We start from the raw sequence: 144,179 nt of genomic DNA on the forward strand, positions 1-144,179 counted from the left end.
CAAAGTTTCCATCTAATTCAGCATTCAGTTCCCCACAGTGGCCAACAATATACCTCTGGGAAGCCCACAAGCAGGCAGTGGTGCAATCAGTGCAGGACGTTAGGGCAGAAGTCAAGGGCCCCACTCATCAGAATGAACAGGAGGGTCCCCAAAGTAGCAGGACTGGCTTCCCACATTTGGAAGTGAGGTAATACACCCTACCACATAAAGAAGGGATGTAACTGCACTAATTACCAGCAGGGCACGAGGCCACCAATCCTCACCCGTTGTTTATCCTCCAGTACCTTCAGTGGCATACTAAATTCCATTTAGCTTTTAAGGCCAATAGTCACAGATAGCCTCATTCTCCATTAAGTTGTCTAATCTCTTTTTCCAGGCTTAATGGAACAATGTTCTGAGTTATACCTGTGTAGATGGTCTAATCATGGAAAAGGAATCAGTATGGCACTGCTGGTCCTGATTTCTTGGGGCACCAAACATTAATGCATTAGGAAAAAATGGCATTCGCACAAAGGCCCATATGTGCAAGGGCCCCAGTGGTTTCCAATCACGTGGTCTGTATACCACAGTTTGGCCAGGCTTTTTTTGGAAATGTAGTCTACATGTACTCAGGTCCATGTGCAAATATGATGTCAAGCAGGCATCAGGGTGGTGCAATCACGGCACCTCACACACATATATGCATACTGATACATAGATTAGAATGTATACACAGAACTTGGATAAGACGGCTTCCAGTTACAGTAACAGCAGTTGTACATTTTCCCATTTAAATTTGCTAGAAGATGCCATTATAATTAGGTGTACAATATACCCTTTGACTGCATAAGGGACACCCTTTAAACACATTGGGCCTACTTCTGAGTAAACATCCATAGGATCGTACTGTAGTTTCCCTCCAGTTGTGCCACACTTACATTGACAGACCAAGTTTGTTTTTCCTATGAAGAGGTTGTCTGAATTCCCAGTATTATGGATGACAAAGCCTTTCCATGACTGTGATTTGCAAGCCATTATGTTTATCAGCCAGCACCCTCTCTCACTCTCGCGCTTTCAAAACAAAAAGAAGGAAGGAAGAAAGAAAGCATGATGGGAGGTGCGATAATAAAGAAACTTGTCAGCATCCAGCTTCTGGACCATGACGCAGGTAATACAAAATTACATTCATTAGTTCCCAAGCTTCAAGTAGGCTCCCTGCTACCCTTTTTAGCAAGAAAAATTATGACACCATTATATGATTATTTTTTTTCAAAAAATCAATGTTGATTAATAAAAGTAATTTCAGGAAACTGTGCCGAAGAATATTCAATTTCAAATTCATTTCCCATGCTTAATTGTCTGAGAATATCTGAGCGGTGATACAGTAATAGGAAAGCTTTCTCATCTAAGGCCCAGGTAGCAAATAGCTCTTCTGTTCCATACCTAATTGAGGGCACATGAAAACCAGAGCTTGGAAAAGTTACTTTTTTGAACTACAACTCCCATCAGCCCAATCCAGTGGCCATGCTTGCTGGGGCTGATGGGAGTTGTAGTTCAAAAAAGTAACTTTTCCAAGCTCTGATCAAAACTGGCTTGCAAGAGACACATGTGGAAAAAAGTGCTGACATGATAAAACACTGCCTTGCATAAAAGGCAGTGCGTGTGTGTGTGTGTGCAAAGATTTTTTTTTAAAAAAAAGTTTGTATTAAAAAAGTCTAATTTTAGCTAACTAAACTTTTCTAATTAACCACATTAGTTGGATGGAATAAATTCATTTGAGGCACCAATGGGGAACCTCTGGCCCTCCTGATATTTGTTCACTCCAACTCCTATGAGCCACAACCAGAATGGCTAACGGTCAGATGACAGAGCTGTAGTCCAAAATCATTTGGAGGGCTACAGGTTCCCCCATTCCTGATTTAAGGCTCTTAAAAAAAATAAAACTATGGCTCCTGTCAAACATATCTCAAATACTGAAATACTTGACACATAGAGCTATATCCTAAGATGCCCTTTTGCATGCATTACATGCATTCTGGTCAAAGATGGGCTGTGCCTACCAGATGTCACTGGATGACAACCCCCATCTTCCCTGGCCTTAAGCCATGTTGGCTGAGCCTGATGGAACTGGTATTCCATCAATGTCTGGTGGGCACCAGGTTTCCTGACCACAATTGCAATAGAAAAGTGAAAACTAAATCCAAGAATGTTCCTATTCTAGTGCCAAGGTTTGAGCAAAACATTGCACAGCCCTCTTGTCGAAGTGGAAGAGCACAAGAAGAGCCCTGCTGGATTAGATCAGGTCTATTTAGTCCAGCTTCCCACAGTGGCCAACCAGACCCCTCCAGATAGCCCACATGCAGGGTATTAGGGCAATAGCCCTCTCCCATTGGCAAGTGGTTGAAAATAAAAGTGTCAATGTCATAATGATGTTACATAAATCCATGGTATAACAATACTTGGGATACTATGCACAGTTCTGGGTATCACCTCAAAAAGGATATTATGAAGCTGGAAAAGATGCAGATAAGCGTAGCCAAAATTATCAAGGGGATGGAACAACACTATGAGGAAAGGTTACAATTTAGGCTAGATTAAAGGTAAGTAAGAGATGACATAAGTGTATAAAATTATGCATGGCATGGAGAAAGTGGATAGAGAAAAGTTTTTCTCCCTCATAACACTAGAACTTGTGGACATGCAATGAAGCTGAATGCTGGAAGACTCAGGACAAACAAAAGAAAGTACTTCTTTACACAGTATATAATTCAACTATGGAATTTGCTCCCACAATATGGAGTGATGACCATCAACTTAGATGGCTTTAAAAGAAGATTAGACAAATTCATGGAAAATAGCTACTAGCCACAATGTGTATGCTGTACCTTCAAGGTCAGAGGCAATGTGCCTCTAGATACCAGTTGCTGAGAATCCCAAGTGGTGAGAGTACTGTTGTGCTCAGATCCTGCTTGCAGGCTTTCCATAGGCATCCTGCTGGCCACAGTGAGTATGGGATGCTGAACCATGATGGGCCTTTGGCCTGATCCAGCAGGGCTCTTCTTATGTTCTTTGTTGGTATTCAATGGCATGCTGGCTTTCTAGAGATTCCATAGAGACACCATGGCTAATAGCCATTGAGAGACTTGTCAACAACTGCAGAACCTACCTATTATAGCATTGTGTGAACTGTTGCACAAACTTTTTTTGAAAGCATTTGTGAAACAGTGATACTGGCTATTGTCCTTCACGAATGAACCCTTGGATCCTACCTATAGTCTTTGGCATAAATCACATGGCCATTTTGTTATGATTGTCATTCTGATAGCTGAGAGGTGGGAAGCAAGGCCATTACTTCAGCTCTGCTAAAGGTCCAGCTCTGCTGAAGGTCCAGCTCTGTTGGGCTCCTCCTGTCCATGACCTGTTTCTATAATAGCTGGTTATTATAAAAGGTACTGCCTGAGCTTTCTTATTCTTCCCTCCCATCCTTTTTTTCTTTCATGCCATGTCTTTCCTGAGGAAAGGAACAGTCTTGCCACAGGGATAGCCATGTGAGTCTGTCACAACAAAATCAACCAAAAGTCTTCTGGCACATTAAAGACTAACCCATTTTGTTGTTACATAAGCATCTGATGAAGTGGACCGTATGACATAATAAGATATATTAGTCTTTAAGGAGCCTCAAAACATTTGCTTATTTTGTTTTAATTAGTTGTGTATAAACCTGTCTGGGAACCTTTTTGTCTGAACAGCGGGTTTTAAGTAAATAAATAAGCCACTGTGTGTTGACTTTCTCTCTCTTTGGTATGAAGACTTGGCTTGTAAATGGACCAGTGCATGTCAAGAAGGCACCTCTTTACCACTGGGATCATAGGTCAGTGGTGGGGCTCATGCTTTGCATGCAAAGGGTCTTATTATTATGGGTATTTGAGAATCATGACATTTCACCTGCAGTTTCTAAGATTTTAAGCAGAAGCAGCTCACTGGATAGGACGGAGCTGCTATGCTAGTTTCCAAGCAGGTGGCTTACTGCTAGTGCATTTGCACTACCCAGACTTCCCTCTCCCTCCTGGTAAGCAACAGTGACCCACCTGCTGGGAAACTAGCACAATGGCTTCACCCCATCCAGCTAGCCACTTCTGATTTTAGAAGACCATTGAGAATAGAGTTGCCATGTCCCAACCTGGGGACTCTTTATAGCTTTGCACCCATGACGGAAGCTTCAAATACCTTAGCTTCCTATTTCTGGTTCTTGTTTTGGTTCTGTCATAAGAACATAAGAACATAAGAAGAGCCTGCTGGATCAGGCCAGTGGCCCATCTAGTCCAGCATCCTGTTCTCTCAGTGGCCAACCAGGTGCCTGGGGGAAGCCCGCAAGCAGGACCCGAGTGCAAGAACACTCTCCCCTCCTGAGGCTTCCGGCAACTGGTTTTCAGAAGCATGCTGCCTCTGACTAGGGTGGCAGAGCACAGCCATCATGGCTAGTAGCCATTGATAGCCCTGTCCTCCATGAATTTGTCTAATCTTCTTTTAAAGCGTCCAAGCTGGTGGCCATTACTGCATCTTGTGGGAGCAAATTCCATAGTTTAACTATGCGCTGAGTAAAGAAGTACTTCCTTTTGTCTGTCCTGAATCTTCCAACATTCAGCTTCTTTGAATGTCCACGAGTTCTAGTATTATGAGAGAGGGAGAAGAACTTTTCTCTATCCACTTTCTCAATGCCATGCATAATTTTATACACTTCTATCATGTCTCCTCTGACCCGCCTTTTCTCTAAACTAAAAAGCCCCAAATGCTGCAACCTTTCCTCGTAAGGGAGTCGCTCCATCCCCTTGATCATTCTGGTTGCCCTCTTCTGAACCTTTTCCAACTCTATAATATCCTTTCTGAGATGAGGCGACCAGAACTGTACACAGTATTCCAAATGCGGCCGCACCATAGATTTATACAACAGCATTATGATATCGGCTGTTTTATTTTCAATACCTTTCCTAATTATCCCTAGCATGGAATTTGCCTTTTTCACAGCTGCCGCACACTGGGTCGACATTTTCATCGTGCTGTCCACTACAACCCCGAGGTCTCTCTCCTGGTCGGTCACCGCCAGTTCAGACCCCATGAGCGTATATGTGAAATTCAGATTGTTTGCTCCAATATGCATAATTTTACACTTGTTTATATTGAATTCCATTTGCCATTTTTCCGCCCATTCACTCAGTTTGGAGAGATCTTTTTGGAGCTCTTCGCAATCCCTTTTTGTTTTAACAACCCTGAACAATTTAGTGTTGTCAGCAAACTTGGCCACTTCACTGCTCACTCCTAATTCTAGGTCATTAATGAACAAGTTGAAAAGTACAGGTCCCAATACCGATCCTTGAGGGACTCCACTTTCTACAGCCCTCCATTGGGAGAACTGTCCGTTTATTCCTACTCTCTGCTTTCTGCTTCTTAACCAATTCCTTATCCACAAGAGGACCTCTCCTCTTATTCCATGACTGCTAAGCTTCCTCAGAAGCCTTTGGTGAGGTACCTTGTCAAACGCTTTTTGAAAGTCTAAGTACACTATGTCCACTGGATCACCTCTATCTATATGCTTGTTGACACTCTCAAAGAATTCTAATAGGTTACTGAGACAGGACTTTCCCTTGCAGAAGCCATGCTGGCTCTGCTTCAGCAAGGCTTGTTCTTCTATGTGCTTAGTTAATCTAGCTTTAATAATACTTTCTACCAGTTTTCCAGGGACAGAAATTAAGCTAACTGGCCTGTAATTTCCGGGATCCCCTCTGGATCCCTTTTTGAAGATTGGCGTTACATTTGCCACTTTCCAGTCCTCAGGCACGGAGGAGGACCCGAGGGACAAGTTACATATTTTAGTTAGCAGATCAGCAATTTCACCTTTGAGTTCTTTGAGAACTCTCGGGTGGATGCCATCCGGGCCCGGTGATTTGTCAGTTTTTATATTGTCCATTAAGCTTAGAACTTCCTCTCTCGTTACCACTATTTGTCTTAGTTCCTCAGAATCCCTTCCTGCAAATGTTAGTTCAGGTTCAGGGATCTGCCCTATATCTTCCACTGTGAAGACAGATGCAAAGAATTCATTTAGCTTCTCTGCAATCTCCTTATCGTTCTTTAGTACACCTTTGACTCCCTTATCATCCAAGGGTCCAATTGTCTCCCTCACTTTCCCATCCTACTTGCTCTATATACTGTATCAGTGATGAGAAACCATTTCCAGCCCAAAGGCCGTGTTCTCTTGTGAGCAACCTTCCAGGGGCCACATGCCAGTGGTGGGCAGGGCCAGAAGCAAACCTGGGTGGAGCAACAAGTTTGGGTTTTACCTGTGTACAGTAGACTAGTTTCTACATACACTGGCACACTCTTTTCTGTACTCCATCCAGGCAACCAGGAGGCATTATCAGACTTCTCAGACACATTCCAGCTAAGCAAAAAAAAAGGGGGGGGAATGAGTGAGGGAAAAATGATTACAAAAAATTACTATGAAAATGAAGAAAAAATTCTTTCAGGAGTTCTGTGGACGATAAAGGCTAAACAGTTTTGTAGCTTAACTCCAGTCCTACATGTAATTAGTTACCTACACATAGTTACCCCCCACTGAACTCAGGAGCGCTTACTTCGAGCCTCCTTGGTTCAACTTGCAAACCACATTTAGTTTTAACAAGAGAAATCAAACTATACTACAAAGAAGTGCTGTCATTTACATTTCTAATGTCATGAAAAGTTCCTGAAAACCTTATTATCACCATCCACTTTTTTTAAAAAAAGTCTTTATTGGTATTTCCAAGATATAGTAAAATCTCGTTATAGCGCAGGGATCAGGGGACAAAGGATGTGCCTGCGTTAGAGGGTGTCCACATTATAATGAAATCTGCACTAAAAGGCAGAATGATTTTTTAAAATAAAACGGTCAAGAGAATTGGGGCAGAAGATGCAACCAAAATAAATAAAAACATAACCGGGAGCAGAAAGAGGAAACCGGGGCCAGATATAGGGCAGCAGAGGAAAAAGGAGAGAAAACCTTAAAAAGGCAAACTGCCACTGCTGCAACTGAGGCAAAACCACCACCACTGCAGCTGAGGGACTGAACAAGAAGGGAAGAAGCACGAAAGGTAACATTGGTGGAAGAATAAGTTAACAAATTAAACTTCACAGACAATAACAAAAGGGCTTAAGATCTAACCAAAACTGAGAAGAAGACTTAAGTGATAGACCCTCTGGAAAAAAGTTGCCAAGAAGGAAAAAGGGCAAGAAACAGGGGGTTGGGGGAGAATGTCAGGAGAAAAATTAATACCCAGGGAAGCAAATGGAAGGATTCACCATGGAAAGGAATACTGAGGATGAAGAACAAGGTAAAACAAACTAAAAAAAAAAAGCAGAAAGTGAGGCTGACAAAAGAGTGAATGAGAAACTTTCCCCAGTTGCATTTCAGCTCAGGATCACCCTTAAGGGTTAAAGCCAGCGAGTACAGTACTGGCTCCTAGACAGACACTGAAGTGAGGAAAGTTGTTTGGAAGGATGGAAGCCTACAGCATTTTTCAATCTTGTGAGTTAAAAGATTGTGAAATGCTATACTGTACATTTTACTTAGGGGACATGGTCATAACTGCAAGATATCCAATTCCAGAGTACATTGAGATGTGTTATATCGAGGTTCTACTGTACGTGAAATACAGAGTGAATATGACAAAACTGTGAACAAACAACACCCATTAACAAATCTGGAGTAACATAATACCAAAATATTAATTTGAGATTATCTTGAGGTCCTTACATTTTGTGCACACTGGCCATTAGTATCATATGCATAGATCATTCCAAAGGGACCCATGAGTTTGTGGTGGCACTAACAAGGCAACATTTTATCGATATGCAGGATAAAGGGCAACCAAGTTATGGCAAATTTGTCTTTAATTGTGCTTCTGCTGCCTCAGCAGCATTTAGTGAATTTCTCATGCAGTGCAAATTGCCAAACTCAGGCTATCCAGCCTTCCATCAAGAAATGGGTTGTTTTGCAATGACAAGCCACCTCCTACCTAGCTGCTACCAGCAAGTGAACAATCAAATCCCTGTGCACCAGTTCACCCTTTGGGATGTCACCATTCACTTGACAAAACAAGGAGGATCCATCAATTACCCTGGCATTCCTGTTGATATCATAATCACCATTTCTGCTCGGGGGGGGGGAATCCCAGACCTGCACTCCTCAATATTCTCACTCCACTACACCATTTTTTATAAAGTATATTGGCAAACATCCAACATAAGCCTGGTCAAACTATTTCTGGATCATGATACGGCTGTATGTCCAATCATACCAACTGTGCGTCACTGCTATATAAATGGAGAAAAGGAGCAAATGAGTTGAGGGACAGAATCAAACGTTGCAGCAAGCTGAGCATGCTTCCATTGTGGAATTAATTTTTAGATCTTCTCCGAGAGAAACTAGAATTCAGGAGATATAGAATGCAAGGTAGAGTAAACCCGTGGGATAATGAAAGAATGAAACAAGAGAAATCCATTCATGCTTCATTGTAGCTGCTATCAGTGTCTTAGCTGGCATGGGGCAACTCAGTCAATTTCAACCCCAATTGGTAAAATGAGGAAAATAACAGCGAACCTCACAGGGCTGCTAGGAGATGAGATATAGCCTCTCAACCACTGTTTATTCTGATTATGATAGGAAACAAAGAAGCAAAACAAAACAATATTAATTTCCACAGCATCCTTGACACATAATAATATAAGGTTTCATATACTGATAGAGAGGGGGCTGATCATGAAAAGAAAGAGCGGAGACAAGTGCTAGGAATAGAACAGTCCAATAATGCTCAGCAAAGAGGGGGCAACTGTTCTTGAAACAGCCTTGAAATACTGAGAAACCTGGAGAAAGGAGTGAGGAGGGGCTATAGCCACCATCACAAAAGATGATGAAGAGATAAACAAAAGTAGCTGGTTCTGTGTAAAGATAGGCAATGTTCCATTCTCTTCTGCCTTTTTTCTTTGTTTTTGTTAAGGTTTATTGTCTAATAGGAATTCCTTCTAAACAGTGTTTACTCTATTTTTATCTTCAGAATTTCCATCAAAGTGTGAAGTCCAATTCTGCCATCTAGTGGAGGTGTCAGTCATGGCTCAGAAGAGAAGGGCCATGGCTCAGTGGTAGAGCACGTGCTTTGCATGCAAAAGGGCCCAGGTTCAGTTCCCTGGCATCTTCAGCTAGGGCTATGAATGTCCCCAATTTGAAACCCTGGAAAACTGCTGGCAGTCAGGGTGGACAATACTTAGCTATATGGACCAGTGATCTGACTCAGTATAAGGCAGCTTCCTATGTTCCTGGGAGAGTAGGCAATTTTCTTTTCCCACTGCAGCCCCTGCATTCGTTTCCATGCTGTTCTGGAGGATCCCCTAACTTTCTGGCTGCACTAGAAGAAGGAATCAGATAAAATCATTTCTTCCCCCTTACGTTAGCAGGCACCTCCACTGGATCCAAATGCATTCTGCAAGTGGGATAGCAGATTAGATCTAACCCATCTAATTCTAATCCTGTTCTTAATTGACACATCATACTTTTCATCTCTTGCAAGTCCCACTTCTGCTTCTTCAAACAAGATCTTCTTTAGAGATAAATGTGTTTCAGTGGTAGAGATCTGATGTCCATTGTCTGTTCACATACTATTCCCCCATGCCAAAATGAAATTTCAGCTAAAACTAAAATTCAGCAGACTTCCTACATTCAGAATCATCAAACTCAAATGCTAGAGAGAAAATTCACAAACCCAGAATTGAGGAGTGAAAGCAGAATAACAATAATACCCTCAGAATTCAAAACTAATGTTTAGCCACCCATGTATGAGTTTGCTACAATGGTTCAAAATTCAGCAGAGGAATATACATTTTGACAGTTGAGGGTTTTTTTAAAAAATCTGAATTTTGTAAAATAAAGTTGAATGAAGCGGAATGAAGTTGCTCCATTCACACAAGGACTTGTATAATGGAACTTTCCTCCTTCTCCTCTGCCCGCATCCTTTCCACCACCTCCAAATGTGCTACAGAGGGTTGGGGATATCCCCAGAATATAGTTGTGGGTTGTGGGGGAGGAAAGGGAGCTGAAACTCTGCTGAGCAATCAGAAGCCCTTGTGTGAATGGGACAACTTCATTGGATACAACCCTGCACATCTGCTGCACAAATATGTCCTTCCCTACTCTACCAGAGCATTTTCACTATTTCACTCTATCTACCCTATCACCTATGTAAGGTGGAATACACTGGTGCTAGGCCAAGACCTCTCCTCCAGTTTCCTGAAAGAGTTCTTCTCCTGCAAAAGAGGCTTCGGGGGTGGGTGGGTGTCTGTCTCATTTGTAGGGCAATTTAGAATCTCTTTAACATTTCTTCCTTGTTTTTGTGGGTAGGTTTCAGCTTATGTTGTGGAATGTTCAGGAAGTGTGGTCCTCTAGGACGGCCGCAGAGTGCAGACCACCAGTGAGGTGAATTGTGGAATGAAAGAAAGCACACTCACAAACACCCCAACCATGAGAATTTCACCAAACTTTTATCTCCCCTTTGATCATTTTCAAATACAATTTCTTCTCTTGTGAATTGATGGAGGGGACAGAATCAGAGAATTTTTTTAGCACAGCACAATATGTGCAAAGATTAGAACTGAGTAGGAATGGGAGACAAATCTGATTCACTTCACATTTAAAGGCAAACCTATATAATTAGCACTTTCTGAAACAAGGCGTCAACTAAAACAGCCATCCTTTGAAATTTGCACTTCTCCAAATGCAGTTTGTTTGTGTGTGTGTGTAAAACCGCAAAATGGGGTGGAAATGTCGAGAACTGAAGAGAGAAAACAAATTTGTCAGATTTGCTCATCCCAAGCACAGAGATTAATTTTTGCAGGGTTCTTAGTTTGCAGCGAAAGACAACCTTTCAAGGAAGGTGAATTATCATCCAAAACAACAGCAATCCCTGGGGGAAAGGGGTGGAATGGCCACATCTGTTTCATAGGAACTTGTCTCTGTTTACAGGGCTAGCAAAATGCAAGGGGCTTTACAAATAAATTGTTACCCTTTTTATTGGCCATACGACTTATGCATCTGCAACTGAATTTTCAGGTTGAAAAATAATAGGGAAAGAATTGAGGCTGTGGAACTAGGTCTTGGCTCCCCCAAAAGGCAATACGTTGTAAGCAGAAGCCAAGAAAATACATTTGCTGTTTCTTTTCTGGAGGTGCCAGTTCATTAATGTGGACAAGGCTTCAGTGTCAGCCGAGAAAATTAAGAAGCCCATTTCACAATTGGCTGTGAGGACAGGGTACCTAGTTGTTCCTGTCTTTAGTATGGCAGGTGCCACCATCTGGTGCAGGATTTCAAATCCAATGGACATATGAACTGATTTACAATGGCAGATCTCCTGTTCATGCCACTTCTTGCTTAGATAGATTTCAAAAGAGATTCGGACATGTGTGTGTGTATGAAGAACATATGCTCTTCCACTGTATCTAAAGCTTTCAAGCTTAAAAGCATCATCTGTGGTTAAAATGTATTTCCTTCCAACTCGGTAATACAATACTACAGAGTTGCTGGGATGCATTATGTTTTCCAGCTACTCTCTGAAGCATCCATCATTGGGCATTAGCTGGGAGAGATAAGCCACTGTCACATCTGAGAACTGCAAGCTCAATTTTTTATGAAATGGGCAATTCTGCAGTTGGCAATTGCATCAAGCAGACAAAAGCCAACTCGTCTGTTGGGTAGCTTTGACAGATACCCCAGGCTTCAGACTTGAAAGAAGTGCTGTGCTACCTGCTATTGTGACACTCATACCTCACCGTACAGGTGAAAGGGAAGCCATGGCTGAGCTATATAAGTCAGGATGCCCCTCATTCAAGATCTCATTAACTCATGGGCAGAGAAATCCCAACTATAGGAAGCAGTGCAACTGAGGCTGACGTAAGTTACCCAGATTCCAAACTCTATTCAGGAGCCTCTGGGAGGGGTTACTGCCAGCTGAGCCAGCAGGTGAGTGTGGGTCCAACTTTTGAAGATTGGGCCTTCCATCACATGACTGAGCTGAAAAGGATAAGTCTCTCCTTGCTACAACCCCCACCCCACCATACACACCTTTTTGGGACTTACCCCAGTGTAAGTTCTGCCAGTTCAAGTTCCATCGGCTGAGCCCTGGCTGAGCCAACATGGGGTGGAGTTACACTCGCATATCTCTAGCTCAGTCAGGATAAGAGAGTTATGCTGGCACAGCCTTGGCTCATGCAAACCATTCTTTCTCACCTTCTACCTCCCCACCTCCGCTCTCAACATGGGGATAATATGTCTACCTTATTGAGTTGTTGTAAAATTATAATGTATGTCTGGAGTGGGAAAACATTTTCAGTCCAAGGGCCACAACCTCTTATGTGCTGCCTTTGTGGCTTGCCAAGACAATTCCTCTGTTTTATCAATTGCACTCACAAGGGGGATGTGGGAATGATGTACACTAAGTATCTAGTTGACCACCATGCATATCCAGTGGACTGTGTACAGCTTAGTGGGTCACAACTTGCTCAAGCTCAGTTTTGATGAACAACTGAAAAGGGGAGCTTTTATGTGTGGAACTTCATATGCAACCATTTTCAGGGCTTCTTAGTTCAAAAATCTTCCAGTTAGTAGTTTCAATCCATATACATTAACATTCAAAATTAGGACTGAAAATGGAGAGCCCCTTTTTGCAAAACAGCTTAACAGTAGCAACAGCAAAAAAATACAGGAACCCTGGTTCATCAGTCTGTTTATTTATTTACTGACTTATTTATGATATGTATACACAGTGTTTAATATCCTTAAGTGGCTTAAATAAAACACAATAAAATCTTTTTTAAAAAAATCTATATGACACTATTATGACCAAAAATACAAAAAAAATCAACAAACAAAAAAATCGATCACTAAAACAGACCAATGAGATGAATCTTATGATCCAGGGAAAGTCTGCATAAATAAACGAGTCTTCAGGAGGCATTTAAAACTTGCCAATTTTTCCATCATTCTATCTCATGAACAACATGGAGAGTGTTCCAGAGGGTAGGTGCCACTATCAAGAACGCTCACTTTTGAGGTGCTGTAAGTTGGCATTCCACTACTTGATATATGATCAGCAAGGTCTCCTTGGAAGATCTAAGAGATCCATCAGGGATATAACGGGGAAGGCCATCTGCTAGGTATTTGGTCCCAAGTTGTTTAGAGATATGTCAGCAATAACACCTTGAACATAGCTTGGTAGCAATCTTTTGGTAGGGTGGCACAAACAAGAGCCCTACCTGCATCACACATTTAAAGCACTATTATACCAACAGTCATGGTTTCTCCCAAAGAATCCTGGGGATTTTAGTTTGTTAAGTGTGCTGAGAGTTGTTAGGAGACCCCTATTCCCCTCACAGAACTACAATTCCCAGAATGGCAAAACAATCCTTCTTCCCAGGGAATTCTGACAAATGTAGCTTTGTGAAGGGAATTTGGGGTCTCCTAATCACTCTCAGCATCTTTGACAAATACACTTCCCAGACTATTTGGGAGAAGTCATGACTGCTTAAAGTGGTATAATAGTGCTTTACATATACGTCATGCTTGCCTGAGCTTGCACTGTCTCCAACAGCAGTCATCTGAACAGGCAGACTAAGGTTGGAGCTCCCACACAACACTTCTTGGGACTTGGGAGACATCAGGAAAATAAATGGCAGTTCAACAGCAAATTGTCTTATAATATTTCTTAAAACATTTATTCTTTGAACATCTATTTCTTATTTATACAAATTACACATGTGTCTGGCCAGTAGATTACAATCTATCAGTCAGGATCAAAGTCCTGATTGGTTACAAGCACATAATGGCATACATAATGCTTACAGCCAGTATGTCTCTTATTTGTTACAGCTCAGGGTTACATATCAGGCTCATATGTCAGTATACATTGCAATATACAATTAACATATAGTATGTATAAGGTTCTGTTATTTATTCATTTATTTATTTATATCCTGCCCTTTCTCCCAGTAGGACTTAATTCAGACATATACATTATCAAAGTTACACTGCAATATTTGTGAAGTTATATTGCAAGGAATCAACATCAAACAAGTCACATTTCTCTGTTAGTATATTTTTATTTTTTATCCATAACAAAGTGGAACCATCTCACCCTTGTGGGAGACAGAGCTTTGGCTATCAGTAGCAGCAAGCATAAAAGCAATGTGTCTTTGACCAAGTCTCCAGGGAGACTGGCCCCATACTGTGTAAAATGCCCTCCTTATATACAGTAGGAGTAGGGATGTGCTTGAATTTCACAAAATTCAAATTTGAAACCAGATTTCCTATTTATTTGCACTTTTTTTGTCTTCGTGGATCGTATTTTTTTCAAGTGGTTTTCTGCAGCTTTTTCACAGATACAAATATCTGTGGATTTTTTTAACATTCATCTCAAAAATATCAATATAAATATTTCCTCAAAATATTGATATTAATATTGATATTCCCTCAAAATATCAATATCAATATTGATATTTTGAGGAAAATATCAATATTTTTAAAAAATCTATGAAAAAATGATATATTTGCAGGAAAAAAACCAAATCAGTATTTATCACAAATAGTAAACATGGATCCCTTATGAAGCAGTACCGGAAGGAAGTTCAACGGAGCAAAAATCGAACCTGCACTGAAATGCAGATCCCATCCCTATATAGGAGTTTATCAAGGCTATGACCTTGCTGCACAGCTGTATGTCCTGAGCTGCATCACTTACATTCCATCATTTAAGCTCCATCATTGGTAGCAGTACTGATAAGCTAGTCACCTCCCAACTAGTTATTTATTTATTTGTTTGTTTATTTATTAAACTTCTATACCGCCCCATAGCCGAAGCTCTCTGGGCGGTTTACAACACAAAAAAATCAATTACAATATAAAATATACAATTCAGCTTTGATACAGTTAAAAGGAAAAACAATACCACATTTCAAGTAAACATAAGTAAACAATAAATCTCATAACATAATAGAATAAATGAAAAAAAACAAACAGAGCAGTCATAACAACATCTACAACATTCTCCAATGTCTCATATAAAATAACACAAAAACAACAACACATTTTACAAAACTAAACAATGAAATAAGAGCTAGCTAGCATTACAAATAACATAATAAAAACCTTACAGAGTAATAAAACAAGGAATCTTCCATGATCTTCTGATCTTTTGTCTCCAGGCAAATAGTTAAGGACAGGTGTTGTCCAAACCCTATAAGGAACTTCCTCCTGGGGCACAGCTCCTAGCAGTTATCTCTTTGGTTTATACAAGCAAGAATACATTGGCTGATTGCTCAGAACTAGGAGGAGGGTGGAATGAGAAACTTTCTCCAGTTTGAACTTTATAAGGCTTGACTGTATAAAGTATGAGGAGGTCTGCATACCTGGAAGTGTAATATTCTATAAGTTAGGATTAATACATACATTATAAAGACTCTTAGAGGGGAAATTTACATACATTAAACATGGGAGCAGCCCATTACAGCTCCCAGTAAATGACCCTCCCTGTCCCATGAACTTACATTATCTTCTTGACAGTATTGTGCTGGTGCTTGAAGACTTTTCTCTTCCAGCATCTATTCTGTTGCTGTTTAAGGGTTAAGCATTATGCATTAACTGAATTGCTAAATTGTTGTTTCCTTAGGCAATTTGTAGTTAGTTCTGTATTATATTTTATCATTTTATTGGTGTGGATCTTTGTTGTTTAAATTCTGACTATTGGTTGGTTGGATTCCGCTAGCCACATTGAGCACCTCCATAAGGAGGGGCAAAGCAGGATTTTAAATTTTAATATAAATCAAACAAGAGGGGAGCCTCATGCCCTGGGAGCCAGATGTGGCCCTCTTAATGTCTGTTGCTTGCCTGGATGGAGGTGTGTGTGTGTGTAACCTTCTGAAAGGAAGGGTAGGATATCAATCAAATAATAAATAAATAAATAGAACCTACTTTATAGTACAAAGGTACTTTTTGCCTTCTCATTGCACTGCCTACTTTGCCCATCCCTAGCATGTGGCCCCCAGAAGGTTGCCCAGAAGGGAATGTGGCCCTCAGGCTGAAAACATTTCCCTATGACATAAAATAAATAAGGGAGCAATCCAAATCCAAGATCCACTGGGATGAGCTAGTTTGGGTCTGGTGGATCTCCAGCTCAGCCACGGTTATGCCAGCATTAGTCCCTCATCCTGTGTAAATCCCAAAAAAGGGGCATGTTCCAGGGATGTGGCAAGAGTGGGAACAAGCAGGGGGGACTTATGCTGGATCCTAACTCCGTTCAGCAAAGTCGAGTGACCTGGCAACCCGGCGGAACTTCCACTGACAAAATGGGTGGTAAAAGTCAGACTCTGTTTTAAAGGGTGGTAAAGGTTAAACCCTATTTCCCCTCTACCAGGCTTGGACCAACTCAGCCAGCAGTAGCCTTGCTCCTGAACAGTGTTTGGATCTGGTGTACTTGATGTTGTCTTAACTTAAAGTGGCACAAATGACTCTGGCTTCCCACAAATGAAAGAAGCCTGTTGATAGCACTATGCACAGTGCTGCCCTTTCCCTCTTTTGGCACAGCAGGTAGGAAGAAGGGTTGAGTTCCAATGTGACAGAAGTGCTTCCAAACACCCGACATCCAGAGCACTCATTGACACAACACATTGCTATAATTGCCTGCAAGGGAGTAACCAGAATTTTGCAGCAGGGAGGGAAAAGGAAGAACAGAAACCACAACCGCCAGCATGTAGAAAACAGCATTGGGAGCTGCCCAATTGCTCTGTGGGAACAGGATCCTTAAATCTATCACTGATGCAGTAGTTATTGTTTATATCTATTTGATGTATACATACATTTTTATCCTGTACCTTTCATCCCAGTGGGAACCTCAGCATCATTAATTATTGACAGATTTGACTCTTTTAAGTAGCAACAATTTTGCAGTGAAAAGTGATTTCCCCCCCTACAGGGTGCAGCCCTTTTGGAGAAAACTTGGCACCCTCCCAGAAACACCACTATTTGGTGTGAAAAACCAACTCCACAATTTAAAATAAAAATCCAAAATAGTTTATGTACAAGCCTCTACAGATTTCACTTTATTCTTTCTATGTAGTTTCCCACCTCCTGTCCCAATTTTTTATTTTGTGGTAAACACATAAATCAGCATCATCTGTATTCATTAGAATGCATGCCTTCATCGGTGCAAAATTACCCCTGCTTTGCATGATTTTATCCCTCTTCTGAGTAATATAAATGACTTGTTAATTATGTTTCTCTTAATAGAAAAAGGTATTTGTCACATTGTAAAAACACCAATACAAATAAATCTATTGATTTTGAAATGGGTCTAGATTTCCAAACAAAAATGGGTGTGAAAGAAGCCTCTTGCCAGTTTTCAGAGGTGACCGCCTAACTTCATAATCTGTGGCTGACCACAGTGTTGTGAATCTATTAAGAACAAAAAAAAAATTTCTTTTATGAAACAGCAGGTGCTTAACATACAAACAACTAGGAATTATGGGATTCTGTGCTTAAAAACCCTGGATTCTGACCAGAGCTTGGAAGTAACTCGTTATTTTTAACGAGTTACTTGTAATTAGTTACAATTTTAAATAACGAGTGGGTAATTCCATTACCTTTGGCAAGTAAAGGAACGACTAGTAATTTCCCTACTTTTCAGCTGCAACTTTAACGTTTCCACGTTAGGTTGGACGTTACTTGGGAGTGGGAACAAGGGGAAGTCAGCTCCTGGCTGTGACTGGTTAACACAAGACATGTGCCTCACACTGATTGGACCTCTGCGCAGACTCTCTCTTCCCTTGTGATCTGTGTTAGGAGACACGAGGGAAGAGGTGAATAGGCAGGGCCTGCTGAGAGGAAAAAATGGACGCCAGAGGAAAAAGCCAAGGCAAGGACAACGGAGAAGGCAGCAGCAGGATGGCGAAGAGCTGTGGAGGTGAGTGACGATGATTTGTGTGTGTGTGTGTGTGTGTGTGTGTGTGCGCCCCGGTGTGTGTGTTTTCGGCTGGAGTCTCTGGTTTGGGGGGGGGCTCCGGCTCTCTGGCTACCACCCCTTACTCTCTGGACTCTCAGCTTCAATTTAAAAAAAAAAGTAAGTTTCTAGGTGGTCTAATTCCCGAGATATACACCAAAACGTAAACCCCCCCGCACAACTTTTTTTAAAACAGATCCATGCTCTAGCTACAACTCCCATCAGCCCAATCCAGTGGCCATGCTGGCTGGGGCTGATGGGAGTTGTAGTTTAAAAAAGTAACTTTTCAAAGCTCTGTCTGTAACCCCGCCCTTTCATGATTGTAGCCAATGACGCCAGAGTTGTGACTTGTTGATCCAGGCATGCCTAGGCTGAACGTCAGAATATGGTGGCTTTGAGTTTTTTGCAGTTTGCGTAAGTAATATGGCTTAATGTTTTTTTTCCTCTTCTGTCCAAGAGTCAGACCCTGGGCTATGAAATATGAAAGTATTTAATCCAATATCTGCTTTTCTGGGAGTACAGCCATTTCTGGGAGTAAAGCATGTACCTGGAGTAAACCCCATTGAAATCCATTAGGACTTGCTTTTGAGTAGACATGGTTAGGATTGTGCTGTAAATTAATGGGACTTGTGAGTAAACATAGTGCAGACTTGTGTTTGTGTTGTAAATCTCTCTCCCTCCAACCCTATTTTTAAAGAAATTAGGCAGGGTTTATCACAGTTTTTATTATGTAGGAAACTAATACTCATTTTTTTAAAAAATGAATGAAGTTTATTTATTTATTTATTTTTATTATTTGATTTATATCCCACCCTTCCTCCCAGTAGGAGCCCAGGGCAGCAAACAAAAGCACTAAAAACACTTTAAAAATCATAAAAACAGACTTTAAAATATATTAAAACAAAACATCTTTAAAAACATTTTTAAAAGCTTTAAAAACATTTTTTTAAGAAAAAGTTTAAAAACATATTAAAAAGCAATTTCAACACAGACGCAGACTGGGATAAGGTCTCAACTTAAAGGACTTGTTAAAAGAACAAGTTCCTTATCACTTGAGGCTGCAGTTTTCCCTGGTTGAGTAAGCCCCATTGAATACATTGGGACTTGCTTCTGAGTAAACAAACATAGGATTGCACTATAAATATCTTTACAGGTTATATAAATAAACATATTTGATAGTCATGCTTATATAAATATTTTCATAGAATCATAGAATAGTAGAGTTGGAAGGGGCCTATAAGGCCATCAAGTCCAACCCCCTGCTCAATGCAGGAATCCAAATCAAAGCATTCCCGACAGATGGCTGTCCAGCTGCCTCTTGAATGCCTCCAGTGTCGGAGATCCCACTACCTCTCTAGTAATTAGATCCATTGTTGTATGGCTCTAACAGTTAGGAAGCTTTTCCTGATGTCCAGTCGAAATCAGGCTTCTTGCAACTTGAGCCCATTATTCCGTGTCCTGCACTCTGGGATCATCGAGAAGAGATCCCGGCCCTCCTCTGTGTGGCAACCTTTCAAGTACTTGAAGAGTGCTATCATATCTCCCCTCAGTCTTCTCTTCTCCAGGTTAAATATGCCCAGTTCCTTCAGTCTCTCCTCATAGGGCGTTGTTTCCAGTCCCCTGATCATCCTTGTTGCCCTCTTTTGAACCTGTTCCAGTTTGTCTGCATCCTTCTTGAAGTGCAGAGACCAGAACTGGACACAGCACTCAAGATGAGGCCTAACCAGTGCTGAATAGAGGGGAACTAATACTTCACATGATTTGGAAACTATACTTCTGTTAATGCAGCCTGATATAGCATTTGCCTTTTTTGCAGCCACATCACACTGTTGGCTCATTTTCAGCTTGTGATCAACAACAATTTTAAGATCCTTCTTGCATGTCGTACTGCTGAGCCAAGTATCCCCCATCTTATAACTGTGCATTTGGTTTCTTTTTCCTAAGTGTAGAACTTTGCATTTATCCCTGTTGAATTTCATTATGTTGTTTTCAGCCCAATGCTCCAGCCTATCAAGGTCCCTTTGAATTTTCTTTCTGTCTTCCACGGTATTAGCTATGCCCCCCAATTTTGTATCATCTGCAAATTTGATAAGCATGCTCTGTACCTCCTCATCCAAGTAGTTAATAAAAATGTTGAAGAGCACTGGGCCCAGGACCGAGCCCTGTGGTACCCCACTCATTACTTCCACCCAGTTTTGTCATGCTGTGTCCCTATAAGTATCCAATTGCATACTATGGTTGTACAATACTTCCTTTACATTTTAAGTATGCCTTGGGGTAGTCATGGTTCTCCATTGTTTTCATCCTGAGGGGCAGATAGGCTGAGAAATGGTGAGTAGCCCATCATCACCCACTACACTTTATAGCTTATTTCCATTTTGAAAAATTAATTAAAACAATTTACATGCAGGCAAAATTTATTAAGCGGATTCACACAATATGTGTAAAGCACATCCAATTCGCATTTAAAGCGCATGACTTCCCCTAAAGAATTCTGGGAAGTGTCATTTCCCCCTCACAGTTATAGTTCTCACCACTCTTAACAAACTGCAGTTCCCATGATTCTGTGGTGGGATTCATGTGCTTCAAATGGGTGTTGAATGTGCTTTAAAGGAATGGTGTGGATCTGCCCTAGGTATGATGTTCATTCAAGAGTGAATTGAAAAGAACAATTTTAAAAGATACTTCTTACTCTTACTCATTTTTCAGACCTCTTTCTGAAGTAAAGGGTCAAATCTGTAAAAACATTTGGAGCAGCCACATTAAAAGATAAGGGCAGGGTATTCCAGGCAGGGGGTTGCCAACCCTGCTTGGATATGGATGTCTTTGCAGAAGAACCCTAGTCAAGGTTTACCAACAGCACAGTCCAAACTATATCTACTTAGAAGTCAGTCCTGTTGAGTTCTATGGGGCTTAATCCCTTAGTAAGTGTGTTTAGAATTGCAGCCTTCAGGAGCCTCCATCTTTACTCCCCAAAGCTCCCATCTAACATCTCCACAACACTGGGCTCCTTTGTCTCTGCTGTGGCCTTCTGGTGACTGCCCTAGCCTGAAGGCACTTAACCCTTCTTGCTGAAAGCAAGTAGGCTAGATTAAATGTTCCCTACCCAGGCTCATATATATAAAAGATAAAAGATAAACGGCATTTTGTCAAAAGTATTTTTGTCTACATTTTATACCTCATCCTTGGTTTTCCAAGCTTGGCATGGAATGCTTCTCATACAGAATTAATTTGAAATGCTGCATATTTATTATCATAATCATCATATTCAAAATAAAAAATATATGTACCGCCTTCAAGTTGATTCCAACTTATGGTGACCCTATGAATAGGGTTTTCATGAGGCTGAGAGGCAGTGACTGGCCCAAGGTCACTCAGTGAGCTTCATGGCTATGTGGGGATTTGAACCCTAGTCTCATTTTGTTCTCACAACAACCCTGTGAGATAGTAGGTTAGACTGGCCCAGGCAGGGTTATTCAGTGAACAAAAATGATGCAAATAGGATCTCTTTTAATTGTGCTATCGACCTGCTTACTTCCACTCTGACTGGGGCATTTTGCAGCACGGGGAAGAGATGGGGGCACATCACAGCTGAAGTTCACCCATATAGGAGCATTATCTCTTGTTTATTACAGAGACGCCTGTTGCAGGTTTTGCTGCTGAGAGCAGCAGTCAGTTAGTGCGGCCACTTGAGTCACAGCTTGTTGATCCTGAGGAGGCAAAACTAGAAAGTGAGGTTCAGAAAGGAGGCCCTGTGCACGAGGAGGAGGAGGAGGGCATGAAGCAGTGCCAGTTGCCCACAGCCACATCTGCAGAACAGCAAGTACCATGGTTTGTGTTTGAGAAAGCTTGTACATTTGTGAGCCAGAGTGGGAAAAATGTTGTTGTACGATGCAATTACTGCCTTCCAAGGATCAAAACTCTGAGATCAGCTGTTTCCTCCTCATCCAATGTGAAGAAACATTTTGAGGTAAGCCTTTGTCATGCTGGTCCTCAAAGAGTGTCCATTGTCTATTTATGTTTAAATTGTGAAGTTCCTCTTCCATTTTTTCTTGGATTCATGCTTTGTTCTTCTTCCTCAGATGGCACACCCTGAGAAGCTGAGAGCAATTGAAGAAGCAATAAAGGCAAGGAGACGTGGCCTTCCTGAACCAATGCATGACACCCCTCCTCCCAAAATGCTGAAGCAGCAGCAGACAACCCTTGAGAGGTGGGGATCTGGCAGGGAGCCTGTCACCCAGAGCAATCTCAACAGGAGAATCATTGATTTCATTGTAGAGGAGACATTACCACTTCAGACTGTGGACAAACCATCACTCATTAATCTGGTTCACATTGGACTCCCCAAAGATCTCACCATCATATGTGCCAAGACTCTGAGAGACAGAATTGAGAAGAGAGCATGCCACATGAGAGAAACTCTTGCAAACCGAATGGGTGCTGTGGCATATATAGCAACCACTGCAGATTGTTGGACCAATGGCAAGAAGAGTTACTTTGGGGTAACAGCCCACTGGATCAACCCAACTACCCTGAAACATGAGGTCGGGGCCTTGGCTTGTAAGCGTCTGAAGGGGCGCCATACATGCGATGTCCTTTCAAAAGCACGGCATGATGTACATGTGCAGTACAGGATCCACAACAAAGTTGTGTGCACTACTACAGACAATGGCTCCAACTTTGTGAAAGCGTTCAGAGTTTTCATGGCCAAAGAACCAGTGGAAGCTGCAGGCACCAGTGACGATGATGGTGATAACCAGGAGGAGGAGGAGGCTGAGGTGGAGTTTGTGCCTATCTGTGAGATCCTGGACACAGGACCTGAGGCAGAGGAAGAAGCTGCAGACTCAGGAGAGGATTTTGTTTTACCACCACACCAGAGATGTGCTAGCCACACCCTCAACCTTGTGGCAACACAAGACATAGAGGCCATGCTTTTTGACTCCTCCAAAAGTAGTCTTCTTGGTCCTTTCAAGAAACAGTTTCGTTCCTTCATGGGAAAGTGCAGCAAGTTGTGGTCCAAGCAGAACCACTCAGCCCAGATTGCTGAGTATATCCATGCGCAATATGGTGTGTATCTGAAGGTACCGAATAAGACCAGGTGGAATTCCACCTTTGATGCGTTGAAGCAACTACATGAGCTCCTGTCAACTGTGCCACTAAAAATGCATGCCATAATGGACCGCTGCTCCTTGTCCAGGATCACAGCTGCTGAGATTGAAGTGGTACAGGAATACACAGAGATTATGGAGTCACTAGCCCAGTCCCTAGATATCCTGCAACGGGAGAACGGCATGTTCATGGGGTATTTGCTACCAACGCTCTGCAATCTGGACCGCAAGTTAGAAGGACTGGAAAACAAACCTGAGAGGTACACATACTGTTTTCAGCTGCTGAGAGGTGTGCGCGAAGCCCTAAGAAAGCAGTTTGCAGCTATCTGGGAGGACAAGAGGCTTCTTCTGGCAGCCTGCCTACACCCTCGCTTCAAACTAGATTGGCTGGAAACGTGTCAGGCCACCACCCATACCAACAAGTAAGAACATTAGGGAAGCCCTTTGGGTGGATTACTCCAAGGGAAATGTTGTCTCAAGGGAGGCATCAGAGGGCTTAAGGTGGTAGGCAGGGGCTGGTCCTTTTCTGCCTGGGGCTCCTCATCACAACCTTGGGTTGCTGCAGGTAATCCTTAAGGGTCTGCTGTGCTGCCCCATGAGTGTGGTGACTTGGTCACCTTCCTACCTTCCATGTCATCATCCACAGGCTCAGGCTGGACCCTGAACCAGGGGACATGACAAGCATCAGGAAATGAAGAGCAGATGATGGTTTCCTAACATATATGTGTTAACATATCCTCTCTCTTTCTTAGATACACAATGGAAGCCTTGTTGAAAGCTGAAATAAAGATGGGTGTACTTAGTGAGGACAGTGATCAGTCTTCTGATAAAGACCAGGAAGGAGATGACTTAGAAGATGACTTCTTTAACTTTCTGCCCCAGGGCAAGAAGTCAGCAGTGGACACTGCTGAGGAGGAACTGGTGAGGTACCTGAGGTCTCCCAGCAGGGAAATGTCATCACTCCATGGCTTTCCACGTGTGCTGCGGTGTTTTTTGCAGCACGACACAGGCATGCCTTCAAGCGACGCAGTAGAACGCCTGTTCAGTACTGGTGACAACGTTATGACTGTAAAAAGTCATTCCTTGTCTGACATGCTCTTTGAGCATCTTGTTCTTTTGAGACATAACAGAAACATATTATAAAAGCATTTCAAGTGTAAAATTTGATTTCAAGAGTTGGGGTATCTTCATTGCTTGGGGGGATGTGAGATTCTGTTATGCCATTATGTTAATCTTATGGATAAAATTTTTTATTCTACTACCCCCTCTGTGTGTGTGTTTATTTTTAATATTGTTTTAGGCTTCTTAGATGTGCAGCAGCCAAGGCCAGCACCTTGTAGGAGTTTTTTTAAAAAGTAACTGAAATGTAATTGTAGTGATTACTTTTGAGAAAAAGTAAAGTAATCAGTTACTTTCACAGCAATTGTAATTGTAACGGTAATTACTACTTTTTTGGGCCAAGTAATTGTAACTGTAATTTATTACTTTTTAAAAGTAATCTTCCAAGCTCTGATTCTGACACAGAAAAATTCCGCAAGTCAAATAGCTTCTGCAAATTAGATTGGTTTGCATCAAGTCCCTATAGATTTTTTTTTATAATTTGCATGCTTTATTTTCTTAATGTTTTATTCTGTCCCAATTGTTTTTCTTCTATATTGGAATGGCAATGTTTTGTTTAATATTTTTGTCACAAACTGTAAGAAAATCTAGAATTTGTGGATAAATGGTATTGAGGGGGTGGTATAAGTGCATTAGTGCACGGAGATGGAGGCAAGAGCAATACAGAGAAAATGCAATTTCCCTTTTGGGAAGGCCCTTTCCAAATTCTCTACTATTCTCTACTATTTAAGGGTATAGTGAGCATTTCAGGATTTTCAGAAGAGAAGATGTATATTCCCTTTGAGACACATTTTATAAGCAAATGGACCCAACAGCACAGTCCAAACCATACCTACTCAGAAGTAAGTCCTATTTAATTCAATGGATCTTATTCCCAGATAAATGAGGTTAGCACTGCAGCTTTAGTAAGCACAACAACAGGTATCATTCAGTTTGTAACTTAAGTGTTAGTTCTGTTAGTGTTAAAATCAACTAGCCAAGATGGGGTTGAGGTGGGGGTGTTGCTTAACAACCAGGCAAAGTGGCATGGTCTTCACTGAGGCAGCACATGTTCTGATTGGCTGTGTAGTTCTGAAGGAGTTTTCTTCTAAATGTTTGGTTGAATGTCTCTCTCCTATGTACAAGCCATGACCTTAGAGACAAAGTAAATCTCTCTATTCCTGTCTCCTCAAATTATACACTGTTTTTGTTCTATTTGCTCAGTAAAGTGTTGTAAGGACTTTTCTCCCTGGATGCCATTTACATTATTTAAGTGACTTTGCTAACAGGAATAACCTGTGTAGCTATTTATTATTCACTAAAAAATTACAAATGTAAATCAAGATGACAACTCAGGTGTCCTACTAAGAGTAGTCCCTTTGAAATTATTGAACCTACTGTAAGTTAGTCATATCCATTAACTTCAATAGGTCTATTCTGAGGACTAGCATTGAATACCACCCCAAAAAGGTATTTGGTGATGGGGGTGGATTTTTTCACTTGGAGGGAGAGTTACATAGCTGTCTGTGTTAAGGTAATTTCTTAATCATATAAATAGGTCTGTCATTTGAGCAGGTGGGGGCTAAGATAAAACCTCACTTGCCACAATCATTCCAAAACTTCCAGATTCAGTGCTCTGGTTTTTCCTGATTTGCAAGTACAGTCCTGTAAGAAAACCCACTAAATCTGAGAAGTTACTGTATCAGGAAAATAACAGGAGCCTTATAGGTCAAATCTATCAAATTCTTATTTCTGGAAATGACAGGTTAATATCTTCCCAGGAGAAGCGAAGAAAAAAAAAGGGGGACTAACAGTTATTACCGGAAATATGGGAGAAGGCAGGAATGAATGTTGTGCCAGATTGCTTCCAATAAATTTAAAGAACAATAATATTTAAACTGATTTTTTTTATTGAAATCTTGAACAATATAATCAAAGTAACATTCAAACAAAAAGTAAAAAATGAAAGTTAAAATGGCGAAGGGAAATGTGGGTTCAGGTGTTTTGACCATATAAATTGGAAATATTGATAAATATGCTGGGCTATGGAATGTGATGTATAAGTCTCAAGAGAGAGAGCTAGCCAAATATGAAGGCCATCAGTGGTATTTAATACCAAATAAATTAAAGATCAGCAGGAGTCCCCAACCTTTTGGGCCCAGGGGCACAGTTGCAAAACTGAGGAAAATGTCAGGGGCAGCACGAAATACTCATTGCACAGCAAGGAAAACTGATGTTGCTCAGAGAAACAACCACATATACACCCAAAACAAAAAACAAACAACCATTCTATGATCTGACACTCTATTATTTATAAAGATTTTAAATTAATATTGCTGCTGTATTGTATTCTTTTGTATACAGGTGTTAATGTTCATGAATATAAAATTAAAAAGAAACACATCTCACCTCAGCCATGAATGTATAAGCAGGCTTTGGGTCAATTGCTATTTCCTCATAGCTGTCTCCTTTCTCTTCTGCTTTCTGCAGCTAATCATAGAGGCCTATCTTTCAGTCATCTCTGCAACAGTCCTGTAAAGACAGTTAAATACTTAAAATGCACCATGTAAATACTAAGTATCATAAATTATATCCAATGTAGGCCCATTTTTTTAAAAAAAAAAATAGACAGCTTTAAGATCTGTACGAGAAAGAGTGTGTGTGGTTGCTAGCTGTTTCTTGTCCTTCCTCAAGAAGCTAAGTCTAAAGAGGTACCTCCAGTGTGGGGAACCTTTGGCCCTCCAGATGTTGCTGAACTACAACTCCCATTAACCCTGCTCATTGGCCATGCTTGCTAGGACTGATGGGAGTTGTAGTTTAGCAACATCTGAGGGGCCAAAGATTCCTCACTCCTGAGCTACTTCGATGATAGAATTTCTACTCTTCATTTCTCTTGTTTTGTTCTCTCCCTTACCACACTTGCATTTGATTTAGAATTATTAATTATCACAATCTTAAGTTATTCTTGACTCATTACTTCCAGATGCTTCTATTTTTCTTTTGTCAGTATAAACAGTACGAGCGCAACCACTATTTGGCAATAATAGAAATCCTGTCATACGGCTTTATAATCAGCTATGAGGGACAGCTATTAGATTATTTAGACTTTTTTTAAAAAAAGAGGGTGAGCCATATTCTTAGTGGCTGAGTGAATGGCCCCTTAAACCTGTTATCCCTGGGGACTACAATTTTGTGAAAGTACTAGACATTCTCTTTTAGAGATCCCTAGTTCTCTCACTGACCTACAGAAAGAGATTTGTGAGATGGTGAAGTCAGCACAATTACTCAAGTTAATTGGGTGTATGTACATTTTGTTTTGTATTGTTTTACATTGACAATGCAACCCAAATCCAAGATCCACTTGGATGAGGAACTTTGCAATAGGCAGATCTTGGGCTATGCAGGTGTAACTCCCACAGCCCAGCTTAGCTGGGGCTCAGCTGGGGCTCAGCCGGGGCTCCGCCAGAGCTTGGAAAAGTTACTTTTTTTGAACTACAACTCCCATCAGCCCAATCCAGTGGCCATGCTGGCTGGGGCTGATGGGAGTTGTAGTTCAAAAAAGTAACTTTTCCAAGCTCTGGGCTCAGCTGGCAGAATCTAAGCCAGTGGAACTTAAGCTGGCCTACATCCCAAAAAAGAGGTGTTCCAGGACCAGGATAGGGCAGGGCAAACCTCTTTCAGCTCAGTCCTGGCAACCTGGTGGACCAGCCAAATCAAACTCTGTTTTAAAGGCTTGTTTACCATCTGCTAGGCTCGGATTGGCTTTGCCAGCGTAGCTACACTCCTGAATGCAGTTTGGAGTACGGGTAATTTATGCTGGTTTAATATAAATTCTGCTGGCTTCCTATAGTTTGTGTCTTAGCTCCTGACCAGAGAAGCAGGCTCAGGACTCGAAGACTGGGTTTTCCATTATTCCAGAAGTCAGCACAGGGACGAAGCATCAAAACATATAAGGCATATCAAGATACAGAACAGGTGCAAACTAGGCACATAAGCAGCAATGAAGAGTTGTCGCAACAACCTTATCACGCCCAGACACTCTAAATAAAAGAGAGGTGGGCAATCTACTTGCCCGAGCTAAATCTAGCATTTTCCAGGCTTAGAAGCGAGGCAGAGACTTCTCCTCTGAAGAGATTAGGATTTTTGAAGCTTTCTCTTCTCCAGCCTATGCAACCTTGGTGAAAATGTTATTTCTGGCTCTGAAAAATTATCCTTTCTAGAAGTGTCCAGCCAGTTTATTAGAGCCTGTCTGTTCAATGGCTGTCTGGGCTGGGTATCAGTGAAGATTCCCCTCCCTTTGTCATAGACGAAGGAGGGTTATGGGTATCATTAAGCTAACAAGGCACGGAGCTACCAGAGGTTTCTGGAAGCATTTCCCAAGTAGTTTCTCCAGCCCCCTCTGCAACATCTGTAACTCCCCTCTCTATTCTCCCAATCCTGCCAAGCATGGTGCCCGTGACACTTAGAATTGTTCTGCCCAACTCTATTGTTTCCCCAAAGGGTGTTTCTTATCTTTGCTACCTTCATACCAATCTCTGAGCCCAGTTTGTACCAATTAAACCCCCTGGTCCAGTTCAGATATCATGATTTACTATGGTTGATCTTTATCATGACAGAAATGAGCCTAGCCTCCCTCTAGGCCAGCCTTTCCCAACTAGTGGGCCACCAGATGTTGTTGGACTACAACTCCCATCAGCCTCAGCCAGCATTGCCAATGGTCAGGAAAGATGGGAATTGTGGTCCAACAACATCTGGTGGCCCACTAGTTGGGAAACACTGCTCTAGGCCATGCAGTTCTCCTCTCCTCTTTTCTCCTCTGGCTTGACTGTGAGGAAATCAGAAACTTTCCCTCCTGAGTTCAGTTAACCACAGTTTAGGATTATGTAAGGACCCTAAACTGTGGTTAATCTTGACTGTGGTTTGTTAAAGCAAGACAATTTCATAAACCATGGTTTGAAGTTAGCTTGTTTCAAATAAGCCATAGTTAATATTAACCATAGTTTCAGTTTCAATCACTGGGTTCAGATGACTCAGCAAGCTGCAGTTCAGCAAAAAAAAAGTATAAGCTTCTGAATTCATCCTTCTAATTGCTCCATAGGAGTGGGGAAAGGAGAGAACATGTGATTTGGAGGGGAGGATAGGCATATTCCAGTCACAATAAACCATGGTTTACTGTGATGTCCAAATGCAGCCATTGTCTCAAACTAGAGATCTGTAAACTTTTCCAGTATTTTAAGTTGTAGAACCTCAAAGGCCCTATAAAATGTGACCAGGAATTAGTGCTCCTGGGGTACAGGCAGGTCAAATTAAACACGGAAGAGATGGGGGGAAAGCATATCTACTGAGACTCTGCATTAACCACTAACTAATTTTCCCTTTCTTCCTAACTATATTACAGGTTGAATTTATACAGCACTGTATTACACCTTGGCTTCAGCAGCATTCAGTGGCTAAAATTATACTACAAATACTTGGGTGGAGAAGCTGCTGTAGGAACAGGACATGATGGGGAGTAGATACAAGACAGAATTTCCTTTCTTTCAAAGCTTTTTATTTTATTCTTCCTCATCAACAGAGGTGAACTAATGGCAAACAGTGAGTACCTCATTTCTCTATTGAATGTATTCATCTTTCACAGTTCTTTAAAAACAAAATGAGTGCCTGGTGGCCATTCATTTGAACTCATGAGTGAGCAACAAATATTGTGACCTTCCAAATAGCGGCCATATCATCTGAATGATATTCACAAAGTGCCTTCTCCTTATCCAAATGACTGTGCCCACACATCCACAAATAATCTACCGGCTACATTCCAGCATCACATTTCTTGTTGATTAACAATCCAAACCTTGCCTTAAGGGGCTGTAGAGATTTGTCAGAGATAATAAGCACAATTCTCTATACTGTGGCACCTGCATTATGTTGTCAGTTATTGGTTTTAAAATGTCCTTCAGTTAAGTTTCTATGGCCACACAACTTTTACAGCTAAAATAAAAGAAGAACCAGCTTCAATGTTTTAATTATAGTCAGGGATATTTCATCTCAAATTCTAGAACCGTTTTCAGATATGGGTGTTAGGTCACTTCACAATGCATATGAACATTTCTTATCCAATGTCCACAATATTTATTTAAAACACTATGATACCACTTTAACAGTCATGGCTTTCCCCAAAAAATCCTGAGAACTGTAATTTGTTAAAGGTGCTGAGAGTTGTTAGGAGAGCCCTATTCCCCTCACAGAGCTATGATTCCCAGAATGTATGTAAGTATGAATTGATAATATTTCTAAATCACACTTTCATAAAAATTCAACAAGGTGGTATACATCATAGAAAAATTACAAGAAAAGGAGTTCCCTGAGAATTGGGACCGATTGTTAAACCACTCTGGGAATTGTAGCTGCTTTAAATGTATAGTGTGGATGTGGCCTTAGTTATATCTACATAATGGCTGGAGAGCAGAATGCGGCCTTCTTACTGCTGACTAACTACAGCCCTATTTGGCTGTTTTTCCTTCACTCAATTAACATCACGTGACTAAGAGGGCATGGCCACATCTTCTGGCCCTGTCCTGCCATCGCATCCCTACCATTCACGCATTGTGGGAATAAGCTCTTAAATTCAGTTCTCAACATTTCCACATCACTTTGTGATAAAACAGTCCTCATGAAAATTCATCAATATTTTAGCACAAATTTCTCCTAATACACACATTTTTGTACAAATCTGCTCAATATACTCATTTTTGCAAAGCAATTTCCCCTCATGGAATGCATTTTGGTATACTATTTTCATTAATTTATGCATTTTATCCACATGTTCCCCAATAATATGCATTGTTTGCACATTACGTGGCTAGAAAACTGCACTGCAAAATTTGGAGAAGTGCAAATTGCAAAGGATTGCTGTGTTTCAATTTGTGTATTGCTTTGAACAATGTGAATTATGTAAGTTGGCCTTTTAATGTAAGCTGAATCTAATTTCTCCCTCCATCCTTAGCAGGGAGGCAATAGCTTGCCCAACACCACTCCTTTTGTTGTGTCTCCATCACCTGGCTTCCTGTCCTCCACATAGGGAGCCTGGTCTGCTCATGTAGGCTCCCTGCATGATTTAGATGTCATAGAGAAGGCAAATCCACACAAGCACATCCTAACTCTGCCCTCACCACATACACTTTTTTAATGCCTAAATAGAGGTATCTTTGTCGTTACATCTCATGTGAACTTCAGAGGCTGTCAGAGGCTGGAATGCCATCAGCTTTTTTGCTGTGCCCCATAAGCATATTTCCAGGGTCATGGAAGAGCACATCAGAAGAGCATATTCTTCCCATTTATACACAAGTCTAAAAAGTCCTTCCTACTGCCATTTCCTACTATTCCTCTTCCCCCCTCAAATACTTAATATGAAAACTATTTGCCTGTCCCTTGAGCCTTAGGGCAGTGTTTCTAAAAAAATAATTAACTTTTCTGTCCCCCATTTAAACTTGTTCTGCTTGCTAGCATCCCTTATCCCAGCTCCAAGCATCTGCTTGATGGCTGGACATGTGGATAGCAAAGTGTGCAGCCTGCAGCTGCATGTACCCATCTGTGAATTTAAATGAACGTGCATTTATTTTATTTTTAGAATGAGCCCTAATCCCTGTCATGGTTCATTAGGAGCCAGATCCCACATGTTCACATTTTTCAGAGTCCAGGGTGGGAAGAAAGATGTCAGACCAAAGGGGACAGAGGTGAATAGAGCACTCCAGCGCATTCAAGGCTTAAGTTCAAAACTTAGTCTCCAAAAAGGAGAAGAGCCAGAGGGCGGTTGTATAATCCGTGGCAGGCATGAGATCAAGTTCCAAAGGCAGCAGTGGGTGTGGGAGAAGGGAACAGGTGCTTCACCTGGAAGAACTGTTTTGTACCAAAGTAAGTTGCACAGATAGCACACTGAGCATGGGGCATCATGATTTTTACAAAGTTAAACTGGAAAAGTTTAAGAGACAAGCAAAAAAATTAGAAATGCAAGCCCGACAAGGAGACCATTGACTTGCATGAATTCATGCCACATTGGGTGCCTCTGTGCTGATTCTCCATGGGTTGTCTCCATCTAAGTCATACTCAGAGAAGACCCATTGAAATAAATGGGACTTAAGTTAATCATGCCCATTAATTTCAGTCACTCTCCTCTGAGTATGACTTAGTTGGATGCAACCCCATGTATTTCAACATAGGAACTCATGGCAAGCCGTTTGCTTTTGTTGTTCATATTGTTGTGTGCTCCTCAATCTCAGAGTGGTGAGAGACTCCAGGGGTTCCAGTGCTTACCTAGGGTTCAGTTTCCTTGGAATGAAGGTGTCTGGAGTCTGTGGTGTCCTTATGATATATGGTTTTATTAACACATATCTACAACCTGACCATAACATGGAAGGGCTCACAGCATTAACACTCCAACAGATGTTGCTTCCCCACTAGGTTTCATGGGGACCCCCCAAAACCATAGCTTGGGTTTCAGCACAGAAAGCAGTCAAGCCTGTTTCTATTTCCAGCTCCCAGATAAGACTAAGCAAAACCACAAAAGTTACCTCCTGGCCCCAGCCAAGTTAGGGGGGAGAGCTACCCTCCTCAAAGAGCATCCCTGGCCATTTGTCCCTATGGCAACACATTTGCTCTTGACCAAGTCTATAGACATTTTAATGGGGCACTTGACAGACTTGGTTAGACCTATTAATTTAATAAAAAAAAAACTGGCTTGACCAATTTAGTAGGTTCCTTCCAGATACAGAATTACAGGTACCCAGAGACATCATCCAAACCAACCTCCCAATCCTATAAGAATATATTGGACTTCAGAGGTGGCAAGGCCAGTGTGGCATGATGGGATTACCCCCCTCTTTGACCCTTACTCTTGTTTCATGACATGACTTTGTATACCACACTGCCTGACTCTGGTTTGCAATATGCCAAGAAGTTATAAGCGTTGGCAATACCAAGGTTGACCAGGTGAAAATCTTTTAACCATAGACTTTGCTTTTAAGGAACAGGTTTCTACTGCCAGATACAGATCGTACTATAATGTAAATTTAGCTAGAGATTTTTTATGCATCTGAGTAAACAGAACAAGACTTGTTTACTCCAAGCTTCCTGAAAATCCTGGAACTAACATGAAATTATACCATGCAGGCAATATGGTGATCTTTAAGCCCATCTTGAAGAGAATTCTTTTTTAACTTTTAAGCCTCCTTCACTTGATCATACCCCTCCTTCCTTCATACACCTATGAAACCAAAAATGCTAGGAAAAGAGCAGATTTCAGCCCCTCAGACACATTCTCTTCTCCCCCTGTCAACTGGTCTCTTCACACTCAAGGAACAGCACTCAGTGGTAAACCAAGCCAAGGTTTAGATAAGGAGTTCTATTGCCCTGTTGCATAAATGGTCTTGTGTGTTTCTAAAAGAGCTAACTCAAAAGGCATAGAAATTGTGCTCCCAGTTTCTGGTCTTGGCTTGCTTGCTTTTACACACGTGTGTGTGCATGCGAACAAATGCACAGCTGCAGGAATGCTCATCTGAAACTTTCCAGGTAAATCCCAATCCTATCTTTCTGGGATTTCACACCAAATAGGTGTGCTCCTTCCTTTTTCCTCTATTCTCCTTAACTCTGTTTTCCTCCTAAAGATTTTTTTGTCTTTAAGGTGTGAATGTGTTGGGATGTTAGATGAATTATACCAATAAATTCATGTTTATGTGCTGCACTGCATTATGAAGAATATAACTGAACTCTTTTTCCCCATCCCTCTGTAATAAATGGATGCTTTGTTATTTAATCTTTTGCATGTGTGTGAATTCCTGAATTCCCTTAGACATGCCTCTAGACTAGAGCACCACACAATTTGACCCCTGTAAAAGCTCCTTCTCTCATACAAGCATGTTTAAAGGTCACATGTGAAGTACATGTGCATCCATGCTCCTAGACACATGTGAGGCAGAATGCAGAAGCCATTGTGTGATTCACCATAGAACCAGATCCAGAATTGTTGGCACAAGGCATGCACATATCTTATTATGCAGCCACAAAGGCAATGCTGGCAACAACATGCTAAAATATGGTTGCACTGAAAATGAATCTGCATTAGGTGCCCAGCAATGTAAGCCCTTTACTAGTTCAGTGCACAGATTCAGTCAGGCCAGATATTGCAGCTCAACTCACAGCTCATCATAAACCTAAGCTTGTGTGATCCAACCAAATGAGAAGCAGATGCCTCAGGCCAGAGGGGCAAATGCTGTCCTCCAGGCCTCTCTATCTGCTCCTCAAGGCTTTTCCAAAGCAACACCTTCTCTGTGCCCAACTTGAGTGCCCTTGCCTGGCTGGAATGTGTCCCTTGACCTATAATAATGCCTCCAGCTTGCCTAGATGGAGAGATCTCTCACAGCTATTGCTCCACCCACATTTGCCTCTGGCTCTGCCCACCACTGGCATGTGGCCCTAGAAGGTTGCACACCACGCAATGCAACCCCTGGGCTGAAAGCAAGGTACCCCATCCCTGTTATAAAAAATGTATAACATAATGTATAAAACGTCATACCTTGTGGTGAGGGGGGAAGGGATGAAAGTCTGAATAGACTGCTTATCGGGGAGCCTAGAGTAGCATAATAGTAAAGAGTATGCCCATCATCTAGAGCAGTCTTTCCCAAAGTGTGGTACGTGTACCCCTGGTGGTATGCAAAAGGGTTTCAAGGGGTACGCGGCCGGATTTTTTTTTTTTTTTGTACTTTATCATTGGGTTTTAGTGGCAAAAAACGTGTGTGTGTGTTCTTTTAAGAGAAAATACAGTTCTTGTGATTTCTCCAGTTTCTCACACAATCATGTGAGGGAAGATCAATATAATAACAGTGGTTTATCCCGATGTTATTCAACGCATAGTCTCTTTCGCTCTCAATGCATTCCTTGTCTTTTCGTGCACCCCTCCAGTTTCTCATGAGACTCGGACTCCCTCGCAATGACTTTGGCCACCAAAACACGCTTCTACAAACAGACAGATGGCGCCACAAAGATATTTATGCGTATGCTCAACTACAAAAATGTTCACACCGGGAAGCGGGGAAGTGGGTTTTTTTTCTCTATCTTCAGTCCTGCAGCGGCCATCTTGCCAGCCACTTCCCTCTTGAGGAATCTCCCGCTCTTTGGCTGCAGAGTGTTTTTTTCCCCCATCCTGCCTGGCCTGCCCGCTCATCAGCTGTGAATTTTAATTTTAATACCAAAAAAGTATTACTCTTTATTTCCAGAATGATTTTTTTGTTTGAATAATAGTTATTTTAATTATTAGTATATGAATTATTTCTATATTTTTGAATATATATTTTTGTTATATAAATATTATTTCTATTATTAAAATGTTTATTACTTACTTTGTATTTATTTTTTTACAAATATTTCATATAAAATTATAGGAATTACGAATGTGTTATAATACCTTACCCCTCTCCCAATTATTTTTGTGAAAGTTGGGTACGCCAGTAAAATCAATGTCTCAAAAGGGGTACGCGCATGTTGAAAGTTTGGGAAACACTGGTCTAGAGAGTTTCCAGTTCAAGTCTTACCTATGGTATGAGGTCATTGGCTAGCCCTAGGCAGTATCTCTCAGCCTCAGCCCCCATGTGCAATATGGCATTAGTAATCCTAGTCTGCCTCATATTATCAGTATTTCAGTAATACCTGTCCATGCTTCAAACTGAAATGCCATAGAAATGCTAAATGTTAGTCGTAGTAGTAATAACAGTAACACCTTTCAAGGGTTCTTAGAAACATAGGAAGCTGCCATATACTGAGTCTGACCGAGAATCTAGCTCAGTATTATTCACACTAACTGGCCACAGCTGCCCATGGTTTCAGACAACAATTTTCCCCTGCCCTACCTGGAGTTGGCAAAGATTGAACCTGGGACTTTTTGCATACAAAGCATATGCAAATGGGCGAGAACAGGATGCTGAACAAGATGAGCCATTGGCCTGGTCCAGCAGGTTCTTCTTGTGTTCTTATACGCCCTACCACTGACCTATGGTCCTTGGCAACAGTTCTTTGCCTTTGTTGATTCCTCCACGTGACAAAAAAATAAAAACACCAGCATCTGTACCAGAGATGAGGAACCTGTGCCCCCCAAGGTATTGTTCAAGCCCAACTCCCATTAGCCACAGGTACTCCAGCCAGCATGGCTAATGGTTAGGGATGATGGGAGTTGTGGTCCAACAACTGCTGAAGTGCCACAGGTTCCCCGTCCCTGATCTATAGCTTTCCCATGCTGTCTATATTTCAACCCATATGCAAGGAATACTCCATACAGTCATTGAAATGTAAGGATGTGCCTCCCCTTCATACAGGATGTCCCAACAAAACATTAGAATGCACAAGACAATGGTCTTCATTTCATTTCATTTTTTGTTTTATTAATGACAGCACTGACTCCTTTAGCACAGTGTATGATAGGAAAGCAAGGCCTCATTCAGTCAAGTATTTCAAACACTGTCAACATAAGAACATAAGAACATAAGAAGAGCCTGCTGGATCAGGCCAGTGGCCCATCTAGTCCAGCATCCTGTTCTCACAGTGGCCAACCAGGTGCCTGGGGGAAGCCCGCAAGCAGGACCCGAGTGCAAGAACACTCTCCCCTCCTGAGGCTTCCGGCAACTGGTTTTCAGAAGCATGCTGCCTCTGACTAGGGTGGCAGAGCACAGCCATCATGGCTAGTAGCCATTGATAGCCCTGTCCTCCATGAATTTGTCTAATCTTCTTTTAAAGTCATCCAAGCTGGTGGCCATTACTGCATCTTGTGGGAGCAAATTCCATAGTTTAACTATGCGCTGAGTAAAGAAGTACCTCCTTTTGTCTGTCCTGAATCTTCCAACATTCAGCTTCTTTGAATGTCCATGAGTTCTAGTATTATGAGAGAGGGAGAAGAACTTTTCTCTATCCACTTTCTCAATGCCATGCATAATTTTATACACTTCTATCATGTCTCCTCTGACCCGCCTTTTCTCTAAACTAAAAAGCCCCAAATGCTGCAACCTTTCCTCGTAAGGGAGTCGCTCCATCCCCTTGATCATTCTGGTTGCCCTCTTCTGAACCTTTTCCAACTCTAGAATATCCTTTTTGAGATGAGGCGACCAGAACTGTACACAGTATTCCAAATGCGGCCGCACCATAGATTTATACAATGGCATTATGATATCGGCTGTTTTATTTTCAATACCTTTCCTAATTATCGCTAGCATGGAATTTGCCTTTTTCACAGCTGCCGCACACTGGGTCGACATTTTCATCGTGCTGTCCACTACAACCCCGAGGTCTCTCTCCTGGTCGGTCACCGCCAGTTCAGACCCCATGAGCGTATATTGATGCGTATAAACACATCATGTTGTGTTTCTGTTTCTTGTTCACTTTTAATGCTCGGGCCCCTTGTTTTACATTAAGTGGAAAGAGAGTGCCACACAGGAGCAAAGCTATAGCTCAGTGGTGGAACATCTGTTTTACATGCAGAAGGACCCAGGTTTGATTTCTGGCACCTCCAGGTAGGGCTAGGAGAGCCCAGTGGAGACTGGGGACTCAGACATCAGTGGGGCAGTTAATCAGTCTGAACTTTCAAGGAGCTATCCAATGTTCTAAACCTATTTTGGGAACAGATTTCAGCATCTTGGACAGCTCCTTGAAAGTTTGGACTAAAACCCTGGAGCATATCCACTTCCCCACTGACATTGGAGCCACCAGTCTCTACTGGAGAGACCCCAGTCTGAAACTCTGGAGAGCCACTGCCAGTCCGTGTTGACAATATTGAGCTAAATGGACCAATAGTCTGTCTCAGTATAAAGCAGGAGGCAGCTCCCTATGCTCTTGTTCTACACATCAGATTGCCAACTGAGATTGCATACACACCATACATTTAAAGCACAATTTGTTGAGGTGAATTGTAATCCTATGAAAGGTAAACTACAGTCCCTAGGAATTTACTTTGGGGAAAATATGCTTTAAATGTATGGTGTATATGTAGCCTGATCAGGTAAAAAATGTCCTGGTTTCCTCCTGCACCACTAAATACAGCTTAACCAACAGCAACCTACCCTGACTTAGTGCCCTGCAGATATGGACTACAACTCCCACAATCTTCAGACAGTATGGCCAATCGACAGGAATGATAGGAGTTGTAGTCCAAAACAACTGGAGGGCACCAGGTTGCACAAAGCTGTACAGAAATCAGCATGCGATTGCTGCATAGTACACAGAGATATGTAATTTGAGTTGCACATAATGGCAGGGGACAGTAAAAAAAAAAGTTGACAACCCAAATTAGAAAATATGAACAAAACTTTGTATTATGACGGGCATAAATGCAGAAGGTACAAAATATAGCTTTCCCTAACACCTGGAGGAGAGGCTATCATTTTTATCTATGCACATTTTATTTGGAAAAAAATCCTACTGAATTGAGTGGAACCAATTTCCAAGGCCAGAATTTCAGCCTTAGGTTCATCTTCTGCTTTCCCACTTTGAAACACTTTTTTAAAGGACACTTTTCAGATCTGCTTTGTACAAATCTTCCACATTCTAGTTTTTTTCAAAAGTGTTAGTATATTTTTGGCAGAGTTGTCAAACCTAGCTCCAGAGCGGGAATGGTGGAAAAATACTAGCTTTGTAGCTTCATCTGAATTAAAGATTTCAGCATTAGATATAAATTACTACACAGCAACAATTAGTACATACATACTCTGAGAAAATAGGACATGTATTCTGAAAGGTATGCAGAAGCAATTTACAGAAGATAATGATGCTACTTATAGTCACAGTAACAGACATGACTTTGTTGTACTTCTGGACTGAAAGGATGTACTGCATTTCTCCAAATAATTGCTACAGCACTGTTCATTCAGTTCATACCATGTAGGTGGGGAAATGTCAAGGGCTAGTGTGCACAGATCATTGTTTCGAGACCTGATGCCTAGATGCAGAGCTTTCATTAATTCCTTGTGTAATGTCTTCCTCACATAATGTCCTCAAGTGAGCACGAGCTGACTCATTTCAGGATACCTGGAGGCAAGTTCACACACACACACTCATCACAAAGTGAAGACTTACCCACAGTAAATGTTTATTGTCTGCAGCTCAGCCTCAAACAGCCTGCATCACTTCAAATATAACATTTCTTGATTTCAAAATGTATTCGGCCCCTTTCTGCTCATGTACCCAAGGCAATATGCAAGCATAAAAACCAATTACAAAAACATAAAATGTAAATGTACTGCCTTCAAGTCAATTCCGACTTATGGCAACCCTATGAATAGGGTTTTTATGGTAAGCGGTATTCAGAGGTGGTTTACTATTGCATTCCTCTGAGGCTGAGAGGCAGTGACTGGCCCAGTGTCACCCAGTGAGCTTCATGGCTGTGTGGGGATAAGACACACATAAAATGAAGTCAGGAAGCAAGCATCAGTTCAAAATAAGAATTGGAGAGTAAAGACCTACATCTTGTCATATTTTTTAATTGTGGATAACATAAAGAGTTGGATCCCAAGATCTGGCCATAGAAGGGATGTGTGGGAAAGGTCATTCCACCAGGGCATACACACACCATCCACAATGCCCAATCAAATATCCAGGAAGAAATTGCAGAACTCTTACCCAGACATATTTTCTCACTAATCTCCACTTTACCATTACAAAGGTAATGGTTACCATTACTCTAACATCAATGCTGCTTCAGTAGTTGGATAATAAACATATAATAGAGGTAGGAGAGAATAGCTTTTCTGTAGGCAACAAATGCCTTTTGATCCTTTAAAATGGGATTGATGGGAGTTGTAGTTAAGCAGCATTTGGAAAGCTAAACATTTCCCATCCATGTTAACTCTAGTGCTGGGAGACAGTCTGTTTAGCAGATGTTTGGCCCTCCACATGTTGCTGAACTACAAGTCCCATCATCCCTGGCCATTGGCCATGCTGGCTGGGGCTGATGGGAGTTGTAGCTTAGCAACATCTGAGAGTCAAAGGTTCCCTAGACCTGGTTAGAGGAACAGGGGTGGGAGTTTTCTGGAAATAAGAAAATATTGAAATAGTAAACATTGCTGTGGAATTGAGGAAAATGCCTGTGCAATGCAGGCATTGGTGGCACTATCATACCTTTCCTGTCAATCTGTAATGCTCCAACTATATTTTTTGCAAGTTTGTAGGGTTAGTCTCGATGTCATCTTTGGGTTTTCCTCCAAACCTGTGACTTTATATCTCTACAATAGGATTTCTGCAAAGAAAAAGGGATTGCTAAATTGGTCAAGCCAGTGTCTTCATTCAGTTAATGGCTGTAGCCAAGTCTATTACTGACTTTGTGATGCAAAGCATGAACCAATGAAGCTGCAAGCTGAAGATTATGGAAGGTGGGCTGAAGTGGACAGGCCTCTCCCCCTTCCCCTTACTGGCAGTGATGTCATCAGAGAGAATAATACATCTGGCAATCTTGAACTGGACTAGGAAGGGACACTGAGGCTAATCTCAGTCTCCTGATATCCTAATATCCAGCATCAGATCCAGCACTATGGCATTTTATTTATTTATTTATTTATTTATTTATTAAATTTATATACCGCCCGACTAGCAATAGCTCTCTGGGCGGTGAACATAAAATAGGGACTTCCTAATGTGCCTCTTCCTAGTCCTAATGGAGAGCAAAATCTGAGTATTAACATTGTGAACCTTCCATCTTATCAGCCAGCATATGGGTGTAAATGAAACCAAATATCATAAGAACACCACAAGCCTCCGCAAGAGAGAAACATCAGGCCACATATTGGTCATATACTTTGCCTTCTGATTGACTGGATGTCTATTCACGTAGAGTGTTCAAGAGTTTGCACACTACCTGGCACTTGGCTCCCTCATTGTTACAATGAGCCATCCCTCTTTTCCAGGCTTTTTCCAAAGCTGAAATTTTACGGCGTTGTGACTACTGCATTCTGACCACACACAAAAAAGAATGCTCAAAGGACAGCACGTGGTATAATGGTCTAGAACTACTGATTCCATGTGACTAACCAGCTCTAGAACAGCTGAAGCAGAGAACGACTTTGCTTTTCCATCTCTAGTTCAAAAGCACAAGAACAAATTGAACATATGGGTGAATTAGCATCTATTCTTAGAAAAGTGGACAGTGGGAAGAAAAGAAAGAGAAACTGAGGAAACAAGAGAGAGGGGGGGTGCATCTATACTACAAACATATTAGTTTTATACCAATTTAAACTAAGGAGGAATCCTGGAAACTGTAATTTGAGGGTGCTGGCAATTTTCTGCTAAAAATTCCTAGACACCCCTCTCCCTTGCAGTTAAGAACATAAGAAGGGTTCCACTGGATCAGGCCAGACTAGAGGCCCATCTAGCCCAGTGTCCTGTTCTTAACATTGGCCAACCAGATGCTGATGGGAAGCCCACAAGCATGACATGAACACAACAGCATTCTCCCCACTTGGGATTCCTAGTAATTGGGGCCCAATCTGCATTATAGATTTAAAGTAGTATCAGGCCCCCTATTCCCTTCACAGAGCTACAATTCTCAAAGTGATTTAACAGTCAATCCCTTTTCCCAGGGAGCTGTGGGAAATGGAGGTCTGTGATGGGAATAGGAGTCTCCTAACAACTCTCAGCACCCTTAACAAGCTACTGCTCCCAAGACTGTTTGGGGGAAGCCATGATTGTTTAAAGTGGTATGATTCTGCTTTAAATGTATAGTGGTATTCAGAGACATACTGTCCTCAGGGTTCTTTGAGGAGAGACAGAAAGATGATTAAACTAGTTTAAGTTGGTGGTTTGTTATTTTTATTTATTTATTTATTTAGAAAGATTTATAAACTGTTTAATCAAAGAGCTCTCTAAGCAATAGACATAATTATACTGTAAATAAAACACAGCTAAAATCCACAAAACTGTACAAAAAAAGAAATATATATAAAATAATTATCATTAAAACACAGATACAAATCAATAAAAGTTTGAAAATGAATATCGGTAACTAAATTGTGTGCTTGAGTAGACTTGCTAAAATAAAATTTTTAGCAGGAGTCTAAAAATATAAAGAGGGTGCTTCTTAAGTAAGTTGTGGCCCTAGATGTCACCAGGTGGGTATTTATTATTCAGATAACTTACAGGGATGTTAAGAGTAATCCTGGTATAGTGGGTTAAGGTCAACAGCTGTTATAAAAAGATAAAGTGTACTGTGTTGTTTTGGTACCAAAAGTTCTCAGAAATGTTGAGTACCTAATTATCCAGGACACAAGGGTTAGCCTTGTGTCCTGGAGTGCCCTTAAAGGCAGGTTGAACTCCAAATGTGTCATTTCCTATCACACAGCTCTTTGTCTAGCATCCAGAAGCCTCCTGGCAAGGAACAGGTTATCTCAAAATCATTTCATACCAGTGAGATTTTAAAGCCAGATGCTCTTGCTGGGCAAATGAGCACAGACATTTTAAGGCTTTACTTTTAAACAAGATATGTCATGGGCCTATAGGAACATAAGGCAGCTGTACAATAAGGCATGCAGGGTAGGAAAGGTGTCGTTAACACCTGGTTTTCCCAGAGCGATTGCCTGCCACCAGTGGTGCCACTGTACTCTTCTAGAGGGCTTGAACACTGCTTAGAGAAGGCAAGGTATCTAATCCTCTCTACCCATGCAGAAGACACTGTGAGGGTGTTCATCCGTTACATTAAACAAGTGCAATCTGTGCACCTGTGCACACAAATAGTTGCGCTAACTTATAGTCATTCGCAGGTCACCTTCCACAACTGTACAGTGTATGTACACAAATAGTTGAGCTGTACAAAATCAACTAGTATGTACTCTTTCAAAGCAAACACTTGTACATGTGCAGAGAGACGATTTGCCCCTGTGTTCCATGTAACGGGTGAAGAAGCCTAATAACGGCAGGGAAGAAAAGGGAAGGATTACATGAAGATGAATCTGGAAGTGACATTATTTCAGGGCCAGACACCAACCTAACTCATAAACTGGAGTCAACAAGGTACTGCTGCTGTGTTTTTCTCTCTCTTTCTTTACAAGATGTGTGAATGACTTGGTGGTGGAGGGGATGCATCCGAAGGGTTGAAAGGTGCTGTCCAGGGTGGGTGTCACAGGAAGTTGCCTTATACTGAACCAGACCATTGGTCCATCAAGCTCAGTATTGTCTACATTGAGTGGCAGTGGCTCTCCAGGGTTTCATACAGGGGCATTCCCAGCCCTAACTGAAGATGCTGGGAATTGAACCTGGCATGTTCTGCATCCAGTGCAGATGCTCTACTACTGAGCTACAGTCTCTTTGCTTGTGCCTCATTTGGCAGAGTTGTGCAGGCAAGCTCCTCTCCTATGCCATGTTCTTCGTGGGAGGGCATTGATTGTTGTTCTTTTGAAAGACTCTCTTATCCTGTCCCAGGCATCCAGTGGGGACCCAGAGTAGATATATTTATCAGTTGGCTCCTTTATGAAGAAATTGGCATATAGAAAATGAGGAAATAAAGCATGTGAAACTCCTACAGAACTGGCCCTTCATAGATATATGGTATTCCTCTGGCTTTGCCAGTCTCCAAGCGGTGAAAGATCTCCAGGGGTCCCTGCACATGCCCAGGATTTGATTTCCTCGGAAAGAAGGTCAGTGGAGTCTATGGTGTCTTTATGAAATACGATTTATTTACACGCATTCACAGCCTGAGCACAAGATGGAAGGGTTCAAAGCATCAGCAGTTCAATAGATCTTGCTTTTCCATCAGGCTCATAGGAGGCACCCAAAAACCATGGTTGTTGAGCCCCAGCTCTCTCACGAGGCCCAGGGAGGGAGAAGGCATGAGTTTCAGGTTCCCCAGCAGTCAGAAGGCACGGAGGATCCAGTAGTTGTTGAGTCTCCTCAAGACCTTGGGGAAAGGAGTGGGTTTGATGTCGTGCCAGTTCCCACGGATGGCGCTGCCTCTGAAGAGGACAGTGCTCAGCCCCCAGACATGCCAGGAGAGCCATTGGGCGATGTTTCAGAGCGCGCGTTGACTCCCCTTTACCAAGTGGCTCTCAGGATGCTTTAAGAGGAGGGCCTTTGATCTTGAATGTAGTGTACGGGTAGGTTCGTATCAGGAGAGGCATTCCATCAGGTATTGTGGTCCCACGCCGTGTAAGGCTTTATAGGTCAAAACCAGCACCTTGAATCGAGCTCGGAAACATACAGGCAGCCAATGCAAGAAATCTGAGCTGCTAGATCAAACTGGACCTCCGTAAAAGATCTTGGCACCTTTGCAAATTAATTTACAATTAGGATTGAGAGATCTGATTGCTTAGATTTAAAATCTTGCATTCCATTCTTGCAAGATTTCCTTCATTATCTAATCAGCAAGCTAAAATGGGATTCTTACATCAGAATTGACTAGCAAAGTAGAAGTGTAGACATTTAATCCTACTGTTTTTTATTTGGTATGGAAGTGTGACATATAATATACATGCTCTTAGCGTACATTTAGGAAGGAACATAATCCAAAAACAATGCTGAATATTGGAAGTGAATTAGAATGCAAGCATTCTCCAACAACACTCATAATTGCTGAACCAATTCAAGCTAAATGGAGCTTGCCTACCACTAATTAAAATATTTACCTTGCTTTGCTTTCATCCCTGGCCACTTGGCTGAATAGGAAGTAAGGGCTTCAAGGTTGAGAGAGAAGAGGCTTCATCCTCTCCTGTGGATTTCCAAAAACTGGCATTCATAAATACACTACAGGACATCTATGACCTGAAAAGCTGCCTCATATAATCTGCCACCCTTGACTTCAATCAATCATCAACCGTGCCACATAATGGGTATGCAAAAAGCCTGCCAATATGCAAATTCCAAGTAAGAAAAATATTGCTGTGACCCAGCTCAAATAAGCTCCATGCCAAAAAAAATCTGACAAGGAAAAAATCCTGGCAATTCAATTTGCACAGGGTCATGCTTGTCTCCCCCATCCTATGTGATGCTCAGCTAAAGAACAAGATATGATACTGGGTTCATTTCATACACATTGATCAGAGACAGTTCTGTTTCAAACATCAGCAGCTACAGAGACTGGTGTTACTAATGCCATATTGTTATAGCCGCTTGTTACTGTAACATTAGGCTAACAGCCCAGAATGCACAGCTGATATCTCTTCATGACAGCTAAGAGGCAGGAGATGGTCTTGTGGTAGCTAAGGATCTTGAGTGTTTTGAAAGTGACACCCCTCCCACAGCTAAGAAGGAGAGATGGGGAGAGGAGTGTTAGGATGACCATTTACAAATCGCCACAACACTGAATAAAAGAAGGCATAGATTTTCATAATATGCTAATTTATAGAAAGAGGTGTGGATGTAGAAATAATTACTATTTAAACAGAAATGCAACACATGTCACCACAGCTGGCAAGACTGTGACCATGCAATCTGGGTGCCTGCTCAGTCTGCTGTCCAGGTTCTGATTATGAGCAGTGCTGGGCAATGTTAAGGGTAGAGACACATTACAGGCTCAAAATGCACCAAGGCTGTTTTTTTCGCTGCATTGGTCTTGCAAATCCCAGTGTCTCCAGCCACCTGCTGTTTGTACCTAGTTTCCCTACTCCTCCACCCACCTCAGCTCCTACTGGTAGAGCTTGCATCCCTCCAACTCCACCCCCAGAAAATCATCTTTTTGTTTTTCCTGGTGTTGGCTCTTAAAAAAAAAACCCTTCTTGTTTACAGAGACTGATGGGCAGAGATAAGCACAGATCCCTCCCCCTGCTGACATCAGGCATGTAGGACCAGCCCCTGGAAATGTTTCCACTGTATACAAATGGGATTTGCCATTCAAACAGTCAAAGTGAAGCCGGTTTTGTTTATATCGCATCAAAACTCAATGTTTCAGAAGAAACCAGTGGCTTTGAGAAGATTGCGGACGACATTGTGTGTACCCAGATTCAAAGAAAGGGGTGACTGCATTTTAAGCCAATAATGTGTCTCTACCCTAAGGCCCTCCCTGCTCTTCATTCTTATAGCTCTATCTTTAAACCAAATTTGGACTAGACAGTCCTTCAAACAGAGGACTCTTCCAAATAGAGGACTGTCCTCTGACAGCCCTTCAAACAGAGGACGGTCCCCTCTAATGGAGATAGCCATGTGTGTGCATGTGTATGTGCACAAGAAAGAGATTTATTTGCAGTCTGGAAGAGGGAAAAGCAGAAAGAGAACTTAAGAGTTGATGAAGGGCTCCTCTCTAGGGATCTGAGGTAGGATAGCAATCTGCTGCTTTGTGTGAGTGCCTGATGTTTGCTTCCACTTATGCTCTTCTTGTTATTTGTTAACAAAACAAATATTACAAGGCCACCTTAACTCTCCAACACTCTCTCATCCAAAGGAAACCAAATCCAGGTAGCTCTGCCACAAGAACATTAGCCCTCAGGGAAGTGAAGAGCGCACAACAGTATTGGGGATACAGGGTTGAATCCAGTGAAGTCATTCCATGAGTGAAATAACTTCCACTCATGCAACAGAACTTCCCCTCCCTCTTCTCCCTTCATGTCCCCCCTCCCAAGGCATGCACACATACAAATCTGTTCTGGGCATTCCCCAACTCCAGATTTGGGGATGGTACAGGGATCACAGGGGAAGGAGAGGGAGGGGAAGATCCACTGCACAAACAGAAATTGTTCTAATCATGCAATGACTTAGTAGGCTTCACCCCATGGATAACATCTACAAAAAAAGCAAGATCCTGCCCCAAAGATCTTAGAGAAACAACAGGCGGGGAGGAGAGAGAGGAGAGAGACAAAGATGAGATGAATATGCAGTTCCAATTCTAGCCTGTCCCTTGACCAGGCTCTCAAGTTCTGGGCCAGTGAAGGAACTGGTTGATCAAGTAGCTAAAGAGTGAGACAGCTACTTAAATGCAATTCAGAATCTTATCAGATAATAAATATTACATTCAGGTGCTACATGGGCAATTTCACATTTGTGGCAAGATAATGCAGATTTATGCTCACACACAACAATGGCTTTTGAATATTCATAGACTTACACCTGGACATTATCTGACAGAGCCATGCATATTCATGAATCCATCATCTGCAGGAAAGAAAAAGAACTTTACCTGAAGTGTGAACCAGAGGCATAAGAAATGAATATGAGTGCCCTCTTATTGTTCAGACACAGAGTCACATGTGGTCCCTTTGAAATATATCAGACTGGGAAGCTTGAAGGTATAGATTGAAAGGTTATAACGCAAGTGCCTCTGTATTATACATGGCAAAAATAGCTAATGCATTAATTTCCTGGAGGATTTGTGCCATCATTCGTAAGGCACCTGTGGCAGAACAAGTGGATTGCACCAGAAAGTGAACTGTAGCCTACTGGAATTGGCAAACATCTCAGTCACATCCAATATATAATCTAGGTCTGGGGAGGGTCTCAGGAGGAAGCATCAAATGTGCAGCTATTAATGATAGATCACTTTGAGACTAATGCTTAAAGATCTCATGTTTGGGCTGTGACCTGGGAAGCCATCTGTTGCAAAAAGCACTCTTTAGCTGTGCGTTTTGCAGATCAAAAAGACTTGGTTCAAATGTTACTGCAATGGCAGTTGTTGTTATGTGCCTTCAAGTCAAATAAGACTTATGGCAACTCTATGAATCAGTGACCTCCAAGAGCATCTGTCATGGACCATCCTGTTCACATCTTGTAAGTTCAGGTCTGTGGCTTCCTTTATGGAATCAATCCATCTCACTTTTTGGCAATGGCAGGACTGCAACTAATAAACTACATCTGAGTTGTCTAGTCTCCATTAGGGCAGTAAAGTATTAATTCTAGCAACCCAGATTCACACAGTTTCTTCCGATGCCAGGGCCAAAGATAGAGAACAGCAAAAAGGAATTGGTTAATCCCGAATTTCAATTTAGAAATTACTTCCTGTGATTTTTATTGTATGTGTGAGCATATACTGCTGGAAAATGGCCATAGTGCAGAATAAAATAGAATCCATTCCTGCATGAAAAGGAACTAACCACCATTTGTCTGTATAAACACACAAGTGGCAACATGAAATCTGGAAGAACTATAGATGTGTTCAGGTATTTATGTCCTCAATAAACAAATTATGTAGGGATTTGGGGTGTACATACAAGCTCCACCCCCCAACTTCATAATACTCATCACACCCTATACCCCACTCAGTCCTTGGCCATCCTTGTGTTGTGTGGGGAAGATCTACATAGGGATTCTACTTGTGTTCACTTGAATATGAGTAGAACACCTCACATAATCATCATCCCTGCTTTACCAGGGTCTCTGATCACATGGAGATTTCTACACTTGTTCAAGTGAACAGGAGTAGATGATTGGTGACTGACTGGGGCTCCCATGCAAACCCATGCTCCCATGTTCAGATGAATGCCTGGATACAATTAATTTCAATGTGTATATGAAACCAGAGATTGGGAAAACATTTGCATGGAGGAGAATGCCCAAACCGAGCCATAATCAAAACTATAACATCCATCTGTGATGTTAAATCCACAATAGCCCATTCACACATGGAAGTCATCCATGCTGCAGTTATCAAGTGATGGTCAAGTATGTGTGAACCAGCCTTCACTGACCAGAGCATCATTGTTGTAAACCAAACAGCAGTAATATTCCAAACATATCATCAGGTGAAGCACATGCTTAAGTGAATTTGCTCAGAAAGAAGCCTCAAGAGATGCCTGACAAAGACATTTAATCTGTACTGTATCTCACAATAAAACTACTGGTTGACTGCATCACACTATTTAAGGCTGAAAGCATGGGAAAAGAGCCAGTTCCTAACAATATGTAGCCAAACACCAACCACAAGCCAATAAAATGGCTTCTATTACAAATCTTTTGACCTGCCACTATAAATCGCTCTGTTCTAGTGCATAATTTACTACGACCCTCCTGAGAGTTTTCATCTAATATTCAGCAGAAGCCAATATCACGACAGCTACCCATTTCTAGGAATTACCAACAGTTGTGTGAGTCTAAAACAGAATGCTGAAGACATGTCAACTTATATTCCCTCATGCTCTATTACACACCCCATCCTGCTTGTCAAAAAAAAAAAAACACTTGACGCAACACGTAGTTAAGTCAGACCTTAAGTAACCCACCCTTCAGTCTTCTGAGACTGTCCAACAAGCGTTTCTTTGGAGCCTCAGATAAACTCCACAGCAAATTCTTTGACCTCAGTTCATCCAGGCAGCTGAAAGCAATGAGGCTATGTACAGTATAAATACCAGTGGGCCAAAGGATATAACCTCTCACTGTCTCCTCTAATTATATCTAGTCAACTGGTACTTGTCTATCAAGGCACCTGATCCCATATAGCAAAACAATGTTTGTGATTCTTTTTCGGTCAAATTAGGCAATGCATGAAATGTGTAATTATTTCACTTATCTGTGTTTTGCTGTTGTTTGTTGCTAAATAGAAGCCATGAGGTCTGGTCAGGATTGAAAGTATGGCCCACACGAGCTGTGATGGAGCTGCTATCTGCTACAGGAGGGAAGCTGTTATAGAATTGCCCTTCTAGTGTAAAACAGGGAATTGTGGGGTTTCACCTGTAGTTGAATGTCCAAATTAGCTCTTCTCCATCCTCCCGTTGTGGCAACACTGTCTATTTTATTTATTTATTTCTGCGATTTATTTATCGCCCATCTGGCTGGAAACCGAGCCACTCTGAGCGATGTACAAAGTCATAATATATAAGTATCACAACATCAAAACAGCAATAAAACTAAAACAACAGGTAAAGGTTACTACAGTAAAGTTCAATAAAGCTTCTGGCCCATATAGTCCACAAGGTGCGTCATTTGCGAAACCGAAAGCAGCATCTCCTCTCACTCTCAGCATCCAGCATCCAGCGTAGCAAACAGCGAGAGGCGGCACAAACAGGCCCCACGAAGATGCGTCCAACAGGAAAGTTCTCCCCGAGAAGCCAAAAGCAAAGGCGATGAGAGGCAAAACGCGGCCGACACAAGGCAAAACGAGCAAGGCCAGCACGGCAGGACAACGGAGGCCGCAGGGGCACGCCCCAACCCCAGCAGCCAATGGAAAACTGCCGTGGTGAACAACGCTGTCTCCCGAATAGAGGCCGCAGCCCCAGGCTCGCCGAAGGGCTGCAGCTCATCCCCAGCTCCGATCCGGCAACCAGGAAACGGCGGCGGCGGCAGCCCAGCGTAGGTGAAAGTCTTACATCGTATTTCTGATAGCTGGCATCCAGGTCAGGTCCGAGGGTGGTGACATAAGAGGGGGGGAGGCTACCCCATATTTTCCAATGCATTGTAACCTCCAACAAGGGAGAAATTACCACCAATGTCACATGAGTTTGTACTTAAAAAAAGGGAGTAAATGTATAAAGCGAGGGGAAGAGCTAATGTTTGATGGCGGCAGGAGTAACAGCTACGGGCAAGGGAGCTCCGCAACAAACAACATCATTGTGATGTTAGGCAACAGATAGGTAGGTGGCCCCACACACCTGTCAAACTAGGCCCATGGGAGATGGGGGAGATAAGGATCCAGTTTGCCAGCCAGATTCCATTCTGCACCCCATTCTCTGTCATGGCTATGCTGCTTACAATTGGTCTTCAAATAATCACATCAATAACCATATTACATCACTGCTGAAAGAATTGCACTGGCTGAAAATTAGTTACTGGGCTATGTTCAAAGTAGTAGGACTGGTGTAGAAAGCCCTACACAGCTTGCAACCAGGATATCTAAAATAACATCTCCTTCCTTACATACCCAATTGATCAGTGCACTCCACAGGTGAGAGTCTTCTGCAGATCATCTGATCAGGAAGTCAATTTCATACAATATAGGAATCTGGCATCTACCCTTTGGAATTCCCTCCTATTACATATTAGGCAAGTGCCATCGCTGTTGTCTTTTCTGCACTCACTGAAGACCTTCCTCTTTCAACAAGCCTTTTAAAAGAGACCTTTATCCTAGTCTGCATCTACACTGGAACTATTTTTAATTGTTTTCACACATGGAATTGTTTCTATTTGTTTTATACATGGAACTGTTTTACATTGTTTTTACCTTTCTGTGGTTTAACTGTTTTATTTGTTTCATAACTGTACATGTTATTGTTGTAACCCACTCTAGGACCTTCTGGTAAAGCATTTTGTATGCATTTTTTGGTTGAAGAACTGCATCACAAAATTCAAAGAAGTGTGCATTTTGAAGGATAGCTGTGTTTTAGTCCAAATACTGGTTCAAGAAGTGCAAATTAGGTAGATTCCCATTAAAATGCAAACCAAGCAAATATCTCCCCATCCCTACAAGATGCTATTTTACTACTTAAGACTCAGTTTGTAGTAAGCTTGCAGAAAGAGGTGAGGTTGCCACCACCATTCTATATTCAGTTTTTATCATTGCTAAGTTGTACTGCCAAACGCTGGTGTCCCTGATATGGCCCCACTGGTATGAAATGTGTTGTAATTCTTTTTAATATTGTATTTTATATTTTTTAACCCACCCTAGGACCTGTTGATAAAGGGTGGGCAATAAGTATAAATAATATGTTACATTAAAGTAGGCATCTCTGTAAAAGTGCCTCAAGGTCAATGGCAGAAGAAAGCAAAGGAAAGCCGCAGTTATCTAGTCTCCCAATTAGCCAATGATGATTTTCATCAAAACGTTGCAAAATATAGTTTAAAAACAAGACAACTATTGCCAATAGAATAAGCAGATGCAAAGGAGAACAGGACTATGTGCTGAATGGGCCTAATTGCTAGCTTCCTCAAAGTATCTTGTGGCAGGTGGTTTATTACACATCAAGGAATATTTACTAGCTCGCTTCATCCTTCTAAATGATATTTCTTTGTGGCAGTATAAATGTATGCAATTTTTAACTTGGAGTGGGCATTCTGTTCTTTGTAGGCCAGGAATTAGCAGAATTTTAAAAAACAAACAAACCTCCCTACCAACTGTCTTTATGTGGGATGGATGATATCTGCCCTCTTCAATAAGGCTTTACCTTTGGCAGATTTCAGCCGCTAAAGCCTTGTGAATTGCTTTCGGTCTAATCCTCCAACTAGTACAGTATGAGAAGCCTTCTGTCTGCAGACTGCCTTTGATTATCCAAAGCTTTGGCATTAGGTATGCAAATCACAGAGAGCGGTACTGCTATGAATATGCTCACCACAAAGCCCTCCTGCTGCTTAAGTTGTAAGAATCGTATGTCCCATTGGTGTCCTTCCTTCCTTCCTTCCTTTTTTTTAATGTATAGAAGAGAATTAGCAACATTGCAGGCATAATCAGACTCTGTTAGAAACAAAAGAAAAATGCTCCATGTCATCTTATCTAACAATAGCATACAGCTTTCTATCACCTCTGCTGATCCCTCCAAAGATAGATAGAACCCATGTAGTAGTGTTACGACATGTGCTCTTGGGAACCTGAGTAACTTAAGTGTAGCATCTGGAGTATTTTAGTTTACAACGGCCTTTTGCAAAGAGGAGGTCTCCCAAAACCCCACTCTTTCCTTTTCTCAGATAGAGCTTTTGGTGCTGTAGAGTTCTGTAGATGTTCCAAAGACATGGCAGGAGAGAAAGTCTAAGTGACTTTTGCTTCTTCTCATCCTGTAAGGGGATATGAGCATTTCTCCTAGGGTAGCTAGATACCTTCTGAAGTGGATAAAAGAATATACAACCCCAGCCAACAGTGGTTAGGAATCAGGGCTGGTGCTAAAGGGCAGCCAGGTTGGGCCCTGGCCAAGGGCCCCTGGGGCCACAGGGGCCCCTGATGAACCCCTCAATAGGGTGAGGGAGGAGTAGCACTCCCCTTCCACAATCTGCAGCAGAGTACTGTTGCAATCACAGGAAGAGAGCTTCCCAGCCACCTGCCCATTTGCTGGCTCCACCTACCTGTCTCTCCTGTCTTTTGTAGCTGCGCGGGCTGTGTGTGCAGGGCTGCCATTAACCAAGATAGAGGCTGAGGTTTCCCTAAGGTGCTGATGCCCCTGCCACCATCCTGGTTGATGGCAGATATGTGCGCGTGTAGCACACATGTGTGCCATCAACCAAGATAGTGGCAGAGGCCTCAGCCCCTTAGGGAAACCTTGGCCCCTATCTTGTTAATAGCAGCCCAGCATGTACAACTGCAAAAGTCAGAAGAGACAGGTAGGTGGGGCATGTGCACGCACATGTGTATGTGTATGCGCACACTGGGGACTGGGGCCCCAGCACTCCTGGCACCAGCCGTGTTAGGAATGATGGAAGTTCCCCACCAATATCATAACAGAGCTCCACCTGGGTGGTTGAGCATACTGCAACAAGGAATGGGGGAGAAATTTGACACAGTTCACATTTAAAGGTGAATGTACACAATTCACACTTTTTAAAAATAATAAGGGAACTGAAACACAGCTCATTCTTCAAAATTCGCACTTATCTGAATTTTGCAATGCAGGTCTCCAGCCACATAATGTGTACATAAATGCATATACCAGGGTAAAGGGTGCATATAAGGGCATATATTAGTGCAAATAACATACAAAACTACATGTAATATAGGGGAAATTGCTTTGCAAAAATATGTATATTAGCCAAAATTGCATATAAAACTGTGTGTATTAGAAGAAATTCACACAAAAATGCTGATGAATTTTCATGATAACTTTTTTAAAAACAAAAAATCACAAACTGATGTGGGAATGTGGAAAACTGAATTTAGGATTGGAAAAATGAGAACCTAAGAGAACCCAGAGTTGACGATTCACCTACCTCTAAGTGTGTGACACTATAGCCACTACCAGAGCTTGGAAGATTACTTTTAAAAAGTAATAAATTACAGTTACAATTACATGGCCCCAAAAGTAGTAATTACCACTACAATTACAATTGCTCTGAAAGTAACAGATTACTTTGCTTTTTCTCAAAAGTAATCACTACAATTTACATTGCAGTTACTTTTTTTAAAAAAACGCCTACAAGGTGCTGCCCTTGGCCGCTGCACATCTAAGTAGCCTAAAACAACATTAAAAATAAACACACACATACAGAGGTAGTAGAATAATTCTTTTTATCCATAAGATAGAATGGTGGTCTCTCCACTGGTAAGGGAGGTGGGGAGGGAGGCAGAGGCCACTACTCAGATCTTTGCATGTCAAACCAAGTGCAACTGCCCCCCCTCAGCCAGCAAGCATAATCTCTCTCACTTAACCACCTCCCAGACCCTGCCCTGCCACCAACTAAGGGACACTCACCCAAGCCAACATTTTCCCCTGAGATGCAAAAAAAATACTGCAAATGCAACACAGTAGCCAGAGAGGATGGTGGAGGCCACTTTGTGTGCCAATTGCAAACACACATACACACACATGTAATCTTTCACCTCCACAGTTCTTTATCTCCATCCTGCTGCTGCCTCCTTCTCCTCCTTTATCCATGTTCTTGCTCTCCGGCTCCTTTTCCCCTCCACTCCATTCTTCACCACCACCATCCATTTTTTAAGCAATTGTTTTCTCCACTCTACCCCACCCCACTCTCCACCACCTCCCTCGCCACCTCCTACCCACTCACAGAGCATGAGGGAAAAGCAACACTGCACAGAAGCCCAATTTGAAGCACATGATTTTCATCCACAAATCAGAGGAGCAGAAGACTTCCCCTGCTCCCCCCCCCAAGTAATGCCCAAAAGTAATGCTGGAAACATTACAATTACTCCACAATAGTAATAAAATTACTCCTATTACAATCAAAATGTAAAGGAATTACCCACTTGTTCCTCAAAAAAAAGTAATGAATTACAAGTAATTCGTTACTTGTAACAAATTACTTACAAACTCTGGAAATGGGCTGGTATTAGAATTACTGAATATTACCTGATTGGCTAGTATATAATGTAGGCAGCGTAATATCTATGTAATGCTTATGTGTAAATTCTTGACTTGTATATGCTAATGTCTTTGTCCTGGAGTGTATAAAAGATCCAGGCAGCAGTACCATGAGGCAGAGCTCCACCAACATCATGGGAGGCTGACCATGCGTACATTCACTACTAAATAAAGGCCTACCTTTTTGCTGCAAGCCCGTGTCTTCTATATCCTCAAGGACCCCCAAATTCCCTGTCATTTCAGCCCTCTACCAATTCAGTTCTGTGTCAGCCGGCCTCAGAGCTAGTCCTGTTTATTGCCTGTTCAATAAAACAACTGTTCTGCTATTCCACTGGAGTCTGCTGAGGTGCATGGTCAGCAGGAAGGTGTGCAACTGTGTGAGTAGATGCACAAGAGACCCACTTAAGAAAACTACAGGGTCAAGCTTTTCTTTGTTCAAAAGGTCTCTCTGCTGCTTTGGCTTAGAGATCTAATCTCTAAGTGATTGAGACATGCTAGAGGAATGAGGAGATCTTAGATGCAGTTCAATCTTTTTCGTCTGCACTGTCAGGGTGCCATCAGAAGGCACTAATTCCTCCATTTATCATGGTGCTATCATTAGAAACCACAATTATTTCCGAATACTACACTGACAAAATGCTTAATTTAGCAAATTGGTGGTGTTAATCAGTTGTGGATGCAAAGAACAAAAGGTATTTGTAACAAGGGAGCCCCCATTATTGTTATTATTTTATCAAGATGGATATGGAATAGAGGAAGAGGAAATAAATATTCTAGTCATTTACATAGATGTAAAGGTCACCTATCAGTGCAGGAAACTTATTTCGTATATCTTTCTCAAGCAGCCCATATGCCGATCAGGAAACAAAGCATTTCAGCACAAGACAGCACAACAGTAGATATGACCAGAGGGTGAAAAGGTGCTTCAGAAAGAGACAGTGGACTATTTAGGGGGAAAGGACAATGTACAGATTTCTTCTTCCATTCCTTCCACTTTATTACATCCTGCACATTGCAGTTTAGCCTGGAATTGCCATCGCTCACTTTTTTATGGACAATCCAGATGGTGACATTGTCAGGCCAGCCAGTTGAATTCTAGAGTTTTTTGTGCTGGCCTCCTACCTTTCTTCAGAACTGATTTGTGGCCATTCCCCTCCCCATTGCCCCCGCTTAAAATGCAGTTACAGTTCAAGCCTGCCCTGTGTGAATTACCGAGGTGTTATTGAAGCTTGTCAGTATGGATGTTGCAGGAGTCTGTCTGAGTTGGAAACACACCCCAGGGGTTCAGAAGACCCTCCCCAACATGCAAGACAAGTCTCCTAAACCCAAACTTCCTCTTCCTGCTCTGATCAAGACTGCAGATGCTCAAGGATCTGTATTCCTCTCTATATCTTTGCTGTACCCCCCTCCCAAGCTATCCCTGCCACACTCTGACCCTCTGAAGCCATCCCCAACTATCCCCCAATTGCAAGCTTGTCTGAAAAAGCTGCATGTCTCTTAGTACACCACATCCTGTCATTTAGATGGGACAACAGAAAGAGAAAACAACAGAATGGAAAAGAAAAGGAGGAAGAAGCCTCTCTCCACCACCCCCTTCTGATGCTGTTGCTCCCACCATTCCTACCAAGCAAGGCAAGGGAAGCAATGGAGTGTTGTGTGAGGGGGGCACAGGATAGAAATTAAATACGTAAATAAAAATCTTTTAAACCACTCAGATTGACTCTGGATTTTCCCAAACAGAATTAGCACAATATTACCTTTGCAAAGGGGTCCCAAGACCTGCAAGCGAATTGCCTTTCAGAAGTGGGAACCCCGTTTATTGATACACACAAGATTTATATAGTTTCCCCAACGGTTACAAAATGTGGAGCAGACGTCATAAAGAATAGAAAACACTGCTAGACATAGTAATATCTAAGATATGGAAAAAGGGGTGCTTAGGATAACAAAAGCCAGGAACATCTTGCCTTCTTTCAGACATGGGCTTGCATAGTTTCTACGACCTTGAGATAAGCACTCAGAGCCAGAGGAACAAAGGATACATAGGAGCATGGGAGGTTTGGTTACAAGTGGGATCATTAAACTAAGAATACACTCAGGTTACATCTTCTACATTTGTAAGAGTATGCGTGTCAAGGTCTACAACCATGTAAATGAAGCACAGGCATTCTTTTGTGATACAGTTGGTAACATCTTATAAGGCATTGAGTATAGATATGCACAAGGAAACGGGAGGGGAGCACATTTCCAGTTCAATCAGGCTTTTATTCACTTAGCCACTGGAATGTTTGGGGTCAGGTCAGCGGGAAATAAACCGATATCTACTTTATATCAAGTCAGTAATATTTCCATACCCAACAGTTGTTTCCTCGTTATCGTTTTCTTTTCTTTAATTGCAAAATAACCCTATGCCTATCCTCCTTCCTAAGGGGAGGGGAAGAAGCATTTGCTCAGCTCAGAACCCTTCTGAGTTGCAGGTGCGAGTTGTGCTTCATGACTCCTTTTAGTTCCCGCATTGAATATCACACTGCAAAACAAATATATGTAATAATAAAGGGAGATACCCTTGCTCAGAAATACCAATTAATTTCAATATACTGCCTCACCATAAAGTATCCTTGTTTTCCGCAAACTCATCACTAAATATTATGGTATGGAGATATAAATGGAACTCATTAGTTTGTTGACAGTCAATGGCTGCTCAGTGTGTAAGAAACCATCCAGCCTGTTATTGATGGTTTTTAAATGGGACAACATAATTAAGTACAATTTTTTGCACTTCTATTAAGATCATTTGAGCTGGATTTTAATAACTGTGCCATTGCCAATGGAGCAGGTGAATAATACATTTCCTTTTTATAACAACATCTTTATTATTATTTTTTCATAATTACATTTTACATGGCTATTAGCAAGAAAAGCACAGGCAGAAATAATAAATATATTTCTCACCTATAATGGAGCCTTTTACATGAACAGACTCCCCCTTTAGCTACAAAATTGGGGCTTGGTGTATTATATAGTCATTCCCACCACACAAACAGGAATAATTTTATTCCTGTTCCCCACCCCTACTGACATACAACAAATGCTTGGTCATGATGCATTTCAAAAACCCCAACAAGGCATATTCCACATCTCCAGGCTGGCACCAGGCATGACTGGGCCCTTGGGCAACAGCTTGCCCCGGCGCGCGGCTCCTGCCTGTTCCACCTACCTCTCTCTTGTGTCCTGTTGCTGTGCACACTGTGCACACAGGGCTACCACTGACCAAGATGGCAGCAGAGGCTTCTCTAAGGAGCTGATGTCCCTGTCGCCATCTTGGTTGATGGCATGCATGCATGGTACGCTACGCACATGCACACTCATGTGTGCCATCCAGAGCTTGGAAGATTACTTTTAAAAAGTAATAAATTACAGTTAAAATTACTTGGCCCAAAAAAGTAGTAATTACCGTTACAATTACAATTGCTCTGAAAGTAACTGATTACTTTACTTTTTCTCAAAAGTAATCACTACAATTACATTTCAGTTACTTTTTAAAAAAAACTCCTACAACGTGCTGGCCTTGGCTGCTGCACATCTAAGAAGCCTAAAACAATATTAAAAATAAACACACACACAGAGGGGGTAGTAGAATACAAAATTTTATCCATAAGATTAACATAATGGCATAACAGAATCTCACATCCCCCCAAGCAATGAAGATACCCCAACTCTTGAAATCAAATTTTACACTTGAAATGCTTTTATAATATGTTTCTGTTATGTCTCAAAAGAACAAGATGCTCAAAGAGCATGTCAGACAAGGAATGTCTTTTTACAGTCATTACGTTGCCACCAGTACTGAACAGGCGTTCTACTGCGGCGCTTGAAGGCATGCCTGTGTCGTGCTGCAAAAAACACCGCAGCACACGTGGAAAGCCATGGAGTGATGACACTTCGCTGCTGGGAGACCTCAGGTACCTCACCAGTTCCTCCTCAGCAGTGTCCACTGCTGACTTCTTGCCCTGGGGCAGAAAGTTAAAGAAGTCATCTTCTAAGTCATCTCCTTCCTGGTCTTTATCTGAAGACTGATCACTGTCCTCATTAAGTACACCCATCTTTATTTCAGCTTTCAACAAGGCTTCCATTGCGTATCTAAGAAAGAGAGAGGATATGTTAACACATATATGTTAGGAAACCATCATCTGCTCTTCATTTCCTGATGCTTGTCATGTCCCCTGGTTCAGGGTCCAGCCTGAGCCTGTGGATGATGACATGGAAGGTAGGAAGGTGACCAAGTCACCACACTCATGGGGCAGCACAGCAGACCCTTAAGGATTACCTGCAGCAACCCAAGGTTGTGATGAGGAGCCCCAGGCAGAAAAGGACCAGCCCCTGCCTACCACCTTAAGCCCTCTGATGCCTCCCTTGAGACAACATTTCCCTTGGAGTAATCCACCCAAAGGGCTTCCCTAATGTTCTTACTTGTTGGTATAGGTGGTGGCCTGACACGTTTCCAGCCAATCTAGTTTGAAGCGAGGGTGTAGGCAGGCTGCCAGAAGAAGCCTCTTGTCCTCCCAGATAGCTGCAAACCGCTTTCTTAGGGCTTCGCGCACACCTCTCAGCAGCTGAAAACAGTATGTGTACCTCTCAGGTTTGTTTTCCAGTCCTTCTAACTTGCGGTCCAGATTGCAGAGCGTTGGTAGCAAATACCCCATGAACATGCCGTTCTCCCGTTGCAGGATATCTAGGGACTGGGCTAGTGGCTCCATAATCTCTGTGTATTCCTGTACCACTTCAATCTCAGCAGCTGTGATCCTGGACAAGGAGCAGCGGTCCATTATGGCATGCAGTTTTAGTGGCACAGTTGACAGGAGCTCATGTAGTTGCTTCAACGCATCAAAGGTGGAATTCTACCTGGTCTTATTCGGTACCTTCAGATACACACCACATTGTGCATGGATATACTCAGCAATTTGGGCTGCCTGGTTCTGCTTGGACCACAACTTGCTGCACTTTCCCATCAAGGAACGAAACTGTTTCTTGAAAGGACCAAGAAGACTACTTTTGGAGGAGTCAGAAAGCATGGCCTCTATGTCTTGTGTTGCCACCAGGTTGAGGGTGTGGCTAGCACATCTCTGGTGTGGTGGTAAAACAAAATCCTCTCCTGAGTCTGCAGCTTCTTCCTCTGCCTCAGGTCCTGTGTCCAGGATCTCACAGATAGGCACAAACTCCACCTCAGCCTCCTCCTCCTCCTGGTTATCACCATCATCATCACTGGTGCCTGCAGCTTCCACTGGTTCTTTGGCCATGAAAACTCTGAACGCTTTCACAAAGTTGGAGCCATTGTCTGTAGTAGTGCACATAACTTTGTTGTGGATCCTGTACTGCACATGTACATCATGCAGTGCTTTTGAAAGGACATCGTATGTATGGCGCCCCTTCAGACGCTTACAAGCCAAGGCCCCGACCTCACGTTTCAGGGTAGTTGGGTTGATCCAGTGGGCTGTTACCCCAAAGGAACTCTTCTTGCCATTAGTCCAACAATCTACAGTGGTTGCTATATATGCCACAGCACCCATTCGGTTTGCAAGAGTTTCTCTCATGTGGCATGCTCTCTTCTCAATTCTGTCTCTCAGAGTCTTGGCACATATGATGGTGAGATCTTTGGGGAGTCCAACGCAAACCAGATTAATGAATGATGGTTTGTCCACAGTCTGAAGTGGTAATGTCTCCTCTACAATGAAATCAATGATTCTCCTGTCAAGATTGCTCTGGGTGACAGGCTCCCTGCCAGATCCCCACCTCTCAAGGGTTGTCTGCTGCTGCTTCAGCATTTTGGGAGGAGGGGTGTCATGCATTGGTTCAGGAAGGCCACGTCTCCTTGCCTTTATTGCTTCTTCAATTGCTCTCAGCTTCTCAGGGTGTGCCATCTGAGGAAGAAGAACAAAGCATGAATCCAAGAAAAAATGGAAGAGGAACTTCACAATTTAAACATAAATAGACAATGGACACTCTTTGAGGACCAGCATGACAAAGGCTTACCTCAAAATGTTTCTTCACATTGGATGAGGAGGAAACAGATGATCTCAGAGTTTTGATCCTTGGAAGGCAGTAATTGCATCGTACAACAACATTTTTCCCACTCTGGCTCACAAATGTACAAGCTTTCTCAAACACAAACCATGGTACTTGCTGTTCTGCAGATGTGGCTGTGGGCAACTGGCACTGCTTCATGCCCTCCGCCTCCTCATGCACAGGGCCTCCTTTCTGAACCTCACTTTCTAGTTTTGCCTCCTCAGGATCAACAAGCTGTGACTCAAGTGGCCGCACTAACTGACTGCTGCTCTCAGCAGCAAAACCTGCAACAGGCGTCTCTGTAATAAACAAGAGATAATGCTCCTATATGGGTGATGTGCCCCCATCTCTTCCCCATGCTGCAAGATGCCCCAGTCAGAGTGGAAGTAAGCAGGTCGATAGCACAATTAAAAGAGATCCTATTTGCATCATTTTTGCTCACTGAATAACCCTGCCTGGGCCAGTCTAACCTACTATCTCACAGGGTTGTTGTGAGAACAAAATGAGACTGGGGTTCAAATCTCCACATAGCCATGAAGCTCACTGAGTGACCTTGGGCCAGTCACTGCCTCTCAGCCTCATGAAAACCCTATTCATAGGGTCACCATAAGTTGGAATCAACTTGAAGGCGGTACATATATTTTTTATTTTGAATATGATGATTATGATAATAAATATGCAGCATTTCAAATTAATTCTGTATGAGAAGCATTCCATGCCAAGCTTGGAAAACCAAGGATGAGGTATAAAATGTAGACAACAATACTTTTGACAAAATGCCATTTATCTTTTATGTCTATATCTATAATTAGCAATACAGCTGAATGATGTATGTAAAGTATTTTTTCTTTCCCTTTTCTTTTTTATTAATATTTTAGTACTACTGCTAAAGTTCTGATGAAAGAATAAAGCATTCATTAGCCAAATTCAAATGATTAGAACACATCACATAAATTCCACTGAAGTTGGAGTTTTTGCCATAGAAAATGAAAAAAACATATAACCTATGATAGCCCAATAGACAATCAGAACTAATATAAAACCCTATTGCTTCTCATTTGCAAATCTTGCAAGATCTAAGGTAACTCTAGATCATGTGAGTTCAGGTGATGCATGTTATGTACATTTGTATAGATATTAGCAGAGATTGTCAACAGTCTATCTCTCTCTGGGACTGGGAATCTCTCTCTTTCTCACAGAACATGAGTTTGAGAGCTGGGGGACTGAGAGGAGGAGCTGCAAGGACCCTACTTCTCACCTCATCTCTGCCAAGAAGAAAAAAATCAGCCTTAAGCCATTTATTATATGCCTAATGATTTATTATTATTATTATTATTATTACTGAGACAGTTTTTGTCCCACATACAATTCAGTCTTGTGATTAAACAGGACAAAAATACAAATAAAAAGAAAGATGGAGTTCAAATAAATATACAATAAAAAGCTAGCCGGCATTTTAAAAGGCAGGAGTGCTCTGTCTGGATAAATACAGCACACAGGTATGCATAGGAACAAGGGGGAGAGTTCAAAAAGGGGGGGAAGGAAGAGAAGTAGGCCAGAGCTTGGAAAAGTTACTTTTTTGAACTACAGCTCCCATCAGCCTAATCCAGTGGCCATGTTGCCTAGGGCTGATGGGACTTGTAGTTCAAAAAAGTAACTTTTCCAAGCTCTGAGTAGGCCAAAGTTTCAGAAGTGCCTTGTGATTGATGGGGGGGCAGCAGCAAGGCAAGGAGAGGCAGTGGGAGGGGCAGAAGGGGCCGCAGGGGGGGTGGAGGGGCAAAAATGCCACGGGGGGCAGAAGGGGCCACGGGGGGCACACACACACACACACACAAACACACACACAAATCATCATCACTCACCTCCACAGCTCTTCGCCATTCTGCTGCTGCCTTCTCCTCCATTGTCCTTGCCCTGGCCTTTTCCTCCAGCATCCATTTTTTCCTCTCAGACGCTAGCAGGCCCTGCCTATTCACCTCTTCCCTCGTGCCTCCTAACACAGATCACGAGGGAAGAGAGAGTCTGCGCAGAGGTCCAATCAGTGTGAGGCACATGTCTTGTGTTAACCAATCATAGCCAGGAGCTGACTTCCCCTTGTTCCCGCCCCCAAGTAACGTCCAACCTAACGTGGAAACGTTAAAGTTGCAGCTGAAAAGTAGGGAAATTACTAGTCGTTCCGTTACTTGCGAAATGTAATGAAATTACCCACTCGTTATTTAAAATTGTAACTAATTACAAGTAACTCGTTAAAAATAACAAGTTACTTCCAAGCTCTGGTGCCATCAACCAAGATGGGGTTAGGAGCATCAACCCCTTAAAAAAACTGCTGCTGCCATCTTGGTTGATGGCAACCCTGCACACACAGTGCACACAGAAGACAGGAGAGAGAGGTAGGTGGAGTGAGCAAACAGGCAGGCGACCTGAAAGCTCCCTCCCTGCACATCTCCCTTTCTCAATAAAATGGCATAACATTTTTGAAGTTCTTTGTAATATATTTGCTTCCCTGTCATTGAAGCCAGTCTCTTGCCTGCAGTCAATATGTTGTTGTTTTTAAAATAATCTCCCCAAGTATTCATGAATATTATGCCCTTTTCTACAGTATATGTAACATATTTGTGTCCATAACTATAAAAAAAATAGCAAGAGGACTGTGTAATACAGGCCTCATCTGCACTATACATTTAAGGCAATATCATACCGCTTTAAACAGTCAAAGGTTCTCCCCAAAGAATCCTGGGAACTGTAGTTTCTTAAGAGTCCTGGGATTTGTTAGGAGATCCATATTTTTCTTACAGGGCTCCAAATTCCAGAGTAGTTTAAAATTCAATCTCTCTTCCCAGGGAACTCTGAGAACTGTAGCTCTGTGAGGGAAATATGAGTCTCCCAACAAGTCTTGGGACCCTTAACAAATCAGAGTTCCCAGGATTCATTGGGCAAAGTCATGACTGTTTAGAGTGGTATGATCCCGCTTTAAATGTATAGTGTAGATGGAGCCAAGGGCTGGCTTACTGTTGAGTCACATTTTTATGTGTTTTAGAAAATGGGTCTGGACCTGCTTCCTCCCTAGAAGCACCACCTGGAGAGGGGCGTAAAGCTCCTATCTTATACCTATTTACTTGGGAATAAACCCCATTAAACTTACTGGAACTTACTTCTGAGTATAAGATTGTGCCGAAAATCCTATAAAAGGCTAGCCTTGTAAAAGCAGTTTACACCTAACAGAACTATAATTTCCATCACCCTTAACAAACTACAACTCCCAGAATTCTTGGGGAAAGTCATGTGCTTTAAATGTGCCTTGGTGTGTATACAGCCAGAGAAGATAAAAGAAAAAATACGCAGATAATTTGTTTTTTCTTGGCTGCCATTGCTGCTTTGTCAATATATGTGTAGCTTTTGTTTTGCTCTGTTTGCTATTTGATTTTGTACTTTCTGACTGCTTTTGAGTCCAGCATCCACCACAGATTGGAAAAAAAAAACGTTTCTAGTTGTAGAATGACTTAACTGTTCATACAGCAGGCTCCAGCCATCCTGTGTTCTAACAGCCCCATGTGATCACAAGGTTTGTAGGGCAGTACAATATCTCACAGAGTAGGCCAGGTCGCCTGCTCCCCTCGTGCATTCACTATAGCTGCCCAATTTCTCTGCTTTTTAAAGTTTTATAGAAATATCTGTTGGCTATAGGCACATTCTTAAACCCCAAGGTTTTTTGCCTGTTCATGACTTTCTCTGCTTTTTAATCCAGGAGGTCAGAAATGGGATCCTGTGCAAGCTTGCTAAGAATGGATTGATCATTTGCATGCTTATTGAGTTCAGTGGGATTTACTCCCCTGAAATCATGCTTAGAATAGGTGAAACTGATCACAGGGGATGGGGAGGGAAGGACGGGGATGGGAGCAGGCAGGAGGGGGAGGAGGAGGAGGGCAGGTTTGATCATTTGCATGTTTATTGAGTTCAGTGGGATTTGCTCCTGTCCAGTCATGCTTAGGATAGGTAAAACTGATTATGGGGACGGAAGCCTGGAGTGGGCAGAGGATGAGGAAGAAGGAAGAGGGAAGGAGAGGAAGAAGGGAGGAGAAAGGGAGAGGAGAGGGGAAGGAGAGGAAAGGCAGGTCTGATCATTTCCATGCTTATTGAGTTCAATGGGATTTACTCCTGTGCAGTCATGGCTAGGATAGGTAAAACTAACCATGGAGGAGGAGGGGGAGGGGAGAGTAGAGTGAAGGAAGAAGGGGGAGGAGAAGCAGAAGGAGGGGATTGGAAAGGGAGGGGGAAGGAGGGAATTGGAAGGGGAGGGGTGAGGGAAGGGGGAGGGAAGGGGCAAAAGGGAGGTGATGGGAGGGAGGAGGAGAGGAGGGCAGGTTTGATCATTGGCGTGCTTATTGAGTTCAGTGGGATTTACTCCCATGCAATCATGCTTGAAAATGAATTGGCCTGCCTTCAAGTCAATTCTGACTTATTGCAACTATATGAATAGGGTTTTCATGGTAAGTGGTATTCAGAGCGGGTTTACCATTGCCTTCCTCTGAGGCTGAGTGGCAGTGACTGGCCCAAAGTCACCCAGTGAGCTTCATGGCTGTGTGGGGATTTGAACCCTGATCTCCCGGGTTGTAGTCCTAGGATAGGTAAAACTGACCATGGGAGAGGGGAGGGGAAGCAGGAGAAGGAGGGGATTGGAAGGGGATGGGGAGGGGAAGGGAGAGGGAGAGGGAGAGGGAAAGGAAGGGGGAGGGGACTGAAGGGGCCAGAAGAAGGGGACAGGAGGGGAGGGCAGGTTTAATCATTTGCATGCTTTTTTTACTTCAGTGGGATTTACTCCTGTGCAGTCATGCTTAGGATAGGTGAAACTGACGTGGGGGAGTGGTGGGGGAGGAGGAGAGCAGGAAGGGGGAGAAGATTGGGTGAGTGGGAACTGGGCAAAGGGGCTCTTTTCCTTTCCAAAAGGAATACATTGTGAACAGTATCGTTCTTTTTCAGGGTTTCCCCTACCTTTTTATTCTGCAGCAGGCACATGCAGCCTCCCACCCAAATTTAAACCAAAACTGTCCCTGGCCACATCCACACCAGGCCTTTATTTCACTTTACACAGTCATGGCTTCTTCCAAAGAATCCTGGGAAGTGTAGTTAGTGAAGGGTACTGAGAGCTGCACCTTGAAACAATGCAGTGATTTCTAGGAGCCAACATGGATTTATGAAGAACAAATCCTGCCAAACCAATCTTATCTCATTTTTTGATTGGGTAACCTCCCTTGTAGACTGTGGGAATGCTGTGGACATAATATACCTCGACTTCAGCAAAGCTTTTGACAAAGTGTCCAATGATATTCTGATTAGCAAGCTAGCTAAATGTGGGCTGGATGAAACAACTATCAGGTGGATCCACACTTGGCTCCAGAATCGTACTCAAAGGGTGCTTATCACTGATTCATTCTCAAACTGGGCAGAAGTAACAAGTGGGGTACCACAGGGCTTGGTCCTGGACTCTGTGCTCTTCAACATTTTTATTAACAACTTGGATGAGGAGGTACAGAGCATGCTTATCAAATTTACAGATGATACAAAATTGAGGGGCATAGCTAATACCGTGGAAGACAGAAACAAATTTCAAAGGGACCTTGATAGGCTGGAGCATTGGGCTGAAAACAACAGAATGACATTCAACAGGGATAAATGCAAAGTTCTACACTTAGGAAAAAGAAACCAAATGCACAGTTATAAGATGGGGGATACTTGGCTCAGCAATACGACATGTGAGAAGGATCTTGGAATTGTCATTGATCACAAGCTGAATATGAGCCAACAGAGTGATGTGGCTGCAAAAAGGCAAATACTATATTAGGCTGCATTAACAGAAGTATAGTTTCCAAATCATGTGAAGTATTAGTTCCCCTCTATTCAGCACTGGTTAGGCCTCATCTTGAATACTGCATCCAGTTCTGGTCTCTGCACTTCAAGAAGGATACCGACAAACTGGAACAGGTTCAGAGGAGGGCAAAAAGGATGATCAGGGGACTGGAAACAAAGCCCTATGAGGAGAGACTGAAAGAGCTGGTATGTTTAGCCTGGAGAAGAGAAGACTGAGGGGAGATATGATAACACTCTTCAAGTACATGAAAGGTTGTCACATAGAGGAGGGCCAGGATCTCTTCTCAGTCGTCCCAGAGTGCAGGACACGGAATAATTGGCTTAAATTGTAGGAAGCCAGATTTCAACTGGACATCAGGAAAAACATCCTAACTGTTAGAGCCATACGACAATGGAATCAATTACCTAGAGAGGTATGGGCTCTCCGACACTGGAGGCATTCAAGAGGCAGCTGGACAGCCATCTGTCAGGAATGCTTTGATTTGGATTCCTGCATTGCGCAGGGGGTTGGACTTGATGGTGTTATAGGCTCCTTCCAACTCTACTATTCTATGATTCTGTGAAATTATATATATATGGATTGAACTAGGAGCATGTTTTATTATTTAGAGAACTCAGCAGAACATTGTGGGAGTAAACTCTATGATTCTCTGAGATGCCCTGTTCTACTCACAGAACTTCAATCAGAGCAGCTGACTGTTAAACCACTCTGGCCTCTGGAGATCTATCAGGAGAAAAGGAGTCTCCTCTCAGCATCCATCACAAGCTACACTTCCAAGGATTTTTTTGGGGAAGCCATGACTGTCTCAAGTGAATTAAAAGTCTGGCATGGGTGTGGCACCCTGATTAGGCAAGCCAAGCAGCTGTGAGTCTGGCTTTTAGAACACTGACAGTTGATTCTTACTGAGCATGCCCAACATTATCATTGAGTTCAATGCAAAATTTCTTAAATTAATTAAAAATCAGCCAGGCATTTTTTTAACTTTTAAACTGCAGAAGAGGAAGGTCAGAGTATGGGGCAAGGTCAGTAACAGGATTACAGGTACTCTGTGAACATGGCTGATTTTTAATTAATTTCAACAGATTATGAGAACTCTGACAGAAAAAAGTCCAAAAGGGATCTGGGTTCCCCCCCCCTCTTTTTAGACTTTGAACTCTCAATTATCTCTGACTGTTTTGTGTATCACCATGAAAATCTAGAGGGTTGTTAAGCAAACATTTCTGAGTTCAGGACTATACATTTTGTAAGGTTTCATTTTAAAATGAGCTTACGGGAAGCTTCAGAATGACACCTTCTCAGTGGTGGCCCCCAAATTATGGAATGATCTCTATGACGAGGTGCACCTGGCACCAACACTATTATCTTTTCGGCGCCAGGTCAAGACTTTCCTCTTTTCCCAGGCATTTTAGCATGTGTTTTAAATTGTTTTAAATTTTTAGATTGTGTTTTAAATTGTTTTTTAAAGATGTGTTTTTAAATTTGTATATTTGTTTTAATGTTTTTAGTTACTGTAAACCGCCCAGAGAGCTTCAGCTATGGGGCGGTATATAAGTACAATAAATAAATAAATGGGGGTATTTTCAATTTAACATTGTGGAATGTGAACAATCCATGCTGACTGTAGTATACAGCCACTCTTGTGGCTGTATAATAAAAACTTTGTTCCATGGGTACACATGTAACTTGTGAATTCACATTCATGTGTACCAGGGACATGGGCAGACCTGGTAACAGTCATTAAAATTTTAAGCTAAACACCATCATTTTGAAACTTCATTGAAGGTAATTGCAGCACAAGTAATGGCTTCAAGTCTATATTTATCATTTGCACTAAGGCAATACAGATTCCGTTAGCAATACCAAATAACCACATCACCACCAAAGCAGGAGATTCTGGATTCTTTTCCCCTTTGCTTCATTTGCCATCCCATTACCCTGACTGACATATTCCGGTGTTTATTTACTTTACTTTTAGAACCTAATTGACTATAATTGCCATAGCATCTTAATTCTACATACAGAAACTGATTTGGGGGATTAAACAGAATATGATAACTGTGTAATTGAAACGTAGCTGGAGTCTTCACCCGACTAAGTGGATTTGGTGATTGTGGCTGATTGCATCAGTCAGAATATAAATCAGATGTATTTGCATGGCAGGCATTAGCTCATTCCCCTTCTCCTTAGAACTCATGATAAATATGCCTTGGGAGATCTAACATGATGCAAGAAACTGTAGCATGCTGGACCACCCAGCCCTCTTTGTAACCTCCTGACAACAATGCTTCCTTTGAGCCAGATGCAAAGGATTGCCATCTCACTATAAATTAATCCCACTGGATCACCCATTCGCATTTCACAGGGAGACTATGTATTGCACAGACAATTCAGAACCTGAAATAGGTGCATATGTGCGATCTCAGAAGAATATTCATTGTGCCTCTTCAGATAAGTGATGGAATTAGCTACTCATTCCTTCATTTGCAGCAAGTGGCAATTAACCCTGTGTGAGAGTGGCAGCACCCCATTCTTCTCTTAGTCAACACACCACACTCTATTACCTGAAGCAATGTGGCACTGTCACGACTGCCTCTCACAGACCTTTGAAGTGAGGAGAGCAATGTGACACAATTCCAGAGGCAAACAGTCAGTGGAGCAAGGAATTATATGTTAACATTTGTGCAGTAGGCTGGTTTCTACACACACTTTCACACCCATCTCTATCCTCCATCTAGGCAAGCAAGTGGTATTACCAGTGTTCAAGGACACATTCTAGCCAGGCAAAAACACTCAAGGAGCATGGGAAGCAGGGCCAACAGGGAGTGCTGCCTGAGGTTAGAGGCTTGGAGGGCTTCCTTTGGCCCCCAGACCTGAGGTTCCTCACCCCTGTTGGAGGGTCACAGTCAGTTCAGAGGAAACCATGCCTAGGCTTTGGCCTCATCATTGTCCAACACATAGTGATCATTGTCCAAGATTTTGTGACGGACATCACGTTAGTTGATTATTACTGGTTCATTATTAGTAATATTATTTCATATTGATGGGGTTCAGTTTAGTTTAGAGTAGTTGAAGGTAGACCCCTCATGAGTTTAGAGTAGTTGAAGGTGGACCCCAGTCAGCAGCTAGCCCTGCCTCTTAGCTCATTGGTGGGATTATCCCGAAGGATAGTGTGCCCTCCTACCTTCCTCAAGAATTTCAATTCACGGCAATGATAAAACTCCTGTTATTTGCACAGACATGGTCCAAAACATGACAAGTAAGCCCCAAGAAATGAGAAATTCTGCTTTCAGAATAAATTGTGCAGTGCACAATGGCGTACTGAACTTAATTAGAGTGCATTTGTATTGTGATAGTTTTTGGCAAGGACCAGCATGATAGAAGGCAAAGAAGAGGGAGCAGAAGCTGGAGATGTAGGAGAAACAGGCTACCATGTTCATTCTTCTTGAGTCCTCTGTGTGCAGCAAAAAATTAGAACATTCCTTGACATGACAAATTGGTCAGTTAATTTGAATTTCTCCCAAGAAGAAGAAGGAGGAGGAGGAGGAGAAGAAGAAGAAGGCTCCATTTAGAAAAAGAATGTGGTTCCACTGCATGGGTCACCAACACATGTGCCCACAAAGGACGTCCCTGATGCCCTACCCTACCCCAATGAAATTAAGCTTGAAAGAAGCTCTCTTTTGCAACCATTGGCTTAAAAAGATTAGTGATCCCTCGACTATAACATTACACTAGTTAACATTTTCTACAAATTCCCAGCAAACTGATGGTTGTAAAATACATGCACAGACCAAAGAGCATCTGAGATAACCACTCAACAGAAATGCACTCATTCAGTAACACTTTCTGTTCTCATTAAATATGGCCAGTTTTTTTGGATTCAAAAAAGTGCTTAATGAGAAGAGATTAGGCCTGGAGATTCTGTAACACCTCATTTTGCTGACAAAGACAGTAATAAGAACTGAAAATGACACATCCCTTATCTGTCCCTTTGACAACTTTAACAACTGCAATGAGAACAGACAATTGAACAGTGCTTTACTGTGGCGCTTATAAAAGTGTCACCTCACATCCTTCCTTATGAGCCATGCCAAAGTCAGACAGATGGAACTATAGCCAGAATTCAAGGTATTTATTTTTAATTTCCATGCTGCTGTATGAGACATGGCATTTTTACATGACTAACATGCTATGGATTACAGAGTATTTTTTTAAAGCCACTGATCTCACCATGAGTTTTACATACCACTCATGTGTTAAAAATCCACTGCCATTACAAGTACAAAGATATAATCTATATGACCAAAATGTATGTGTCATCTAGGGATGAGAGGAGAGGAATTTGCTTAAGTTTGCATTTAAAGGCAAACCTATCATATTTTCATTCATCAAAACAATACATGAATCGAAACATAACTATCCTTTACAATTCAGCCATCATTGGGTGTCCTTGGGCCAGTGACGATCTCTCAGCCTAACCTTCCTCACAGGGTTGGTGTGAGGATAAAATGGAGAGGAGAGACCCATGTATACCACTTTGAGCTCGTTAGAGGAAAGGTGGGATATAAATGTAATAAATAAATAAATAAATTCCAATGCTTGTCCTATTCAGAGTAGGCCCATTGAAGTAATGGATATGACTATCTTTGATTTATTAATTTCAACATTTCTGAGTAGAACTTAATTAGGCACAACCCTAAGGATTTTTTTGTCTGAAGTTGCACATGTGTGGGCATTCTGCAATCTTAGGCTTCCACCAAGGCTGCGGATAACCTCTTTCTTGTGTATGGATAGTGCTGCATTGGCTACAATAGGATCTGCACTTCGATAATGAGTTCACTATTAGTATACAGGAAGGTTTCATCTTGCTCTATGACTAATGAAGAATCTTTGGTTGCTTCTCTCCCTCCTATGAATAACAGGCACCTACAGAATAGGTATCTACTCTGTTCCTCTGCTCCAAGTCTTGAAAGAGGCCGTTTAGAGCCAGGAAAGAGATGTTTCATGTATGCAAGGTGGAACGGGGGACAGGACAGATTCAGACTGAGGGGTTTTAGCCACTGGAGGACTGGATGCCAATCCCCTTGCTGGTCCTAGCTATACTCCTAGGCTCCTGCTGGGAGGAAGGGCAGGATATAAATTGAATAATAAAATAAAAATACTCAACAGCAGCCATGGAAAGGAGTAGTGCATGGGCAGAGGTTCACTTTGCATTGTGCAATGTATACATAAGTAGACCTACAGGGGTGTTCTTCTAGGACATTGTCACAAATTTTAACCTGTGCAATGTCCCCAAATTTCAATCAGTTACCAGTTATCATTTTCCTTCAGGAAACAAAAAACCACTGGGGACCAAAAATAACCCAGAAATTGTTTTGGGGGGTTTTTTTGCTCAATATGCATAGAGAAGGGGCCAATGTATACTGCTCAGAAAAATTCTACCTCCTCTGAATAAGTGATTTTTGGCTCAAGGTGCTTTGGTAGTGTCAAGCATGCTTGCAATGACCAAAAAGGGGGTTATCTGGGGTACATAGTGACCCCATCCTTCCACTGGAAACCTCATTGGAGTCCACAAAGTCAGCCAGTGTTGTTTTTTTAACATTCTGGATGAAGACTAGAGTTGCAAGCAGGGGACATTCCCAGCCCTACCTGGAGATGCCAAGAATTGAACCTGGGACCTTCTGCATGCAAAGCAGATGCCCTGCCACTGAGCTACGGCCCTTCCCCTTTGGAGCATATAGCACTGGAGGCTGACCCATTCGGAAAAATGAGGCAATACTTCACCAACATCAATCTGCCTTCAGCCAGCCTGCACCTGCCTGGCTTCTTATTTACAATCAGTCCAGAGGGTGGCAGTTGCTATGAGATTCCTGCTCCTTCAACTCAGCTGCGCCCTTGTCAAACTCAGCAGGGAGGAGGAGGATGGGGACAAAACTAGAATTAATTGGCCATGCCTGTCATTGGCTCTAGCTCTGCATACTATTGACCTACTGCCTCACCCTACCAGTTCTAATGGACACCAGTCATCAGGGCCAGGGCCAGGCATGCCAGGGCCCTTGGGCACCAGCCTGCCCCAGGCCCTGGCACCTGCATGCATGTCCTGCCTACCTACCTTTCCCTTGAAGTGAATGCTTAAAGTGAAGTGTTGTGCACGCATGCCTGCCATCAACCAAGATGGCAGCTGAGGCTTCCCTAAGGGGCTGATGCCTCCACCGCTATCTTGGTTGATGGCATGCATGTGTGTTACGCATGCACATACCTGCCACCAAACAAGATGGCAGCAGGGGAATCAGCCCCTTAGGGAAACCTCAACCACCATCTTGGTGGATGGAAGGCTTGCACCCGCAGCACAACCAGCATTTACTTCAAGGGAGAGGTAGGTGGGGACATGCAGGTGGGCATCGCAGGCCTTCATGGTAGTAGGAGGGTGCCTGGGAGCTTCCTCTCTGTGATCCACGGCAGAGTCGGAAGCCGATGCTGCAGCAGATCGCGGAAGGGACAGCTACCCACCCACCCTAAGGAGGGGCCCTTCAGGAGCCCCTTGGGACCCAGGGGCCCTCAGCCAGGGCCCAACCTGGCCACCCTCTGGCACTGGCCCTGCCAGTCACCACTGGCACACAGCAAGCTTTTCTTACTCTTGCACAACACACAGCACCTACCAAAATGACATTTTCTATACAACTGTTAATGGTAAAGATCTGAACATCTCAGTGCACCCACAGCAGTGATGCAACATACAGCAAGGCACACAGTGTAAGCTTGGCAGCCCAAGTTGTGTTTTTTTAATGGGAGGGTAGTACACAGACCTGCTTCATTAGGTTGTGCTCCCTCTGGAGGGTTCACTTCACAAGGCATTTCTCCACCTCTGTTTTCATCTCCCCAGCTCACTCACTTCCACTGTTGTTTCTGAACAACACAAATAATTCCTTCTCCCTGGACTCGCCTGCATGCCAGATCAGGGAGCGATCAAGGCCGCCTGAATGTCAAGATAAATTTACACAGCTGCAGCGCAAGCTGATGGCATCTCTTTCGGTTGTTTTCCTAATTAGCCAGTGGAGACATCAGAAGCATCGCCTTGAAAGGGAAGTGTAGCAGGCAGGGCACGTATGGGGAGGAAGCATGGGGAGCAAGAGACCAGGATGTGTGCAGAGAGACATGCAAATGAGGAGGTCAGAACACTGTGATTGCTTCAAATTAGATGCAAAATGCACACACACTTTTCATCAGCTTCCAAGAAGAGGGCAATGAATGTTCGCCTTTCATTAAGGGAGCTACACAATTAGGAAGCTTAGCTGTAATGGGACAGCTCTATTTTGATAAAGAGCAAGGGGGGGTAAAACAAATTTCATTGCATATGACAGGACTGCTAAGTATTCCTTGTAAAGCTATTTCCCCATGTGTATATGAAATTTTTCTCCCCTGATCTACAGGAATCTGCAAAGTAGAAAACACACCAATGAAGCATGCAAGTCCCTCCTGGGCCACAGTAACAGCTAGCCAGTGGAAGATCTTCCATTAGGGCTACTAGAGCACAAACCTCCCAATAAGAATGCCAAGCAATTTTTTAAAATTTCCCTCCAATATCTCAAAGCCACACACTCTTTCCTGCCCCCCCCCACATTTTCTTCTATGGATTTACAGAGGCTTCTGGACACATTTCTGTGAATCTCCTGTTCTCTGGCCAATGAGCTCTTTGCAGGATTCATAGGATTGCCAGGACTGCCAATTTCACCTGGAGACTCCAGTTTTGAGGGGTCCTCTCCGGGTCCCCAAGTGAGTCACCCCAATCTCTGGACTCTTAGCTTTCATTTTAAAAAAATCAGTTTCTAGGTGGTTTGGTTCATGAGATATACACCAAAATGTCAGCCACCCCCCACCTGCAACTTCTGTTAGTACAGGCTGCTGTAATCCCTGCACTTTCGGGGTTTTAGCCAATAAGTGAAGTCAGGGTTGTGACTGACAAGAGATTTGCTGGTTTCCAGGCAACAGCTAGAAGTCACCGCAAATCCTGAAAACAGTTTCCTTTTTCTGTTTGTCTGCACATCAGAAGTTGAGTGAGTATATAACTTTCAGCAGTAGCAAGATTGCCTTTCTACAATAATATGGCAGGAAATCTAGAACTGAAGATCACAGCAGTATCTTGGTAGATATGCACACACAGTAAATAATCTTAGTTATGATTATAATAAAAGTGTACATGCAGTTTTTTTAATTACTTGCAAAAATAGCATATTATATATTTTATCTTTCAAATCATTTTTGAACAGAAATTTTAAAAAGTGTACATGCTGCAGCATATGATGCCATTACAATGTGTTATACTTTTCTAATTATAAGGAGTCAAACAAGTTTAAATTTTACTGGGCTGTTGAAGAGAGCAGTTTATTTGTCTAATTCATAGCCTGTTTTGAAAACCTTCCCAATATGAAGATTTAATCCTATACTCACTTTTCTGGGAGTAAAGTTGCAAAACTAATCCCACATATCTGGGAGTAAACTCCCTTACTAAGTGTGTTTAGAATTGCACCCTTCATTTTTACTCCTGAGTGCTCCCATTTAACATCTCCACATCACTAGGCTCCCTTATTCCTACAGTGGCTTTCTGGTGACTGGCCTGGCCTGAGGACACTTAAACCTTTCTTGCCAGAAGAAGGAATGATCCCGTCACTTTAGCTGGACCTGGGAACACCCTCATTTAGCTACGATTTCTATTCTAATTTCCAATCAGAAGTATATTTTTGGTTGAGTGGTATGCTCCAAGCAACTGTGGTTGACTCTGCTAATTAGGACTAGCACTTAGACAACTGAGTTTGCTGTTAATATATATGATTCCACAGAGTGAGTCCCAGTTAACAATCTGGCCACCAAATTCTATACCTGTTGCAGTTTCCAAATGCTTTTCAAAAATAGTACCATGCATGGCCCATTGCAGTAATCTAACCTGGACATCACAAAGTCATAGATAACTGTAAGAAGACTTTTTTGAAATGATTAAAAGAGTTGAACATTGTTGGAGGGAGGTTTAACTTTTGCTGGTGAACACGCTTATTTCTTTTGTCCCACTGTCACCACTGATCAGATGGCATTTACACGCTTTTGAAATACAAAAACGCGTGAGAGGGCCTTCTCAGTGGCTGCCCCTAGGCTTTGGAATTCCCTTCCTAGGGAGGTAAGAATGACCCCCTCTTTGCAGTCCTTCCGCCGACAAGCGAAGACCTTCCTATTCCAACAAGCCTTTGGAATTGAAGGCTAAGGATAGGGCGTGAAGGGTGCTGCATTGCTAATGTCTATTATATCATTTTTAAACTGGTCTGAACTCTTAGCTGTATGTGTGTATGGTTTTAATATTGGAAATGGTTTAATCTTATTTTAATGTAGACTTTGTATGTTTTTAATTATATGTACTTTTTATCTGGAAGCCGCTATGAGTACCAGTTTTGGAAAAATGGCGGAGTATAAATAATAATAATAATAATAATAAAAATAAAAACCCACCAACCCTGTTTACCTTAAGGCAGGATTAGAAACCTGTGGTCATCAAGATGTCTGCTGCAATGTCTGCTGCAACTTCTTTGGATTGGTTTCAATTATGCAGCCTGATGATGTGGACAAGGTGCTTGCAACACTGTGGCCAACAGTATGTCCTCTTGAGCCTTGCCCTTCTTGGCTTATTAAAGCTTGCCGAGGGAGTTTAACCGAGTGAATCCAGGATGTGGTCAATGCATCGTTGTGGGAGGGAGTGGTTCCAGCTGCCCTGAAAGAGGTAGTGACCCAACTGCTCCTGAAAAAGCCCACCCTGCACCCATTGGTTTATGACAACTACCGCCTAGTAGCAAATACCCCCCCTTTTAGGGAAGGTGATTGAGAGGGTTGTGGCACAGCAATTGCAAGAATTCTTGGATGAAACAGATTATCGTGACCCATTTCAGTCTGAGTTCAAGCCTGGTTATGGGACTGAATCAGTGGCTTTTGATACCATTGACCATGGTATCCTTCTGGGCCAACTTGGTGAGATGGGTACTGGAGGCACTGTTTTACATTGGTTCTGATCCTATCTCCAGGTCATTTTCAGAGAATAGCATTGGGTGATTGTCTATCAGCTCCCTGGCAGTTGTGCAGTGGGGTGCTGCAGGGTACCATCTTGTCCCCCATGCTGTTTAATATCTATACGAAGCCCTTGGGAGAGATCATCAGGAGATTTGGGGCAAGTTATCAGCAGTATGCTGATAGCCAGCTCTATTTCTCTGTGTCATCTGAATCAGGAGAGGCTGTGCAAGCCCTGGACCACTGCCTGCACTCAGTGGTAGGCTGGATGAGGGCCAATAAACTGAGTCTGAATCCTAGCAAGACAGAGGCGCTGTGGGTTGGTAGTTCCCGAGTTCAGATAATTGGTCAGTTGCTTGGTTTGGATGGGGTCATACTCCCTCTGAAAGAGCAGGTCGATAGTCTGGGAGTGCTCCTTGATCCATCCTTGTCTCTAGAGTGCTGGGTGACCTCAGTGGCTTGGAGTGCCTTTTACCAGCTTCGTCTAATAAGACAGCTGCAGCCATTTCTGGACCAGGATAGCCTGACCACTGTTGTCCATACACTAGTAACCTCCAGGCTGGATTACTGTAATGCGCTCTATGTGGGGCTGCCCTTGAGGTTGGTCCGGAAGCTGCAACTGGTGCAAAATGCTGCGGCAAGACTGCTCACTGGGGCAGGGCATTGTCAACATGTCACCCCGCTGCTGAAAGAATTGCACTGGCTACTTCTTAGCTGCCAGGCTAAGTTCAAAGTTCTGGTTTTGGTGTACAAAGCCCTATACAACTTGGGACCAGGATACCTGAAAGATCGTCTTAGTCCTTATATACCCAGTCGATCACTGTGCTTTGTAGGTGAGGGCCTCCTGCAGATTCCATCTTATCAGGAGGTCCGTTCTATACAATATAGGAAGTGGACCTTTAGTGTAGTGGCACCTACCCTTTGGAATTCCCTCCCCTTAAATATTAGACAAGCAGCATCTCTGTTATATTTTTGGTGACTACTGAAGACCTTCCTCTTTCAATAAGCCTTTTTAGTAGAGACCTTATCCCAGTCTGCATCTGTGTTGGAATTGCTTTTTAAGATTTTTTAAAGATTTTTTTAAAAAGATGTTTTGTTTTAATATGTTTTTAAGGATGTTTTGTTGTAATATATTTTAAGGTCTGTTTTTATGATGTTTTAGAGTGTTTTTAGTGCTTTTGTTTGCTGCCCTGGTTTCCTACTGGGAGGAAGGGTAGGATATAAATCTAATAAATAAATAGTAAGATGTTGTGGATTTCAACTCCCATCAACCCCATCCCCATAGCCAATAGTCAGGAATGATGGGAGTTATAGTCCATATGGAGGGCCACAGGGTCCTTTCAATAGGGGAAAGTGGGATGAGTATAGATACCACAAGCAGCAATTGCTTTTTCAGCTCTCTGCATCTGTATTGGAACTGTTTTTAAGATGATTTTATTGCTTTGTTGCTCGTTGTATTCCACCCTTGGTTCTTTTGGGAGCAAGAAGAGTGGTGGTAGTAGTAGTAGTAGTAGTAGTAGTAGTAGTAGTAGTAGTAGTAATAATAATAATAATAATAATAATAATAATAATAATGACTGTTTCTCCAGCCTACATGATCTTGGGAAAGTTACCCTCTCTTGCTTTTTTTCCTCATCTAATAAATTCAGCTAGAAGTGTGCTGCCTCATAGGACAGAAGGTGAAAAAGATCTATATTGTAAGATGTTTATGCATTAAAATGCTGTCAAAATGACAGCAGTTTTAATTAGAAACAAAACTATTATTCCTGGATTGATGAAAAGGAAAGGTATTGGAGAAAGGGAATGTCTTGTGAATGGCAAATGTTCTGGACACATCTCTGCAGCCTCTTGGCTACAGAAAACTCCAGGACTTTTGATGTCCAATTTAGGGTGGAATGAGAGGGAATTATGAACATGAAGCAGTGTAGTATAGTGGTTAACTGAACCTAATGTAGCTCACTCCATGACCTATGGCCACAGGGCTGGCACCAGACTACATCAGGCCTGTGGTGGCAGCAGTGGCAGTGTAGTGGCACTATCATCACCGGGGACTTAAATAGCCTGGCCACGTTAGTGTACTGGTGCGCTGTGTGCATACCTACCATCAGTCAAGATGGGTGTGTATGTTGATGCTCCCACTGCCATCTTGGATTATGGCAAGTGTGCACATGCAGCATGCTGATGTGGCAACATGGAAAGTGGCACAACCAACCTATGCTGCCAGCGGTGGTGTTGCCTGGGAGGGTGGCTCCTGCTCTACAATCCACGCCAGCGCCAGGTCATGGGGAACATGCTCTGCAACCTGATGCTAACAAGGATCACGGAGCAGGAGTTACACTCGCCCAGCCCCAGCAGCAGGGATCCCTCTCAGCCACAGGAGTCCTTGGCCAGGGCCAACCTGGTGATCCGCTGGCACCGGGCCTGTATAGGCAGTCACTATTATTCAACCTAACCTACCTCACAGGGTTGTTGTGAGGATAAAATGAGGTGGGGTACAAGAGAACAAAGTATATCACCCAAAGCTTCTGGTAGGAAGGGTAAGATAAAAAATTAATAAGTAAGGTTGCCACCATAAACAGGAATTCGGGTGTCATTTTAAAGGTATATACTATATCTCCTTTTGGAAGGGAGCCATGTCCCCTGAGCCAGCCACTCTTATTTTAATTGCTATAATGAATTAACATCTTGATTCCTTTGTCACATCAGGTTTGGCTTGGGGGGGTGTTAAATGTTTACTTGCAGAGTAACTTGTAACATGGGGAAGTATAAAGAATGGCATCACCTGCAGCCTGTGATGGTACAGTCTATTCTACTGCCATAAGACTTTTCCTAGACAGGCTATGTGTCCTGCCAGTCCTGAAGGGCTGTTCAATCCACATGGGATTTAAAATTAAAGAGCAGTGGCCTTGAAGTTGCCCATCGACAAATATCACCTGGACTGCAGACTGAGCAGGTACAGAGGTCATCTGGTCACAGCCTTCCCCGCTAAGGTGAGATATGTTATATTTCCATTTAAATTATAATAATTATTTCTAATTTTGCATCTAGATCTATAAATTACAATATGCAAAGTGTATGCAAATCTGGGGGCCTTTTGGGGGTGATTTATTATTATTATCGTCATCATCGTCATCATCTTTATACCAAAAAAGTCTCAAAGCAACTAAACAACAAAATAAAATATAGACCAATAAAATCAATTAAAAGCCACATTGAAAAATGTACAATACAAAATTGCTAAAATGCTCATCCAACAATATAATCCCCCTTTTTGGGGTGATGAATAAGTGGCCACCCTATTCCTAGATTAGCTCCCAGACTCTGAACAGGCATGGACTGTGAGCTCACTCAAAAGAAGGGCTCTAAGAGTTAAACAACATCAAACACCCCCAGGAGAAGACTCTATGTTGTCTACACATCTAAGCTCTTGAGCCACATCCTGGCACAGCCTCCTGATTTCAGGGTGAGCAGCAGCTCACAGGAAACAGCTTTGCTCTGACAGATATGAGATGAGCTTCCCTCACATGAAATACAAAATAAAATGTTCCCGCAAAATCCCAACCCACTGCTAAAGAAAGCGCCTTGTATTGGCGGCTGATATGGTGGCAGGAAATGCTAGCCTGACTATTACCACTGGCTCTTTCGCTCAGCTGATGGCAATTCTGACCTTTGCTGTGCCCAGCGGTAATTTGTTTTTGAAGCTGCCATGAAACTGGGCAGCAACCAGGGAGAGTGTGGGGAAATGACGTGTGCCCCAGCCATGCCTCTTTGTTGCCTGTGAGGAGATAGGTCTCTCTCTCCTGACTGCTTTGATTGCCCCAGTTCTTTAGCTACCTGCAGGCTCATTATGGTATCACTGGAAGCAGCTGTAACAGGATTGCTCCGGTCTGAATACCTGGGTTTTCAGTGACACCAGAAGCCATCGCCAGAATGAGCCAGCGGCCAAGAGCTTATCTATTCAGTGTATAACTACTTATACATTTTAGATATTGCTAACCTCTGGGTACATATGAAGTGTGAAATATTTGCATGGCCAACCCTTGTTATAACAAATGCAATTTTAAAGAAAATATCTTACCAGACAAATGACTCTAATTCCTTTTAGAACATCCCTCTGTAACATATAAACATGCAAGAGGAAAACTCCACAGGTATCCCATCAGCCAATTTGAAGGGTATCAACCCCATAGAAGCAGCTTGAAGAATGGTGTTGTGGAGATTAAGCCAGTGGTGGACAAATTAACTTACATACACACATGTGGTTTTGATCAATCAATGGAAGTGAATTCCTTGTGTCCCTCCCTTTCAATCATACATATCAAGGTGCTAGGGCTGGTCCCAAGTCATTTTGCTGCCTGAGGCAAAGAATGAATCCAAACTATGCTCAGAAGCCAACTGGACTTGCAGCTGAATCTTACTTTAACATTGGTGATAGAACAGCATCCTTCACCTCACCTGAAGACAGCAGGTTAGCTTAGGGTGTTCTAGACAGGCATTGTGGCACACACACCTCTGTTCTCCAACAACTCACTGCCCCTCAGCATCTGCCACCTAAGGCTGCTGCCTCATTCTGACTAATGGTAGGGCCAGCTATGGAGAGCACCTTACACTGACCCAGACGATTGATCTATTTAATCCATTACTGACTATTTGACTAGCTGCTGCCCAGAGTTCCTTGTCATGAGGGATAGGAGAGACTGAAACTGAGACCTTCTGCAAAGCATGTGGTCTACGAGTGAGCTATGGCTTGGGAGTGAGAAAGGCCTTTGACAAAGTATCTACATTCATTCATTCATTTCATTGGCGATCACTCATGGCCAAGTAAGAATCTATGTGGTACAACTCAAAGAAGACAGTTTTCTAGGATCTCAAGGTGTGAAGGTACAAGTGTCTGGTAGGAGAAATAAGCAGAGCTTGGAAGTAACTAGTTACAAGTAACGGATTACTTGTAATTCATTACTTTTTTGAGTAATGAGTGGGTAATTCCTTTACATTTTGATTGTAGTAGAACTAGGAGTAATTTTACTACTTTTGTGGAGTAATTGTAACGTTTCCAGAATTACTTTTGGGCATTACTTGGGGGGGATTAGGGGAAGTCTTCTGCTCCTCTGATTTGTGGATGAAAATCATGTGCCTCAAACTGGGCTTCTGTGCAGTGCCTCTCTTTCCTCATGCTCTGTGGATGGGTAGGAGGAGACGAAGGAGGAAGAGGAGAGTGAGACGGGGTGGAGTGGAGAAAACAATTATTTAAAAAAACAGATAGTGGTGGTGAAGAATGGAGTGGAGGGGAAAAGGATCCGGAGGTCAATAACATGGATAAAGGAGGAGAAGGAGGCAGCAGCAGAATGGAGATAAAGAACTGTGGAGATGAAAGATGACAATGTGTGTGTGTGTGTGTGTGTGAGTGTGTGTGTGTGTGTGAGAGAGAGAGAGAGAGAGTGTGTGTGTGTGTGTGAGAGAGAGAGAGAGAGAGAGAGTGTGAGTGAGTGTGAGTGAGTGAGTGTGAGTGAGTGTGAGTGTGTGAGAGAGAAGATTGTGTTTGCACTTGGCACACAAAGTGGCCTTCCCCACCCTCTCTGGCTACTGTGTGGCATTTGCAGTATTTTAACTTTTTTGCATGTCAGGGGGAAATGTTTGCTTGAGTGAGTGTCCCTTAGTTGGTGGCATGGCATGTCAGGGTCTGGGAGGTGGTTAAGTGAGAGAGATTATGCTTGCTGGATGAGTGGGGGGGGCTGCACTTGGTTTGACGTGCAAAGATCTGAGTAGTGGCCTCAGCCTCCCTCCCCACCACCCTTACCAGCAGAGAGACCACCATTGCTATCGTATGGATAAAAAGAATTATTCTACTAACTCTGTATGTGTGTGTGTTTATTTTTAATGTTGTTTTAAGCTACTTAGATGTGCAGCAGCCAAGGCCAGCACCTTGTAGGCGGTTTTTTTTTAAAGTAACTGAAATGTAATTGTAGTGATTACTTTGGAGGAAAAGTAAAGTAATCAGTTACTTTCAGAGCAGTTGTAATTGTAATGGTAATTACTACTTTTTGGGCCATGTAACTGTAACTGTAATTTATTACTTTTTTAAAGTAATCTTCCAAGCTCTGGAAATAAGGCACCAAGACTTGGGGAGGATATGTAGGTGATGAAATGAGCAGCAATTGTAATGAGCTTGTGGCAAGAGTAATTAGTGAGGGACGAGTGATCAGGGCCGGCTTCAGGCATGTGGGGGCCCTTGGGCATCAGCTTGCCCTGGCCCCCCGGTGGGTGGGTGGGTGTGCTTACACGTGCATGTGCACGCACAGCCCCCCGCATGCCCCATACGGTCCCCCTACCTGTCTAGTCTTTACCACTGCCCTTAATGAAGATGGCAGACACAGTTTCCCTAAGGGGAATGAAGCCTCCGCCGCCATCTTTGTTGGTGGCACACATGCGTGCTACGTGCACACATCTCTGCCATCAACTAAGATGGCGGCAGCGGCTTCAGTACCTTAGGGAAGCTGCAGCCGCCATCTTCATTAAGGGCAATGCTAAAAAGCCGGCTGACAGGTAAGTGGGGGGCATGGGGATGCGGATAGTGGAAGGGGAGCAGAGGGCCCCTCAGGGGCTCCTGTAGCTCCGGGGCCCTCGGGCCAGTGCCCAACCTGGCCGCCCTTTAGAACCGGCCCTGCAAGTGATGGGTAATGTGGGGATTGATGATGACACAGCACAATCTTACTAGGAATGGGAAATTTGTGTCTCAAGGATACATTAAATCAATTTACTTTTTTGGTTTTCTTTATTGTTGCTCTTCTCAGTATATTCATAACAGCGTATGCCAAGTTCTTAGATTTTATTCAATCCACCTACTAGCCAGGCTCAGTTCTGTTAAGCTGCAGAGATGGAGTAACATCAATCAATGCATCATGGTGAAGGAAATATTCTGTTTGCATATGCATTTTCAATTCACCTGCAAGGTTAACATCATAGGCAATGCTGGCCTCGATATGTGTGCTTATATTTCTTTGTTTTTGAACTACCCATGTGTAGGTTCTATCTTTAAAAGTACATATCTTCTGAATAATAAATAATAATAATAATAAATGTATTTTTGTTGTCCGCCTCTCACCTGGAGTGCAGGTCCTGACGTGGATTACAAAGATTTAAAATTGCAAAGCATACATAAAAACCATACAGAAATTTTAAAATACAAAAACATACAAAGAAACCATACACAAACAAATCCATAAAATCCTTAAAAGCATCAAAACACAGGGGTGAAAATTTAGCCAAATGCTTGTATAAAAAGATGAATGGGAAACATGGGTGGCTGTCTGCTATTATTACAACATAGCATTAGTCCTAAGGCCAGATCAGAAGATACCTTTGTCCCTGTCTAGACCATAATGTGCAGGGGAGCTGGAGTATTCCTGCTTGCTCCACCTCCTCCAACCCTGTATGTCCCTTTAGTGGTGCAACATCTAAAGATGGTCTATGCGCATAAACCCTATTGCAGAGATGACCTTAGGGGGCGGGGAATGGGAATTGGCTGTGGTTTTGGACTGCACACATAGGATTTTATGCACGTAAGATGTCTTCAGATGTTCCAACCCTACATGTACCAGGTGGAGGGATGGCAAACACAGTCCACTTCCCTTCACACAGTGGGCCAGATGTGCATATGAGTGTCATCCAATCCAGCTCAAAAACAGCATGATACCAGAACACCTTATGAAATACAGTATTAGGCTTCCTAAGTCAAAAGATTGGAGCTCAGGAGACAAAGAGAAGCCACACAAACAGTCACTCCTTCTGAAAGTGTTTATGGTAAGGTGGGACAAATACCTCACATATGAGGATTATTGCAATGAAATAGGGAAGAGTTGTAGCTCAGTAGCAGAACGTCTGCTTTGCATGCAGAAAGTCCCTAATTCAATCCCTGGTATCTCAAGGTAGGGCCTGAGTAAGACTCGTGTGTCGATAATATTAAGCTAGATGGACCAATGGACAGACTCAGTATAAACCAGCTTCCTATGTTTCTAAATGCCACATGCAGAAACTATAATTTTGCATAGTGCCCCAAACCCACTTCAAGTGAGCTGAAGGATTACTTGAAAAAAATGGTGATGAATGAGTATGGTAACCCCATTTGTAACAGGCATCAGGTGGTCCCATGCATCAATGCTGAACCAGCTTTATTTGTTAAAGGAAACAATATTGAGTGCCACTCTTCCTGGGCATGTGGATTAAATATGAAAAATTAGCTCTGGTTCCTTGTGGAATATAAGTTGCCATTGCAGCTCTTGATTCCGAAAATATTCTCCAGCCTGTTCATAAAGCAATCAGCCAAATACTATAACACACTCCAGTTCAGAGTTTTTGGTGGCTTTTTCATTCCCCCCCCCCAACTTTCTGAATTTGTTTTAAGACGAAAGAAAGAAAAACTCATTTGACAGTTCTGTGCTAGGTACTGCAAAGCTTTAATTCACTCTACTGTTAGTGAGTTTACCAACCCGCCCACCACAAAAAGATACACAGAGAGGAAGCCTCTTTAATCTTTAATCCCTCACTATGCCAACAGCCTTTTCACCCCTGGTGAGCAGGGTAGGCTGAACTGAAATCTGTATTGATTTTCTGTATGATTAAGAAGCCCAGCTCTCCCAAATACAAAAATGGAATGAAGCTGTATTTTAATTGATTTGAGCAGCAGTGTTTGTCAAACAAAAGAAATGATGATGGGGAAGGGGGATTTCATAAGGACTTCTTTTAAAAGAAAAAATGTGTGCATATTTTTTTAAAAAAAACTATTGAGAGGGTCACCAAAAAAATTGCTTTAATTTGACACAGTCACTGCAGTGTTCCAGCACTGCAGACAACTAAGGAATCAGAGGCAAAGGTCTCCCTCTGCAAATCCAATGAGAGCTGTTTGCATCCTCCCTTGCAAGCCCCTTTTCTTTACATTGCATTCACCCATGCTGTCTGCCAAGCTCCTGTAACTGACAATGAATTACATTTTTATTGCACCTTTGTGCAAGCTCAGCGCCAATAGGGCTTAATTGCCATTGGCTGTTTATATCACTAGCAATTACTGCAGAGCAGTCATTACCACCAGTGGAAACAAAGCAAAAACCAAGACAAAAACCATGCTCAACTGTCCTGAGAGCATTTTCAAGACCAGAACGAGGAACATACTGTATACTGTCCCTGCTATGTTAGCATATATGTTTAGCTGGGATGGAGAACCTGCTTCAGCCTGAGGGCTGCATTCCCTCATGGACAACTCTCCAGGGGATGGAGGCTACTAGTAGGCAGGGCCAAAGGCAAAACTAGGAGGAGCAAAGGATGTGACTCTTACCTTTGTACTGCAGGCTGGATTCCAGCAATGCAAAAAGCAGAGGCTTAAAGAGAGACACTCCACACACATCTCTCTGTCCAGGCAAAGAAGAGGTATTGGGTTGTATTCAACTAAGTCCAACTCAGGGTAGACACACTGAAATTAATGAATCTGTTAGTCATGTCTATTAACTTCAGTGGATCTACTCTGAGTAAGAGTAGCATTGAATACCACACATTATGACAATTAAGAACAGATACCAGTCAGGCAAAAGCTGTCAAGGAGGGTGTGAAGCAGGCCTGGGCAGAGTCCCAAAGGCCAGTCAGAAAGGTCTGGAGAGCCACATTTGTTCCTTGGGCCCAAGGACCCCATCCCTGATGTATGGGGCCAAAGCTTAAAGTGCCTGGTGAACAATGGATCTGAAAAAGATCTTCACACAAGCAGATGTGATTGTGGGTCTGTTGTTGCCATCCTGCTTCTTGCATGTATATGGCAGCCTATCAAAAGTCGCAATGTGATAGAGAATCAAGGCCCACAGTATTGTCTGATAAAGCAGGACTGTCCGCCCATCAACCTCCACAGGCCACCACACCAATACAAGCCTTGTATGCCACAAAAATGGAAACTTACTACTGACTTCAGTTTCTCTAATTCAGGTAGCAAAACTGTGTACTGTATGACTGTAGATGTAAAGATCCAGGACATTTAAATAGCCATTTCCAAAACCAATTGCTCCATCTAATGTCGGGACAGAAATGAGTAGATTGGACAGGTCTACATCTCATCACTTTGTTTGCAGTTCTTCCTATGCCATTCCAGGGTTTGTGGACTATCATGTGCAACATGGGCACAAACTGCATTGCAAGTAGCACCTCCTATAAAGTCACATGATAAGCATGTATGTGGAGAGTTATGGTTGTTGCTCTATGAACAAGGCACAGTATACAGTTGAGAAGTCAGTAATGAGTCATCTGAGAATCAGGCCAGGAAAGCAGATATCTTCATTTCAATTAAAGCTTAATGGGTTTATGGAATTTAATGGGTTATAGAATTTAAATTATGTCAGGAACTCTTAATACCAAATATAAAATATTTTGAATTCAGACGCAGTTGTTATTGTTCTAAATCACCCAGAGGACATGGTTGATGGGTGGTATACAAATGTCATAAATAAATCCAAAATTAGCATAAAAGAATATCCAGGAAAAGAAACTGGTAAATAAAAGGTGACGGAATCCCTTGATTTTAATGGTTTTGATTGCACCTAACACCTACTGCAATCATTTCCTCTGTCAAACTGTCTGAAAGTACTAAACCAATGGAATTCACTGTGGAAAGAAATGAAACCACAACAGATACTGTGTCTGAAAGACTATGAATGCTACCAGTTACCACACTTCAGTATTTTATTTTATTTATTAATTATTAGATTTATATCCCACCCTTCCTCCCAGTAGGAGGAACAGTACTGTTTATTGTTAACATACCATAAGTCAGGGTGGACTGGGAGCCCTATGACCCTGCAGACATAGTTGGATTAAAACTCCCATCACCTTTGTCCATTGGTCATAGGGTTGCCAGGTCAGAAGCATCCCAAAACCTGAGATTTGAGGGGCGGGTCCTAGTGATGTCATGGAGGCGGGCCCGAATGATGTCATGGTGCGGGCCCGAGCGATGTCATGAGGCGGGCCCGAGTGATGTCACGGGCGGGCCCGAGTGATGTCATTAAGCATGATACATTAAGCATCAAACACGGTTGCTTGGAGCATACAATTAAAAAAATCTGATTGGAAATTAAAATAGAAATCTTATCTAAAAGATGGAGCCTGGGTAGGGAACATTTAATCTAGCCTACTTGCTTTCAGCAAGAAGGGTTTAAGTGCCTTCAGGCCAGGCCAGTCACCAGAAGGCCACTGTAGGGACAAAGGAGCCTAGTGTAGTGATGTTAGATGGGAGCATTGGGGAGTAAAGATGGATGCTCCTGAAGGCTACAATTCTAAACACACTTACTAAGGGATTAAGCCCCATAGAACTCAACAGGACTGACTTCTGAGTAGTTATAGTTTGGATTGCGCTGTTGGTAAAGCTTGACTAGGGATCCTCTGCAAAGACATCCATCTCCAAGCAGGGTTGGCAACCCCCTGCCTGGAATGCCCTGCCCTTTTAACGTGGCTGCTCCAAACATCTTTACAAATTTGACCCTTCACTTCAGAATGCACATCATACCTAGGGCAGATCCACACCATTCATTTAAAGCACATTCAACACCCATTTGAAGCACATGTATCCCACCACAGAATCATGGGAACTGCAGTTTGTTAAGAGTGGTGAGAACTATAACTGTGAGAGGGAAATGACACTTCCCAGGATTCTTTAGGAGAAGCCACCATTTTCTGACATTGAAATTAAGCCTAGGCATGTCTTGATCAACAAGTCACAACCCTGGCTTCATTTATTGGCTACAATCCTGAAAGGGCGGGGTTAGAGCCGGAGCTTGGGAAAGTTACTTTTTTAAACTACAACTTCCATCAGCCCCAGCCAGCATGGCCACTGGATTGGGCTGATGGGAGTTGTAGTTACAGCTAGGAGCTGTTATAAAGATCTGTAAAACAGATTTAACAGTCGTGCAGGGGCGGTTGATGTTTTGGTGTATATCTTGGGAACCAGAGCACCTAGAAACTTACTTCTTTTTTAAAATTGAAGCTGAGAGTCTGAAGATTAAGGGATGCTAGCCAGAGAACTGGGGGGGACCCCAAAAAACCAGATACTCCGCCCAAAATCTGGAGACCTGGTAACCCTAATTGGTCATTGCCCATGTTGGCTAGGGCTGGTGGAACCTGGAGTTGACGCTTTCTGGAGGCCACAGGTTCTCTACCCAGGCTATAATATTCATCTTGGCTTTATCCTGCTATCTGAAATCTGACAAACTATTGCATATGTCTTTTAGAGCAGGGATAGGGAACCTGTGACCCTTCAGATGTTGTTGGTAGCATGGCCCATGGTCATGGATAGGGAAGGAGGAGAAATTTGATTCACTTCACTTTTAAAGACAAATTTACCTAAATCACACTTTCCAAAACAATATGTGAATCAAAATGCAGCCATTTTCAAAATTCATACTTCCAAATTTATCAATGCAGTTCTCCAGTCAAGTAATGTTTACAAAAAAGTCTATCCAGGAGTGAAGTATGCATATAAATCCATATATTAGTGAAAATAACATACAAATGTATTATATTAGGGGAAATTGCTTTGTAAAAATGTGTACATTAGGCAAAAGTGCATAAGGAAATGGGTATAGTAGGAGAAATTAGCACAAAAAATGCTGATGAACTTTCATGAGAACTTTCATGAGAAAAAAATCTCAAACTGATGTGGAAATGTGGGGAACTGAATTTAAGATTGGAAAAATGAGAAACTGAGAGAAACCAAAATTGACAAACTTGTCCATCCCTAGTCATGGATGATAGGGATATCATCCCTAGTCACGGATGATAGGTGATCCAGCAACATTAGAGGTCCACAGGTTCTCAACTCCTGCTCTAGAGAAACAAGGCGCAGTAGATATAAAATGCACAGTCTAACATGAAACATACTTCCTAAGGATGGTGCTGTGGTTCCATTCAATGGGAGCATCTGCCATTTTGAGCAGTATTATTCATTGGCATTTGCTAGTTCAGATGATAAGTGGCTTTGCTGCAACTTCTAAATAAGAGAAAAACTATACTCCAGCTGAAGTATCCAGAGTACAGATGCATTCAATTAATTTCATTAGACAAGGGATCTCCCCCAGGCTAAAAGGCTTCAAAGTGGCTGAGGAGATAAATTGTCCTTCCAATTCATTCTCATGGCCAACTGCCACTTGGGAGACTGCTTAGATTATTATTATTTTTTCTTCCTCGGTAACAGCAGAGGAGTTCTGCAAATAGATCAACAAACAGGGAGCACTTTCAGAATACAAATGCAAAACTTCCCTTGATTGCTTTCACACTTGACTTTTTGCAACATGCAGGCAAATATTTGTCATATTTATCACTGTGAGGGACTTGATTTAAAGGAATACCACACACTCCACAGCTTCATAATTGCCTTTGCTAGATGGATTGCTTTTGCAACAAGAGAAGTCTAGGGAAGAAGAGGTCGAGAAGAAGGATTTTCAGCAGCCTTAACAAAGGGGCAGATGTAAAAGTGTTGAAGGGAGAAACGTGAATGATGTTTCAGAGGATGACACCAAATGGATCCATAAAGTACAGATTCATTGGAAGTGAGAACAAGTAGGCAGTGCTGTGACATCCAAAAGAAGTGCAAAAAAAGTTACATTTTTCAAGACAAAGCCACTCCCATTCTTTTTTAGCTCAGACTATTTCCAGTTGTATTTTTTTTCCTGCAGATAATTTCAGGGGTTACAAAAGTTGGGATGATGGAGACTAAAGAAAAGACCCCTTAGGATATGTTTCTATAAGGTTGTTAGAAGGGTGTGATAAATTGATTCAGTGTATGCAATCCCTGCATAGAACTTGCAGGACTTTGACCAGGAACTGATGGAACAGCAGCACAGCTATAGTCTAGTAATCTATCATGGACTTCATGTGCTCAAATACAGAAGGGAATAGGAGTATACAGCATCAGATAAAGCCTCTGGTTTGGCCAGACCTAATATAAGAATTAGGAACATGGCTTTCTACATTTGCCTGGGTAATAGGACTGTAAGCATACGCTTATTGCACCTCAGGTGTCCAGGTTCAGCTTAAGCCCTCCAGGACTATATTTGGTCATAGATGTTCACAACCCCTATAAAATCTATAAGATTTCATAGATCTGTAGGGCAGGGCATAGCATTTTGGGTAAATTAAAATGACAGGCAGCTACTACAGATGGGAGCCAAGCTTTACTTCCGTTCAAAAGCAGCACCATCTCCTGCTCACCATTAAAATGCCATCTGGGGAGAGGGGGTAGCAGGGAGGGCAGGTATTGAGCGGTACTGCTGTTCTGGCAGCAGAAAGAAAAACATATTGTGCAGTCTCTGTCAAGGAAATTCAATACTAAGGCTATGGACACAGTTAAGCATCTGCTGAGGATTGGAATTTGCTAAAAGCTCTTTTGCAGACATTGTTCTGCAAGTGTCCATAGCTGCACACTAGGCAGTCAGCTGGAGCCATTAGTAAATCAGTGTCTATCTGTATACACAGTGGGTGTGGCCTTTGTAGCTAGTGTGCCTAAGTTTCTTTGCTCCCTCCCTTCAGGAAATTTTTTCAACACTTTCTTGGAATAAGCAACACCCTCTTAATAAAGGAGGAAGGACATCACCTCTTCTTGTGACAATGCACTAGGAATGGAAAGATCTGTTAGTTTCATTTCTCTCAGTTTCTCATGTTTCCAGTTGAAAGTCAGTTCTCCACATTTCTGCAGCAATTTTTTTTAAAAAAAATCATCCTGAAAATTCTCCAGCATTTTAGTGTGAATTTTTCCCAATAAACACATTTTTGTAGGCAGTTTTGACTAATGAATACATTTTTGCAAGCAATTTCCCATTATATAATGCATTTTTGTATGTTATTTTCACTAATATATTTTTTGTGCACTCTTTCCCCTAACATATGCATTTTTGTAAACATTGTTTGGCTAGTGAACTGCATTGCAAAATTTGGATAAGTGCAAATTTCGAATGATGACTTTGTTTCCCATTCTCATATTGTTTCAGAAAGTGCAGACTGGATAGATTCAGCTTGAAATGCGAACTGAATCGAATTTGTCACCCATCCCTACCACACACACACATTAAAAAAAATCCATGAGAGTTCATCAATATGCCAGACTTCCATGAGTGGAGGCTGCATACACACCTGTGGTATGTGAAACATTTGTGGTATGAAAACTTGTAAGATGTCAGCAGGAAGTTACAGGATACACACTGATTGGAAATGAAGCAGCATGTCCACCCCAGGCACAAACGGTATTGAAAAGAGGATCACATATCGCTGCCCCAATACCATCATAAGCACAAATCATAATGAATGCACAATAAAAAAGATGTCTTGAGGAGCCCTCTATCAGCAATCCAGCTACTACTATGGTTCATGGTTTGATGTTCTCAAAAGCCTGAACCCCATATTCCACATTTCTTTCAGTTATGGGCATCCATCATTTTTAGTGAATCTAAAACTAATAGAGTAGGTGTTGTCTTGTAAGCCCATAACATCACATGTTGAAAATGGGCTATTATTTTATTTTATGGTGTGGAAGAAGCAGCAAGCTTACTGAAAAGTTCAGGCTTCACTGAACTCATCTGGAATCCAGCAGATAAATCTACATTATATTATTTCTTCTGGCCATGGACCAACATAGAAGAAGGGATGGACAGAAATGATGCATTGGGCAGAACGGATAATGACAATAAATTTTCCTAATACAGTGAACCCTTGGAGACCTCTGCTGAGTGCTCCCTCAAAATGATAATTCATAAATAAAATCACCAAACCTGATGTTCTCAGTCTGCTTCTTCCTCCCTAAGCTGCTAATATGGTACACTGGAGAAAATCAATAGCCCAGAGCCTGACTCCACCCAGTTGTATCCCATGTCAAATGTCTTTTGCTGTTGGATATTAAGAAATACTGAATCCAGAGGCTATCATATTCCGCAAACACCAACACGTACTTTCGCCTCTTGTCCTACTTTCTCCAGACCCCAAAGCATTTGGACACATGCACACATCCTACTGTAATGATAAGCTACCAGGCATTAATAGCACTATTAGTAATATGTAATGGAATTGTCAAACCAGCCCATTGCTAGTGTAATAGGTAATTCTTCATCATTAACAGAAAGTGTCAGAGGAGCAGCCACCAGCGTCCACATGTTTAATTTTCAAACTGGAAGAATGCTGAAGTTTACCTCTGGAAGTTAAGCAGGGGTGAAGCCTCAGGCCTGGTACCTCCTAGAGACATTCACAGGGGTCATGGGTAAGGAGACTTAAAAAATGAGAAGGATTAAGCCTGAGCTGACCTCAGATCCATAGAAGATAGGAAAAAATGATCAAGGCTTTTTTCTGCTTTTGCTGAGTCCAGGTAGGGTTTTTAACTATGAAGCTAAGGACTCAGAATGTCTCTTCTCCTAACGGAGAAGGGATATAACTCAGAGGCAGGGCTTTGCATGCAGAAGGTCCCAGGTTTGACCCAGGCATCTTCCAGGTAGGTCTGGGAAATACTGCTTTCTGAGACCCTGGATTGCTACTTCTGGTCAGTGTTGACAATGCCCAAGCTAAATGGAGTAATGGTCTCACTTGGTACAAGGGTGCTTCCTCTCTCTCTCTCTCTCTCTCTCTGTGTCTACCTTCCATTGTTCTTTTTTTCTTTTCTTTTTGACTTTGAAAAAGAAAAAACTCGTGTGTGTGTGAGAAAGAGAGAGAGAGAGAGAGAGAGAGAGCTTAACAGAAAAGATAGAAATATGACCATAAGAATGGGATGCTATATAACCTAGGAAAAACATATGGTTCTACATTATCTTGAAATTCATTATTCCAATAATTAATAAACAAATATAATCTTCCTATGAGCCCACCTATTTGAAATCTGGAGTAGCTATTTATTAAAGTTTTTAAAAATCGACTCAACCTTATTCTACAAGGAAACTCAAGGCAACTAACAGATTAAATAATAATACCATATAAAACAAATAACATTCCAAACTAAACCCAATACTACAGAACACAGCTTAAGAAAGATTGCAGCCATTGAAATAAACACAATGTAAGCCAGCACAAAACACCATGTCTTCACTGAGCTCCTGAGAGAAAACAATGAAGGGTCATGACTCACCTTGCTTGGCAGCATGTTCCCACAGGATGGGTGCCACAACAGAAAAAGCCCTAGTTCACCCTAGTTCAGTAACAGAGAAGCTTTTTCAGACCAAGGGCCACATTCCCACCTGGGCAACCTTTTAGGGGCCACATGTCAATGGTGGGCGGGGCTAGAGGCAAAAGTGGGCAAAGTGTTGAAGAAGGATTCTTTAGGAGTAGCCATAAATAAGCAAGGAAGGGAAAGGGTCAAGCAAAGAAGTGTTAGATTGCACTTCAAATATTTTATCAATGCCCTATCTAGCTCCTATAGCTGAAATTCATCGAACAAGACTTGACTAGACAAAGTTCTGGATAAATCCGTAGACTGCCTTGCAGAACAAGGGTGTCTAAGTCACAAAGGGTGCAAGTGATGGCCTCAAAGTGTCTAGCAAATAAGTCACAGCAAGCCAGCAGATCTGCTGCTGCTGTTGCATGCTTGCAGCCGGTCATCTACTGTGCTTCATCTTGCCTGGGCCAGATTTCTGGGCCAACAAATCCCTCCCCAGATTTGGCATTGAAGCGGCTGTGGGTGGGTCTAGGTCAATCTTTGCTTGGTATGCTTTGTTTCAGACCTTCAGTGGCCCAGCAGGCAGGTGATGGGGCTACACTGGCAAGTGAGTTGGACTTCTAGTCCTCCTGCCCTGAACCTGCTTCCCACCACTGTCCTTAGCACTGAGCAGTTCGTGAATGAATGGAAGCATCTGCCTGCAGCAGGTCAGTCAGGGTCTACGGGAGAGAGACTGTGTCAGATGTGTGTGAGAAAGTGGGTTTCTCCATCTCTGTATGGAAGGGCATGTGGTTGGAATGAGTAAGTGTATTTCCATCAGGGAGGGAATTAGCTGTCAATTTCAGTTCTCTTGGTTTCTCATTTTTCTAATCTTAAATTTGGCTCTCTACATTTCTGCAACAATTTCTGCTGCCCTGGGCTCCTGCTGGGAGGAAGGGTGGGATATAAATCAAATAATAAATAAAAATAATAAAATAAAATAAATTTGTGATTGTTTAAAAAATCCTCATAAAAATTATTCAGCATTTTAGTTAAATATATCCCAATAAATATATCTTTGTATGTACATTTCACTAATTTACACATTTTTGCAAGCAATTTATTCTAATATATTGCATTTGTGTATGTTATTTTCTCCAATAAATTCATTTTGTGCATATTTTCCCCTAATATATGCATTTTTGTAAACATTGCTTGGTTGGAGAACTGCTTTGAAAAATTCAGATAAGTGCGAATTGCAAAGGATGGCTATGTTTCAGATCTAATATTGTTTTGGAAAGTGCAAATTTGATAAGCTTGGCTTTTAATTTTATAAATTCGCCTTTAAAAAGGGGAGTGGATTCCAAAGGGTAGGTGCCACAATACTAAAGGCCCGCTTCCTATGTTGTGCAGAACACGGTATCTACAGGAGTCCCTCACCTGCAGAGCGTAGAGATTGACTGGGTACATAAGGGATAAGATGATCTTTCAGGTATCCTGGCTTTGTACACCAAAACCAGCATCCTCAACTTGGCCCGGTAACTAACGGGGGAAGTGAGATGAGCAAACCGTCTTCTTCTTCTTCTCATTGCTACCACCAAATGGATATCTTCCCCTCCTTTCCATCTCTTATCTCTCATTTACCAATATAGCTCCCAACAGACATCAGGTCAAGTGTACAGACTTGCACTGTAAAGTATGCTGGCTTTAGTATTCCATCTCATCCCACCCCCAGCGAGGCAGGGCTTTCTCCTTCTCTGCTTAAAATTCTATCCCATCTCTGCACAAGGGCAGTGGGAGGTGGAAAAAAGGAAAGAGTTGTGCTCTACTTAACTGTGGTTCTCGGGCTTGGGTTTGGTTTTTGAAGAAAAGATGATTGCACACTTGGATCTACAGTGGGGACATTACTGAGCACTCACCAAAGATGGCAGACTTCATTTACTGAGTGCTGCCAACTGGAGGCAATCTTGTGTGTCAGGGGTTTTACAGACGTGATTTCAAGCACATAGAGCCTGATAAAGGGCCATACAGAAGATTCTGGAGAGCTCCTAGCCTCTCCAGAAGTCTCATCCAAGGCCTTCATCCAGTGCCAGTGCCTGTTTTTCAGCAGAGGGTAGGAAGAAGTAGTTTCTATAGGTTGCTCCCTTAGCAAAGAACACTGCAAAGAAACAGACAGTGGACAGTTTTAGCTGGAAACACAGACCCAAGTAACAGACCAATGTATGTTGGATCAGAGAACCCGAAAGCAACCTGTGGTGTGTACCTTCTCCGCTTCCTAACCCACCCCTGCCATCCTTACTTTGGTATAGCAACTAATGTTTTGGGGGCTTCTCATTACTATTTTCAGAAAAACATATTGTATGTTTTTTGGAGGGAGGGGTAATATTGTAGGCCTGCTAAGTCATGAGTAATAAGGCTAAGTGGGGAGCTTTTTTATGTCAAGGGCCACATTTCCATAGGGGTAATTTGCCTGTGGTTCATGCTAGCAGTTTTCCCTCTCTCTTTCTCATACCCTTCCCCCCTCTTTCTATGTCATCCTGACATCGCTTCTCTCTTTTTCCCTCTCTCTCTCTCATTCTGACACCCTCTTCTCTCCCCCCCCCACCCCATGCTCTCATTCACCATATTTAGGGTTGCCACCTTATTCAAACTGGGCTCCAATGCCTTTTAGCACAACTGAATGACAAATAAAAATGCATACAGTATCAAGCCAGTATGCAGAGATATTTATGCATGCAGTATCCCTTCCATTTTATCAGCATGGGCAAGGATGCAGAACTGCCTGTCAAGAGAACAGCTGCATGCTAAGCCAAATATGGTAGGTGAGGCAAACACATATCGCTGATACACCTGTCACTGGCTGTTACAGCAGACATTAAAACAAGTCCCCTACACTTTCCTTAGCCTGAGGTGCTGTATGTACCTAATACAGCTGCCCGTGTAATGGACAAACCAGAGACATTCCCAACATGCCTGCTGTCAATCAAAAGAAAAGCAGATGTTAGGATGCCACACAAATCTTCCTCTTAGCAGAAATCACAGTCTAGAGCTGAGACAAACTTCATCTGTGCCAACAGCTCATAGAAAATGGATGTTTAGTGTAGTGGCACCTACCCTTTGGAATTCCCTCCTCTTAAATATTAGACAGGCACCATCTCTGTTATCTTTTCGGCGCCTACTGAAGACCTTCCTCTTTCAACAAGCCTTTTAAGTAGAGACCTTATCCCAGTCTGCATCTGTGTTAGAATTGCTTTTTAATATGTTTTTAAACCTTAAAAAAAATAGATGTTTTTAAAGCTTTTAAAAATGTTTTTAAAGATGTATTGTGTTAATATGTCTTCAATGGTTGTTTTGTTCTAATATATTTTAAAGTCTGTTTTTATGATGTGTTAAAGTGTTTTTAGTGTTTTTGTTTGCCGCCCTGGGCTCCTACTGGGAGAAAGGGTGGGATATAATAATAGTAATAGTAATAGCTCAGCACTGATTTCAGTTAAAGATCATCAGTGTACATTAGTGCAGATAAATCTTTGCCACTGTTATGAATATATACAGCAGGTGTTGCCAACCTTTTTAGGCCAGTGAGTTTTAGGGGGCAATCTAATCCAACTCCAATCCATTTGCATAATGCAAGTTGGATGTGGTGGATATCTGGCCAAGCTGGCTGATTCCCATCTCAGATGGGCTATGCCAGTGTGAGTCCCTCAGCCCAGCTCAACCAAGATCAGCTAAAGGGGAGCTGGCAGAAGCCAGCAGAAGCCTTGAAAAAGGGGCATGGTAGGGAACGGGCTGAGGTGAGGGGACTTAGGCTACATCCAACTCCTGTTCAGAGCACTGCCCCAGGTACCAAGCCAGGCAAAAGTTGTGCTGGGAAATGCCCATCCAAGAAAAAACTCACAATAGGAGTCTATGTAGAGGGCCCATTCCTCTCAGATTGGGCCCAGGCACACTGGCCAGCCCACCCCCGTACCTGTCCGAAAGAGCATGCTGATCTGATGAAACTCCCAACCAATCAAGTGGCAGCAGCTACAAGGCTTAAACCAAGCATGCCCCAGCCTCACCTTAGTTCACTCGCTGACATGGAAGGCACAGAATGCTGCTGGTCGGTCACCCAATATTGGGACTTTGCGCTCAGGAGAGGGGCTCAGGGCACTCTGCTCTGGGGAAACACCCAACAGGTGTACAGCAGCAGCAGCTCAGCTCCAGAAAGCCAGCATCATCAGCAAACACACACAAGGGGAAAGCAGTGGAGCCTGGAAAGAAGGTCAGACTAGGAAGGTGCCACTCCTGGGAGAGGCCCCACAACACCCCATCCCCACCAGGGAGGGTTGGAGCATCCTTGTATACCCCACTCCCCTGCACAAGCCACCCCAGCCCTCCCAACAGCCCTCTAGTTTCAGTGGTGCAAGCCGGGGTACAGGTGAATGCCCTGGCCATCCCAAGGCAGAGGTGGGAGGGAGGAAAGATGGAGAAGTTGGAGAGGTGTGGCGGGACAGCAAACGCCCCATCTGGGTGTCAGGTGGGGGCAGAGCTTGGAAGTAACTCATTACAAATAATGAGTTACTTGTAATTTATTACTTTTTAAAGTAATGAGTGGGTAACTTCATTACATTTTGCTAGTAATAGAACGACTAGTAATTTCCTTACTTTTCAGCAGCAACGGTAACATTTCCAGCGTTGATTTGGGGCGTTACTTGGGGGAAGCAGTGGAAGTCTTCTGCTCCTCTGATTGGTGGATGAAAGACATGTGCCTTAAACTGGACTTCTGTGCAGAGTCGCTCTTCCGTCGTGCTCTGTGTTAGGAGGCATGAGGGAAGAGGTGAAGAGCATTTGGGGCTTTTTAGTTTAGAGAAAAGGCTGGTCAGAGGAGACATGATAGAAGTGTATAAAATTATGCATGGCATTGAGAAAGTGGATAGAGAAAAGTTCTTCTCCCTCTCTCATAATACTTCTCCCTCTCTCATAATACTAGAACTCGTGGACATTCAAAGAAGCTGAATGTTGGAAGATTCAGGACAGACAAAAGGAAGTACTTCTTTACTTAGCGCATAGTTAAACTATGGAATTGCTCCCACAAGATGCAGTAATGGCCACCAGCTTGGATGGCTTTAAAAGAAGATTAGACAAATTCATGGAGGACAGGGCTATCAATGGCTACTAGCCGTGATAGCTGTGCTCTGCCACCCTAGTCAGAGGCAGCATGCTTCTGAAAACCAGTTGCCGGAAGCCTCAGGAGGGGAGAGTGTTCTTGCACTCGGGTCCTGCTTGTGGGCTTCTCCCGGGCACCTGGTTGGCCACTGTGAGAACAGGATGCTGGACTAGATGGGCCACTGGCCTGATCCAGCAGGCTCTTCTTATGTTCTTATGTTCTTATAGAAGGTCGTGGAGTGGAGAGAGAGAAAATGGATGGTGAAGGAGAAAACCAGGGCAAGGATGAAAGAGGAGAAGGCAGCAGCAGAATGGAGGTGAAGAGCTATGGAGGTGAGTCACGATGATGTGTGTGTGTGTGTTATCTCCGCTCACCCTCCCTCGCCCCCACCTGCCTGCCTGCCCGCCCATTCGCTCACTCCCTTACTCATCCTACTACCCCTCCACCCCTGCTCACCCTGCCGCTTGCCCTGCCGCCCACTCGCTCTCCCTGCCACCCCCACCGTTCACCCTGCCGCCCCCTCCTCCACTGCGGCCCTTCTTGTCCTTGCCTGCTTGGCCTCCACCTCTCGCTGGAAACCACTGGCGGTGTCTGCATCTTGTGGGGCCTGCCCAAATCAGGCGCTTCTGCCTTCAGGCCATAGGCGTGTCAAGAGGCCGCCCCTGCAAGTGCCTCTGAGCATGGGCAGAGGGCCCTGCCTCTCTTGAACCCGCCCTCCTCCAAAAGCAGAACCTGAAGTATTTTCTCTCGTTTTTTGACTGCCCTGTGTAAGGACTAGGTGCTTCTCAGTGCTAACAGAGTGCCTCCCCTCCCCCATCTCCAAAGAAGAAACTGAAGTTACTTCTTTTGCTTTTGGGTCTGCACAGGGAGGGCTAGGTGCCTCTGAGCATGGGCAGAGTGCCCTCGCCCCTCACAAAAGCAGAATCTGAAGTAGTGTTTTCTCTCTCATTTTTGTCTGTGCAGAATGAAGACTAGGAGCTTCTGAGCATGGGCAGAGGGCCCTGCCTCTTCTCCCCCCAAAAAAGCCCAGAACCTGAAGCATTTCTTTCACTTTGGGGTGTGCAGAATGAGCACTAGGTTTCTCAGCATGAACAGAGTGACTCACCCCCTCCAAAAGTAATTTGACATGAAGAAATATTCTGCTAAAAAAATAACCTGAAATGCAAAATTTATCCTTGGAACTTGCGATAAATACCCTCCCAACACCACATACACGATTATTTTATTCTCATACTCATGTACACAAACAATTCTTAGTTTTATTTTTTTTAAAAAATGATTTACAAAAACTCAGATATACATAACCAGGCGAAGACTGGACATTAACAAATATACAGTCAGGCACAATGTGCAGTATGCTTATATGCACATATTCTAAACAAAAATACACATAGACTGAATTAGTCCAAAGCACTCTTTTCCAATACAGAGCAAGGCTGCAGTCCTATGTTCACTTGTTTGGGCTGGGTCAATTTTTGACTTTATTAAATGTGTAAAAATATACCCACAAACATTAATGCATGTGACAATTTGCACTGAGTGAGCTTCAGCATACAATTTTCTCTCTAACCGTTTATTATGGTTCTTTAAAAAATCTATTCAGAGGACACTCCTTTTGACATACATGAGACATTATTTTACATGGCTAAGGACCTATTTGCATGGCTCTCTAGGTTCCTGTGGCTCCAGGTAAAACCTATGCATCATGGCCACCAATCTATGCAAGCCACTCATGTGCACCCATTGCCATGTACAGGATGCATCATTTTGCTCATATTGGAAAGGGGTGTTTTTCAATAGGCATTTAAAGTACTTTAGCTGTGTCTACCATGCACCCAGATGGTCTTACAAATAAAGCACCAGCCATAAACTCAAAAGTAACATTAAGAATAGGTGGCTTGTGCTTGTACTGACAGAGCAAGCATTAAAGATGTACTGCAGCAACCCACCTAGTATGGACTGACTGACTTGGTTTTCCAAGCTTGGCGTGGAACGCTTCTCATACAGAATTAATTTGAAGTGCTGCATATTTATTATCATCATAATCATCATCTTCAAATCCTACCTCAATTCATTGTACATGGCTCTCCCCACCCCCACGCCTTCATTTTATTCTCACAACAACCCTGTGAGCTAGTAAGTTAGACTGGCCCAGGCAGGGTTATTCAGGGAGCAAAAATTATGCAAAGAGGATCTCTTTTAATTGTGCTATCGGCCTGCTTACTTCCACTCTGACTGGGGGGATCCTGTAGGATGGGGAAGAGATGGGGTTACACTTCACATGGCATCACAGCTGAAGTTCACCCATATAGGAGCATTTTCTCTTATTTATTACAGACAAACCTGTTACAGTTTTTGCTGCTGAGAGCAACAGTCAGTTGGTGCAGCCACTTGAGTCACAGCTTGTGGATCCTGAGGAGGCAAAACAAGAAAGTGAAGTTCAGAAAGGAGGCCTTGTGCATGAGGAGGAGGAGGGCATGAAGCAGTGCCAGTTGCCAACAGCTGCATCTGCAGAGCAAGGACCATGGTTTGTGTTTGAGAAAGCTTGTACATTTGTGAGCCAGAGTGGGAGAAATGTCATTGTACGATGCAATTACTTCCTTCCAAGGATCAAAACTCTGAGATCATCTGTTTCCTCCTCATCCAATGTGAATAAACATTTTGAGGTGAGCCTTTGTCATGCTGGTCCTCAAAGAGTGTCCATTGCATATTTATGTTTAAAATGTTAGGTGCCTCTTCCATTTTTTCTTGGATTCATGCTTTGTTCTTCTTCCTCAGAGGGCACACCCTGAGGAGCTGAGAGCAACTGAAGAAGGAATAAAGGCAAGGAGACATGGCCATCCTGAACCAATGCATGATGCCCCTCCTTCCAAAATGCTGAAGCAGCAGCAGACAACCCTTGAGAGGTGGGGATCCGGCGGGCAGGCTGTCACCCAGAGCAATCTCGACAGGAAAATCATTGATTTCATTGTAGAGGAGACATTACCACTTCAGACTTTGGACAAACCATCATTCATTAGTCTGGTTCACATTGGACTCCCCAAAGATCTCACCATCATATGTGCCAAGACTCTGAGAGACAGAATTGAGAACAGAGCATGCCACATGAGAGAAACTCTTGCAAACCGAATGGGTGCTATAGCATATATAGCAACCACTGCAGATTGTTGGACCAATGGCAAGAAGAGTTCCTTTGGGGTAACAGCCCACTGGATCAACCCAACTACCCTGAAACATGAGGTCGGGGCCTTGGCTTGTAAGCGTCTGAAGGGGAGCCATATATACGATGTCCTTGCAAAAGCACTGCATGATGTGCATCTGCAGTACAGGATTCACAACAAAGTTATGTGCACTACTACAGACAATGGCTCCAACTTTGTGAAAGCGTTCAGAGTTTTCATGGCCAAAGAACCAGTGGAAGCTGCAGGCACCAGTGCAAATGACGATGACGGTGATAACCAGGAGGAGGAGGAGGCTGAGGTGGAGTTTGTGCCTATCTGTGAGATCCTGGATACAGGCATATATAGATAGAAAGACCTGAGGCAGAGGAAGAAGCTGCAGACTCAGGAGAATATTTTGTTTTACCACCACACCAGAGATGTGCTAGCCACACCCTCAACCTGGTGGCAACACAAGACATAGAGGCCATGCTTTCTGACTCCTCCAAAAGTAGTCTTCTTGGTTCTTTCAAGAAACAGTTTCGTTCCTTGATGGGAAAGTGCACCAAGTTGTGGTCCAAGCAGAACCAGTCAGCACAGATTGCTGAGCATATCCATGCACAATGTGGTGTGTATCTGAAGGTACCGAATAAGACCAGGTGGAATTCCACCTTTGATGTGTTGGAGCAACTACATGAGCTCCTGTCAACTGTGCCCCTAAAAATGCATGCCATAATAGACCACTGCTCCTTGTCTAGGATCACAGCTGCTGAGATTGTAGTGGTACAGGAATACACAGAGATGATGGGGCCACTAGCCCAGTCCCGAGACATCCTGCAACGGGAGAATGGTATGTTCATGGGGTATTTGCTACCAACGCTCTACAAGTCACATTTGACTTCAAAAGAGGAAACTTCACAAAAATGAGGGGATTGGTAAAAAGAAAGCTGAAAAACAAAGTCCAGAGGGTCACATCACTCAAAAATGCTTGGAAGTTGTTTAAAAACACTATATTAGAAGCTCAACTGGAGTGCATACCGCAGATCAGAAAAGGTACCGCCAGGGCCAAGAAGATGCCAGCATGGTTAACGAGCAAAGCCAAGGAAGCTCTTAGAGGCAAAAAGTCTTCCTTCAGAAAATGGAAGTCTTGTCCGAATGAAGAAAATAAAAAAGAACACAAACTCTGGCAATATAAATGCAAGAAGACAATAAGGGATGCTAAAAAAGAATTTGAGGAGCACATTGCTAAGAACATAAAAACCAACAACAAAAAATTCTATAAATACATTCAAAGCAGGAGACCATCTAGGGAGACAATTGGACCCTTGGATGATAAGGGAGTCAAAGGTGTACTAAAGAACGATAAGGAGATTGCAGAGAAGCTAAATGAATTCTTTGCATCTGTCTTCACAGTGGAAGATATAGGGCAGATCCCTGAACCTGAACTAACATTTGCAGGAAGGGATTCTGAGGAACTGAGACAAATAGTGGTAACGAGAGAGGAAGTTCTAAGCTTAATGGACAATATAAAAACTAACAAATCACCGGGCCCGGATGGCATCCACCCGAGAGTTCTCAAAGAACTCAAAGGTGAAATTGCTGATCTGCTAACTAAAATATGTAACTTGTCCCTTGGGTCCTCCTCCGTGCCTGAGGACTGGAAAGTGACAAATGTAATGCCAATCTTCAAAAAGGGATCCAGAGGGGATCCCGGAAATTACAGGCCAGTTAGCTTAACTTCTGTCCCTGGAAAACTGGTAGAAACTATTATTAAAGCTAGATTAACTAAGCACATAGAAGAACAAGCCTTGCTGAAGCAGAGCCAGCATGGCTTCTGCAAGGGAAAGTCCTGTCTCAGTAACCTATTAGAATTCTTTGAGAGTGTCAACAAGCATATAGATAGAGGTGATCCAGTGGACATAGTGTACTTAGACTTTCAAAAAGCGTTTGACAAGGTACCTCACCAAAGGCTTCTGAGGAAGCTTAGCAGTCATGGAATAAGAGGAGAGGTCCTCTTGTGGATAAGGAATTGGTTAAGAAGCAGAAAGCAGAGAGTAGGAATAAATGGACAGTTCTCCCAATGGAGGGCTGTAGAAAGTGGAGTCCCTCAAGGATCAGTATTGGGACCGGTACTTTTCAACTTGTTCATTAATGACCTAGAATTAGGAGTGAGCAGTGAAGTGGCCAAGTTTGCTGACGACACTAAATTGTTCAGGGTTGTTAAAACAAAAAGGGATTGCGAAGAGCTCCAAAAAGACCTCTCCAAACTGAGTGAATGGGCGGAAAAATGGCAAATGCAATTCAATATAAACAAGTGTAAAATTATGCATATTGGAGCAAAAAATCTGAATTTCACATATACGCTCATGGGGTCTGAACTGGCGGTGACTGACCAGGAGAGAGACCTCGGGGTTGTAGTGGACAGCACGATGAAAATGTCGACCCAGTGTGCAGCAGCTGTGAAAAAGGCAAATTCCATGCTAGGGATAATTAGGAAAGGTATTGAAAATAAAACAGCCGATATCATAATGCCGTTGTATAAATCTATGGTGCGGCCGCATTTGGAATACTGTGTACAGTTCTGGTCGCCTCATCTCAAAAAGGATATTCTAGAGTTGGAAAAGGTTCAGAAGAGGGCAACCAGAATGATCAAGGGGATGGAGCGACTCCCTTACGAGGAAAGGTTGCAGCATTTGGGGCTTTTTAGTTTAGAGAAAAGGCGGGTCAGAGGAGACATGATAGAAGTGTATAAAATTATGCATGGCATTGAGAAAGTGGATAGAGAAAAGTTCTTCTCCCTCTCTCATAATACTAGAACTCGTGGACATTCAAAGAAGCTGAATGTTGGAAGATTCAGGACAGACAAAAGGAAGTACTTCTTTACTCAGCGCATAGTTAAACTATGGAATTTGCTCCCACAAGATGCAGTAATGGCCACCAGCTTGGATGGCTTTAAAAGAAGATTAGACAAATTCATGGAGGACAGGGCTATCAATGGCTACTAGCCATGATGGCTGTGCTGTGCCACCCTAGTCAGAGGCAGCATGCTTCTGAAAACCAGTTGCCGGAAGCCTCAGGAGGGGAGAGTGTTCTTTCACTCGGGTCCTACTTGCGGGCTTCCCCCAGGCACCTGGTTGGCCACTGTGAGAACAGGATGCTGGACTAGATGGGCCACTGGCCTGATCCAGCAGGCTCTTCTTATGTTCTTAATCTAGACTGCAAGTTAGAAGGGCTGGAAAACAAACCTGAGAGGTACACAGTGTTTTCAGCTGCTGAGAGGTGTGCGCAAAGCCCTAAGAAAGCTGTCTGCAGCTATCTGGGAGGACAAGAGGCTTCTTCCGGCAGCCTGCCTACACCCTCGCTTCAAACTATAGTGGCTGGAATCGTGCCAGGCAACCACCCATACCAACAAGTAAGAACATTAGGGAAGCCCTTTGGGTGGATTACTCCAAGGGAAATGTTGTCTCAAGGGAGGCATCAGAGGGCTTAAGGTGGTAGGCAGGGGCTGGGCCTTTTCTTCCTGGGGCTCCTCATCACAACCTTGGGTTGCTGCAGGTAATCCTTAAGGGCCTGCTGTGCTGCCCCACAGTGGTGACTTGGTCACCTTCCTACCTTCCTACCTTCCATGTCATCACCCACAGGCTCAGGCTGACAGTTGGACCCTGAACCAGGGGACATGGCAAGCATCAGGAAATCAAGAGCAGATGGTGGTTTCCTAACATATATGTGTTAACATATCCTCTCTCTTCCTTAGATAGACAATGGAAGCCTTGTTGAAAGCTGATATAAAGATGGATGCACTTAATGAGGACAGTGATCAGTCTTCAGACAAAGACCAGGAAGGAGATGACTTCTTTAACTTTCAGCCCCAGGTCAAGAAGTCAGCAGTGGACACTGCTGATGAGGAATTGTTGAGGTATCTGAGGTCTCCCAGCCGTGAACTGTCATCACTCCTTGGTTTTCCATGTGTGCTGCGTTGTTTTTTGCAGCACAACACAGGCATGCCTTCAAGCGCTGCAGTAGAACGCCTGTTCAGTACTGGTGGCAACATAATGATTGTAAAAAGACATTCCTTGTCTGATCTGGTTTTTGAGCATCTTGTTCTTTTGAGACATAACAGAAATGTATTATAAAAGCAGCATTTCAAGTGTAAAATTTGATTTCGAGTGTTGGGGTATCATCATTGCTTGGGAGGGATGGGGGATGTGAAATTCTGTTATGCCATTCTGTTAATCTTATGGATAACAAAATTTATTCTACTACCCCCGGTGTGTGTGTGTTTATTTTTAATATTGTTTTAAGCTACTTAGATGTGCAGCAGCCAAGGCACCTTGTAGGCGTTATTTTAAAAAGTAACTGAAATGTAATTATAGGGATTACTTTTGAGAAAAAGTAATCAGTTACTTACAGAGCAATTGTAATTGTAACGGTAATTACTACTTTGGGGGGCCAAGTAATTGTAACTGTAAGTTATTACTTTTTAAAAAATGATCTTCCAAGCTCTGTGTGGGGCCATGCAGGACGGAGACTGGCGGATAGGGAAATGAGCTGCCAGGCTGCCCACTGTGGACCTACAGAGTTGGTGAGGTGGGTGAGGATGTGCAGCAGGTAACAAGCAGTGGGGTTTCATGGCCCAAAGAACTGCGGTCACATGCAGCTGCTCCAAGCAGCTTGAGGCCATGGTGGGGAGGGAGCTCCACCTCAACCCCCTCCAAGCCCCCCTACTCAGGCCCCAGGTGCACCTGCATGCCAGGTTCCATGTCTAGGAGCAGCTGTCATGACACAGCTACGTTGTGCAAACTGGCACAGGCCAGCACCATGTGGGACACCTTCAGCGGGGAATTCATCATCTGCACACACACACCTCGTCAGATGTAGGCAAGGGAAGCACAATTTGAGCATCCCGAACACTCATTCAAAAGGCATCCTCATGGACTGATGTGCCTGTTTGTAGCAAGCAATGCGACCAGGCAGGTCTGCAGGATAGGGCATCTCCATGGCCTTAGGGGCAATGAGGCCTCTGCTTCCCTCTGGGACCCTGCATGTGGAAGGCATGGGATGGAGGCAAGACCTGCCAGATCTGGGCACATACATGTCAGACTACTGGACACAGGCATTCTGCCATGAGTGACCATTGTCTGGATGGCAGCCGCAATGACTCCCAAGTGCCATGGCTGATGCTGGGGAAACTCCGTTGGCTGTAGACCCTGATGAAAGACTACAGACAGCATGAACCCGACAGGCATGTCAAGGAGCAATCACTCCTGTACCAGCTGGTGGTGGCTGAGGCACCCACTGTGCTTTGCACCTGGCGAGGGGGCCTTGCCAAGGAGCACCAGTGCAAATAATTCGCATCTGCCATAGCCAAGATCAGCACTCTGGGCAGGGCTGTGTGGTCACCAGGGTCCTGCTGTAAGTGCTGGAATGGCATCTTCTCAAACATCTGCCACCATGCCAAGGAGCTCATGCAAGGCAGCATGCTCATCCAGGAGGCCATGGCTCAGGCACTCACTCCAGAGGAGGAGATCCTCAGCCTGATCCTGCCAACTGAAGCCATCTTTGGAACTGGGAAGGATTCCCTGACAGGTGGCATGGGCATAGTTGGGGGGTGAAGTGGGGCCTGCTTGCAGGGTGGCAGCCTACCGGGGGGGATAGCCACTGGCATGACTGTTCACACCCTCCCCCCTCCATCCTGCAGCTCCCAATGTCCAACGTGCCCCAGAGGTGAATGGTGATGGCGGCCAACAGCAGCATCCCAAGCCAATGCCACCCACAAAGCACAAGGGAGCTCCCAGTGACACTCAGAAGAGCATTCTGGGCAGGAAGCATGTCAAGCAGCATCAGGCTGTCCTTGAGGAGCAGCAGGACCCACCAACTGTCCCCTCCCGCTTCCCCAGATGGGTGGGAAGCCCTTCCCAGCAGGCTGGAGCCCATGAGGATGGTGGTAATGGGGGGGCAGACAGCAGTGGTGTTGACAGTATCAATGGCAAGGACAACAGCCATGCTGATGGGCTGCCCAGGCTGGACTGGACAAGGGGAAGAGGATCCGCCCACATGCTAGAGAACCTCAGCCTACACAGCCCTTCCTCAGATGGTGGCTACCCTGTAGGCTCATGTGGAGGGTGAGCACCTCAAGGCTGGGTACCTCTGGCAGGATGCCACCACCAACTCAGCACTTGTGGTGCACTCCATCCGCGGTGGCATTGGGGAGGCGGCAAGGCAGCTGCAGGTAATGGCAGTGTCTGTGCAGGGTGTTCAGGGTGTGGGCGATGGAAGAATGGCCCAGGGCTAGTCGGACGCCTTCTAATGGAGCAACCAGCAGATGTGGAACAACATAGCAATGGTGGTGATGAACGTGTCCATGATGACCCCCCATCCTCTGTGCCCCGCTGCAGGCTGTGCGGGGTGAAGGAGCTGCCCGCGTCCATGGGCGTGTGGTGTGGGTGTGGGGAAGTTGTGTGCAGGTGGGTGGGATGGGGGTGGTTGCGGGTGCGCTGCTGTGTGCTGCCAGCATGGGGAGGGGGGAAGAAGGGGGTGGTACGGGGTGCCTGTTCCAGTCTCAGATGTGCATGATGATGTTTGCTGGTGTCTCTGAGGTGGGCATGGTGTGAGGGTTTCATGCCCGGCTCCTGTCTGCGCTGTGGCTGTGCATATATGCTTAGCATCTTTCAATGAGCAGTCTTTCAGTATCTGCCAGTGTGTGGTGCATGTGTGGTGAGGATGCTGTCAGGATGTGCACAGAGTGTGATGGTGTGTGTGTGTGTCATGGTGGTCTCCATGTCTGTTTGTTTACCTGGTCATGGTGTCTGTGTATGCGTGTGAGTGACGGAGCTGGTGGTGTGTGTGTGTGATGTGTGTGTGGAGGGGTGTCATTCTGCTTGGCTGGCAGGATGGCTGCAGCTATGAACACCACACAGACACACCGGCTCCATAGTGTGCGCATGTGTGTGTTTGCAATCCATTGTTGCCAATCCCAGGCCGCTTCTCGGGGCTGTGCATGGGGATTCTCTGCCTAGCAGTGGCGGGATGCCTAGGAACTGTCCCCTGTGCTTCCCCCGGGTGGCTGCTGCTGCCATGGCAATGGGAGCTTCTCCCGGAGTTTGTGTTTCCCTGCTGTTCCAGCCACACACTCCTGTGTCTGTATCCTCAAGATGGGTGCACTTGCACTTTTTGGTTCTTACTCCCGAGTAGGGATGCTGTAGAATATTCGCAAAATTGGATTTGGTATCAAATTCTGGGATAGTCCGCAACTTTGCCTCATCACTGAACAGGCTGCCACTCTGCATGCATTCACGGCTGTTAGTGACGCTGTACTCCCCTACTTCCTGGTAGGGGTATTTGGGAAAGCAGACTTATACTTTCTGGTCCCTGCATGCAGCTCTGCCAGCTGAGCCAGGGTTCAGCTAGATCAGAAGCTCCTGGATGATAATTGGATGCTGCAGAACTTTACCCTAGCTTCCCTTCCGCAGGCACCACTTCTACTGGTTTCCCCTGAGTTGGATTCCTCTGCCCACTGAAGCTAAGCTATATACATTATGCAGCATGATTGTTGCCCCAAACCATATTGATGTAGTCTGTATTCCCTGCTGCAAGCAGGATTGTATGAACTACTTACCATGTCATTTTGCTCCCACAGCATGAAACATTCCCATGCCAGTGGCAGGTGCCCTGTAATATGTGACAAACATAAGGCGTTCCATTTGATCCAGGGGAGAAATGCAGTAAACCATTTATACATTTAGAGCATTATGTCAAAGCAGCTTTTGGTGGCAGTCACATCATCGCTGGTGCATGTGAATTGGACTTCCAAGTGATCCTTCAGAATGAAAAAACCAACAAAACCCTATTATGGTGAATGGCTACCCTTAAACGAATGTAGTACATTGCGGAAAGAAGGCATGCTCTGCAGAACAATATATTTTAAGCACCTATCATATGTATTGAGTACTTTTTGCTAGTGTCCAGTTGGAAGTGCACAATGTGAGTTCCAAATACCAATGCTTGAAGAAAAGAGGGGAAAGTACACTGGCACCAGCAACATTGCAGTGAAGGAAAGGGCTTAGAGAGGATTCTACATCTTGGGAGACTTGACAGCTGGGCTGAAAGCTCTGTTGCTGAAGCTCATGTTTTTTACATGCTGTCCCAAACCTTCACTGCTTTATCTCTGTCAATGCACTTTATCCCTAAGCTTGCAGGCTATCACACTGCTTATTCTTTATCTTTACCCGCTCATGTCTCCTGGGTGTCAAGGGCCAGCTAAAGATCACCCCACAGTGGGTGGCTCAGGGGTTACATGTGCAGCCATGGACAAGCTGCAGAGTCCCAAGGAGCCCAATTGCCCCCCAGATGGTAGTTGCAGACAAGGAAGGGGCTGGCTTGTGCAGCTGTGGCAAGCTGAGCAGGCCCTAGCCAGCTGGGGAGGTCTAGCCTCAGAGGGAGGCAACAGTAAACCCCCTCTGAATACCGCTTACCATGAACACCCTATTTATAGGGTCGCCATAAGTCGGGATCGACTTGAAGGCAGTCCGTTTCCATTTCATCCCCACCTGACTTTACAGGCACTCTTGGGAATCCAGTGAAACTGTGTTCCAACAAGTAGTGTATGCCATAGACAACACTTACTGGTTTCATCTTGTTAAACAAGGGTGGTGGAAGCACACATCGTAAAACCCAGTGGCAACAAGCAATATCTCTGGAGCCCCCCAGAAGGAAGGTGACTGCGGGGAGTTCCATAAGGAAAGTTCATAGAATCACAGAATAGTAGAGTTGGAAGGGGCCTATAAGGCCATCAAGTCCAACCCCCTGCTCAATCCAGGAATCCAAATCAAAGCATTCCCAACAGATGGCTGTCCAGCTGCCTGTTGAATGCCTCCAGTGCTGGAGAGCCCACTCCAGTGTCGGAGAGCTGGACTGAAGAAAGAATTAAGCATTAAGAATTAAACACCCTCACACATCCCCACCATTCCTCAGCTGTAAATTGCCCCTTCTAAGCCTGTTTGACTGAAGAAGTGGCCGTCAAGACTTCATTACGCTAGCAGTTGCACCTTGACCAGCAACTTATAGTGTGGAGTCCATTGCTCATTTGAACTTTTGGGTTATTACATGTTTATGCCAGCTAATTAGGGCTGGGATCCAAATAATTGCAAATTATTGGAAACAACTCCCACTGAAATCAGTGGAACTTACTTCTGTGTAAGCATGCTTCAGATTAGATTGTAAGTCTATTTTGTGGATGACTATATATGTGTGTGTGTTAAGCGGAATGTAAGTTGAGCGATTAATGTGCATAATAACCAACCATTGTGCACATTCTCCAGGCCTCATGGAGAATGTGCACATTTCCCAGAGAATGTACATAATCTCCAACAGGCTTTGGGGAATGTGCATATATTACCTGAATTCTGTACATTCTCCAGACGTTGTGCATAATCCCCAACAGGCTTTGGGGAATGTGCATATCTCGGCTACATTTTGTACATTCTCTGACCATTATGCATAATTCTTAACAGGCTTTGGAGAATGTGCATTGATAACTGAATTTGGTGCTGTCTCCAGCCATTATGAATAATCTCCAACAGGCCTTGGGGAATGTATATATCTTGACTGCATTTTGTACATTCTCCAGGCAATATGCACATTCTCCAGTCAGTATGTATAGTCTCCAAGAAACACTCCTTTTTCCAATCTCTTGTTCAGAAATGTGCAGTCTGTGCCTTCTAGGTTGCTTCTGGCCCACTACCCAATCTTGCATGTTCCACAACTTAACCTCCCAATGATCAGTAGAACAACAGGAAGCGTGGGGAGGGGACAGATAAAGATTAACATTTTCTGCACTCCAGCTGCCTTTTCACCGTTATCATCTGTTCCCCAGGCAGGTGAGCAGCACAACAGGAGTAGGGGGTGCATGGAGAAGAACAGTTTAACCCTCCCCTCTCACATTTCAGGTAGTAATTTGCCAGCAGTGTGTGAGGTGCTTCACACTCTTCCTCTCCTAATCCTCTTTTCTCTGCTGGGTCAACTTCAGATGGTTAAATCTTCCTTTCTTTGCGATTCCCATGATGATTGAACCCATGCAGCTATCAAGCCTTTTCCTTAGCTTAATAACGGGGGTGGGAGGTCTAAAACTATCCTCCCTTGTGCTGTTCAGCTGATTGGGGAAAGGTGAGAATAGTGAAGAGCTAAAAGATGGAAGCCTGAGACACTCAAATCCCTACTGTCTAAATCCTTGAGTTATCCTGGTCACATGTCACTGAAGAGCTGACAGGTCTGATGATTTTTAATAGTGGATAAAATATCTCACATGTCACACTAGGGGAAAAATACAAGAATAGAGAGCAACCCTTGACATGGCCTAATTTTAGCGCTAACACCAAACAAACCTGCATTAGATTGGAAAATTTCTTCACACAGTAAAGATCAATAAATGCAATTATTTGGCCTTAAACCTCATGAATTCTGAAGAGGCTCTTGGATTACTTAGAGAATAAATGCTGTTTTATTCTATGTCAAAGCTGATTGGAATAACAGTCACCTCAAGACCATATCAACGAGAATTAAACCTTTCACAATCACTTCAGGGCTTTGATTTCTTAAAGTGGAGCCTCAGAGACTGAAAAAAAAGTGTGGGCTGTATGACCTAACTAAAGCTGTGTGTGTAAGTCAAAAATGGATGAAGGGAACTGTATGCATGAAACACTAGTTTTTCTCTCTTTAAACACACATTGACTACATTCCAAAATAACATGGTTTGGAAGACTGAAAATGAGTCCTGCACTGCTTTGCTCCCTTTTCTTTACTCCCACTCCATGCTTGGCTTCATGAATAATCTCCTGGTTTGATCAAACTATAGTTTGATCTGAATTAGCAGACCTTGGAAGATTACTTTTAACAAATAATAAATTACAGTTACAATTACATGGCCCCCGAAAGTAGTAATTACTATTACAATTACAATTGCTCTGAAAGTAACTGATTACTTTTTCTCAAAAGTAATCACTACAATTACACTTCAGTTACTTTTTTTTAAAAAACGCCTACAAGGTGCTGGCCTTGGCTGCTGCACATCTAAGTAGCCCAAAACAACATTAAAAATAAACACACACATACAGAGGTAGTAGAATAATTCTTTTTATCCATAAGATAGAATGGTGGTCTCTCCACTGGTAAGGGAGGTGGGGAGGGAGGCAGAGGCCACTACTCAGATCTTTGCATGTCAAACCAAGTGCAACTGCCCCCCCTCAGCCAGCAAGCATAATCTCTCTCACTTAACCACCTCCCAGACCCTGCCCTGCCACCAACTAAGGGACACTCACCCAAGCCAACATTTTCCCCTGAGATGCAAAAAAAATACTGCAAATGCAGCACAGTACCCAGAGAGGGTGGTGGAAGCCACTTTGTGTGCCAAGTGCAAACACAGTATTCACACACACACACACACACACACACATCATCTTTCATCTCCACAGTTCTTCATCTCCATTCTGCTGTTGCCTCCTCCTCCTGTTTCCATGTTCTTGCCCTCTGGCTCCTTTTTATTTTATTTGTTTATTTATTTATTGTATTTATATATCGCCCCATAGCTGAAGCTCTCTGGGTGGTTTACAGTAACTAAAAACATTAAAAACAAATATACACATTTAAAAGATATCTTTTAAAAACAATTTAAAACACAATTTAAAAAATTTAAAACAATTTAATTTTTCCCTCCACTCAAGTCTTCACCACCACCATCCATTTTTTAAGCAATTGTTTTCTCCACTCGACCCTGTCTCACTGTGCGCCTCCTCCCTCGTTGCCTCCTACCCACCCACAGAGCATGAGGGAAGAGTGACACTGCACAGAAGCCCAGTTTGAGGCACATGACTTTTATCCACGAATCAGAGGAGCAGAAGACTTCCCCTGCTTCCCCCCCCCAAGTAATGCCCCAAAGTAATGCTGGAAACATTACAATTACTCCACAAAAGTAATAAAAGTACTCCTAGTTCTATTACAATCAAAATGTAAAGGAATTACCCACTCATTCCTCAAAAAAGTGATGAATTACAAGTAATTCGTTACTTGTAACAAATTACTTCCAAGCTCTGTGAATTAGTGAATGATGAGCTCTCTCAAGCAGGATGACAAAACCACAGTTTGATCCTGGTTTGAAATCTTTGTATGGGAGGGATCCTTGAAATAATAGTTGCTGGTTCTGCAAGTATAGTTTGATGAAACCTGGAAGTTATTCATTATGCTGGACATGCAAGGGAAGCAGACAGGAGAAAAGGGGAGATGGGAGGAATGGAGCATATGAGCTCTTTCCCAGTGCTTCAAATTATGATTTGGAGGCTTAGAAACATTACATCTGAATGTAGCCAAGAGAACCTGGCTTCTGCCTCCCTCTTGTGTAACAGACACCATATTCTGAAATGCGAGGAAAGTACAGAGAACAGGAGATATTCTATACACAGGATTGCTTTCAAAATAGGAAAAAATTGCAGGATGCTGTGTTACTGTGATAGGGTTGCCAACCAGCCAGAATTTTAATAGCCTAGCCAGAATGTGTCATAGAATCATAGAATGGTAGAGTTGGAAGGGGTCTATAAGGTCATCGAGTCCAAACCGCTGCTCAGTGCAGAAATCTAAGTTAAAGCATATCCAACAGGGGCCTCCAGTGTTGGAGAACCCACCACTTCCCTAGGTAATTGGTTCCATTGTTGTACTGCTCTAACACTTGGGAAGTTTTTCCTGATATTCAGCCAAATTCTGGCTTCCTGTAATTTGAGCCCATTATTCCATGTCCTGCACTCTGGGATGATCGAGTAGAGATCCTGGCCCTCCTCTGTATTATTACCTTTCAAATACTTGAAGAGTGATATCATATCTCCCCTCAGTCTTCTCTTCTCAAGGCTAAACATGCCCAGTTCTTTCAGTCTCTCCTCATACGGCTTTGTTTCCAGTCCCCTGAACATCCTCATTGCCCTCCTCTGAACCCATTCCAGTTTGTCTGCATCCTTCTTAAAGTGCAGTGTCCAGAACTGGGTGCAGTACTCAAGATGAGGCCTAACCAATGGCAAGCAGAGGGGAACTAGTACTTCGTGTGACTTGAAACTATACTTCTATTAATACAGCCTATAATAGGATTTGCCTTTTTTGCATCCACATCGCACTGTTGGCTCATACTCAGCTTGTGATCAACAACAATTCCAAGATCCTTCTTGCATGCAATATTGCTGAGCCAAGTATCCCCCACCTTATAACTGTGCATTTGGTTTCTTTTTCCTAGGTGTAGAACTTGCACTTATTCCTGTTAAATTTCATTCTGTTGTTTTCAGCCCAATGCTCCAGCCTATCAAGATCATTTTGAATTTTGTTTCTGTCTTCCATTTTATTAGCTATCCCTCCCAATTTTGTATTATCTGCAAATCTGATAAGCATTCCCTTCACCTCCTCACTCAAATCATTAATCAAAGTGTTGAAGAGCACTGGACCCAGGACCGAACCCTGCAATACCCCTCTCGTTACTTCACCCCCCCCAGTTTGAGAAGGATGCATTGATAAGCATTCTTTGAGTATGATCCTGTAGCCAACTGTAGATCCACCTGATAGTTGTTCCATCCAGCCCACATTTAGCTAGCTTGCTAATCAGAATTTATTTATTTATTGTATTTGTATACTGCCCCATAGCCGAAGCTCTCTGGGCGGTTTACAGTAACTAAAAACATTAAAAACAAATATACAAATTTAAAACACATCTTTTAAAAACAATTTAAAACACAATTTTAAAAAATTAAAACAATTTAAAAAACACATGCTAAAATGCCTGGGAGAAGAGGAAAGTCTTGACCTGGTGCTGAAAAGATAACAGTGATGGCGCCAGGTGCACCTCGTCATAGAAATCATTCAATAATTTGAGGGCTACCACTGAGAACGCCCCCTCCCTTGTTGCCACCCTCCAAGCTTCCCTCGGAGTAGGCACCCAGAGGAGGTCCTTAGATGTTGAGCATAGTGTACGGGTGGGTTCGTATCGGGAGATGCATTCCATCAGGTATTGTGGTCCCAAGCCGTGTAAGGCTTTATAGGTTAAAACCAGCACCTTGAATCGAGCTCGGAAACATACAGGCAGCCAATGCAAGCGGGCCAGAATTGGTTTTATATGTTCGGACCGTCTGGTCCCTGTTACCAATCTGGTCGCTGCATTTTGCACAAGCTGCAGTTTCCAAACTGTCTTCTAAGGCAGCCCCACGTAGACCTCATTGCAGTAATCTAATTTGGAGGTTACCAGAGCATGGACAACTGAAGCCAGTTATTTTAAAATGTGTTGTCCTGGAGTGCTCCAAGCACTAGAGGCCTAAACCCAAGTATGGAACACATCTCTTCTATTCTAGCACTGGAAAGCACACCAGGGCAGTTGCTCCACAGAGTCTACAAACCTATAATAATTATAGATGCCATGCATGAATTAGTGCATGGTGTGTGCACATCACCAGCAGCATCTTAAGGCAAAAGGAGGGGCCATGTACCTGAGCCTCAGTGTATGAGGTGCAGTCAATGAAGGGAGGGCATAAGGAGCTGCCTGCCACCAAGTCAAACCATTGGGTACATCTATCTCTGTACTGCCTACACTGACTGGCAGCAGCTCTCCTGTGTTTCGGGCAGGGAGTCTTCCCAAGCCCCACCTGGAGATGAACCTGGGACCTTCTACATGCGAAGCAGGTGCTCTGCCCACTCAGCCACAGTCCTTCCCCAGAGAATGTGGGGAGTTCCGGAAGGGGGAGAGGATGCCAGGGGTGGCTCAAGGCATGTTTGAGGGAGAAGGGAAACTGGGGGGCTCTTTTGGCAGGAGCCCAAAATGAAGTCAACCTGCAAGAAGGTGTGGCATGAGGGGGTGCCCACCTGCATTGACCCAAGTGTGCAAGGAGGGTTTGGTTCAGTTTTGTTTTTTGGAACAGGGGGGCAGGAGACTATTAGAGGGTGGTTAATCCAGGCAGCACCCTATCAGTCCTGGGGAGGGAGCAGCACCAGGGATCAAGGGTGGCTCTCTAGTCCTCATGAAAGATGGTAAGTTAAGAACCTAAGAAGAGCCCTGCAGTGCTGGATCAGGCCAACGTGGGCTCATCCAGTCTAGCACATCCTCTTCTCACAGTGGCTGACCAGCTGCGGGGCCTCTGCGCTCCCCTTCCGCAATCCACGGCAGGATAGCAGGGCAGAAGCTTCAGAGCCACCCACCATTCTCCCGCTTCACCTACCTTTCTGTCTGCTGTTTTTTGCAACGCGCGCAGGTTTGCTATCAATTAAGATGGCGGCCGAGGTTTCCGTAAGGGGCTGAAGCCTCTGCTGCCATCTTTTTTTTTTTTCAATTAATTTTTATTCTAATTTTCAAAACCAAAATAATACAAAAAGAAAACAACACAAATCAATAACAAATACAATACAAAAAAAATACATATATATAAAAATATTGACTTCCGATTTGTCATAGTTCAGCTATAAATCTATAATATATAACAAACCTATCTCTTAATAGATTATAAAATCACCTTCCTCCAGCGGTTATCTTAGTTGGTTTCAAATCTCATTAACATCATATCATTTTAATATTCCACAAAAAGTCAAAGAGAAGTTTCCAATCCTTGAGATATATATCAATCAATTTTTTTCTAAATAAACATGCCAATTAATCCAGCTCATCAAATCTACTAAATCCAGTAATTTCAAAACACTATAATTCAACTATAAATCTATAATATATAACAGACCTATCTCTTAATAGATTATAAAATCACCTTCCTCCAGCAGTTATCTTAGTTGGTTTCAAATCTCATTAACATCATATCATTTTAATCTTCCACAAAAAGTCAAAGAGAAGTTTCCAATCCTTGAGATATATATCAATCAATTTTTTTTCTAAATAAACATGCCAATTAATCCAGCTCATCAAATCTACTAAATCCAGTAATTTCAAAACACTATAATTCAACTATAAATCTATAATATATAACAGACCTATCTCTTAATAGATTATAAAATCACCTTCCTCCAGCAGTTATCTTAGTTGGTTTCAAATCTCATTAACATCATATCATTTTAATCTTCCACAAAAAGTCAAAGAGAAGTTTCCAATCCTTGAGATATATGTCAATCAATTTTTTTTCTAAATAAACATGTCAATTAATCCAACTCATCAAATCTACTGAGTCCAGTAGTTTCAAATCGCTCTTCTGTCATTATCCATATTGGGTCCATCTTCCATCTTTACGCACCCAAAAATCTTGCTGTCATAGTCATATAATAAAAGTCTGATAGGAATTTCCTCCATCACAGATATTTTCTTACCATCAAATCCAAACGTAACACTGAAGTATTGTTTCAAAGCCGCATCTCTGCTCCTCTTTTCCACATGATACACTAGTACATTTCTTGAAGGTTTTTCCATTGACACAAAACAGGGATTAATTCTATTAACTTTCTCCATTTCAAGTTCCATGAAATCCTTCCAGTCCAGGAATTTTTTTGAACCGATAATATCTTTATCTCCAATCTCTTCAATTCCTTCAGAGACAGCGCTGTATTCCAAACTGTAATATTTATCTCCAGGATCCGTCACAACCAGGAAATCCAAATCTCTTTTCATGTCCATATTTAAGCCAATCTCCATAGATTGAACCTTGCCTTTAATTTCTCTTTCATCCTTTTTTTGTTTTCCAGATCTATGTTTATTCTCCTTTCTCATAGAATCCTGAGTTTCTTTCAGCTCCTGTCTCATTTCATGAAATTCAGTTCTCCACGCTTGTCTATTATTTCTCAGTTCTTGTTTTATTGAGTTAATCCCATCCATTATTTTCTGAAGCATGTCTAGAAATAAAGTCCCTTCTTGTACCTCCATGATCTTCTTAATTGCCATTCTTAAAACCAAAAGAACAAAAATCCTTCAATTTTCAATGTCCCAAGCAAAGAGCAGTTTATTTCTTTATCCAGTTACAAAGGAGTTAATCTTTCCAACCAACTAACGTCACACGCTAGACAGTCCTTATCTCTTAAATGTCCAGAAGTGCAAAAACAGCTTTTAGTTCACAGCGTTCAAATAACTAGCAGCAGAGAGAATGTGCAGATTCGTCAACAACAACAACAAAAAAGTAGATCAGAAAAAATAGTCCCTTATATATATTACACAAAAGTCTTGTAAATCAAAAAGATTTCTTATCTCTCCCAATCAGAAAGCTCTCATCCGTTGTAATCTTTAAAACGCAATTTTCCATGTCAGCTTTTTGCAATAAAAAAAAAGATAAGCTATTTATATTTTCTTCCCCCTTAGTTCCGTAAATAAAGAAGGAAAGTCTTACCTCATCTAGGTTATCTTAATTGCTGTTACTTTGACAAATCTCTTTAGCTATATAGATAAGAAAATGATAAATGTAGACAGGAGGTTTGCCTGCTAGTCCGTTAAAAAAAAAAGGTCACTTATCCAGCTGAGCTAGCATAAAATCCTCACTCTGTCTGAACTGCTGGAAGACAGACAATTCTGACGAATTCCAGGCTCCAACAATCAAAACAAAACTATGTGGCAGATCTCACGCTTCTTCCTTATCTGGAAGAAATCATCCCCAGTCAGAAAAAACCCTTCTGACTGAATTTAAAACTGGATAAGTTTCATCCAAGACGGGAGCCCGTCTCAGAGGCAGCACAGGCGGAGGGTTCCTCCTGGGAAGTCCAAGCCTCTGCCGCCATCTTGGTTGATGGCAGCAATACGAGTGTGTAGCACACATGCATGCCATCAACCAAGATGGCGGCAGAGGCTTCAGCCCCTTAGGGAAACCTCGGCCGCCATCTTGATTGATGGCAAACCACAGCAAAGAGAAAGGTAACTAGAGCAGGGGAATGGCAGGGGGCTTGGGATCTCCTGCCCTGTGGCCAGCCCTGCTCGGTGGTCATGCCACACCATGCCAAAAACCGGAGACCCAGGGACAGGGGGTGTGGTCTGGTCGGGAAGCCAGAAAACACCCCTGAAGCCGGAGAGTCTGGCCGAAAACCGGAGATCTGGTAACTCTACTATTTGTCCATCATACAACATAAGTTGTTGTTTTGGTTCTGGATTTTTTTGAGCAGGCAGTTGGATGCACGACAAATATTCTAGTCCCAAAAATGTAATGTAATGTGAACAGGCAAGAAATCAATCCTCTGGAAAGCTGGTAAGAGGAAATCCATCTCACAAGAGTCTTATAGTAACATGTTTCTGGGCCACTTCACACATTATATTTTTAGGTGTACACCAAGGATGATATAAGGTTAACAACATATATACTATGGCAACGGTTGACTCCATAAGAACATAGGAAAAGTCCTGTTGGATCAGGCCAAAAGCCCATCTAATCAAGCATCCTGTTGTCGCAATGCCCAATGAGTCGCCTATAGGAAGCCTGCAAAAGCACTGCCCCGCCTGTGATTTCCAGCAATGGGTATAGGGAGGAATACTGCCTTCAATGCTGAAAGCAGAACATAGCCATCGTGGCTAGTTTTGTGGGAACCCTCAGCATGGGGTCTTCAGGTGGCCAATCCATGTCAGTGTCTCTCATAATGGTGGGCAGCCCCTCCCCTTCACCTCCTATCTATTTGTTCCAGATGTGGAAGCAGGTAGGTATTTATTTTATTTATTTATTTGTTTCATTTTTAAACCGCCCATAGCGAGTAGCTCTCTGGGCGGTGTACAAAAGATTAAAAATACAAAAATACAAAATATCACAATAAATAACAGTAAACAAAGAGATTTAAAATTGTAACATTAAACACATTAAAATGCCTGGGAGCATAGCCAGGTCTTAACCTGGCGCCGAAAAGATAGAAGCGTCGGCGCCAGGCGTACTTCTTCGGGGACGCTATTCCACAGTTTGGGGGCCACTACAGAAAAGGCCCTAGATCGAGTAACTGTCCTCCGGGCTTCCTGATGGGTTGGTACCCGGAGGAGGGCCTTAGATGCTGAGCAAAGTGACCGGGTCGGTTCATAGCGGGAGAGGCGTTCCACAAGATACTGCGGTCCCACGCCGTGTAAGGCTTTATAGGTCAAAACCAGCACCTTGAATCTGGCTCGGAAGCAAATGGGTAGCCAGTGCAAACGGGCCAGAACAGGTGTTATATGCGCTGACCGGCTGGTCCTCGTCAGCAGTCTGGCTGCTGCATTTTAGCACTAGCTGAAGCTTCCGAACTGTCTTCAAGGGCAGCCCTACGTAGAGCGCATTACAGTAATCCAACCTAGAAGTTACCAGAGTATGAACAACTGAGGCGAGGTCATCCCTGTCCAGATAGGGACGTAGCTGGGCTACCAACCGAAGGTGGTAGAATGCATTCCTTGCCACCGTGGCCACTTGCGCCTCAAGAGACAAGGAAGGATCAAAAAGAACCCCAAGACTACGAACCTGTTCCTTCAAGGGGAGTGTAACCCCATCTAGAACAGGGTAAACATCCACCATCTGGGCAGGGAAGGCATTCACCAACAGTGTCTCAGTCTTGTCTGGATTGAGTCTCAGTTTATTAGCTCTCATCCAGTCCATGATCGCGGTCAGGCAGTGATTCAGCACATCCACAGACTCACCTGTAGAAGATGAAAAGGAGAAATAGAGCTGCGTGTCATCAGCGTACTGGTGGCAACGCACTCCAAAACTCCTGATGACGGCACCCAGAGGCTGCATGTAGATGTTAAAAAGCATGGGGGTCAAAACCGACCCCTGAGGGACTCCACAATGGAGAGTCCAAGGTGTCGAGCAATGTTCCCCAAGTACTACCTTCTGGCGATGATCCGCCAAGTAGGAGAGGAACCACTGCCAAGCAGTGCCTCCAACTCCCAACTCTGCGAGTCTCCCCAGAAGGATACCATGGTCAATGGTATCAAACGCCGCTGAGAGATCAAGGAGAATCAACAGAGTCACACTCCCTCTGTCCCTCTCCCGACAAAGGTCATCATACAGGGCGACCAAGGCTGTTTCAGTGCCAAAACCAGACCTAAAACCGGATTGAAACGGATCCAGATAATCGGTCTCATCCAAGAGCACCTGGAGTTGACCGGTGACCACCCGCTCCAGAACCTTGCCCAAAAAGGGGACATTCGCCACCGGTCTATAATTGTTCAAGTTATCTGGGTCTAAGGAAGGTTTCTTTAAAAGAGGTCTCACTACTGCCTCCTTGAGACTACTAGGGACTACTCCCTCAAGCACCTTGTCCACTTCCTCAAGCTGCACCAACTGAAACTCATACAATAATGAAAGACAAGGCTGTGTTCTGGACACTTCAATGGATTCGTCCATTGAAGTGTCTACCATTGAGGTAGACTTAACAGAGGAGAAGTAGCAACATTTGTCTGAGGGGTGCCATGTGGCTGCCATTCTAACTGTCCAGAATACCTCAAAGCAACATAGGACTACTCCAATATATTGTGGGAATTCACAATGGCAAACACCAGGCAAACACTGTAGCAGCAGAAAGAGGTGTCCAGTGCACTGGCATCAGCAATGGTGGGCCTTCCTTTTCTTTTTAATTTGTGTGTAAACAGCATAAACTCACATCAACTGGTACGTTATAAGGTACAGGAAGGACATGATCAGCTATTCCTGGTTGATTTTTACACTTTACAAATTTACACTTTCCAAAACAATAGGAGAACCAAAACACAGCCATCCTTTGAAACTGACACTTATGCAAATTTTGGGCAGTTTTTTTTCTAACCAATGTTTGCAAAAATCAGAGCTTGGAAAAGTTACTTTTTTTGAACTACAACTCCCATCAGCCCAATCCAGTGGCCATGCTGGCTGGGCTGATGGAAGCTGTAGTTCAAAAAAGTAACTTTTCCAAGCTCTGACAAAAATGTATATATTAGGGGGGAAGTGTGCATAAAAATTAGTGTCAGTGAAAATAACATACAAAAATTGCTGTAAACCACCCAGAGAGCTTCGGCTATAAGGTGGTATATAAATGTAATAAATAAATTAAATAAATAAATAAAAATACATTATATTATGACAAATTGCTTGCAAAAATGTATACATTAGTCAAAACTTCATACAAACATGAGTTTATTAGGAGAAATTCATACTAAAATGCTAAAGAATTTTCATGAGGATTTTTAAAGAAAAAACACATAAATTTCTGCAGAAATATGGCAAACTGAATTTAAGAGTAGAAAAATAAGAAACTGAGAGAGCCGAAACTGACAGATCCTTCCATCCCTGGTCTTGATTCAAGTCTGCTTGCAGCAATGTGGTCATATGAATAGTCTGCCATAAACTTGTCCCTTGGAACAGAGGGACTGGCTAATAACAGCTAGTTCCTTCTATCTACATGGGCCAGAATAAGCACAGAACCATGCTGCTTGGAGGAGTGGCAGACGTGGGAAAGTGTTTAGCTTCTGTGGCAAGAATTGTACACTGAGACGTTAAGCTCTCAGTATAAGGATAAAAATGTAAGAAAAATTCATGGTAGAATCTGTACAAATTCTTCCTTTATATCAGGCATGTACACACATGAAGTCCATCACATGTTTAACTAATGCCTATGTGGGGAATGGGATTGCACCAATTTGCCACACCCTTCCAAGGATCCACATGAATTAGCCATGCTTTGCAGTGGCCGTGGGTTTCGTGCATAGGGCCTCCATCTGTAAGTGTTATGCATGGAGGGGGCTCAAGCCCCCTGTTGTGATCTCAGTTGCCCCTTGTGATTTTGGAAATTATTCAGTTTTATTTGCGAATGGAGACTGAAATCAGAATTCATTGCCTCTTCGGGACTACTCCTGCTAGAAAATGATTATATAAAAATCCTAAACTTTACAAGGTGTTTGGTTGTCTAAAGTTATCTGCACTAGGGAAGAATGGCATCCAACGATTTTTCTCTATTATTTTCTTTATTCTTTTCTTCCCCCCACCCTTCCAAAGACGTAAATTGAGTTTTCCAGCAAATAATGACAGAGCATCTTTTGGGGATAGATGTCAGATGCTTCTGTGTCTGCGTGCATCGTCCTGTCTTTTCTATTATTCCTCCTCTACATCTTCTATTTCAACCTGTCTGCATTACAGACAGATATTGCTTTCTGTTCTATGGAGGTCATTATATTTGTAATTGGAAACCTCACCATTTTTTCCCTCCTCCCATCCCCTCCAGATACAACCAACAATAGAAACTTCAGTGTCAGACTCAAACTTCAATGAAATAAAAGAAGTTATAGTTACACAGGGAAATGGATTTTTCCCTCCTTTCTTTAAATCTAAAATAAATTGAAATGCTGGTTAAAGGGGTTGAATTAGATGGCCTGGATGTTAAGACTAGTGTGAAAGGTTATAGAACTAAAAGGCAGTGCCTGTATGTATGTATGTGTGTGTGTGTGCTCTTTAACACACTGCACCTTTAAAATATAAAGAAGGTCTTCCTGGGAAAAGGGGAAACTACCATCTTGTATTTTTCTGCTATCTTTAAAATAAATTTAAATTCTGGTTTAAAATACTAAATTCTTTGGCCTGGACATAAAAATTCTGGTGTGAAGGTATGAAACTAAAATGCAGTGTCTATGTGTATACTTAACACAGCTGGTATAGCACAGTGAGGAGGAGAGCGTGGCTGGGAGTCCAGAGTCTGTAAGTTCAAATCCCAGCTCGTGTCTCCTGGGTGTCAAGGGCCAGCTAAAGATCACCCCACAGTGAGTGGCTCAGGGGTCATGTGCCCTGCCACCTATGCAGCCATGGGCAAGTTGCAGAGTCCCAAGGAGCCCAGTTGCCCCCCAGCTGGCTGTTGCGGACAAGGAAGGGGCTGGCTTGTGCAGCTGTGGCAAGCTGAGCAGGCCCTAGCCAGCTGGGGAGGACTAGCCTCAGAGGGAGACAACGGTAAACCCCCTCTGAATACTGCTTACCATGAACATCCTATTCATAGGGTCACCATAAGTCAGGATTGACTTGAAGGCAATCCATTTCCATGTGTATACTTGAATGTGCTGCACCTTAAAATTTAAACAGCTATCTTGATATAGCCTCTGATCAGGCTGCAGCTGCACAAAAGGATTTTGTATTCTGTGCAGAATACAAGGAATGCCAAATATGTCACATTTCCCACTTCCTGTATTGTGCAGCCAGGTATGCTGCTGCAGAGGCTTCATATGGCAGTGAAGGTGGAATGAAGAAGGTATCAAAGAGAGAACAGTAAAGTAACGTGTAAAGTCATCTGTATTTCCATAAGGACAGGGGTGAAGCAGATAGAGTAGTATGCTGTAAAAAGTAACTCTTTCCCCCTTTGTCCCCATTTCCTCTAGTCCCATACATGCCTGTAAAATTTCCAGGGAGCAGAACCATTCGTACCATTAGACAGATAGGTGGAACAAGCAAACAGGTAGGCGGCCTGGAAGCTCCCTTCCTGCGATCCGTGGCAGGGACCCTGCCATGGATCGCAGCAGGGGAGCACTACTCCCTCACTCTAACAAGGGGCCCTTTAGGGGCGTCTGTGGGCCTGACCTGGCCGCCCTTTGGCTCCGGCCCTGCATGGTAGGGAGGGGCTGGGACAGGACTAGCACAGATTAATCTAAATGCATAGAATGCCAAAGTTCACATGTTATGCTAAGCCATGCTTTATGTAAATCAAGGTTTATAAGCTGACAACAGACCATAGCTTACAAGCGTAGTTTGTTCAAGCCATAGTTGAACTTTTACAGGAAGAATAACTGAATGTAAAAGGGCCAGGGAGGAGGTATGAAACTGGTAAATGTGAGCGGGGTGGGGGGAGGAAATAAGGTGCAAACTGAGTGTGAAAGGAGAAAGGGAGAAGAAATTACAGGAGAAGAGTAAACATACTAAGAGAGGCATGAGGGGTGGGAAGGAGAAACTATGTGGGGTGGGAAGGAGAAAAGTCCTTCTCCACTTAGCACTTCTGGATCAACATTTTTTTCCTAAAATGAGGAGACTCACAATGCCTCTAGAGCAAATGTCTGTACTTAGCTTGAAGAAAGCTGAGTTATGGAACTCCTTGCCACAAGGAAAACACTGTGGAAAACAATTGAGCATTTTCCAAACATATCAGTAGAAAATGATGCTTGCTGATTATGCCAAACTCTGCCTCCATCTGCTGCCATTTGTGACTGACTGCCCCTGCACCACCATTTTGTGATTGCTGAAACTCAGCAATGTTTAAGCTGTGGGTAGAAAGTTGAGAAGCCCTGATTAAAACTATAGGCATTATATCTAAATTTGCATGTCTACATGCAAATTTTATATAAATCTGTGCCGTCTTTTGATCTCCTTTTGGCTTAAGTGGCTACCCTACTTTCTGCTCATTCTGATGATTTCTGAAATCATTGTGGCAATCTCCTTCTGTAAGAGGAAAAATGTCAGAAAAATGAATCCCAGTCCCGATAGACAGGAACATGTGATTCTTTTCATTACAAAGGTTTATTTGCCATAAAAGCAGGTGTTAGCTTGGGAAACAAATATACACACATAAAACTGCATTTCGCGTTGTTCCTTGTTAAGATGATCCAGGCCCTTGTGGGCATCTGTTTCCTTGACATCCTGGTGCTGAAAAGTGCCACATTTTCATAATATAAGCTCTTGTTGGAAAGCAATTCCAGCCCTAGATAAAGGAGAAGATTACACTTGCCATTCTAGTTACAGCATTAGAACAACTGATTTTATTTATTTTCATTTCATTTTCACTGTCAGCCACTGCTACACTTCTGCAAAATGTTCTTGGGAAACGTTAATTATATTTTGCATGCCTGGATCCCCCTAAGAAATGACAAGCCTTTTCACTCACAAATTAGATGTCTCTTTTCATTTAAACTCAAGAAAGGAAAACTATAATTTGGAAAAAAGTTGGGGGCTGCTGCTTTAGCAAGGGCCCCTTGCATGCAATGGGAACTGACAGATGGATTTAAGTGAAGTGGAGCTGTAACCTCTCTGTCAGTCTCTGAGATCTTCATTTAATTTGGCCCCCAGCTAATGAGCTTATTAAAATAGAAATCACAGCTCATTCCTGTGTGAAAAGCAATATAATAGAAAGAAGGGAATAACAATGGCTAAGCTTAATCATGGGACATGATCAGGGCCAGAATTTAAGGGACTTAGATTTATTAAAGAAACTACCTGGATTTTCTGTGAATGTTATGAATATGGGTGTTTTTCTAAAAGCTAATATTGTTTGCTTTTCTCTGTATGGTGACCCTTTCTGGAAGGACAACTGGTGTGATCCACTGGACTAGCTAACATGTTAGATAATCTAGAGGTAGGCCGAAGCCTGCTCCAAGAAGTTTTGCTACTTGAGGTGAAAGACAAAATGGCGCCTCTCCCACCATTCCATATATAGATGATGACCAAATTGGCCATTGAATCCAGGGGCGTCACTATGGGGGTGCGGGCGGTGCGGCCCGCACCCGGGTGACACCAAGAGAGGGGTGACACCCAGAGCCACCCCGCCCCGCCCCTGGGCACCGGGAAGCAGGTCAGCTGAACAGCCGATTCCTCTCCAACCGAGCCGCTTAACTCGTCGGCGCTCCAGCTCCGGGGGCCCAGGGGAGTCCGGGACTAAGGAGGAGCCTGCCCAGCCCGGCCTGGCCTGGCCTGGCCTCCACCTCCACCTCCACCGTCTCTTTGCGGCTCCTGCTGAGGCTGCCAGACTGCTTGGGTCCCGTCTCGGGAGCGGGCGGGGCCAGGTGCGGTTGCTAGGAGACGGCACCCGAGTGGCCTGGCAGCCTCAGCAGGAGCCACGAAGAGGCGGTGGCGGTGGAGGCCAGGCCAGGCTGGGCCGGGCTGGCTCCTCCTTAGCCCTGGAGCCAGTTTCCCTGCTCTGGAAAGGATGCCCCGCTTCACCCCTCATGCTGTGGGCGCCGCTGGACGGGAGCAGCCGCAACAGGGCCCCCCAGGTAGGGCCGCCGCCGCCACTGCTGAGCCAAGGGAGAGACAGGTGAGGAGGAGTGGGAATGCAGGGCTCTGGGCGGCAGAGCTGGTGGAGGGCATCCGAGGCCTGCCTGCCTGCCTGGGGGAAGAAAAGAAAGAGGGATGCTGCCTCCCCTTCCTTAACCTTCTCCACGGCAGGCCCAGGAAGGGTGTCGAGGTTCATCACGGCCTAGGAGAGCTTCCCACGGCAGGGGCAGTGTATCTTGCTGCCTGGGTGCCACATGTTGCTCTTGGGGATTTAGAATGGCATTTTTCCCCCTTTGAAGGGGCTGGGGACTCTTCTGCTCTCATTTGATTGTATTTCACAGTATTTTGCTGTTGTTATGTGCCTCCAAGTCAACTACGACTTATGGCGACCCTATGAATCAGTGACCTCCAACAGCATCTGTCATGAACCACCCTGTTCAGATCTTGTAAGTTCAGGTCTGTGGCTTCCTTTATGGAGTCAATCCATCTCTGGTTTGGCCTTCCTGTTTTTCTACTTCCTTCTGTTTGTGATATATACAAAAATGTGTTGCTTTTGCAGAATGCTTTTATATTATATGGCTTTATGTAGAATAGTTAAAGTTGCTAGAAACTCACTGAGGTAATGCAGACATAGAAAAATTAGACAGTTAGTAACGAAACTAAGGGACAAGTAAAAATAACTAAATAGCAGGAAACAGGTGCAATTTGGGCAGTTTGTGGTTAGATTCTGCTCCGCTTGACTAGCATAGAACATAGAAGGGGTTTTTTCTTTGACTGACGTAAGTAGGGGATTTTTTCTTTGGTTAACATAAGGGAGGAGGGAGATTAAGAGGGAGGAAATATACCAAATATGGTTTAAAATAAATATGAGGATGGGGGATCAAAATTATGAGTAGAGGGAGATGTAAACAGGGGCGGGACTTCATGTGACATGAATAGGCGGCATGGATAGGCTGTAAACCCTGAAGTACTCGACCAATGAGGAAACAGGGGAGGGAACCAAAGCGTCAGGTTTTAGGATAAAAGGACTGTACCAATGTCATTTGGGTGTGCCTACCTTGTGGTGGACACCCGTTCTTGCAAAACCGTATAATAACCATGTTAATGCTGCTTCACTAAAAATCTTGTTGTGAATCTCTCTAGAACCGTTGTTTCTTACATGTTTTTCCAAGCATTATTATCTTTTCTAATGAATCATGTCTTTTCATGATGTGTCCAAAGTATGATAAGCTCAGTTTCATTATTTTAGCTTCTAGTGATAGTTCTGGTTTATTTGTTCTAACACCCAATTATTTGTCTTTTTCGCAGTCCATGGTATGCGCAAAGCTCTCCAACACCACATTTCAAATGAGTTGATTTTTCTCTTACCCGCTTTTTTCACTGTTCAACTTTCACATCCATACATAGAGATCGGGAATACCATGGTCTGAATGATCCTGACTTTAGTGTTCAGTGATACATATTTGCATGTGAGTTCTCCAATAGCTGCCCTCCCCAGTCCTAGCCTAATTTCTTGACTGTTGTCTCCATTTTGGTTAATGACTGTGCCAAGGTCAGAGCTTGGAAAAGTTACTTTTTTGAACTACAACTCCCATCAGCCCTAGCCATCACGGCCACTGGACTGGGCTGATGGGAGTTGTAGTTCAAAAAAGTAACTTTTCCAAGCTCTGGCCAAGGTATTGATAATCCTTGACAAGTTCAGTGTCCTCATTGTCAACTTTAAAGTAGGGAAGGGCTAAGCTGGGGTTGAGGGAGGGGGGATTTGCTGCTCTCCCCCACCTTGCAATCCTGTGCATGTTTACTCAGAAGTAAATCCCACCCTGTTGAATGGGGCTTACCCACTAGGACTGGCGTCAGTTTTGCTGAGACAGCACCTCGGCATTGCACCTGCACTCTTTGCCCACTCACTTCTCCCTGCGTCCCATCACATCTGTGGTTCCCACTGGCCCTCAGAATTATCCCCAGGCCAGCAGAACAGTGAGTGCTTTTCTACCCTATATCTCAGTGATAGGCTGAGCATGTGCTTTGCATGCAGAAGGTCCTGGGTTCAATCTTTTGCATGTCCTTGTGAAAGGGAATAAATGTTCTAGGTTGTTTGTGTGACGATCCCACAGCTGGCTCTGTGTGTGTGTGCTGTTATATTCAGTGATATACGGGAATTACAATTTACGAGTAACATTAGTACAAAAAACATTACTAAGGATTCTGTATGGTCTGGTACGGGAGGAGGTCCATGGGGTGACACCATGAGTTACCGCACTGGGTGACACCAACCCTAGTGACGCCACTGATTGAATCTTACTTCAATGCTGGCCACAGGACAACATCCTCCACTGCAGCTGAGGCAGTGGGCTAGCTTAGAAGGCTCAGGACAGATCTCTGGGCACACATAGAGCTGTCCTCCAACATTTCACTGTTACTTCCATCACCCAAGTGTCCTGCCTAAAGTCAAACTCAAACTCAGCTTTGACTTTTTCTCTTTTTATTCAAGTAATAGGCACATTAAAAGCAGTTCGTCTCATTAACCTAACTCAGCCTTTCCCAACCAGTGTGCCTCCAGATGTTGTTGGACCACAACTCCCATCAGCCTCAGCCAGCATTGCCAATGGTCAGGAAAGATGGGAATTGTGGTCCAACAACATCTGGAGGCACACTGGTTGGGAAAGGCTGACCTAACTACTCTTTCTAGGAACTCAGCTCTGCTCTAGCTCTAACTGAGCATGACTTCACGACTCTGGTGTGCTAATTCATTAAAACTGAAATCCAAAAGCTAGATCTATTCATTCACAGCACATTCAGTGCACATTTAAAGCACATGGCTTCCCCCAAAGAATCCAGGGGACTCTAGTTTCTTCAGAGTGCTGGAAACTATAGCTCTTTGAGAAGTAAACTACAGTTCCCTGCATTCTTTGGGGAGAGGTCATATGCTTTAAATGTGTGTGTTGAATGTACTTTCAATGTATGATGTGGATGTGAGTCTCTGAGAAGATTACTGCTAGTCCAAACAGCAACCCAAACATTGGCAGAAACTGTGACTCAGTCCCAAACAGTGATTGTTGCATAACCCCCATCACACACACACTTCCAGTTTAGAACTATAGTCAAGAGCAAGGGTTCCCAAACTGATCAGTGGATCACCAGTAGTCCACAAGCTTCATTCGGGTGGTCTGCAGAATGTCTACAAAAATGCAATTAAGACCCATACAGCATCTTGCACATTGCATCACAATCACTTAAGTGGTCCACCAAGACCCTCAGCAATTTTCAAGTTGTCTGTGGGGGGGAAAGTTTGGAAACAACAGGTCTCAAGCACAAACCCCCTATAGGGGAAGCTGCTGCTTACAGTCCTTCCAGACCAATTCCCAAAACAGATGAGGTTGTTGTACTCAAGACAGCTTGATAATGTATCCATTGTGTGGATGTTTTCTGACTGGTTAGTCAGCAATGATGTGTTTTTTTAAAAGAATTGTAATCCTTTGGGTAAGGCATATGTGCATGTTTTTTCCACTCTCTCTTTATAATGTGCCTACAAATATACATGTAAGTCAATGCAAGACACGATTCTTCACTGAGATTCAGCTACTGTAGCCTCAGCGTACAGAAGAGACCTAAAATAAATTAAACCCCAGCCTAGACTGAAGGATAGGAGGGTCCTTGTGATGAACCATATTCCAAGGACTTGCCTCTGCAGTCCCTGTAAATAATTGCTGCTGCTCACCTGCTATCCTTCATACAAACCGCTCAGAGGTTTTTTACATTCAAGCGGTATATAAATTTTGTTAAATAAATGAAAGGTAAATACACAGTATGGCTCCCAGAAAATACAGACAGACATAAACAGACAGGGGCACACCCCAAATCTCACACCTACATGCAAATCCTTGTTTGCTTCCATCTCCTCATTTTTTCCTCCCTGTGCAAATATATAGCATTCTGCTACACATGCCGTCAGAGCTATTGACATGCTTATTGGCTGTATCATTCCAACCTTATTCTTATGTTCCAACCATACTAGTAAAGTTCTGTTAAAGCAAGTAAAACAAGGAATGATGGCAGAATCAGCCTTGAAAAGTCTAGCAAAAGAGTTAATTGGTTCCTATCTACATAAAAAATGCAAATATGTCAAAGAGGGAAGTAGCATATTTGAGCAAAAATGTAAGTAATCACCATTACTGTGAATACATTGTTATTATGTTTATTGTTGCTGAAGTACATTAGCATTATCTTTTTAAAGAAATTTACATATGCACAATAGAATCCTTCTGTATCTGCCAAACCATAAAGTAGCCCAATTTTAGAAGTGGATGTGAATTAGTTTTGTGAAGGAAATGATGAAATTTTAGCCTGCAAATGTAATTGTGCTTAAAGCTGCAAATCTATATATACTTACTTGGAACAAAGTCCCATTTAACTCAATGGGACTTATTCATTTTATTGTATTTAATATTGAATTATATCCCATCTTTCTCTCAAGGAACTCAAGGTGGCATACATGGCTCTCCCCCTGTGAAGTAGGCTGAGAATTGGTGATTGGCCCAAGGTCACCTAGTAAGCTTCATGGCCAAGTGGGGATTTGAACTCTGGTCCCCAAGATCCTACCTAGTCAACTACACTGGCTGAATAAGCATTGCACAAAAAATGTTAATCAGAGGTGACTATTGCCTTTAAAGGCAGCACCTATAGTATGCTTTATTTATCATGTATGTTAGAAGTAGAATTTTAAAATATGTTTCTAGATATATACTTAGCCCAGCACATGGTGCCAATGAGAATCCATCCTGGGGCTCATACAGGTGTGAATGGGGTTTTGTTGGGACTATGGAGGGGGAGCAAAGGGTTAAAAAACCCTCCTCACATACCACAGTCTTACTGATTATCGGGGGACGGGCTGTACATATTAACAAATAAAAAACAAACATTTCAACAATAAGTGGCACACTGAGTATCATGTTTAGTTTGGTCCTCAACCAGGCTTCAGGATTTGGTGTCTCTGGCAGATGATGAGTGACAGATAATTATTTATTTATTTTAAATATTTGAAGACCATCATAGGATCAAACCCTCCCAAGGTGGCTTCCAACATACATGCTCACAATAAAACATCGTAAAAATAGAATTGATAAAAAAGTAAACAATAACGCTAATCACAAGCAGCTTTCTGCCCAGAATAGTAAATCAAATAAATCATTATTTTTTTAAGATACAGTAGCATAATATTTCAGCAGGCTAAGAAGATCCCATTCAAGGCAGTTGCAAACAAAAAGGTATTTACAGCTTACTTGAATGTCTCTGCAGTGCTGAGGCAGCATTACACATTTCAGCTGCTGCCTGCTGCAGAGTTCCACAGAAGAGGGGCCACAGCTGAAAAGGTCTTCCCAGTTTGTTCTCTTAGCCTCCTCTCTTGACACCACAAACTATTCTATCAGACACTTTAGAACCAGCTTTGAGATTCAATGGAGCAGTGGTGGCTCATGAGGGAGGCAAGGAGGAACCAGTTACTTTGCATGTCAGGACAGGAAGGAAGTAGGTCAAAGCAGCAGCAGCAGCAAGATCAGGGGAGTGTGGGACAGTAGCAGCTGTGAATGTACACACACAAAGGCCCTCAAGGCGGCTTACAAAGAAAAATAAACACAGGTATAAAATACAATAAAAATACAATAAAAACAATATATAATTTACAAAAATTAAATAAAATAACAAATAACATTATCATAATATTGTTAATTAAAAGCAGGGAGAGCCCAGGGTTCCAATCTGAAGAAGTTATTAGTTAAATAAAAAGTACTGGGGAGCCCCAGGTTCAAGTCTACACTCAGTTCCCTAGATGACCTTGGGATCATCATCTTCCCTCCAGCTAACCGACACTGCAGGGCTGCTTTCTTGCGCGGCGCTTCATGCTGTGGAGGCTGGAGGCTTGAACGCTTGCAGGGGCGCCTGCCGCTGCAGCTGGGCCTTACCGGGGCTGCTGCCCTCGGCCAAGTACTGCTGGTGGTGTTGGTGGTGGTTGTAATAGTAGTGGTGGCGGTGCAGCGGCGACCGCAAATGCTGCTGCTGCAGGCCGGGCTGCTCCTCCATTGAAAAGCCACAGGGCCTCTGGATGGCAGCGGCGATGATAATGCCAGTGGCAGCCCACAGTCCTCTTGCCTCCCCCTCGGAGTCGCCCTGTTGCTGGCTCACTGCATTGTCTGGGGGGGGGAAGGAGGCAGCTCACTGGCTTCCTGGGCGTGCTTTCTTCCTCCTCCTGCTGCTGCTGCTGCTGTAGATCTCCTCCAGCAGTGGCAGTCAAGCGACTTGGCCAGGGCTCGTATTGAATGAGGTGATGAGCCTGGGCCAATTCTTGATGTTATTTTTTGATGTACTTTTTACCATGGGAAGTTTGCATAGTGAATATTTATCTCAAATGCATTCTTGTAATGTAAGATCTGGTTAAGAGTAATAGGTGAACTTCCTTCAGCTCAATATGGAACCAGCAAGTATTTAATTCACAATGTTTTCCAACAATACATAGCAACTGATCATTAAGACCCCCAGTGGGGTAAACAATGCAAGCCTCTAACAGCAGTTCGAGTTGAATACTTTATCTGGAAAAGAGTTTTACTGTTACCTCACAGCACATACTATGCACACACATACAAAAAAACTACCATGAAGTTGCATTTTGTAGATTATTATTATTATTGATTTATTTGTCAACTAATACAAAAAGACCAAAAATAGTTGCCTAATACAGAAACTAATAAATTGATTTATTATTCCCCACCCCACCCTGTCCCTAATATCAAAATGTTCAGAGGGTCAACAAAGTGTATTTTTGGAAAGACAGAGGCAGAAAGCTGAATTTTGGCTGGTGGATGGCACCTCTATGTGTAACTTTGGACGCCACATAAAGTGGCAATATAAATGCCTTGCTGTATACTGTATGAAGCAAAAACTGGCCAGGTTTTGCCCCCAGATATATGAAACTGATTTCTGTGTGGCAGAGAAGCAGTAGCCAATGTTTCATATGTAAGAAGTGCCACACATTTCCTCACTTTTTATTTATTTCGCCATGTGCATAGCAACTTGCAGATAATTGGGAGGCAGGTCCCTGCCCTGAAGCTTTTAGAAGGGAGACAACAGAGGAAAGAAATGGAAATAGAGGCAAGGTGAATAGGGGGAGAATATGTAACTCTCTTCAGTTCTATGTACTTAGGCTTAGTTCGGCTAGTCTATTAGGACTCTCTTGCCACATGATGTTGGAGAATGTGTAACTCTTTTCAGTTCTATGTACTTGTCATGGCCCCGTCAGAGGACTCATCAGATGAGGATGACTCGGGAGTAACAGCAGCAGACCCAGAAGCAGCAGACCCAGAAGGAGAAATGGAGGAAACTCCTGAGAACCCAGCTCCTTCTCCCCCTCAGCTGCAGAGCACCCCAGACACAGCTGAAGCCCTTCAGCCAGACGCAGCCAGTGAACAGGATACTCCCCCCTCACCTGCAGAACGTAGACAACAGAAGGTCAGGCAGAAGAGGGGCAGGCCTGTCCACTTAAGGCCAAAACGCTGAGGGCTCACACCTGCTCCTTAAAAGTCAAACCTTGGTTTCAGCTTGCTGACTACAACATCAGGCGTGACCACTGTGTGTCTTCCTATCCCCTGAACCTTGACTTGGACTGATCTCTCAGCAAACTAGACCCGGACCTTCACTGACGTCTCTTCTGGATTTCTGGCTTGGCACGTAAGCTTCGAATGGCCTCTGCCCTTATCTTGCTTCCTCCTTGCTAGCCTGGCAGATTTATAGCCAAGCTGCCGGCTGAGGACTTACGCCCTGGCAATTACCAAGGAATCTCCAGCCCTGCCTGCACCCCCACCGACACTGCTGTCTCAGTGAAGAGCTGACAGTACTTAGGCTTAGTTCCACTTCCACTAGGTGGGTCCTAGTGATATTATAGGGGGCAGCCCCTAGTGATGGCATGGGGCGGCCCCTAGTGATGTCATTAAGCATGATACATTAAGCATCAACCACAATTGCTTGGAGCATATCACTCAAACAAAAACAATTATCTGATTGTAAATTAAGATAGAAATATTAGCTAAATGAGGTGTTTCTAGGTTTAGCTGAAGTGAGGGGATCATTCCTTCTCACCTGCTTAGACAGCTTGGGTAAGAAACACTTAATCTAGCCTACTTGCTTCTGGCAAGAAGGTTTAAGTGCCCTCAGGCCAGGCCAGTCACCAGAAAGCCATTGTAGGAAGAGGGAGCCTAATGTTGTGGAGATGTTAGATGGGAGCACTCAGGAGTAACGATGGATGCCCCTGAAGCCTGCAAACACTTACTAAAGGACTAAGCCCCATAGAACTCAACAGGACTTACTTCTGTGTAGATATTGTTAGGATTGTGCTGTTGGTAAAGCTTGATTAGGAATCCTCTGCAACAATATCCATATCAAAGCAGGGTTGGCAAGCCCTTGCCTGGCATGCCCTGACTTCCTTTTAACATCGCTGCTCCAAACATCTTTACAGACTTCACCCTTCACTGCAGAGTGAGGTTTGAGAAATGAGTAAGAGTTAAGAAGATCTGTGACTCTTTCCTGCCTACTGTTTCCTGCCTACTCTTTGACAGCCAACCCAACCCATCATAAAAACAGATCCTAAAATACAAAAAAAACCCTTTAAAAACATTTTTTTAAAAAAGCTTTTAAAACTTCTTTTAAAAAGGGTTACACATAATGGTTTTTTTAAAAAAAATATTAAAAAGCAATTCCAAGACAGACGCAGACTGGGATAGGTCTCAACTTAAAAGGCTAGTTGAAAGAGGAAAGTCTTCAAAAGGCACAGAAAATAGAGATGACGCCTGCCTAATATTTAAGGGGAGGGAATTCCACAGGGTAGGTGCCGCCACAGTAAAGGTATGTTTCCCATATTGTGTGGAACGGACCTCCAGATAAGATGGTATCTGCAGGAGCCCCTCACCTGCAAGGCGCAGTGATCGACTGGGTATATAAGGGGTAAAACAGTCTTTCAGGTATCCTGGTCCCAAGCTGTGTAGGGCTTTGTACACCAAAACTAGAACCTTGAACTTGGCCCAGTAGCAAATGGGCAGCCAGTGCAATTATTTCAGTAGTGGGGTGACATGTTGGCGATACCCTGCCCCAGTGAGCAATCTTGCCGCCACATTTTGCACCAGCTGCAGCTTCCGGACCAACCTCAAGGGCAGCCCCACATAGAGCGCATTACAGTAATCCAACCTGGAGGTTACCAGTGTCTGTTAAAAATTATTTGGAAGATAAAAGCTATAATATACAAAAATTTTTGCAAGTAATTAAACAACCCCGCATTTACACTTTTATGCCTATCAAGATCCTTCTGTTGTAGTGCAATCCTATGCATGTTTACTCAGAAGCAAGTCCTAATCCTGTGCAGAGAAAGTACTCTTTATGCTGCTGAAAGCTATGTATTTACTGAATTCCTGATGTGAGACAAGCAGGAAAAGGAAACTGTTCTCAGAACCTGCAATGAGAACTATCTATTGCTATTGTCAATCACAACCCTGACTTCACTTATTGGCTAAAAACCTGAAAGGGCAGGGATTAGAGCAGCCGGTACTAACAGAAGTTGTGGTGGGGGGCTGCTGATATTTTGATTTATATCTTTTGAACCAGACCACCTATAAACTTTTTTTTTTAATTTCATTTTCATTTTATTAAATTTATATACCGCCCATAGCCGAAGCTCCCTGGGTGGTTCACAACAATCAGCAAAAATACAATAAACACATATTTGAAACAGTATTAAAAGCTTAAAAGTTAAATTTAAAAACATAAACATTTTTACACAATACTAAAATACAAAAATACTAAAATGCCTGGGAGAAGAGGAAAGTTTTAACCTGGCACCGAAAAGATAGTAATGTTGGCGCCAGGCGTACCTCATCCGGAAGACTATTCCATAGTTCAGGGGCCACCACTGAGAAGGCCCTTTTTCTTGTCGCCACCCTCCGAGCCTCCCTCTGAGTAGGCACTCGGAGGAGGATCTTCGATGCTGAGCGTAGTGTACGGGTAGGTTCATATCGGGAGAGGCGTTCCATCAGGTATCGTGGTCCCGCGCTGTGTAAGGCTTTATAGGTTAGAACCAGCACCTTGAATCGGGCCGGGAAACCTATAGGCAGCCAATGCAAGCGGGCCAGAATCGGTGTTATATGTTCGGACCGCTTGGTCCCCGTTATCAATCTGGCCGCTGCATTTTGCACGAGCTGCAGTTTCCGAACCGTCTTCAAAGGCAGCCCCACATACAGCGCATTGCAGTAATTAATGTAGAGGTTACCAGAGCATGGACAACTGAGGCGAGGTCATCCCTATCCAGATAGGGGTGAAGTTGGGCCACCAGACGGAGTTGGTAAAAAGCACTCCGTGCCACCGAGGCTACCTGATCCACAAGTGACAGGGATGGTTCTAAAAGAACTCCCAAACTTCAAACCTGATGAAAGCTAAGAGTCTGGAGATTAAGGTGAGTCACTCAGAAACCCGGAGAGGACCCCCAAAACCCAGAGTCTCTAGGCAAAAACCAGATACCAGACAACCCTAGGCCTGATCCAGCAGGACTGCTGTGTAATAGACAGGGCTGGGATCTGCCTTCCTCTGCCTTCAACCAATCAGAGTTAATGAAATGCTGACAAGGAAAATATTTTGAAAAATACTATTTGATCAGAGGAAGAGGGTTGTAAAGGTGGAGAGTTGGGTATGGGGGGTGATCTGAATTGATACTAAACTGTAAGCCTATGGCAAGGGTGAAAAAGAAAGTTCAGGCAAAGTTCAGTATTAGAAAAAAAAAGTATTTTTTATGGCTATCTAGGAGTTTTTGTAAAATAGGTTCAGAAATACAAGATTTCTTCTTCTGAGTTACCCCACCATCTGGATCACATTTATGACTGGGGGATAAAAGTAGAAGTCAGTATTGGAATCTAACTGGTACTGGTCACACGCCCAAGGAGATTCTGGGACATACTTTAATGTTCATTTTACTCAGGGCCAGAGCTAGAGGGCAGCCATATCGGGCCATGGCTAAGGGGCCCTCCTTAGGGTGGGAGGGTAGCGCTTCTGTTCTGTGATCCACGGCAGTGTCGACTCCCCACCTTGTTGCAGATTGCAGAGAGGGAGCTCCTGGGGACCCTCCCATACAGATGGCACAGGCTTCAATAAGCCTGCACGCACACCCCACCACCTCTCGCATTGGTGTGAATGCTCTGTGCATGCATGCATGCCAGCAACCAATATGCAGCAGAGGCTTCCCTAAGGGGCTGATGCCCCTGCTGCCATCTTGGTTGATGACAGGCATGTGCACGTGCTTAGCATAACGTGCATTCATGCCATCAACCAAGTTGGCAGTGGGGGCATTAGCCCCTTAAGGAGGCCCCCCACCATCTTGGTTGATGGCAGGCATGTGTGTGCAGCATGCATGGCATTCCCGTGAGGTGATGGGTGAGGTAGGCTGGGTGGGTGGGCATGGCAGGCCAGAGGCAGGCTGCTGCTCAAGGGTCCAGTCATGCCTGGCACTGGCCACTGATTTTACTGCTCTTTAGGCAGTCACTTCACCACCTTTCAACAGTCAGGTTGTGGGCCAGAGCGGGTTGAGGGTGAGGTGGGACAGCAGGCTGTGGTGAGGTTGAAAGAGAACGGAGAATAACCTGGTTCTACTCATAAGGAGCATTTGAGTTGCTGTCACATTCTGCTCTTCTCCTTCTGTTTCCACTTACCGAGGTTTAAGGAGCAGGGCTTTTGGAGAGGTGGCATGGCTTCCCATCAAGATTACATCTCGGGATCCGTTCTTAATTATTTCTTTTTATTAAGCACTGGTAGCACTACCCAGAGCATAATATTACCTCTGATACTGTAAGTTGCTTATTTTGAAAGGAAAACACTTAACAGTGCTCCACAATATGCATGCATTCATTGTGAACTCCACCCAGCCATCCTAGAAAACCCTTCCTTTAGTCAGAGAAAAATAAGGTGCGGGGGAGGGGAGTGGGTAAGGATGTGATGAACCATCTGAGACAATACTAAAGTACACATACATATACATGGTAATGTATCTTGCTTTTTTCCCCTATACACATTAATGAATACATTCCAAGTTGGTTCTGTTTAATGTTTCTGTACAGTATTTTATTAGAAATTAAGTAAATTTTAAACAAACTACAAAAAGCACACATTTCTGAGGTAAACAAAAATGCATTGTCGTCTCCCCATAAAAGGGGTGTGTGTGTCCCTTTTGCAGTCACAGTTAACAGCTTTTCTTCCAGGCATTTCTTTGATACCATAACAAAAACCAGCAAGTGACTCAGAAGGCATTTTTCCATGGCTAATGTAAGGAAGGCCAAAGCAAAGCAAATGAGGAGTTTTTTCTCCACAGGAAGGTTTTCTTGAAAGAAGCATTTAATAATCAGAGCAGCAGCAAATAAAAGTGTCCCGTCTCCTCTTCCCACCCCCCTCTGGGATTCTGTCTAACCTTGAGTTTATATGCACTGCCTGGGATGCTGCTTATCCAATTGAGAAGGCAATTTGTTTGTTTTCATCCATTACTGGTGCAAACAATGTCCTCAGGCCCAGGCAATGGAATTTCAAGGGCTGCAGTCATGACCTCTGCTTTCCTAAACGATCCACCAACAGGCTTCGTGCTGTGTGCCCAGCTGGAGTTGGGGAATCTGGACACACAGTAATGCAGAAAAACAATAGTCTAAGTCATTCTTGCTGCAGAGTACTTCTGCATTTCCTTTGTCTTTCTGGATTGTCATTTCCCATTATTTCTTTTGGCATCGTCTCTTGCTCCATCGGTCAACTTTTGTAAATCTGTGAATTCTACCCTCATTTCAGATGCCTTAATCATCTCTCATTTTTCTTGCATGCATTGTCCACTGTTTTGCTAACCTAGTGGCCTGCTTTGCAAATTGTCACTGAGAGGAATAATGATCTCAGTGGCAAGGACAGGATTTGCTGACAAGAAAGGAAGAGAACAAAAAGGTACTATGATATTATAAGAGAAGGGGGATTCAGACATTCAAAGAAGCACCCACAGAACACGTGAGTACTATGTGACTCCTCTATCTCATTTTATACTTCCAGTAGCATTTTCAAAATGCATCTTCTTTGTGGTGAGATGCATGAGTTCCAGCTACTAATAATATTGATTAGCCATTAGTTAATAATAATGCAATCCAAGTGTGCATGGAGCTGTGTCTTTTTGAATGAGAAGAGTGCCATTTTCTACTTTAGATGTTGGACTGGAATTGATAGTCACTCACACATCTTTCAGCACTTGTTTAAATGAAGCCCCTTCTCCCACCAACTTTCACCACCCCACCTACACTCTACCTCACACATACACACAAACATGGGAATATTTCAGGCATTGTGCTGGAAGATAATTCTCAAAGAGCTTCATCATCTTGTCCCACTTTTTCCAGTGCAGATATCAGGTGGGTACCAAAGAACACACAATTTGTTCCATATGCCCAAAGGGGCTTGTGTGTCAGGATTACTAATTCTCTGTGCCACATGGAACAGCCCTTTTGAAAATGAAAGTTTCAAAAACAGATTGTGCTACATCACAAACACCCACTGTTTAAAGTAACAAGTCCCATTAGGCATAATCAGGCTCTTGGGTACCTGTGACACAGGGTCTCTGGGATTACCACATCCTGATTCCCAAAGCCTGGATCAGGAAATCCCCAGGAAATCCTTCTCACCTCCGTCAGATATGCCCTCTCAACCACAAGCTTCAGCCCCACCACATAAAAACATAAGAAGAGCCTGCTGGATCAGGCCAGTGGCCCATCTAGTCCAGCATCCTGTTCTCACAGTGGCCAACCAGGTGCCTGGGGGAAGCCCGTAAGCGGGACCCGAGTGCAAGAACACTCTCCCCTCCTGAGGCTTCCGGCAACTGGTCTTCAGAAGCATGCTGCCTCTGACTAGGGTGGCACAGCACAGCCATCATGGCTAGTAGCCATTGATAGCCCTGTCCTCCATGAATTTGTCTAATCTTTTAAAGCCATCCAAGCTGGTGGCCATTACTGCATCTTGTGGGAGCAAATTCCATAGTTTAACTATGCGCTGAGTAAAGAAGTACTTCCTTTTGTCTGTCCTGAATCTTCCAACATTCAGCTTCTTTGAATGTCCATGAGTTCTAGTATTATGAGAGAGGGAGAAGAACTTTTCTCTATCCACTTTCTCAATGCCATGCATAATTTTATACACTTCTATCATGTCTCCTCTGACCCGCCTTTTCTCTAAACTAAAAAGCCCCAAATGCTGCAACCTTTCCTCGTAAGGGAGTCGCTCCATCCCCTTGATCATTCTGGTTGCCCTCTTCTGAACCTTTTCCAACTCTAGAATATCCTTTTTGAGATGAGGCGACCAGAACTGTACACAGTATTCCAAATGCGGCCACCCCATAGATTTATACAACGGCATTATGGTATCGGCTGTTTTATTTTCAATACCTTTCCTAATTATCCCTAGCATGGAATTTGCCTTTTTCACAGCTGCCGCACACTGGGTCGACATTTTCATCATGCTGTCCACTACAACCCCGAGGTCTCTCTCCTGGTTGGTCACCGCCAGTTCAGACCCCATGAGCGTATATGTGAAATTCAGATTTTTTGCTCCAATATGCATAATTTTACACTTGTTTATATTGAATTGCATTTGCCATTTTTCCGCCCATTCACTCAGTTTGGAGAGGTCTTTTTGGAGTTCTTCGCAATCCCTTTTTGTTTTAACAACCCTGAACAATTTAGTGTCATCAGCAAACTTGGCCACTTCACTGCTCGCTCCTAATTCTAGGTCATTAATGAACAAGTTGAAAAGTACCAGTCCTAATACCGATCCTTGAGGGACTCCACTTTCTACAATAGAGGGACTCCACTTTCTACTGTCTATCTATAAAATCTATAAAATCTGTCTATAAAATTAGTAAAGTGTTAGGTACAGAATGGGACCCTTAATATGGGAGCACTCTTGACCAAGCTGACACATGGAATTTTAAATCAAACAAATAAACTTTATTATATGTTGTTGTTGTTGTTGTTATGTGCCTTCAAGTCGATTACGACTTATGGCGACCCTATGAATCAGCGACCTCCAAGAGCATCTGTCATGAACCACCCTGTTCAGATCTTATAAGTTCAGGTCTGTGGCTTCCTTTATGGAATCAATCCATCACTTGTTTGGCCTTCTTCTACTCCCTGCTGTTTTCCCCAGCATTATTGTCTTTTCTAGTGAATCATGTCTTCTCATTATGTGTCCAAAGTATGATAACCTCAGTTTCATCATTTTAGCTTCTAGTGACAGTTCTGGTTTAATTTGTTCTAACACCCAATTATTTGTCTTTTTCACAGTCCATGGCACGCGCAAAGCTCTCCTCCAACACCACATTTCAAATGAGTTGATTTTTCTTTTATCCGCCTTTTTCACTGTCCAACTTTCACATCCATACCTAGAGCTCAGGAATACCATGGTCTGAATGATCCTGACTTTGGTGTTCAGTGATAAATCTTTGCATTTGAGGACCTTTTCTAGTTCTTTCACAGCTGCCCTCCCCAGTCCTAGCCTTCTTCTGATTTCTTGACTATCGTCTCCATTTTGGTTAATGATTGTGCCAAGGTATTGATAATCCTTGACAAGTTCAATGTCCTCATTGTCAACTGTAAATATACATAAATCTTCTGTTGTCATTGCTTTAGTCTTTTTGACTTTCAGCTGTAGTCCTGCTTTTGTGCTTTCCTCTTTAACTTTCATCAGCATTCGTTTCAAATCATTA

The sequence above is a fragment of the Rhineura floridana genome, chromosome 4, assembly GCF_030035675.1.
Source record: "Rhineura floridana isolate rRhiFlo1 chromosome 4, rRhiFlo1.hap2, whole genome shotgun sequence".
Classification (NCBI taxonomy): Eukaryota; Metazoa; Chordata; class Lepidosauria; order Squamata; family Rhineuridae; genus Rhineura; species Rhineura floridana.